Source organism: Ursus americanus, chromosome 6 (genome assembly GCF_024610735.1).
Source record: "Ursus americanus isolate L20-20 chromosome 6, mUrsAme1.1.p, whole genome shotgun sequence".
NCBI classification, from domain to species: Eukaryota; Metazoa; Chordata; class Mammalia; order Carnivora; family Ursidae; genus Ursus; species Ursus americanus.
This window is the reverse complement of record NC_142132.1, coordinates 20351407-20495585: the sequence shown is the minus strand read 5'-3', so window position 1 is coordinate 20495585 and position 144179 is coordinate 20351407.

The following is a 144179-nucleotide window of genomic DNA, read 5'->3' as shown; positions in this document are numbered from 1 at the left end:
GCAAGAATCCAGTCCTAGGGAACATCTAACCAGGTAAATGCCCCTTTAGCTGAAGAGACTGATGAATGATGAGTCCAGATTGTTGGTAGGTGAGAGGAAATAAGGCTCCATAAGACATTTGTGGGTGTGGCATGCTTCTGAGAAAATGGGACTAAAAAGCAACTAAGTCATTGAGAAGACTTTTCAAATGTGTTCGAAGGAAGGAAGGAAGGAAAGAAGGAAGGGAAACAGAAGAAAGAAACAGGCTTACAGGTAAGCACATGGGCTACGTGTGTTCATGACTTGATTAGTTTTATGCTGAATAATATTAATGGCTTGATGTGATATAATTAATGCCAAAATACAGTAATTAAAAAGTGATTATAATTAACCCAACAATTAAATTTATGAGAAAAAATGAGAAAAAGGAAATAACATGCATACTTCATCAATGAAAATATTACTTAATGAATAATTAATCACACACTCCAAAAATGATGGAGTCTGTAGAAAGTCTTCACACTGTTACCTTTCACAGCAGGGATAAGGATGAATCTCTAGCATGCATTTGCCAAGCAACTGATTTCTCCCATCACTGCAGAAAAATCTTTATGTGGAACAAGTAAGCACAGACATGAAACTCCCACCTGTCTGGCTGACCCCATTATTTATGGAATACATCCAAATCATGAACTTCTTATTCATAACTCGGATATTTTACAATAATTGCTACCATTTTGTAATCATTTACTGTGTAGTAGTTACTTTATATACATTTTCTTAAATCATTAGATCCTCTTAGAAATTCTGTAGGAGATATTATTTCCTCCATGTAATTTCTGGGAAGATATCAGAAAACGGAGAGTGAGAGAATTTAGGTCACTTGTCCAGCAACTCAGCAAGCAGGGGCTGAGAGCCAGAATGTGACCCTTGCTCACCCTGATGCCAGAGTCTTTGTCTTTCTAACCACCTTCTGCCACCCTTGGGATAGCCCCAGCTTCAGCACGATTTACGACCCACCTTCTATATTCTTGAAGGCATCCTTAGTACACTGCCTATGACTTTAAATTAAACTGTTGACTCTCAACCACACCCTCAAATCAGGGCCTCCTGATACCTGCCTCTGGATCTGAAAGCTCTGAAGGAGGAGGACAGGGGCTGGAGCAGGAAATGCAGTGACAGAACAATCTGTGGGTAGGGCAGAAACAGCTGACAGACTGTGCCCAGGTCACTGATCCATCGCCTCTGCCTTTTCGGTATAATGTGCACATACCGCTGTGACTAGCGGCCTCTTGTCCTAACCCTTAAGAAGTGATTTAGACCTTTTGCAATAAAAGCTTCCTTCAAAACTTCATCTGCTCATCACTTTTGGCTCTTTTAATGCACACAAAAGATAGTCCTTGGCCTTTCAGATTTTGGGTTGTTTTTGTATTTTTGTTTACTTGACTTGGAAAATTTTTTCATGGTCCTCAAGTTTTCATTAAATTCTAGAATATGTGTTTACAGCTGTATTTTGGACACAAAGAGGTCTGAAAACCCAAAGAGCCAAACCAGTGAAAGAAATAGCTGTTGTCTTCCCAGTGCCCTCTGATATTCACTGATATTCAAATTTAAGAGAGAAAAACAGATATGATCCATTCAATCAAACCCCACCCACAAAGGCAGAGAACAGAGATTCTGGAAGAAGGAGACAGAGTAGGAGGTGGCCATGGAATGTACATGAAGAGGAAGAGGATAGTTCAGCTAATTCAAGTGATGGATTCATTCCTGATACTGCACCAAAGTTAAGGTTCAGGTGGCAACTATAATATTCCACAACTTACCTGTCAAGAGAAAGCCATCCCAGCAAGAGAATTTAATGGACAATGGAGAGTTCTCCTCTAAATAAGCCAGATGTTTGAGTCAGTCTCAAGTGAATAAATGTTTTGTTGCCCAGGGTGGGACACTGGGAACTTAGAAATGCTCAAATGAGAACCACAAAGACAGCAAAAATTCCATCATAGAAACAGCACAAAACAGCAAACAGGTCACTGTGATGATTTTCTTCAAACTGACTGAATTGGCCTTTGGATGAAGAATCATAAAAATGAACCATAGGGGCACCTGGGTGGCTCAGTCCCTTGAGCATCTGAATCTTGATTTCAGCTCAGGTCATAATCTCAGGGTCCTGATATGAAGCCAAAAGCATCAGGCTCCAGGCTCAGCAGGGGTCTGCTTGAGATTCTTCCTCCTTCTCCCTCTGCCCCTCCACTCCCAAATAAATAAATAAATCTTTTTAAAAAATGAACCATATAGAAAGAAAGCAAAAATATAATATTTTTTGAAATTATTTTACATGAGTGATTTCACAAATATGTGTTTGCAGAGGTATTGATAACTGAGTACAATTTCGAGAAAATAGGAGGTTCTTAATGAAAATTCTCTCCAAAATAAAGAAACTGATTAGATTCTGAAAGGGAGAAAAGTCCCCAGTTGCATGAAACTCTTCAAAGGACTTAGTGCTAACTTATGTTAGCAACTTGTCAAAAATGAGCTAAGGAGTATTCACACATCTCCCTCTCTCTGGCAGACACCTTGGGGTGGAGAACCACCATTCATTCCGCAGTCACCTTCTCTGTCTACTACCTCTAAAATAGAAGCTATAAAAAATAAAAATGTATATTTCTAGCTTTCTTAGTAGGCTGGGGGAGGGGGAGACGTGCCACCGTTCTTGCCAAGGGGACCCAAACACAACTTATTCTTTTTGCCTCTTCATCTTACTTCCCCTTCCTGTTGGAACGTATCTATGAGGACTGGAGACATAACAGCCTCTGGGAAGCATGAGGTGTCAGCCATGAGGACAAAATCCCAGTACGCTAAGAGTAACAGAGTCAACAGAGAGAAAGATCCTTGATAGTATCACTAAGAAACTGCACCAGCTTTGTACTGCTGACAACTGGAATCCTTTTTATTTGAGAAAAAGAATATTTTAAATGTTTTCAGCCACTTTAGGAATAGGGAAGATTTCTGTTCCTTGCAATGAAAGGGATTTCTAACCCATACAACCTTTAAAGTATTATAACTTAACTCTCTGGCATAAAGGTGATAATTCTCTTACATGAAAGAGAGCTGTTAATTGGTTTTAATTAAAAAGAAATCTGCTTAGGCCTGTGGCAACAGCACTGCATACAACCCATTCTGAGCCAGGAGACAGGCCCAGGGAGCCAGGACTGTATCTAGAGCACCCAAGGCTGCTCTCCTCACTCACTCCAAACCTCCTGCCTGGGGCCTTCTGGACTTCCATCAGGGCCCGGGTATGATGGGAAGATCCCAGGCCATCCAGCCACCTCCCCAGATCTATGGAGTGCTCATTCCTAAATTAAAAACAAAACAAAACAAAAATCTTTTAAATAAAAATGTGCCTCCCTTTTTTGTTTTCTTTCTTTCTTTCTTTCTTTCTTTCTTTCTTTCTTTCTTTCTTTCTTTCTTTCTTTCTTTTTTTCTTTCTTGTCTGTGTTGGCTTATCTCTAAAAGAAACTCAAAGGTGTAAGAACTCTGTCACATCTTGCAATAAAATCAAACTTTAACCTTACAGGCTAGTCAGGAAGAGAATCCTCACCTGATGGCTGAGATAAGAAAAGGAAGATTCTTCAAGGAAGAGGCTAATCTTGTTTGGGGTGTTCACGAATCAGCTTTCATTGGTCAATCCTTCACCCCTTTCTGAGCAGAGATCCTCCCCCATGACAAGACTCAAGTTTAACTTGATAAACAATGCAAATGGCTTCTTTACAAGCGTCTATAAGGATCTTAGAAGTGAAAACTCTAAACTCCTGATTATGTGGGAAGATCCCAAGGTATCTATACATACTTTCCAGGAGAAGGGTATACTCACAAGAGGAAACATTCAAGAATTAGGAGTACAATGAAGAATTTCAGTGAGATTCTCCAAACTGGGAACCAAGAAGAACCCAGAATGTGGCACAAAGAACAAGAGCTAGTTTTCCAGAGAAAGCAGAGGGCTTGTCTCTTGCCAGACATGAAGACTCAGCCCCACCTTGTAAGGCTCTGCCACCTTGTAAGTCTCTGTCTTAAGGACCGGGTCTTCACCTCTTTCCAATTTCTAGCCCTTCCCTTCCTTAAACATGGTTTATACTCAAGAAACAGTTGCTATTAAAGATGATGCAAAAAGGAATAAAACATTAGCTCATTTAATTTTTTTGATCCACCCATCAAGGAAAACAGATAGCTTGGTAAGTACAAAGAAAAAGGAAAGAATGTTGGTTCTTTAAAACGCTTTTTGCACATATTTCATATAAAAAATCCTGTAAGTCTTAACATGAAATATAAATCTTTTGTTTGCAGGAACAACAGTCTAATGCACATAACAGCATTCTGAAATGAGGTGATTTTATTCTTCAGCCATACTGCTGAATAGAGAAATCACAAATATTAACTTTTTAAACAAATATTAACAATTTCATAAAGACGCACTAGATTAATATTTTGTCAAAAATGAGCTGAGTATTTTCCTGCACTATTTCTTTTAAGTGAGGCAGAAATGTTTTCTGACTTGAGAATTAGTTTAAAACAGATGCTTCATTACATGCTTCCTATTTTTTCCCAACTACAACTAATTTATTATATAGAAGCTACTAAGTAATTGCTGCTGAATACAGTTGATTTTGAATTTCTCTCAAGGAATCTCTTCCTTTATTTTATTAGTGTTAATAAAATCACAGTATCTTGGATAATTCAATTTCAAATTATTTTCTCTGGAGAGCTTTAGAAACTTTAAAAAATCTAATTTTGGAACATAAGCATTGCTCCATTGGACAGGTTTTTTTTTTTCTTACTGTAGTTTTGTAAAATAAATATTTGAAAAAGAGACTTAAGGACCAGGAAGAATTATAGTGTCTTCTCATGCATTCTTTCTCGGAAATAGAGTAATGACTTTTCTTAAAGGATTTCATGGTGAGTTTTGTTTGCGAATCACATCTAAAGTTAAACATGTCTTTGGGGGTGATTTTAATTCTCTGCTGGAATTAGGGAATTCAAGATTGTTTCTTCCTGCCTATGCTCATCAGATTGAGGCCTCTCTACAAACCACATTTTTAATATTATCTCAAAATACTGACACAGCTTTAAACAGTGTTAATAAATGGTTTACACTGTCAAAAATAAAAGCTTAATGCAATGCCATTGCACTCAGTCTTCCGCCAGATGTTTACTAAGCATCTGCTATGTTCTAGGCAATGTTTTATATACACTATTTCCCCAAACATAGATTATTGATCTACCATAGATTAGAGAAACATATTTCTTCATCACAGTTAGAAAATCAATAATTTAAAATAAACCCAACCCTGCAATCTTTCTCATACTGTTTGTGTGTGTGTGTGTGTGTGTGCATTCACGCACATGTAGACATGCATTGTACCTGGAGAATTATATAATTATTCACTTGTCTGTGTGGAATAATGACAAATTCCATTATCAGTAAGTTACTTAACTTCTCTGAACTTCATTTTCACCTCTGTAAACTAGGGGAAAACAGTTTTCTTAAAATGTTGTGACAGAGATGATTCACTTTAAGCTCCTGTCACCTAGTGGGTAGGCTCTCACAAAATGTTAGCTCTTTTTATCCTCTTGTGAGAAATGTTATTTGACTTCAATCCTGCCATTGATATGGGTATGGGGAGGTCCATCCCTATCGAATATTAATGGAATTGAATGTTTTCAACAATTTCCTATGTAAGAAACCCTTCAGTAATTTCAAACTCAGAAATGAGTCCAGTTGTTCAATTACTGATGAAAAAATATAAATATGCCTCCATCCAAGACTGATCCTTTTAACAATACACTCAAGTAAAATGTCTTGTACTAACACTTTGCCTTTCATAATCTTCCTGGAGAGGACATTCAAAGTGACAAGTAATTTGAGCACCTAGTCTTGATTTCCCACAATCTTTTAGTGAGAAAATGAAAATATATTATTTTTTTGGGGAAAAAAACATTTTGTTTTATTTTTGCATCAGAGAAAAGAATAATACCAATGCAAACCAATTGCACATCTTTCTCTAAAATATTTATATGAAGACACACACTTATTCTATGACTTTAAACATCTTTATTCTATAAATGCTTAAGATAGAGATTATCTAGTTTTTACTTGTCATCAGACTTAAAGCAAATCAATTTCTCATTAATTATGAGGGAAGACATTTTGAAACAAGTTGTTTATTTTTCAATTGGACTATGATGGGCTAATGAAAGCGATTACGTAAGACCTATCACCAAAAACAACAGCCCAGCCACTGGGACACAACAGCAAATAATACACTGACTAACTTTCCATCTGTTTCTCAAGTCCATGTTCAAATAAATAAATAAATAAATAAATAAATAAATAAATAACTCACCAATTGGGTTCAAAAAGTTATCATTCTATTGGTATACAACTATGCATATGAAAAGATCAACTGCAACTATAGGAAACTCACAGATGGCCCCAGAGGGTGATGGGTGCATGAAGCAAATTATGAATATGAATGCATAGATATTGTCCCTTCAATACATACAAAAATACCTTACAATAATACTGTGTGACATGTGATGTGCCATGTATAAGTTTCAGATGCCCCAAGCAGCAGCTGATATTATACATAAGCTTATCTGGAAGAAGATATGTTTTATATAACAGCCTTTTATTGACGTATTAAGGCACAGAAGAAAACTCACATGCAAATTCCCATCAAGAATACAAACAACCTCAATCTTTAAGACTATCCCTTAGAAACAAAATAGGTTATCTAAAGGATGATATTTGGACAAAAGCTTAGGCTGCATATTTGGACATGTGGTAGTATTTCTTAAATGATTTTTCTCTAGACACGAAAGAAAATGTAACTCTTCCCAGAGTGAGACATATCTAACTTACACATGGCACTCCTGAATTATTACCTGTGCTACAGGCTTAGTAGCCTGCCTTACGTAAATAGCAGGGGATAAGTCAGGTCTGCAAGTCACGAGCTTTTGTCTGGACACAATCTTCTAAGATCGGGTGTTCTTTGTTCCTAAAACTTGGGTAGGGAATTAGAGGGGTTACTTGTCTAATGATCCAGCACTCGAATATGCCCCTTGTTTTTATTTCTACTTAATTAACAGAATAATTCTTACAGGTCACAAAATAAGCAAAAACTGGTGCGTTTTCACTTTTTTTTTAAAGATTTTATTTATTTATGTGACAGAGAGACAGCCAGTGAGAGAGGGAACACAGCAGGGGAGTGGGAGAGGAAGAAGCAGGCTCCCAGCAGAGGAGCCCGATGTGGGACTGGATCACGGAACTCTGGGATCACGCCCTGAGCCAAAGGCAGACGCTTAACGCTTAACGACTGCGCTACCCAGGCACCCCAGGTTTTCACATTTAAGTCAATTTAGTGTACTTTTGACAGTTCAATTTTAAATTCCCTTCCCCCATCATAAATTATGGAGCATATGTTGCCATCTAGTGTTCTTGTGAAATAACACTTCTGCCAGGATCATGAAATTAAAGCATGTTACAACAGACGAAGGGATTTGCAAGTAGCTATTTAAGATTTGCATAATGTAGCGAAAAGCTTTTAGCTGAAATTCATAGAACAATCAATTAAAGGTGTCTCAAGACCAGTGCTTTCATCATTTCAACCAAAAGATCCAGAGAGTTCCAGATTTGGCTATTTAGGAAGAATAGTAACTTCATTTATGACCCAAGTATCTCCATACTACTACTTAGCATCTTTAGCATGTTGGTCTTAGTTCCCAGGCATATGCCCTCATGATCATAAAATGGCTGCCACTCTTGCATGCATCATATCTTCACCTAAACATGTCTGAAAGAAAATGAGGAAAATCTCCATATGCATCTCTTTTACAGAGACCTTCTCATCGCCCACCCTTGTATACTTGCCCTCAGGACCCGTTACATGGATTAGGTCATATTTTTATGTCCTAAAACCAAAGAACCCTATGAAAGCAAATGTATTCTGTGGCATCTTCAGAAGAGTCTTTATGTCATGGACTTTTAGCAAAGAAGAACGGGGTTCAATCAACTGTGTTGGAAACACATAATTAATAATTAAGAAAAGAGAGAAAAAAGTTCAGAAAACTGTTTCAGTTTAGATGATACAAGGACTAAACATTACCTTTCAGATTCAACAATCTGTAGAAGGAGTCCTAGACATATTACAGAGGTATGTGTATAGGGGTAGTGATGGCACTTAGGAAGAGAAAGAGAGATCCTAAATAAGGTAAACCTAGAAATATCCCAGTGAAAGCTTTTCTATGACACAATGTTACATTTAGCTAGAAACTGGAAATGACCCCAAAAGAGTGCAAGTTAGTGGTTTCCTGCAAAATGCGGAGCAGACAGTAACATGATAGTCCACTTACTCCCCATTTCTCATTTGTATGCCCTTATTAAATAGACTGGAAATTCAGCATTGAAGGATGCCTGGAAATACAGTTCAGGATTTGCATGGCAGCTTGGCAAAAGAGAGTTCCAAACTTCTTGTGGACTTGTACTGCATATGTGACATGTGGGGCATCCAAAACCAGAGGCTTTGAGCACTAGCATTCGCATAGCCAGAGTATGGATGTGAAAAATGGAGCCTGAGGAAATCAACATGATTTCTATTAAAGATGAGCATTAGATTATTTTTCAAAAAGTAGGTATTCTATATCTAAGATTTTAGTGTTCTATTACAATGACAGAAAGTACCATTTATCTAAATTTCTTTTCTTTGTTTATGCTAAATTCTGGAGACTGAAATATATCTTGGGATAATTTAGAATTTGAAAATGTACTCATGCATATTTTGATATAAAAAAGTCACAGGATCATACAATATCATGCTTACTGGAAAGAAGAATAATTAAGACAAATGATCTCATTTCATATAGCAGGAAATTTAGACCCAGAGAAAACAATGACCAATGCCCCCTAATGATACAACAGGAGAACTGGGTCTGAAGTTTAGATATCTTTATTCCAATCCAGTGTTCTTTCCATAATTTTATCTCTGAAATTGTATAGAATATTTGTTAAGATTTTGGGTCTTAGAGACAAGCTTGCATGTGAATGTCAGCCTGGCCACTCAGTGGTGGTATGATCTAGAAAGGAAAACTTTATGTCACTGAGGCAGGGTCCATCATCTGTGAAATGATAATATAAATAAGAACTATCTTAGAAGAAATTTGGGAAAATAAAATGTAGACTCTATAGCATGGTATTGGAAGCTGACATGTACGGTATTTCCAAAAGTTAATCATTAGCTGTGCCAGGACACTATTTTCAGAAGAAGTATGTGACCTTGGAGATGCTGTGGAAATTTAGAACCTGTCTAATTTACTATTAAGCTATCATATTACATCATGTAACAATTTGACTCTGTAGCCAGACCCCCTGGGTTCCAACACCAGTGCTGCCATTTTTATTTTTTTATAGTCTGTGTAAGTAACTTTGAGCAGTGTTTGCCCTTGGGTTGTGCAACTCTCAAATGAGTATTATAAAAGCATATATCTCATAGGGTGTTGTGGGAATTAAATGAGTTAATATATGTAAAGAGCTCAGGACACTGCTTGGGAAATAGTGGGTCCTATAGAGGTGTTGCTTTTGCTTTTATATAATTAATTGTGACACCATTTCATTGACATCTTCAGCCTAGCTCCAGAATGGACATTCTGAACACAGTTTCTATTTCTTTTTCACTGAAGTGCAATTCCCCTTAGTTCTAGGAACCTCTAGTCCCCACAACAACACACACTGTGTGCTGGGGGAATGTTAACTCAGGATGATCTGTCCTGGGAAATCCCCTTCTCAGCCACCTTTGACTTTCTGCCTAAAAGCACTGTTAGTCTAGGCTGTATCATCCTGTCGCTGTGTAGATTCCACTCCCATAACCAGCAGTCTTAGATCAGAAAACTGCCGAGACTCCCAAAAAACCTAGATATCAACTGGGGGAAATGCAAACCATCTTAAGACAGAAAGAGGCAAGTCATTATCAAATGCCTCACATAAATATACAAGAAAGTATCAGAGAAAGACTTGTAGCAAGGCTTAACCTCGAAGAAACTGGAGACTTTAATCTCTGCTATTTCATAAGGCTACTAAATACAGAGCCCCTTCCTTTTTAAAAAATCCACACTAGTACTACATCATGTTCCACTTTAAAACGAAGCATAAAATCCATTATAAGCTGATTACTCTTCTACATCAGAGACTGAAGCACCACTACAATGTTTTTCTAAGCTCTTCTCTGCCTGAGGGTCGGTGTGGTCAAGAGTCAGTGGACAGCGGACCTCAGATGACAGGAGTCACAGCTGCCAGATGAGAGCAAACATACTTCCATCTATGGCCACTGACAGATCTCTATTATGCTGTACAATTTCTATATTCGGGTTATGGTAAAATGAAATTTGGTTTCCTCCTTATTCTCAGTATTCTGAAACTAAAAAACTAGAAGAATCTTTTCTTTCATAATTTTAGCAGCAAATATGGCCCACTGACTGTTTTTGTAAAGATTTAGAGGACTACGTAACACTCACTTGTTTACGACTGCTTTCTTTGCTACAGTTGACAAAGTAGAGTAGTCGTAACAAAGATTACATGGCATGAAAAGCTGCAAATGTCTTCATCCTTACAGAAAAGCTTTGCTCACCCCTATTTTAAATAGACTAGCATGTCTTTTATCCAGAAATTACAGTTTGTTCTATGACTATACCCTAGGGAGTGAAGTGAGCAGGTGAACAAAGGTACAGCCCCAGAGTTGCCCATTGTAATGCTGTACACAATAGCAACAAATTTGAAAACAATCTAAAGCACGAATAATTTATAAACATATATAATAAGAACACATATAGTTACAGAAGACACATTACAATAATGAATATTTAAAAATTGTTAAAAAGCGTAAGACAGATCTATTCAGTGTGATATAAAAACACTTAAACAACAATGAAAACATAATGGTTCAACTAACTTTTATTGAATGATTAACATTAGCCAGATACTATGTTACAGGTTAAAATATTGAGGTTTGGAAATATTATATTCTTATTCAAGTCACACAACTTAAAAGTGTCAAAGCTGAACAGAGATTTGTCTGTTTGCCCAACTCCAAAGAGAGACAGAGAGAGGGACAGAGAGAGAGGCACCTGTTACCAGACTATGGGCTATGAAGGAGCCAGTAGCCAATTCAAAACACTATCTATAGCTACAAAAGCAACTGCAAAACAACTTTTTCTTGCTGAATGACTTGAGAGTGAGTTCTGACCTGATGTCCCTACAATAGTTTTGTGTTATTACTTTAAACAAGGACATTCTTCTACATAACCACAACACAACAATCACCATTAAAGCCAGAAATTAACATTGGTATATTACTGCCATATAATAACAGATACCAATTGTCCCAAAAATGACTTCATGGCACAAAGATTGTGTGCAGAATAATTTACTGTATTTCATTGTTATGTCTCTTTCAGCTTTGGAATATTTCCTCAGTCCTCCCTTGACTTCTTAACTGATACTTTTGAGGATTGCAGGTGAGCTATTTTACAGAAAGTCCTTCATGAGTTTATCTGCTGTTACCACATGATTAGATTAGATGCATGTTTAGTTCCCTTTTCTTCTTTTGTTATCTGAATGCTTTTAATATATCCCATTACTGAAAATGTTTGCTTTATTATTACAAATGATGATGTTGATGAAGTGATACTTCTCCACTATGAAGCTAACTCTCATTTTTTTCAAGTATTTTGTTTGTGAAGAGTGTCTTTGAAACTATGCAAAGATCCCTTTCCTCTTTGAAATTATTTGTTCATTTATTTGTACACAGTTGGATTCATGGCTTCCTATTTATGCAATTGGTTGCAATCTGTTACTAGCATTATTTATTTATCTTGATGCTCAAATTATTGTTCAGTTTGGCACAAGGAGGCCCTCCTAAATGGCTTTTGTGTCTTTTTGACATATCCCCATCATTCTTTGAACATTTGTTACTTTCTTTATGGCACAAAAAGATATCCCTGGTTCCTACTAGTGGGTAATTTATTCAGAGAACAAGATCCGGGCATAAGGTGTACCCATTTTTATTAGCATCTCACTGCTCCCAGACCCTCTCAATGGACAGAGAAAAAGGAATACGTAAAATCAAACAACGCACACATATGCATATTTCTACAAAGTCACACACGATACTTCAAATTCCAATCTGCCAAAACTGAAAAGATTCCATTTGAACCTAATTCCTTTGAATATTGAAAGGAATCTTTTCAGTTTTCTTTTTTTTTTTATCTACCTTCTGACAGTGAGAAGAAAGACTCCCATTATCCTTAATTTATTTTTTTCCATCAATCACCCTGTATATAACCAATCTTTCACATCTGCCAGTCACCAACTCACCCAAGGTGAACTCCAACATGTTATGCAGGGCCATGCCCACCAGGGAAGCCCTTATCTTTTATCCATTTGATATCGCACACTCCCGTGTGGGCTCCTCCCACACCCACCATGGAATGTACACCCTACTCACCCTGCTTCACCCTGAATCCCTGCACTGAGAATGTGGCTTCCCTTTCCTTCCAGCTCAGGTCCTTACCTCATCCTGCCAATATCATACCTGTAGAACTTAATTGTTCCCAAAGGAAAGAGTAGGGGGACGAATGGAAGGAAAAGGAATGGGAAGAGAAAAAAACAGAACAAAAACAAAACTCATACCAAGCAGTATAACACAAAGTGGGGAAGAGAGTGGGGCAATATGTCCATAGAATGAAAGAACTGAGAAAATAAGAACAAATTGGAACAATCAATATAGAAAGATAAAGAAATAGCATCCTTGTTGCCTAATAAAACATTCACTAGAAGAGATGGTTGAGGAGTTAGACAGAAGAAAAATGTCTTATACAAAGCGGGCCTTTGATAGCTTCGAATACAGAAAGAGGCATCTCCCTAGCGGTACTCTGCCCTGTAGATATGGTGGCTATGCATCTTGGATTTACAAGATAGTGATGTTTGGAGATGGTTTTATTCTTCTCAATTAGTCTTGTTTAATGGAAGTACAACTAAATCTACTACTAAGGGTTGCTAAGCCTGTGTGTGTGTGTGTGTGTGTGTATGTGTGTGTGTGTGTGTGTGTGTGTGTGTGTGTGTGTCTGTGTGTCTGTGTATGTGTGTTTATATATCAGGACAAAATCTTTTGTCGGATCATATGATCCTGTTCTTTTTGCTTAGAAAATACAGTCATTATAACCACATAATTTTTACTTGACAATTGACTACGGAAGAATTACAGAAATATGAGGGGAATCTCATGATCAAAGGTCTTCTAAATGATTCAGCATCTATATCTAAATCTCACCCATTGCTCTATATTCACTCCATGACAGAAACACAAAGGACCCATGTTACTTTTATGGTAATTATTATTATTATAAAATAATAATAGCTTACCTTCATATATTAGGCTTTGTGTTGTCAAGCAGTATACAGTTCTAGAATATAGATACCCTCAATACCACTTGTAAAACAGGAAATGGATTTAGTCAGTTACATAACATTTTTTAATGGCAGAACTTTTAAGGGTTCTTGCTCTAACCACCACAGAACACTACCTCACCATGCTGCCAAAAAAAAGATAATTTATAATATTTTATGCCATTAGGAGTAAGCACCAGAGGAAAGGAAACAAGCCCTCCACATGAAGGCTCCTAGGATATTCATCTCTTATTTTGAAAGAGAATACAGGCAGTCTTGAGATAGGATCTGGAGACCTGGGATCACAGCTATGCACAGTGGTTAGCAGGTGGCCCCAGCAGTGGACCACCAGGCTCAAAACCCAGCTTGGCAACTCATTTGGGGCCTTGAGCCAGTTATTTATGTCCCTGTGCCTCATTTTCTCACCTATACATGGGCATGTAATAAGTATCTCCTTCCTTAGGACTGAATGAAACAATATATAAAGCACTAGGTGCAGCACACGGTTAGTGTAACTAATTTTTATTGTTATTGTTACAACTGATAATAATGCTACTGCATAGCCTCTAGCTATGGGTTACAACTGCTGCTTTTTTCCTAAGCTTAATCAACATCAGTATTAAAAGTTGGAACTGAAGGAATGACAATCCTTGACAAGAATAATGTATCCTTAATTATGAGAGCTTCTAAAATCTTACTGTATAGAATCAATCAGATCAGCTAATGTGCAAATGTACCATGAGTACCTCCTACATGCCAGATGCTATCCAAGGCATTAAAGATCCAATAGGAAAAAGACAAATAGTTTCTGTGCCCTCAATGAACTTTCCATTTTGGTTGCTTTTAAGTACGCTTCATACCAGACGTAACTTAAAAAGGACTGATATATGGTACCTGTTCTCTGCCATACATTCTGGCTGGAGACATGAGAATCACATAGGATATAACCAGAGAGTGATTTAACGATAAACCATGTTATATTAACTCTTAAGCACAATGGTCCAGAGATAGATCAGTCTAAGGCTGAGAGAGTATCTGCCTCTGTGCAGATTCTTTGGAACAGAAATAAAAAAAGGAAATATCAAATGCACAAGTGTTCAGTCTGAAAACTGGAAGCATCGAGGGGGCTGTCTTTGATAACATTAAATTTTTGTTTGTTATTATGAGTTAGTTCAGATATGGTGGGAGTATCAACACATACAATGAACATCAGTATATATATATTTTGCAGTTAAAGAAATAAGCATCATGTATCGATTGAACCCTTCTGTGAATTCTTTCTCAGTATCTATGATTATCAGATATATGGGTATGATCACATGCCCAATGGACTATGCTTAACTTTTTCTGTGTCTTCCTGGATAGTTTATCCAAATACTTCAAGGGTAGAAATGGCCAACCACTTACAAAAATGCTTTTTAGTGAAGCAAAATACCTTTAAGTAAGCTAAAATGGTGGTTCATTGCCTGCTTTTGAGATGATTCTAAAGTTCAGAGTGAAGCAAAAGCCACCTACCTGATACCAGGCAATGTGCCAGGCACATTCAGTAAATTTAGTTTATTTAATTGTCATCAAGGTCTTACTACGATCTTCCTTTAATAGATAAGGAAACTAAACCCCCAAAAAGATCACTCTTGGGCACAGGAATTAGTAGGAGACTAGAGGTTTACACTCAATCCTCCTAAGGGGTAGTCCCTGCTATCTCTCCATTTGTCACCAACCTGTCCATGTGGGTGTTGAAAGCTTAGGCTCCGCATTCTTTATTTTTAAAAATATTTCATTTACTTATTTTTAGAGAGAGAGAGTACAAATGAGCATGGGTCGGTGGGGAGAGAGAGAGAGACTCTTAAGCAGGCTATAACCCAGTGCAGGTCCCAATGCAGGACTGGATCCCACAACCCCAAGTTCATGACCTGAGCTTAAATCAAAAGTCAGATGTTTAACTGACTGAGCCACCCAGGTGCCCCAGCTCTACAGGCATTCTTAATGAAGCTTAGCACCAACCTTATCCTACACTGTCTTTTAAGCCTTAATTTCCACACCTACAAAATAGTGGTGATAAGAATTCCCATGTTTTAGAGTTGTTTAAAATATTAAATAAAATAATCAATGGTGATTAGCCACAGTATCAGATGCATAGAAGATGCTCAACAAATAGTAATTGATACTGTTCTTCCTCAAGAGAAAAGAAGCTTATTTGAAAATCTTTTGCAAAGTGCACAGTGCTGATCCTCAGAGTTTGCCTGGGAAGGGCATAAAATGGATGAGAGAGCACTGGTTATCTGCAAGAACTTGATTAACCTATTTGTACATGTGTTGGACCTCCAGATGACCAGTCTCTGATTACCATGAACTGACCTCTGACATCATGGCTTCTCTCCTCATTTTACTGCCATAATCCAACATGTCTTACCCATACCTCCACAGTGAAAATTGTGTTCATCTTCAACATAACCTCAGTGGGAATGCTGGAGAAAGCCTTAAGCTTGTGGGGGAAGTCTGAGTGATATGACTGGAGTGGCTTCATTCACAGGTTCATCCCCAGATCACAGACTAAGTTGACAGATCACTACTTTCTTCACCTGTGGTCAAAGAGGCCATGTTACATTGTTAAGAGTAGACAATCTGGGTTCTTATCTTCTGAAGGAACATGTTAAATGCCTCAGCTCAAGGAATAAAAAAGTAGACTATTATAGGGGTATAGTTTGGTCTGATGCCTCTGTCACCCTAAACCAAAAATGATTAAAGTGTAAAACTTGCAAACTATTTGAAACCAATATTTTTAAAGTCAAGAAAGAAAAAAAAAAAGATATTCAAAATGGACTCTTCCTTGGCAGACCAGGGCAATTTTAGTTGTCTCCAGTTTGCCATAAAATAATGTGTTTGCAAAGAGCTCTGAAAGAAAGGTTCTCCAGATTCAGATTGGAGGATTTTATTTGTTCTTTCCTGGAGGAAGACTAGCGTGTCCTCAAAAATCAACTTGTATAGAGTCTTTGGCAGACTCACCTATTCAGGTGCCAATAAAAATATTTTTGAATTAACCCAGTGACATTTTTATAAGGAGCATGAAAAATTCTATATTAAGGGAGCCAACTTCCACAAACCCCACAGGCCTTTCCTTCAGCCAAGAACAATATTGAAGTGAACAGAGCATTTGACAGGACAAGGTTTGAAGTGTTCTTTCACATGGGGAGTGCAGGAAGATTTATCAGCACATCCCTGACCTTTTCCTCAGACACATTCTGATTGGATATGTTTCATATCCAGACTGTGGAAAAGACTTGTTTGAATTTTCCACCAGGATGGGTGGGATGGTAACCTGTCGGCTGATGGAATGGGCTGGGACCACAGACCACTGCTGAACTCTGAGTTTCAGTCCTGTACCTCACGATGAAGGTCAGTTAATCTTCCATACTCCGAGGCACCATGGGAGCCTCTCAGCATAGGCATCAAGGCCCATTTCTGCACAATAATCCTGTCTGCCAATCCACCCTTAACCCTGCTGCTCTGCGCATGGCCCAGCGACACTGCTCTTCTTTCTGGTTCTTGGGTATATCACGTTGATTGCATGCCCGATCTTCTGCACACGCTTGTCTTCTCTGAACACTCTTTCCCACACTCCCCTCCCTTCAACAAACCCTCCCCCACATTTATAAAACTGGCTTTTTCCTCAGCCTTCAGCCAAAATTTCACTTATATTTTATTTCATCTTATATAAGATGTCCTTATATTTCAACATATGTTTAAGCCCTTTGTGATTCTCTTTTGTGGCAGCTTGTATAATTTCCAACAAATCTTTGATAGACCCTCTACAAATACTCTTATTGACAGGTGTCTCACTATTACCTAAGTTGGCCTATTTCCTTTTGACCAGATTTTTATCATTAGAAAGTGGGATAACCAGGTGAAGGGTATTAAGGAGGGCACGTGTTGTGATGAGCCCTGGGTGTTATATGCAACTAATGAATCATTGAGCATTATATCAAAAACTAATAATGTACTATATGTTGGCTAACAGAACATAATAATTTAAAAAATTTATTTTTATTATTTTATAATTTTTTATTATGTTATGTTAGTCACCATACAGTATATCCTTAGTTTTTGATGTAACGTTCCATGATTCATTATTTGCGTATAACACCCAGTGCACCATGCAATATGTGCCCTCCTTAATACCCATCACCAGCCTATCCCAATCCCCCACCCTCCACCCATCTGAAGCCCTCAGTTTGCTTCCCAGAGCCCACAGTCTCTCATGGTTCATTCCCCCTTCTGTTTACCCCCCCCCTTCATTAATAAAAAAAATTTTAAAAAGAAAGTGATTGTTGACCAAAAAAAGACCTCGCTGAAGAAATGACATTTAAGTTGAAAGAGTAGGATAAATCAGCTAAATGAAAGGGTCTGTGTGTAAATTCCAGGCAATAAAGAGCATAGGCAAAGGTCCCGAGATCAGAAAGAGCTCATCACACTGGAAGAATCTGAAAAAGATTGATACTCCTGGGACAGAGGAAAGTAGGTTGGAAAATTTGTCAAGTGTTTATTTTTCCTATTGATTTTTTTTACTTAATTCTATATAAAAAGATAGAAGGAAAATGATGTAATTTGATGTGATTATTTTTTCTTAAGAATATTCTGTAACTTAATGTTGGTGGTCTTAGAAAAGGGAAAGAATACACCAACCTTAGAAACATCCCTCAAATTCCATCTTTCTCACCAAGCACACAGATTCTGCCTTAGTTCAGGCCCTCATAACATCTTTAGTGGTCTAATATACCAATCTATGATTTCTTTCTTTTATGACAGGTCTCCCAGCTTCCAGTATGTGTGTTGTATATGTGTGTCCCCTTCTCATTACCAGCAAAATCATAGGAAGTTATAGAGTTGATCCAGAGTAAAAATCCTGGATGCACTGCCTATCAGTTCCATGGCCATTGGTGAGTTACTTACCTTCTTTTGCCCTCAGATCCATCATCAGTAAAATGAGAACAATGTTATCTACTTCAGTAGATATTCTAGTCTATTAACTTTATGACATCCATAAAGCACCTACTATAGGACTTAGATATATAAGAGGAACATAATAAGCAGTGGTTCTTATAGTTCATTTTAGAAATTCCATTATTAAAAGTGGATCGTATAAGCTCTTCTGATAAACAGGACTGTAAAGGATTGACCCCAGACTTGACACGGATAGTACTCCACACACAGGCCATACATAGCTCTAGAGCCTACTCTGCGAATGACTGATTTTCTGTCCTGTCTCTACACTCCAGGCCCACGGCCCTTCTCACTGGTGCTAGATCTCTTCACAACTCCACTTCCTTTGTACCTACTGTTCTCCCTTTACACAATGTTCATTCCTGTTTATTCACCTGGACAACTCCAAGTCATCTTTCAGGACCCAGAAACATTGACCCTTTTCTGTGAAGACTTCCCCAGTTCTCTTGGAACAAATTCATCACTACCCTTGTCTGTATCCCCATGGCCCTTTGATAATAACTCATGATGTTTGTTAACAAGTTGTTTTATATTTTATCTGACTTACATGATTTCATTAGACTGTAAACATTTGGAAGGCAGGAAAACCGATTCCCCACGTAGGTATCCACACTGAGTAGAGCACGCCCACCAAGATGAATGTACATTTGTGTTTATTTGTATAATCACAAACATTGCTGGGTACCTGACTGATCCAAAAATGGGAATTAAACATAGAAACAGCACTAGCTGGAATAGAGCTAAGCCATTTAGACTTAGAAGCTTTGAGTTATTATTGACTCTATAATCATGAGGAAATTCTCTCTCTGAGCTTCAGTTGTGTCATCTTTAAAATGAAGGTATTAATAATTCCTTCTCATAGGATTTGTGAGGCACACCAATGAAATAAGACTATGGTTGGGAAACCCTAAAATTTAATGCAGATTATTAGCTGTTTTTGACACACCATCCTATATCATTATGGAAGGTACAATTATGGCACTATAACACATAGAAAAACTGAAATAGGAAAACAGGCATAGAGATATATGCATTAAAATATATTTAAAATGTAGATGAGTTCCGGTTCAGGTTGCCAATGTATAAGGATCCTGAATGCACCTTCCCTTGCTAACACACCGGATCCATACCTACAAATGGAACAACTACCTCTGAAAACAAAACAAAATAGAACAAAACAAAAATCTACACCAGCTAAGCAGAGGTGCCTGACTGGCTCAGTCAGTAGAGCGTGTGACTCTTGACCTCAGGGTTATGAGCGCAAGCCCCACACTGGGGGTACAAATTAATTTTTTTTAAACTGGCTGAGCAATTTTGCATCAGGTGAAAGAAAGAAGGCCCACATCTGAGCGGGTAAGAGAGGCTAAGACACAATCTCACCACAAACCCAATCCCTGGCACAGTGACCTGGGAGGGAACTCAGAACCTGGAGCTTCTCCCTGAGGAGAAGGGTTTGAACCCCACATCAGGCGCACCGAACTTTTAAGACCTGCACCTGAGAGATGAGTCCCCAGAACACTGAGCTTTGCACATCAATGGGGCTCCCATCGCTAAGATCCAGAGGTTACAGTGATCCGAGGAACCACTCTTAAAAATCTTCTGTGCACGACCAGTCCACCTCAGGATGTGGCACAGAGCCAGCCATCAAGAGGTTAGGCTTTGTACGTGAGAAGCTCATATGCTTGTCTTGGAGAATAGACTGAGCGGCAGGCATCTGCTTGACCCATATTGGGGGACTTGCAGAAACACAATACAATACAAATGCAATACATAGAGACCAGTACACAGAAACATACAAACACACACAATATATCAATAGCTGTACAATGATAACATTGCAAGGCAAGATACACGTGATGATATAATTAGTTAATTCTATAACAGATAAGACAGAAACCATCTCTCAAGTTGAGATGGTCAAGGGTGTCACCATGGTGAAGGTGTGACTAAAGAGCGGTAGGGTTCAAACACAGCAGAGAAGACTGCCTGTACTTGCTTTTAGAGGCAGTGCAGTCTGAATTTATGGAGTCGTTGCTATAGATTCTCAAGGGGTCTGCCGCTCCAATTTATCCACAGGGATAAGGACTGCTATAGGGAGAGAAGGACTGCTATAGTTCTGCAACGACAAAAGCTTACATCCTCAGAAAAGTATAATTCGAGCAAGGTCATTCTGAAACCTGAAATGGAGTTAAAAAGCAGTTTGGGTAAGGACACCCAGAACTCACAGGGTGGGAAGCTGGAGAGTTGACTTGCATTCACATTTGCTAATCGCTTCTGAACCCTACCACCCCCATGCCTAAAGTTGCCCATGCACCTACCTGCCCTTTGCCTTCCAGACACTTCCTGACTCTTGATTAAGTTGACTCTACAGGGTGCAATACTGTCTCTGCTCTCCCTGCCTCCCTCAGGAATGCTCCTACCCATTCCGAATAGCGATGGGTTTTCTGAGCAGCTTAGTTACATGCTAACAACTAAGTTACACGCACATGGCAAACCCAGCTGCCCTGACAGAACAGTCAGTGTTGAGGCGTGATCCTCCTAAAGGGTCAAAAATGCAGTAGGGGTCTGAGCAAGGCCCCGCCACCAGGAGCTGAGGGAGGCTTTCGTTAACAGTTTTAGTGAAAATGTTGATTTCCTCTAATTCCCCTTCCTCAGCTCCTCATTCACAACTAAGATCACTTCCAAATCCCTCCAGTTGCCTGCTCTCCAATTACAAACATGAAATCTCCTTTTCTGTTGCTGTTTGACTGGAGTGACATCCCAATCTCTCATAGGCTGTCTGTATCCATAGCAAAAGCACCCAGTACTCCTTGAGTTTTTCTCCTGCTCAAGCAATGTTCTTTCCTGCAGCCATTGTCCTTGTCAGTCACCTGCTCAGAGGCCCGAAGACAATGAATAAATAATGGACTTCAAAGAGAAAGAAAGGACCAGAAGAAACACTGTAAAATAAAACACTGAACATACATCATAGGTTTTGGTATTTCTCTGTTTTGTAGCAATTACATTAAATCAGCATAAAACAAGCTTTTTGTTTTCCAAGAAGCCTGGAAACTGTATAATCCTGCTTTTAGAGGGAAAAAAAACATTTTGTTATTTAAATAGAGGGCCAACTGGTGTATTTCCTTTCTCAGTGTGTTTCTTCATTGCACAGAACTGGTTAGAAAATCACAACTAGGGTTAGTGCTTTGCTACTTTTAAAGAATTAATAAAGGATCAGTCCCAGATTGGGCAAGGGCTACACAGCACAATGTCCCACCATGAAGGCTCCTAACTACCAGTCTCAATGTGTGTATCCAAGGAAGTGTTGTCTATTCTTCAGAGCATTCTTTAAAAGAATAAAGTACAGGACAAGAATATTTTATACACTAAAATATTACATATTAGGCTTTCCAATGTCTCGACATAGAGACTCAAATGCCATATTTATATGAGTTCAAAGCTGGCTTAAAATACAAAATACTAAAACATAAAATACTGAAATATTATATATAAACTATGTATTTATATATATACAAGAAAAGTACATAAATATATAAATCTATATACACAGACACACATACACATACTATTTCACCTTGTCCATGGCACTCAAAAAGCTTATTGTGTAGTATTATATCTCATAACATTACATTCCCCAAACATAGATCTTCTGATATAATGATTCTTCTTTGATTTTCCCCTTATCATTATTACATAATTCTTGTTTTTTTTTTATTCTGGTTTTTATGCTTTGTTTTTTTAAATAATATTATGCTTTGTTTTTTTACACTGCTTTTTGATTCTTCTAGGTGTTCTTTAAGTTATTCTGTAATGTTTTCATATCTACATATTTTAACATATTTTTGAATATGTATATTGGTATAGGTATACATATACACATGTATATAAGTACCTGTACACACATATACATAGAAAAGTGCACCTGGCAAAGTATGCAGCTTCATGAATTCTCAAAAACTGAACACAGTAGGGCACCTGGGTGGCTCAGTTGGTTAAGCATCTGCCTTTGGCTCAAGTCATGATGGGATTGAGCCCCATGTCAGGCTCCCTGCTTGGTGGGGAGCCTGCTTCTCCCTCTCCCTCTGCTGCTCCCCCAGCTTGCTCACTCTCTCTCTCTCTCTCAAATAAATAAAATCTTAAAAAAAATAACAAACAATGCCCTAGTTCAACGCTAGATCAAAAATCAGAACATTAAGAGCCTCCTGGAAGTCTCTCTTCCTGCATCCCTCCAGTTACCATGTGTTCAAGGAAAACCATTTTCTTGACATCTAACACCAGGAATTTTTTTCATCTAGTTTTGTACTTCATAGACATGAAATCCTACAACATTTATACTTTTATTTTTAACTTCTGTTGTTCAACATTATATTTGTAATTTTTACCCATATTGCTACAAGGAAGTACAGATGCTTCGATCTTAGTGTTGGTATTTGAGTATCTGATACTTTAGTCCATTTCACCGTTGATAATAATTTAAGTAGTCTCAAGTTTTAGGTGATTACAGGTAGTGCTGCTATAAATATCCAAGTACATGTCTTTTCTATTGCATGTGTGTGTATATATATATTTACTAAATATTCACTGAATGCACAGATTAAGTGTATGTGTTTTATAAGTATATATATATATATATATATATATATATATATATATATATATATATATATATACTGGGCCAACAGTGGTGAGATTTCTGATTGTTCAAATTCTCTCCAATACTTGCTACTGGCAGTCTTTAGTCTTTTTCATCTTATTCATTGTGGTATATAGTGGAACTTCATCATAATTTAATATATATCTCCCTAATGCCTAGAGAGACAATTGTGATATATTTATTGATTATTGATCTTCATGAAGTTCAAATCTTCAGTTCAAATCTTATGTCCATTTTTCTATCAAACTGTCTGGTCTTAAAAACTGATTCATACCAGAAAAAAATTAATTCATAACTGTTTTTTATGTAATCTGAATGTTCACAGACATGTATTTCACAAATGTATTCTATTCTGTGGGTTTCTTTTTGAAAATATTTTATATTAGTGTTACATTCACAGAAAAGTTGCAAAGATAGTACAGAACATTCCCATATATTCCACTACACTTGGTTTCCCCTGGTATTAAGGTTTTACAATGGTTATATCCTTTTCTTGGATCCTTCCCTTTATCATTAGATAGTGTAGGTCTTTGTCTCTTGCTACAGTCTTTGAAGGTTTAATTTTGTTTGATATTTTGTTCGATATAAGTATTGTTACCCCAGCTTTCTTTTCACTTCCACTTGCATGGTAAATGTTTTCTATTCCTTCACTTTCAATCTGCATATGTCTTTAGGTCTGAAGTGTGTCTCCTGTAAGCAGCATATAGATGAGTCTTCCGTTTCTATCTATTCAGTCATCCTATGTCATTTGATTGGAGCATGTAGTCCATTTACATTCAAAGTAATTACTGATAGGTATGTACTCAATGTCATTTTGTCACTTGTTTTACAGGGTTGTTTTTGTTTTTGTTTCTGTTCCTTTCTTCTCTTGATCTCTTTCCTTGTGGTTTGATGGCTTTCTTTAGAGGTATGCTTGGAGTCCTTTTTTTTTTTTATTTTTTGTGTATCTATTAAAGGTTTTTGATTTGTGGTTATGATGAGGATCATATGTAATATCTTATGCATGTACAAGTCTGTTTTGAGTTGGTCACATAAGTTTGAAACCATTCTAAAAGCATTAAATTTTTACTCCTCTCCCCACATTTTGTGTATATGATGTCATACTTCAGATCCTTTTATTTTGTGAATCCCCTGACTGATTTTTATAGGTATTATTGATTTTACTGCTTTTGTGCTTTAAGCTTTATACTGGTTTTGTATTGTAAATATTTATGCACCCAACATGGGAGCACCTAACTATATATAAAGCAACTAATAACAGACATAAAGGAAGAAATGGACAGTAATAAAATAATAGTAGGGCATCCCTACTATTACCCATTTCAGGATCCAGGATACCACATTATATTCTGTAGTTGGGGTTCCTTTTGCTCCTGTTGGCTATAATGGTTTTTCAGACTTTCCTTGTCCTTTTTGATGACCTTGACACTTTGCATTCTAGTCAGATACCGTGTAGCATGTCCTTCGATTGAGGTTATCTGATGTTTTCCTTGTGATTGCACAATGTTTTGGGGAGGGAGATCACAGATATTAATCATTTTCATCAAATGATTTAATAAGGTATAAACTATGGACATATCACTTTAATGTTAATATTGATCACCTGGCTGAGATAGTGTTTGCAGATTTCTCTACTCTCCCTTTCCATACTGTATACTCACTTTCCATACTGTATATTTTTTCATATTTAAGGAATGGGAAGGAATGCTTCATCTCCTTGAGGAGAGTATCCACATAAATTATTTAGAACTCTTCATGGGAGATTATATATTCTTTCTAATTATATATATGTTGTCCCTCACTTGTCCCAAATGAGGGACAAGTCATTCATTTCACTTATCCACTTAATACAATTATCCAATATATTATTACTATAATTGCTTTAACCAGTTATTTTTAGATACTATATAACTATCTTTTAGATAACTATTGTTCTAATTAACAATAAGAAAAAGAAAACATTTTATTTGACCTAAATTTATCCCTTTCCTGATACTCTTCCTTTCTTTATGTATATCTAAAGTATATATATATATATATATATGTTTGTTTAATAATAAATATATCATGTATTATATATATTTACTTAATAATATATTTACTTATTTATTGCATACTTTAAGTTATACTTCAATATAAATTCATTTATTTTTTGCTCAAATTTATTTCACTTTTGGCCATTGGGAACTCTCAATTGGTTCCTGTGTCCCTTGACATTTTCTCATCAAAATATATTTTTTTGTTAAATGTTTTTGTTGCTCGTTTGTTTTCCAGAATTAAAAAATGCTCCAGACTCATCTTTATATTTCCTGCCCAGTCCTAGAATCAGACTAAACTCCTAGGAGTTCTGGTTCCTGCTACTGGAGAATAGCATTAGAAACAAAGAGTTGGGTGCACTTGTTGCTAAGTATTTCTATATGCATCTGTCTCTATATTAAGCTACACATGAGTTCATTCCAGTACCTCCAATTCTATCCAACTGGTGACCTTCTACTCCAATAATAAGAAACCTGGCTCTCATTAACCAACATCCAGTTATTTAATTGTTCAGGTCCAGTAGACACATTGATACCCTCTTAGCTAACAATTATATTTCTTTTTTTAAATTAATGATTTCCCATTAACTTACCATACACCTTTTTCTTATTCCAAGTCCACCTTCAAATAACATTATACCACCTCACATGTAGTGCAAGTAGCTTATAAGAGTGTTCCCAGTTACTCCATCCCATTCTGTCACTCATCCCAAATGAGGGACAAGTCATTCATTTCACTTATCCACTTAGTACAATTATCCAATATATTATTACTATAATTGCTTTAACCAGTTATTTTTAGATAACTATATAACTATCTTTTAGATAAATATTGTTCTAATTAACAATAAGAAAAAGAAAACGTTTTATTTGACCTAAATTTATCCCTTTCCTGATAGTCTTCCTTTCTCTATGAATATCTAAACTCTTTTTACCTATATCACTTTCTTTCTGACTGAAGAACTTTTAATATTTCTTGCAAGCCATGTCTCTTAGCTATGAATTCCCTCTAATTTTTTTGTTTGTTTGAGAAAGTCTTTGTCTTTCAGTTTAAAATAATTTCACTGGATATAGAATCCTAGATTGGAGGCTTCTATCCACTCCCCTCCACCCTCTAAATATTTTCCTTTGCTCTCATCTTTTTTGCATAGTTTCTAATGACAAGTATACTATAATTCTAATATCCATAAGTAAGGTGATTTCTCTACAACTGTCTTCTTTCTAGATTTTTTTCTTTATTTTTGCTTTTCTGTAGTTTCACTACGATATGTGTATGTGTCAAATTTTTATATTCTCTGAGCTTCCCAGAACTGTAGTTTGAGGAATGTCATTAATTTTGGAAAGTTTTTGTCCATTATTACTTCAAATACTTCTGCTCAGTTCTCCCTTCTCCTTCTGGTATTTTAATTATATATATAAAACAACTTTTGATATTGCCCCAAAGTTTTCAGATAGTGTGTTCTGATTTTTTTCCTTTTTTTTTTTTTTTCTTCTTCTAGTCCGGGGAGTTTCCATTGACCTAACTTCAAGATAACTTCAAGATCACTGATTCTTTCTTCAGCCTTGTCCAATCTGCTGATGACATCATCATTGGCATTCTTCATTCTTGTTATGGTATTTTGACTTCTGGCATTTCCTTTTGATTCTTTTGTACAGATTCTAGATTTCTGCTTATATTACTCATCTGTCCTTTCATGTTGCCTACTTTTCAGTTAAAGATCTAACATATCAATCACAGTTATTTTACGTTCCCTCTCTGATAATTACAACATCCGTGTCAGCTTGGTCTGGTTCTGATTATTGTTTTCATTCTCCAATCAGTGTTTTTTCTTGCTTTTTATCATGCCCTGTATGTCTTCTTAAAAGTCAGACGTTATACTAGTTAACAGGAACTGAAGTAAATATGACTTTAGTGTAAGGATTTATGTGAATCTGTCAGAGCTGGGTGTTTTTAATATTTGCTATAGCTTCAGATTTCTCCAGTGTCCTTACTTCTGTTTCTCTCTTGACCTTGAGCTTCCTTAAGTACTACTTCTCAGAGAAAGTTTATGCCTTGCAACTCTCTCTCCTGCAATCCATTGTTTCTGCATCAGAGCCCTGTTGGTGTAGTGGTTAGATGTGGGATATGGACAGTGCTCTAGAACCTTCCAATTAAATTCCAGTCTCTTCTTTGACCTGTGTCTCTGGGCTATTCCCTTCCCAAGCGTTTCTTCAATAGTAAAACCCTCCTCCCTGCCCTCTATTTCCCTTACAATCCTTTCCATGCTCCCAGTATGTTTCCTTGAAGATCTGACCGCTAGTTGATCATGTCTTCTCCCCTTTTTAGATGAGACAAGAAGCCTGGAGAGGGCTTAAGTGATGGAATTCCCTTCCCCTAGCTGGGATAAAACTCTTTCAAAGTCCTTTCCTGGGGAGAATAGTCTTTTATTATGTTTTTGTTCTTGCACAGTGCTTTACAAAGCCCCTTCCATATAGTGCACCCTCAGTTACTTGATATTGAAAATGAAATATTTCACTATTTGTTCAGTGCTCTTGGATAAAAGGAGAAAGGAAAAGGCCAAATGGTCCTTATTTGATGATTTCATAGTATTGGCATATACAATTCCATATTATACTACTTGAATATTTTTAATTCAAAGCCAGATGGACTTTGGTGCCAGATGGAGCCAGACGGAGTGAGGTGCCCTGTGTTAGAATCCCAACTCTATCACTTTCTACCTGTGAGCGCTTTGTCAAGTTACTTAACCATTGGGCAACATTTTCACACCTATAACATGAAGATAAGAATAGTACTTTATGCAAGTGTTCATTTAATTAATATTTATTAAATTATGGCCACGTGGAAGATAATTTACAAGATGCATTTTATATGGGATAATTTAAAGCTCATATAAACCTTCTGAGTTTGATGTTATTCACTTTAATATTGGGAGAAACTAATAAATATCATAATTACAACTTCTCTGAAATGTCAAGCCATGTATCTGCTCTGATTTAAAGTAATTTTTATACAGTCCTTTATTAATTTTTTACATCCTGAATGTAGTCTGAAATACACATTTGTTGCTAGGAGACACACAGAGATTTCTTTCTTTTTTTTTTAAGATTTATTTATTTATTTACTTATTTGACAGAGAGAGAGAGAGAGAGCGCGCACCAGTGAGAGAGGGAACACAGCAGGGGAAGTGAGAGAGGAAGAAGTAGGTTCCCAGCAGAGCAGGGAGCCTGATGCAGGGCTCGATCCCAGGACCCTGGGATCACACCCTGGGCCGAAGGCAGATGCTTAACAACTGAGCCACCCACGTGCCCCCACACACAGAGATTTCTAAGAATGTTTATCTAGTACATGAATTTACCAACTATTAATAACCCTTATCAAAATGAAACATTGCCCTTTTCTGTGATCATGTCTTCTATCCCTAATCTCTGCTGTGCTTGCTTAGGTAAACATTACCCTCTCTCATGGTTCTATTTAAGTCATACATGTCATGCATGAGCATGAGAGTTTTTTGTTGGTAGCAGAGTTCTCCATCAATACCCTAATGAGGTAATGTATTTATTTTTATACTAATAACTCTAAAAGGGATCATAAACTATATGATGTGTATATTTCCATACTTGATATTTCATCTGTAAATGAAAAATAAATTATCTTTTTGTTTCACATCATCTACTTCCTATTTTATTCAGTGTCCATGGTATTTAAAAACAGTCATCATAATTTATACTAATTTCTTATAAAAACTACACACAGAAATTGATTAATCTTGTAATAAATTTTTCATCTAATATATTGTTGGTCTTTCCAATCCACTCACATGTCATGAATCTGATCAACCTTCTCTCTTTATTAATCATTTTTACTTTATCACATCAATAATATTGAAGTTTCTCTTCATTTGCGTCTTACAGACAATGCAGGAAATTATATATAATAGGTGGACTGATAATCTAATCTATCATCCTGATGATTATCCCTAAGGAGAGGGTGAAAAATTATGTTGCAAATAACAACATAAGATTAAATCCTCCTGATAGCATTATTCAAAGGTGAAGGTAGAAATAGCCATCAGCCATCGGAAGCAATTAAGGATAATTATAATGACTTTGCTTCTGCCTATGATGGAAAAACTAGATATGGGCTAGCTTTCCCAACACAAACAACTATAAAACTGGACAAAATATATGAGGCAACTATTTTTAGACACTGGAATACAGGCAGCACAGAAGTGCGCTCTCTGACAGAGGAGAAACACATGAGATAAAACCCTCAATTCCTCAAGCTTTCTGACTCAGAATACTTTCAAGACTGGCATGAATTAAAGAATTAAAAGACAGGCAGAACACAGCAGCCTTATCAAAATGAGGAGTCAGAAATTGGGCTACTAAAATGACTTGAATTTGTGGGACAGAGTACTAAAGAGAAGAAAGGTATATTTATAAAAGGAGCTTCCAGGGCGCCTGGGTGGCTCAGTCGTTAATCATCTGCCTTTGGCTCAGGTCATTATCCCAGGGTCCTGGGATCCAGCCCCACATCAGGCTTCCTGCTCAGTGGGGAGCCTGCTTCTCCTTCTCCCACTCCCCCTGCTTGTGTTCCCTCTCTGTCTCTCTGTCTCTGTCAAATAAATAAATAAAATATTAAAAAAGAAAAAAAGAAAGGAGCTTCCAAAATTTAAAGGTGTTCCCTTAGGTCTTTGACCATGGCCATGTGTGTATAGAGTCCAACCGCTGTGCCACCCAGGCGCCCCCTTGCTTTCCTTTTTGATAACAGTCATTTATGTCTTTTCTTCTCCTTTCTTCCTTCCTCCCTTCCTTCCTTCCTTTCTATCTCTCTTCCCTCCCTCAGTTAGCCTGGCCAGATTTATTAAAGTTTTTTCTTATCTTTCCAAAGATCTAGTTTTTGTTTTCACTGATTTTCTCTATTCTTTTCCTGTTCTCAATATCATTGATTTTTGCTCATTTTTTTATTACTTCTATTCCTCTGATTGCTTTAGGTTTATATTACTTTTGTTTCTCTAGTTTTCTAACATGAAAGCTTAAGTCATTGGTTTTAGATCTTTCTTCTTGCCCAATATATGAATCTAATGCTGTGAAGTTCTCTCCAAGCACTTCTGCCACACCGTCACAAAGTTTGATAAGTTGTATTTTCATTTCATTCAGCCCAAAATATATTTTAAAACTTCTCTTGACATTTCTTCTTTGATCCATGTGTTATTTGGAAGTGTATTGTTTGATCTCTAAATCTTTTGAGATTTTTCTAGCTATCTCTTGGTTATTGATTTTTTTTGTTTAATCCCATTTTAGTCTGAGGACATACTTGATATGATTTCCATTCTTCAAAATTTGTTAAGATGTGTGTTTTTTTCAATATAGTTGACACATAATGTTACATAGTTTCAGGTGTACAACTTAGTGATTTGACAAATTTATGCTATGTTCACCACAATTGTAGCTACCATCTATCCCATTACATTACTATTATAGTATCATTGACTATAATTCTTTTTTAAAAGATTTTATTTATTTATTTGTGAGAAAGAAAGAAAGAAAGAAAGAAAGAAAGAAAGAAAGAAAGAAAGAAAGAAAAGAAAGAAAGAAAGAAAGAGAATGAGCAGGAGAGAGGGGCAAAGGGAGAAACAGACTCCCCACTGAGCAGGGAGCCTGATGCAGAGCTCAATCCCAGGATCCTGGGATCATGACCTGAGTTGAAAGCAGACACTTAACTGACTGAGCCACCCAGGTGCACCTCATTGACTATATTTCTGATGCTCTGCCTTTTATCTGTGATTTACTCATACCATAACTAGAGGCCTGTATCTCCCTCTCCCTTTCATCCATTTTGCCCAGCTCCTCACCCTCTTTCCCTCTGGCAACCATCAGTTTGTTTTCTGTATTTATACTTCTGATTCTGTTTTTTGTTTGCTTCTTTTTTTAGATTCCATTTATGAGTGGAATCATATGGCATTTGTCTTTCTCAGTCTGACTTATTTCACTTAGCATAATACCCTCTAGGTCCATGTATTATCTCAAATAGCACAATCTCAACTTTTTTATTGGCTTTGTAATACTCCTTATCCATTTTTCTATTGATGGACATTTAGGCTGCTTCAGAGTCTTGGCTAAATAATGTCTTATAAATAATGCTGCAATAAACATAGCCATGCATGTATCTTTTCAAGTTAGTGTTTTTATTTTCTTTGGATAAATATACAATAGTGGAATTATTGGATCATATGGTATTTCTATTTTTAATTTTTTGAGGAAACTCCATATTGTTTTTCAGTGACTGTCCCAATTTACATTCCCAGCATGAGGGTTCCTTTTTCTCCACATCCTCACCAACACTTATTGTTTCTTGTCTTTTATTTTAGCCATTCTTACAGGTGTGAGGTGATATCTTATTTTGGTTTTGATTTGCATTTCCCTGATGATTAGTGAGGTTGAGCACGTTTTCATGTGTTTCTTGGCTGTATGTCTTCTTTGGAAAAATGTCTATTCAGGTCCTCTGACCATTTTTTAATCAGATTTTTTTTTTGGTGTTGAGTTGTTTAAGTTCTTTATATATTTTGGATATTAAACCCTTATAGGACATATCATTTGCAAATATTTTATCCCATTCAGTGGGTTGTCTTTTTGTTTTGCTGATGGTTTCCTTTGCTGCACAAAAGCTTTTTATTTTGGTGTAGTCCCAATAGTTTATTTTTGTTTTTGTTTCCCTTGCCTTGAGAGAAATTTTAAAAAATACATGGGGACAAATGAAAATGAAAACACAGTGGTCCAAAATCTTCAGGACACAGTAAAAGCCGTTCTAAAAGGGAAGTATATAGCAATGCAGGCCTACCTCAAGAAACAAGAAAAAACTCAAATAAACAATGTAACTTACAACTGAAGGAACTAGAAAAGGAAGAACAAAGTAGAGTAGAAGAGAGGAAATAATAAAAATCATAGCAGAAATAGACGACACAGACACTAAAAGAACAATAGAAAAAAATCAGTGAAACCAAAAGGTATTTCTTTGAAAAATAAACAAAATTGACAAAACTTTAGCCAGACTCATCAAGAAAAAAAAGAGAAAGGACCCAAATAAAATCAGAAATGAGAGAGGAAAAATAACAACCGACACCACAGAAATACGAAGGGCTATAAGAGAATGCTATGAAAAATTACATGCTAAGAAACTGGACAACCTGGAAGAAATGGATATGTTTTATGGCCCAGAATGGGGTCTGTCTTGGTGGATGTTCCATGCAAGCTTGAGAACAATAGGTGTTCTGATGTTGAATTTCTATAAATTTTTATAAATATCAACTGGATCCAATTAATTGATGGTTCTAATCAATTCAACTATATCCTTGGTGATATAAGCCTGAGGCTGCTGTTTGCTATGGACCCTGGAACTACAGCTAACATAGAGAGAGGTAAGATTCAGGAAATGAAGAAAACAGTCCAGATGTTGTTGAGCCTGAATATCAAGTCTGCATGGAACTAGCCAGTTCTGAACTTTCCAGTTACTTGGATGAGAGAAGTTCTTTCTCTGTCCAAGATAATTTGGTCAAGTTTTCTGCTGCTTCTAAAACAAACGGTCCAAATTGATTTAGTAAATAAATGCATGGATCTGGAAAATCAGGTATAGGAGAAGTAATACCTCCCTGGGAATAGAAAGGTCTCTGTTATGTAGTTATTATCAATAACTGTCAACATCTTGCTCTCTCAGGGACTGACATTTACTTCCAGTGTCAGACCTCACCATTTACACTTCTATGAAATGAATCTCAAAGAGAACAGAAAGTGAGACAAATACAATGAAAGATCTTTTACTATGACTGTCAAATTTATTTTCCCCACTCCCCAACCCTTCCCATCAAGTTGCTTTCTTAACCTAACACGTCAGTTAACTGACACAAAAGACTTGGTTGTTGCAGAATCTCCTGCCTCATCATCTTCTATTGAGTCTGAGCAGACATTGTAAGCTGGGGGTTGGTGGTGAAATTCAATGATAATGATGATGTATTAGCCCCCCATTATTGAGGGCTTCCTATATTCCAAGAATCATACTAAGAGTGCTAGATGTACAATTCCCTCAAACCTTCATAAAAATCCTGTATATTATGTACCATTTTCCTAACAGATGAGGAAACTAAGGCTTATAACTGTTCTTTAACTTGTTCTAATTCCCAAAGTGTCAGAGGTCAAATCCAATAAAATCTAACTGATTCCATTCCCCACTCCCAAGCCTCATTTTATCAATAATCTATGAGTTTATGGTGTGCTGGGACCTTTAAGTACTTAATAAGAACTTGTTGATTGAGTCAATGGAGAGCTTGCCCACTTGCTTCCACTGGTATGGAGACCAACACACAATATTCTCTGAGTCTAAGGTAGCTTGATAGATGCTTATCCAAGTCCAGGGTCTTAGAAAAAAGTTAATTATGGCAGAGAGATCAGCATTTGTGCTATACAGTAGAAAATAATACATAATTACTCTGAAGTATGCTATTCTTATTAACCACAAATACAAAACAGATGATGATGCAGTCCAGAGAGGTGAGCTCCTCCAAGAAACTTACCAAGTAAGGATGAGATCCTGACCACCCTGGACTAACCCTCTAAACAGATCCCTGTTTCTCAGAAAAAGTTTAAATCTGAACCATAACTAGGAACCTAAAGCTGGGGTTAGGATAAAGAGCTTAGCATTCCAGGGGTCAAACCACCCCCAGTTCTCATCACTGAACTTTCTAGGGCAACTGTATGCTGGAAGTTCAGGACGTGTTGCTTCAATGCAGGAAATAAACTAGCATCTGTTAAAAGCCAGTTACAGACTGGTGTTCTGATGCTTTATCTTTCTCAATCAAATGGTAGTATGTGTACCTTTTTGTTGTAGATAATGCTACCCTTATTTTAGCAAATAAGTGATGTTCAGAGCAGTTATGCAGCACACCCAAAACTATCAAGTTAGTAATTTTTTAAGCAGGAATTAGAACTCTTTTCTATTTGTAATTTTAGAACGTGATGGCAACACAACACATACTCACTCTCACTATATAACTTTAGATTATGTCACACAACACATGCCCACTACCTTCCAATGGTAAGTCAAAACACACGCACAGACACACACACACAAACACCAGAAGTCATACACTCAATGAATACATGAAAATTATTTTTTAAATGCATTATAGGTATTTCTTTATTGCTATGTTTGCTTTTGTTAGTGACTTTGTTTTGGTGTTAAAATTAGTTGAGACAGATTTTTCTAACTTTTTCTTTCAAAGGAAATGAAGAAACCAATCTTTATGCATGATTATCTAGTTTTTGAATACTGTGGGTTAGAAAGAAGGGGCTTTAGAAAATAAAAACTTTTTTTTTTCTTTTTGTTACACAATAGGAACTTTCTTCAACTTCCCAAATTATTGACAAAGGTACAAAGCAGCCACAGGATCTCTCAGTAAATGTAACACTCAAAATGCTGCACAAGAAAACCCAAAAGGCTGTTAGGATTCTGATTTTTAGTCCTCTTTTTCCATCAGTTTGATGTATACTCACATGTCCTGAAACATTCCAATGACTGCTCCGTGAATCTTGTCACCACTTTGGGAAAGTCATTATTCTTGTTGCTTTCATCTTTGAGTCTGCAAAATTGGGAAACTCACTTCCTCCAAGCTAAGGACAAACTGCTTTTTTAGAAATAAATGGAGGAAAAATATCATCCAGTCAGTCACCCGGCAGTGAATAGGGTTACAGTCCAACCATCTACCCTGTTCTTTGCAAATACAGGGGCGGAAAAGCTACAGCAGGTGTTGGAACTTAAATGGTTACAACAATCAGGCAGGTGATTTAAATGAGTGATGTGAGAAAATAGGGAGTAGTAGAGCACATGATATCTGGAGGCACCCAGAGGTAATTTTGCAACTAGGATTAGAAACCAGAATATCTAGGATTCAATCCTGGCTCTCCTTACTAATTGTGTGTGTTTATATAAGTAATCTAAGCATTTCATGACTCAATTATCTCATCTATAAAATGGAAATAATAAGACTAACTTTAGAGGATTGCTATAGCAATATAAGCTTTCAGCATAGTGTCTGACCAAGAGTCAAAACTCAATAGATTTCCTTCCTTTTAAAAAGTACTATAGGAATACACATATTTTCAGTAAAATCTCTATTGGCTTGACTTCAACTAACTAGAGTGGGAGAAAAAGGATGTTTTGTTGGTCCTGGGAAACGTGAAACACATACGAATCAATTCTATAACCTAAACACTTGCCATTTATTCCAGACTATTAAAGTTTTATTTTATTTCTTGACTATAAATCAGCCTTCCATTTTAAAATCCTAGAGTAAACACAGACTTGTCCTTGAAGAGTATAAGAATCAACATGAACTAAGTATGAAAGCAAGAGAGGACCTGCATAGATTTTGCTAAGTAAAATTTAAAATCCCATTTTATCTAATTGAGCATAGACCAACACAAGTAGCTCCAGGAAGTACATCAAAAGGCCAAAATGTTTTTCTATAGAAACTAGCAGAAGCAGATAAACAATACCCAAGGCCAAACTAAATAGACATCAAACTTGAAAAAAAAAATTCGCAAGAGAAAATGCACTAGGAAACTAAATACATAGAAAAGTGTCTAACCTTCAAAAACATTAATCAAAACAATTATGAGGTAGTATTTTGATTTATCACACTGGCCACAGTTTTTTTTAATGCCAATAACCACTGACTAGAAAAATTCAGGTGGGCGTTCCTGTATTTGTGTTGAGGTTATTGTGCCATAGGGAAGCCATTAGGAAATATAAACACAAGCTTTAAAAGTGTCCAAAGACAGACTCTGTAATGTTAATTACGAGACCCTACCCTCTGAAAATAGTCCAAAGTTACAGAATAAGCTGTATGTACAAATATGCAAATATGTTCTTTTTGGCCAAGATATTTAAATGAGGTATTTGCATTTTTAATTGATACATAATAGTTTTACAGTGTTAAAACAAAAACTAAACACAATGAGAAAATATGAGGTGCACGCCAAGAATTTTTCTATGGTCCTGTCCTCAAGGTGTCTGTAATCTAATTGAAAAGGATAAAGCCCATATTGGAAAAAACTTGAGAATAATATAATATAATATTATTATAAAATCCGGAGATAAATATAAAGAGCAAAACTTGGATGCTGCAGAAAGGTAAAGTAAAATAACAGATTAATATATGGATCATCCTTTTTCATATGCATTTTTTAATATTAAAAGTCATACAAGTCTATTGCAGAAAATTTGAACCATACAGAGTAAAGTAAAACTTCAAAATATAAAATTGTCTCAATTTCCTTAGATAAATTTCATTTTATTTCTTGTCTATTTTGTTTAATTATATTTTTCCTTCAAAAAAAAATCCTATCCTTCACTCAGGTGAGAGATTCATATAAGTAACAGGCAGAGTCTTTCTAATACACCTGTGATTACGTGGCAATCACTTAGACACTAGACCAGTACCATTCATGGCCCTAAATGATATTTTAAAGGAAAAATTACAAGATAAATATGCATTTGCAAGAATAGATTCTGTCCAGCTATCACCTACTTTATAGGTGGGCCCACCAACCTGTATCCAGGAACCCCACCCCCAAGACACCAGCCTATGGAAGGTTTTAGTTCTCATCCCAGATTTATGTTATCGATGTTGTAGAATAAGAGCATAACTGTGCTAACTATTCATAGGATACTGGTTGTAATTTATTTTTCAATGGCTTTCAGAAACTATACACACGCGCTGATTTTCAACAACCCCCCTTACTAGCCCTTTTAATAATGTGTTACCAATCTGATCTTCAGGAGACTGGGAAATGACCCTCCCGTGATGAAGAGTTCTCACAGAGCCCACGGATGGATTTGAGGGGCCTAGAAATTATCTGAAGTCAACTAAAAAAATTTATCTAATCGCAGGTAACCCCTCTCACTCTCCCATACACACACACACACACACACACACGCTCATACACTCACACACTCACTCATCCCCACAAACACTCACATTCACACATGTATGCTCTGACCCATGATAAAAGATCCACAGTGATGAGGTTTAGGGTGGGCCACCCCAAAATAGGCCACTTTCACATACTGATTATTTTGAATTAGAGTTACTTAAGAAATAGCTGGCACAAGAAGGACATGCTGACCCTCCACTGTCCTTCTGAAAGCGGGAAATAAATTCCCCATGTGAAGGCTACCATCCTTGCACCTGGATGGTAGAAGACATCCTTAATGCCAAAGACAGGGAATTCAGGGCTGAGAGGGCTGTTTAAACAAACTTTGTTACTTCTTCACTTACTTGCTACCTCAGGCCCAAACCCAACTTTATTAGTTTTCACGAATAATTGTTTCTTTGTTTAAAATGTTAAAAAGCTGCCTGCTTTGGTCACTCTGGGAAGCCTCATATTTCTATGAGCTCCTGTATGTTCACAATTAAAATTTGTTTTTCTCCTGTTAATCTGTCTTATGTCAGTTTATTAGGCCATCCAAGGAACCTAGAAAGGGAGCTGTCCCCCCTTCAACAGTTTCTACCGAATCCTGAAATTTTTCATTAGCCAAAATATCAGAGCCTTAGGAACCACTGCTCCAGCCTGAAAACTAATTTATCATGTGACCTTATGTAAGTCACTCGGCTACACTGTACCTCAGTTTCCCCTCCTGCCAAATAATAATAATTTAATTTTATTGTGATAAATCTTCAAAAGGTAAAGGTTGAATGATATAAAGTACTACATACACATTAGATAGTATTCTTTCTTTTCCCTTTCTCTTTTCCTTCTGAGATCTTGTGAAATTTAGTCACAGTCTCTTTGGGGCAAAATACAAAATTTTACCCATGCCATGCTTTATGTATTTTTATTTTTGAAGATATTTTAGTATTCTGTGCTCACTGTTGGCTGAAAATTGTTATTCCAATTTGTCCCAATATCCAAGAAAAATTTAAAATTAGGGATAAATGAAAACAGTAAATATGCATTGTGCCCATCAACTTAGAGATGGAAGGTAGTGTGAACAGGTAAACATCGAAATGGCACCCCATCATTCCGGACTGATGTAAAAACCTCAGCAAGGTGCTATTTAAAGAGCAGAGCAGCTTTTCTAAGGAAACAAGAAATACTATACTGCTTCAGTACTGAACTCCAACAGCAGAACATTTCCACTAGAAAAAGAAATTCCAGTTAATATGATTTTGTCCTAAAAAAAGAAGACTCTAGCAAATAGCAATGACATTACCATAACTGCACTCACGGCTCTGCTGCTCTGTCCATGAGAAGCAGCATGTGGGCACAAATACAGGCATGCACATACACATGCACAAAAATATATCAAAGCAATAGATGGCTCTTAAGGACAACACTTAAGGAACATATGACAGCATGAGTTCTAGGGATTACAGTCTGGCTTGAATTCCCTGCAGAATCTCCATAATCAGCCAACATTTAGGAAGAAAGTTTTATTTTGTTACCCTCCTAGGATGAATGGAACCCATCTAATGATGGCCTGGGAAACACACAGTTTTTGAAATCCAAGTAACTGGGAGAACTATGGGGGAAAAAGAGAGAGCCACTTGATTTCTTAAAGATATATTTTTTCCCCAGAGTTCCAGGATGGCACCCAGCTATCTTTTCTCACTGAAGACCAAGGAATTATGTATGGTTTCTTCCTTGTAAATTGTTTTATAGTTAGGGGAACATTCCTCTAAAAATTATTTAGAGGGTGTATTAGGTATAAGTAAAACACGTGTTCCAATTTAAAAGAATTTAAGTGAATCCTAGGAAGATTCCTTTAAAGATTCTGTGATAGTTAATTATATGTCAACTTGATTGGGCTAAAGGATGCCCAGATAGCTGGTAAAACATTACTTCTGGTGTGTCCATGAGGGAATTTCCAGAAGAGTTTAGCATTTGGACAGTCGACTGGGTAAAGAAGATCCTCCCCCTACAGGGCTGGGCATTACCCAACCCACTGAGGGCCCAAAGAGAACAAAAGTCCCAAGGGAGGGTGAATTCTCTTCTCTCTTCAGACCACAGACATCTGAAGTTCCTGGTTCTCAGGCCTTTGGACTCAGATTGACCTACACCACTAGATTACCTAGTTCTCCAGTTTACAAATGACAGATTGTGGACCTTTTCATCCTCTATAACCACATGAGCCAACTCCTAGAATAAATGTCATACACACACATATGTACAGGTATATATATAAAATGATACATATAATATCTCCTACTGGTTTTGTGTTTCTGGAGATCACTAACATAGGTTCCATGATTAGTATAATCATTTTGTATTATCTAGTTCACTGTCTTTTCTTAAATCTCTGTTATAAAGGCTCATGATGGGTAGGAAATTAGGCAACGTACAACACCTCTAATAATGGGGAGCTCACTACTTTAGTATGAAAAGCTCTGCTCATTATTTATGCATTTACTAAAAAATGTATTAAATTTCTATTATCTGGCACTGTGCTAGGGGCTAGGAGCACAACAGCAGACAGGAAATCTCTCACAGAAGCTATGAATTTAGTGAAAGACGCAACTAAATCAGAAGTGATCTTATTTTTAACTGAATACTCATATGTAAATCCCACTCACTGTTGTGGATTAAGCCCCTAGCAATACATACAAGTCTAATTTATATCCCACAGACAAATCCATCAGGCATTTGAAGACTATAATCACAACTTTGCAAGTTTAAACTCCCTAATCCATTCATTCAATTTTTTTCAAGCATCTACAATGCACCATGTTATGAAGATATAGCAAATTACATACTAACACAGCTCTTGCCTTCAAGTTTTCATCCCTCCTTGCAGCTACTATTTTTTTTTATAGGCAGAAGTTCTCCTATCCAAATAACTCTCTATTTTCCACTTTAAATCCTAACCATCAACATTGTAGGAGAGATTTATTTACATATAGAACGAAGTGGCACAGACCCTGCCATCAAGGAACATATAGGCTGATTGTAGAGTCATGTGTAGCTATTCCATTTATGCCATTTATCATGAATTCACTAAATTAGGGATAAAGAATATATCTGGTTGGTATATCTCCCTTTTCTATAACTGCCCAGGATATCTAAAGATGTGCAAATATAATAATGAGATTTACACTTATTAAAAACAGTGTAAAATGATATCAAACGTTGAACTTTGAGTGTAGAGGTTACATGCAGTCATTCAGGATTACCTAACCCACAGCAATTTATGCTTTAATCCTTTTCCTGGATTATTTCCTGACACCTAGGGCTGTAGTATATTCTGTGAGGCACCATGCAACATTTTGAGACCCTTCTGAAACACTAAAGCTTGAAGCTTGCCAGGAAAAACCTCTCAGCAGACACTCCAGGTAATTCTATACTCTTTCCTCCACATGTTAGCTGAGCTCAGATTACTGTGGCTGCAATCTGTATGTAGCTCCTTTGTTCAAGAAAGTCAAAGAACACAACTAATTGTTTTTTTATCTTCTTTCCACCAAAGCACTGCAAACTACATAATCTGCTTCCAACATTTTCAGAGGGGCAGGGACCATTTTCATAGTGATGATGATCTTTTCTAATTCTTTTATTTTCTTGGCATGAGTCTCTGGCTTTCACCATCAAGTCCCCCAAAGGCCTCTTTATCTATTGATCCATTTGGTACTCCAAACACTGTCGCGTTTCTTTAATTGGATTACTTTGATATAACCATTTTTTAATGAGAATATATTAATACAGCCCAAGACAGAAGCATTTCAGTTTCAGCTTTCTAAAAATTAACACTCAGTGAATGTTAGGTTCATCCTACTGCATCTCTGAGGCTCCCCCCAGCCTCATCGTGCTAACTCTCAGCCCTGTAGGAGGGTCTGGAGATGAAGGCCAGATTGGGATCAACCAGCAGACAAAGCACAGATATCTTGTAACCTCTTCAGCAAGGTCTTCCTGGTCCACCCAATCCAGAGCAGTAACCACAGCACTAGCTCATATCCCTTTTTTGTGTTTACTTCACAGCATTTTTTTTTCACAATATGAAATTAATGTATTCATTTATTTTTAAACTTGTTTATAGCCTGAATATCATCCACCTTAAACTCACCCCTAACTTGATATAAGCTATAGGTGGAGGGGAGGAGGCACCCTACTCATCTTGTTTATTGCTGTATCCTGAGCTGGTACATGCTGAGCAGTTAGAAACACTGAATAATAAATGACTGAACCAGAAGATCATTAGATGTATCTTTCATAGTGGCTCATCTCAGAAAAAAATGATCAATCATTCAAAGCCAAGTGATTATACTCAGCATTTGCTTCTATTTTACATAGATAGCATATCTCATCTAATTTTTCTCTGGCAATAACTATTGAGGTACATGTTTTATTTTTATCAATTAAATGAAATTGATCAATTGCTAGATCATTAAACTGATTCTATTTTCTCTTTGAAAGTCTAGAGTTTGGATACCTGAATTTCTGTAAGATTTCTAATATTTGTTTAGAGTAGATATTTATTGGGCTGGTCAAAGATAATTGATTACAATGTGGTCCTTTATTAACACATATAGATTTCAGGGGAAAAAATTCTCAATTAACTTTCTATGAGTTAATATAAAATATTCAATAATATACAATAATATCATCTTTAATAGAATTTCCTTGTAATTCTTCAGGATCAGTACAGAGACTAACTTAATTTTAAGTTTCTTCCCACCTCACTGGGTACTTCTCAGTTCTCTTTGCTGGTTCTGCTTCCCCTGTCTGATCTAGCTCCTTTTATTTTCTCTGTCTATTCACTCCCCCTAGGTAATATCAACTAATCTCATAATAACTGTGTATCCCTCATTAGGCTTTTCCTTTTAGTTCCAAATATATTTAGCTACCTAATCCAAATTTCCCCTTTCATATGCTTAGGCCACTCTCACTTACATCGAAAACGGAACTCTTGATTTTTTCCCCAAATGTTTACCTCCATCCATTTGCTTAAACCATCAACATTAAAGTTATCCTAATTTCCTCACTTTCTTCAGGATCATTCCATGTCTCACCAGCTCAAAGGAGCTATGACTCTGGAAAAAATTAAAACTAACCACAGTTATATCCAAGGTGTAGATGAATAATCTACCTTGAGGGAAATATATTTTAAAAGGTGCTGACTCAGATTGGTAGACCAGATGACCTTTTAGGAAAATAACGGGAGTATTACTGACTGAGCAACTACCTTTTCCAGCTGTGTCTGGGCCAGCTGCTGTCATGCCCAGGTGCTTGGGAAAATCCAGCCGTTTCTTCTCATATTCCGACAAATGTCTTGGATCAGACACCAAAAAAGTGCTAGCGGAAGATAATACATTTCAGATGTACTTGGGTCCTATTTGCATGGCTATGCCACCATCCTGTGGAGTTATGAAACTTATTTTGCTGATTGGGCAGTGACACACAGGTGTTGAGTCCAAAAAACAAACAAGCAAGAACAATATCTGAACCTATAGTTGGAACACTCTGATTCTTCTCTAAGACAACCCTTGTTTTCTTTAATGCCCATTGTACCAAAGTGAGAGAATATAAACTCTGAATCTTTCCACAACATTCGAGGAGAAAGTTATTCTATAAACCAGCTGTGTACAGACAATAAAACCAGTACGATTCCTTTTTCAAATTAATAAAACTCATTCAAAAGGGAATTTGCAATTCACTTGTTCTTTAATTTACCCACTTAATAAGCACATATTGAGAACAAAATAGACATTGAGACAATAAACTACTCCCTGAGAAGAGATAGAAGCCAACACATAGTTCCTGTCCTCACTGAGTTAACAGTCCTGCACCAAGAACATATACGGTTACAAAAGAGTAGGATATAAAATATAAAATAAAGGCATAAAAGAAAGATAGTTTGCACATCTGGAGCAAAAGTGAGAACAGAAAGGAAACATTTCCTACAAAAGGTGATAGTTAAGTCTAGACTTAGGATAAGACAAAGTTGAAAAAAAAGGCATTCCAGGCAGAGAGAATATGTGTGCAAAGGCCCAGAGAGAAAATGTGATGCTTTAAGGGAAATACAAGGGGAGCAGCATGTTAAGGAATGTGTGGTCAGGAGGATAGACTATGAGGCCCCAAAGCAAACAAGAGCTGGATTGTAAAGAATCCTATGTAGCATGGCAAGGAGTCAAACTTCATCCTCAGATTCAAGGAGCACTGAAGTGAGCCACTAAGTTTACACAAAGAATATGCATGATCAAATTTGACTTGTGACATAAATTTTACATTTTGACACAGAAAATAGTATGAAGGATGAATTGAAAAAAGGACTAACGGCAGAAAGCCAAACTAAGGGGCCATGTTGGTAATTCAGACAAGGGGTAACAAGGATAGAAACTCACATAGCGAACTACGTATTATCAAAAAATGTAAAATCAAGGGTCACCTAGATGGTTCAGTGGGTTAAACATCGGACTCTTGATTTTGGCACAAGTCATGATCTCGGGGTCATGAGACTGAGCCCTGCATTTGGCTCTGTGCTCAGTGGAGGGTCTGCTTGAGTTCCTTCCCCCTCCCCCCTCTCTAAAATAAATAAAAAATTCTTTAAAAAATGTAAAATCAACATGAATTGGTGACAAACTAGAAATGGGGGTTGAGACAAAGGAAGAGACTAAAATAGGGGCCTCTGGATTAGATTACCATAAACCCCCAGATGTTGTTTATTCTCTGAGCGGGAGAAGTGGAGCTCAGATGGGACAAACTGAGTCAGATTAACCTGCAGGACGTTCAGCTAGAAGTCAGCAGCAGGCCTTAGAAATACCAAATAGAGAGATCTTTCTGAAATGTTATTTAAGCTAAAGAAATAACAGTCTATAATTTAATGCAGGAACGAGGAAGGGAGATGTCTGTCTTGTTAAGTGAGATAAAAGTGGGTCAGAACCAAGCATATGTGGAGAACAATGAAGACACAGTGATAGGAGACGTAGGGAGAAATTACTAACACATGAAGAAATTAAACTTTCCATAACAGGCCCCCCCCCCCCGAAATATCAGATCAAGAAGGCCATTCCAAGCAGTTCTTGGGTAAACTTTAATTAAACACATTAAAGAAAACAGAAACTATTCTCGGAAACTGCTATGTTTTCTTGCAGCAGTGTATGCATTTGGTCTCCTCTAGTTGAAAACTAGTTGTCTCCAGACCCGTGGATTTCATATTTTCCAACAAAATACGATGAGTTTGTGGTGACATTTTCTATAGCCCCATGGTCCAATCTTTGATAATCCTGGGCTCCACCATAGATGAGGCTCCATGCACATACCAAACAGTGACCAGCATTTAGGTACCTCCAGAATGACATGTATAATTGCTCATAAAGTCTCTTTTTAGGAAACAATAGCCACTACCAACTATGGGCAAGAGTGTCAGACACAGGATATGCTCCCAAAATTGATGCATTTCTGTGGCCAGAATTACAGATCAATACGAAAATTTAATTGCTTTAGCACATGGCACCTTTCAGGACTCCCTCTCACCATAAATCTCTTCTTGGCTGAGTTACTGAGCAAACCCACCAGGAATGCCAGAACACAGAGCTTTTACAGGAAAATAAACTTGAGCTACTCCCAAGGTAAAAGACGATGATGGAAGACTATTATGGTTCAAAATGGTGGAGAGGAGACAAAATAGAAAATAGATCACTGGACCTACGACTACAAGTAAGAGTCATCAGCCATCTTGTGATTTTCCTAAATAGCCTCGCACCTAGGTAGGTAAGCAACCACCAGACAGCCCTATGATCAAACTGCAAACTTAAATAGAATGAATTTCCAAACTAGACAAATTACAGCAGCTATAATCACCCACATTTGCCTCATTCATTTATTGGTATAGGAAAGAAAATAGTATTAAAGAGCTCTGTGATGGTCAGAAAATATGAAGGACACAAAGACTTAATGGCCATGAAACATGAAGGATACAAAGCTCATGGTACCACAAATCTTACCAAATTGGTTAGTTACTATCCCCACCTCATTCCAGAAAGGACTGCCATGAAGTGTTAAACACTAGTGGGAAATGGACTTTGAGTTTGTTTGCAGTCAGTGTAAAGGGGGAACTTGTGAGTTACAACATGTACAGCAACACATGTACTATAACTGCAGCTCTCACTGCATCTAGACCAAAGTACCATGGTGTGGGCATCAGACCGTAAGGAGAAATTCTGAGGCCTATATGTCAGTATCATCCCATAGCTGGAAAATGGTGTAAAGTACAATAATAACCAAACTTTTGTAATATAAAAATAAGAGGTTTAGGAAATTGAATTGAACCAACTAGGAACAACAACAAACTCCAAAGCAGAAATTTTTACCCAAGACTGAAAGGTGGTTATTCAATAATATGGAAAGAAGAGTTGAAGACCTACCTGACTTTGTAGCTACAGTTGCACTCACAGATGATAATCTTCCTCAATAGCATCATCCTCAAAAGACAGAGACCAATGACAAAAGCATGAAGTATGTGTGTCACAGCCAGACCAATGATGACTTAATGTCTAGAGCAGAAAAGAAAAATGATCAAATACATTAGTCACAATTTTGTTGGTTGAGGTTAATCATATATTATCAGTAGAAAGGCTAGTCTTATTCAAAGCCATTAGTGTCCATTAGTAAATTAAAATGCGGGTCTTTAAAAAAATTTTTTTTATTTCACATATTTTGTCTGTTTGACATCAGGAACTCACTTAGATTACATTTCTACATTTAAACCTATACATAAAAAAGTGAATTTTCTTTCACAACATTACCTAAACAGACTTCTAATTTATTAATCTACAGAACAGTCCTCTCTCCCTTTAATCATAAAAATACCAAGTGTTCTCCCTGCATGTAGATCTTAGCCACATCTTTATCAATGATGTTTTGTGAGCCTTAGCTTAATAATGAACTGAATAATCTGTCCTTGAGTAAAATTTTTGCAAGTAAATGAAATTTTCCAAGTCTAGCTTATAAAACAAAGTACATCTTGTAGAGAAAACCTTGCTCTTCTTCCATATCTTTAAGTATTCAAGTAACATTTTTAGCATTCCAGGCAACCTATATAACCAAACACAAGTAATCCCTTTGTTCCCATTTCTTAAGAAGAAAACTTCCAAAAATACTGTTGGTTGGCTTATTTTGGGTGCATTCATTATCTGCTGTAAAGTCTCCATCACCTGAACGCATTTTCTCTCTCTCCATCTTTCTACACACACACACCCACACACACATAATTAGGAAAAAATAATATCTTCAGTTTAGTCATAGCAGTAGGCCAGGTTCAAAGGGTCACTAAGATCTTGGTAAACATAGATTCTTAATTCCCAACACCACTCATACTTGATCTTCACTGAGTTTTCCTCAATGTCATTGTTTGCACATCTTCCGAGAGTGAAATTTAGTATCTCCTTTCTTTATCACTGAGTCAATTCCATTCAAGTGTACTGCAGACTAATTGGACTCTGGCTTACATGCAGGCACACAGAGCCATCAGGCAATGAGGATGTGTCAGCGGTTAAATCAACTGTCAGCCTGAAGACCACTCTACTCCATCCTTCATTGAGTCCACCAGCAACAGGACCCCCATTATTTTGCACATACATATTGCATCTAAATATTCCTATAAAAAATAAATTTCAGAAATAAATTCCAGAAATATATAGAGAATATTAACTTCTGGAAATATGTATATTTATTTATTTTTTTATTTTTTTGCTATTCCTATTGCATAAGCAAAAAGCATATAAACATGGTCAGAAAAGAAAAATAAATGAACCTAGAGATTGGCTCTTGGTCTCACTCTCTTTTCCCCCCTTTATCCTGTCAGAATAGTACACATCAAACTAGATCCTGTGTTATAACTCTGCTTTCCTGCTTTCATTCCCCTTCATGAATCTTTCAGTATTTAACTTCTGCTCAATACACTGAGGTGGATGGTACTGTCCCCTGATAAACACAACCTGTTTCTCAGCCACTGACGTGTGTGTGGGTGTGCTCCCCTCTTATTTTCTGGTATATCTACATTTCATTTTGCTGCTCATATATTTAGCATAGTCATTTTTCAAATATCTGTCTCTCAATATCTTATATTCAAAGTAACAATTTTTACCCAGTTTTTTTGTTTTGTTTTGTTGTTAGTGCATAGTGTGGTGTCACAAATGCAGCAGCCCACCCAGCTGAGTTTTCTGAGGTTTTGCTTCCTGCCATAAAATACCCTCTGAGAGTTTCACAAGAACTGAGAAAGGCAACAGGCAAGAGGGATAAAGACTAAGGGTATTTCCCTAAAAGAAAAAGATTAAAAAGGAGAGAGAGGATCATCTGGAAAGATGAAAGTCTTCCTGGCCACCTTTATGCCACTCATTTCTCTAAGCTGTTGCTTCATTTTTACTGCACCTTGCCATTTCAGGGAGGAATAGGCTCACACAGAATATAAAACCCTGGACAGATCACTAAATATTCACCTAAAATTAGATTCTCTACCCAGGAAAGCAGCATCAGTGAAGTGCTGTAGCTGCAGCAAGGCTCAAGCTAAATGAAAGAGAATCATTCTTCAGATAACCAGGGTTACATTCTGGGCTTTGCCAGGAACGGGAAACCACTGGAACACACTGTTTAAGGAGACATAAGAAAGGAAGCAGCTTCTGGAGAAGAGACCTCAGTGGGTATCAGAGTGTCCGCCGATGGATACACACAGCAAGATAACACTAGCAGTGAATTTCCATTGAGCAATTACCAAGTGGCAGGCACTGTGCTAAGCAATTTACATTTGTTATTCCTCTTAAACAACAACTCAGTGATATTAGGAATAGTATTATCCCCGTTTTACAGATGAGGAAATGGAGGCTTACAGAGTTTAAGTTGTGTACCGAACATGAAAATTAAATCCTGGAGCCTGAATAAAAAAAGTAGGCAGTAAGACTCTTAACCATTATGCATACAGTAGTAGCTTGACATCTTATGGCACTTTGCAACTACACCTACCTAAGGGAGGAGGAAAGTTCACTGATGTATACATATGTGTGTGAGACAGAGAAAGAGAGAATACTCTAGCCAATAAGTAAGAGGCATAGCCTCCTGCCATTCTGTGCATTAAGTATGCTCCCTGGAAGAACTAGACTTGTGAGACCCGGCTCTCATTCCTTTCATCAGACCCAGTGTCTCTCACAGTGCAATCTTGTGAGCTTCTTGTTCCAGTGCCTGAAACACAAAACTTTTTCATAAGGTATGGCCTATAGATGAGCCAACTACTTCATCAGATGGTCAATCACAGAAGGATCCATGGGGTCCACTGGGACATGGCATTTGTGTCTCCAATGTGGCACCTTCTTTAGGGATTTGGGAAGCAATGTAACTTTTAACTCATGCACTCCTTTAAAACTTAGTGCCAGAATAAAAGCCACTCTTCTCTGCTTCCAGATGGTACAACTCCTGCTTTCTCAGAAAATATAGGCTCTTCCTGGATGCCCTTATTTTGCTCCAATTATTCTTAATACAGGCCTCTAGATTTCTGGGCAGCATAAGATAACATAAAACTATTGCTCAATTGGTCTAGAAGGAAATTAAAATTGCCTCACCAGGACAGATATTTTTTTTCAAGATAAGGCTGATTGTAAGTAATCATTTTGAATAATCCAAGATAGGCTCTTTATTTGACCTAGCAGTCTCCCTATTACTAGAAAAGTGGGGACTGGACAGATTTCCGAATTGTGATAAGATGATAAAGACAGAGAAACAGAGCGAGGGGTGAGACATGAGCGGCTGAAACATGACAAAGATTCATGCAAATATAGATAGATACCCACCTTGTTTCCCTCCATTCCTAGCTTTGTGCAAGGAATAATATAAAAGCTATAGTAAAGGAAAGTATGCTTGAATTATTGCTTTGTCACATATTAGCTCTGCATCGTTATTTAATTTGCTTGAGGCTCCCACTCCACATTTATAGAAAGGTTATCAGCATAGCCACTTAAGAAGTTTACTGGGAAAATAAATATAAAGTTATTAGAGTAGAGATAGTCCATAAAATGTTGCTGCCTCCACAATTCCCTCCCCTACCTTATTTCGGGAAATAAATGATAGGTGACTCTGTGGGAATCCATTGTGGTAACAGTGATGAACGAGTTATTGCTGTGCTCCCCAGTTCCTACTCCTGGATGTGTAGAGTTATTTTCTCACCAGGTCTGTCTCCATTCCCAGAATGCACACTTCATTTTTTTTCTCTTTGGCTTCTCAGCAATATTTTTGGCACTTACTGTCTGCATGGCAATATTCATGCTCTGAATCAGAGGATTTATTGAAACAATGTGTGTACCTGTATCACGGCAGTTACTTGTCATGAGTCAGAATTATGTACAGATGCTCTATCCGAAAGGGGTGCTGCTTCTACCATATGAACATCACAGAAGAATCACCCACTTCTTGCTAACACCACACCTGCTGCCTGCTTCCCTGAAATAAGATTCCACAATTTCATAGTGACTTTTATTTTATTTAGCCCCCAATTGGCCATCTGCCTGGTACCATTCTTTGTTTGGTGGTAGGGTTTGATTCGATTTTGGTTTTTTTTTTATAGATGGAAGCATATAGTTTGGATGAAAAAGACAAAGGAAGATCAGTTAAACTACTTTAATTTGGTGTTTAAATATCAACATCTAAATTTTTAAAAACCATCACTGCTTTCTTCTCTACTCTAATAACACTGGACTCTGACTGAGTGACTCTAAATCTTATAAGACAAATGCCTCAGTCCTGTGTTTATATGATAGATACTGGCAAGAAAACAAACATACTGATGAACCATAATATCATCTCTATTTGTTTTCAGACATTTTTCTTGTAGCATATTTCTTATTTTAACTAAGCTTTATTTAGTCCCTTTAATGTGAAATAGCATCTGATGCTGAGAGTACTCCTTTTTACTCAAGTGGGGCAATCACGCCCTGAAAAAGTTTGGTGCCTGAGGGAACTGGTCTGGATCTTACATTTTGCTACACAGAGTTAATTAAGGTCAGTTCAGTAGTCATGTATCAAGCATCTACCATGTGCCAAGAACTAACTTTTTCCTGGTGGTGAACCTCAGTGTGACCAGCACTTGCTGGGACATCACTGAAGTTATGTCATAATACATCACCTTTAGGTTACTCTCCTAGCTTTATCTCAGAAAGGCAAAAACAGATACCCTTTCTTTTCCTTTTGAGTATGCTCCTTATCTATGTTTAACTGCTTGTAGACTTTTTTTAAATTTCATAACAGATGTCATAGTGAAAATCACAGTTAAAAACAACAAATTATACTAGTTTTTTATCAATAAAATGAAGATAATTCATTGTGTCTTGCACCAATGCCTCCACTTCCCCAAATTCGGCTCCCAGAAACAAACATTTTTATCTTTTTTAAATAGTTTGTGCATATCCTTATTTCAAATAGAACTTCCCTTTGATATCCTTCCCTTCTTTCTTCAGCTCAAGGACTTGGCTATACTGGGTGATACCAACTCCAATGAATATCAATCCTAACTTAAGCTATTTAATGGGGAGAAGAAGAATCAACAGAAAAGTGTCTAAAACAAGCAGTATTGCATCATGTTGTTAGTTTTCTTCTCTGGAGTCATACCCAAATCCAACACTAGGAAAAAAACAACAACAACAACAACAACAACAGGAAAACATATTCTTTTCAGTCCTTCTCCTCATACCCACCCCCTTCCTCACTTTGTTTATCCCCATACCCAACCCCAAACTTCCTCTAGATACTTTTGCCCATTCCTTTTCTTTCTCAGTGCCAGCCCCTCTCCCCCTCTTAATCTTCACATCAAAGTTTTGATGAACAACATCAGCTGCATCAAGAAAGGCTACATGGTTTAGAGATTAAGTACATAGTCTTTGGCACCCAAAGATATGGTAGGAATCCTAACTCTATCATAAGGGTGACTGTGGAAAGTGATGAGTTTGTTATACCTCTAGAATGATGAGTGCATTGGCTCCCTTTCAGGATTGCTGTGACGAAAATATACAGTACAAAAAGCATCCAGACATAACAGGTATAAAATAATATTTTAAATGTCCTATCATGGAACTTTGTTGCTAAAGAGAAATCAGTTTTAAAGTATTTAGTCACTGAAAGGTTAAAATAAATTCTGATTATCATGGCAGAGATATTGGCCATGAGTGCACTGGATTTCCTTTCAACTTGGACATTGATGTGTTACTCCTGATCAAGAAAATCTCTTCTGTCCATCGATAGATTAGCCCTATGTTGGGTGACGCTGATGTGGGAAATAAAGGCAAAAGAAAAAAAATTAAATTTCCTTATAACTTATAGCCCATTGACAAGTCCTTGAGAAGGCAAAGTGATCTTCTTCTAGGAACTCAACCACCTCGCTGTTAGTATTTCACTAAGGGCAAAAGGCAGACTTAAGCCTAACATTAGCCCAACCTCCAGAATCCTGTAAGTCTCCTTTAACGTATAAAAATTCCTTAGGAAACTTCCTTTATTTCTACCCCCTAAGACATACATTAGCAATCATCCTCCAAACATATGGCCCACTAATATACATCTGAAGGGTCTCATGACTAAGATTTTACTAGATAGTAATGAATGACCTTTTCCTAAAAACAGCTAGCCCCTCAAGGTCCTGGAAACTTGCTTCCAAATTCTTTAGAGACTTGTGCTATCCCAACTCCCACACAACTTGAAAGTACATAATGAGCCACCCCTCACAACCCCAGTGCTGTTTTTTCTGCCCAGGGGTCCTGTCCCCATGTTTTAATAGCCCTGAAAACACCTCAAGAATTCTTTCTTGACCATTTGCTCCAAACCCCAATATTTTTACATCAACGTTACTGTTTCTCAAGGATGGAGAAAAATAATTAATTTATTACTGTGGCATGTATTGACAAATTTGCATTAAGGTGTTTTAGATGAGAGATAAGAGTACAAAATGGTTACAGCATCAGATTTCTCCAGAAAGACAGGCAATAGGACTCTACATTACTAGTTACAAGCCCAAGGGCAAATTACTTAACTTCTATAAAGCCCATCTGCAAAATGGGAATAATAGAATTGCCTCTTACTTTATAGGATTTTTTGTGTGAATTACGCAAAAAAAAAAAAAAAACCAGATAAATGCTTTATCACATATAAGAAACCCTAATTTTTTCCATCACTACTATGGCAGTGGTGAAGATGTTATGATGACGTTATCATGAAATGTCAAGAAATATTAAGATATTAAGAAAAAATATACATTAAGATATTACGAGGGAGACAGCCTTCTTGGTGGAGAAATTCTTCTTTGGTGGTATCTTGCAAACTTGATTTTTAGGGAGCTTACTTCTCCAGTTGCTATGGATAAGTAATCAGACTATCCAAAATGATATAAAATGACTTTATTTCTCTACTAAAGGATAATTGGATCTGTCACCTGTTAATTATGACATTAGTGAAATATTTTGGAAGGTCAGTGGGGGTAAATCACTAAGAGAAATATCTACCACATTTCTTTGGCATGTTTCTGTGTATTGCAGATGGTGACAGCCTCAGCATAAAATTACTCATTTGTAACTTCAAATGGTGCCTTGCATCCCCTGAGATTCCACCTAAAATGAAATCCAAGGAAAATGACAGTACAAAGGACAAAGGAGATGAATATTTATAGTAGTTCATCTTTAGTTTGTGCACAGAAGAGATTATCAAACCAGGCTTGTTATTAGAGTAGACAAATATAAACTTCAAATACACACTACAGCTCTTTTCTGTTCATCTTCCAACTCCTATCTCTTCCCTTCATGATGCTATAAGCTCATAAGGCATGAGCAGAGTCACCTGCTCTCACATCCTCTGGGGACATGGTGAGTGCAAACAGTGTCCAGTTCACAAGTAAATTGCAGCACAGGGACAATTCAGAACAGCATATAGAGTACCCAAATAACATCCAACTAATCCATCAAAGCCCTACTAAGAGCCATTCACAAAACCTTCCGAGGCCCCGGTGTGTGCCCTAGACCCTATTTATCAGGGAATAGAATGCAGCACTAGAGACTAAAGCACATTTATGGGGGGGGAAACTTATAGGTAATATCATATTCAATAATAAAAGTCTGAAATTATTTTCCCTAAAAGAGAAAAAAAAAAAGAAGATAGGCTTTACCAGTGCTATTCAACATTGTGCTGGAAGTTAAACAGAGCAAATGGGGTGGGGGGAGTAATGAAAGGCATCCGAATTGGAAAGGAAGTAATACAATTATATTTATTTGCAGATTACATGACCCTACATATAGAAAATCCTAAACAAAAATTACAAAAACCCTACTAGAATTAATAAATATGTTTAGCAAAGTTTAAGACTACAGGATCAATACATAAAAATTAGCTGTGTTTCTATATATACCAGCATGAACAATCTGCAAAGGAAATTAAGAAAATTCCATTTATAATAACATACAAATAATAACTAGGAATAAATTTATTTAAGTAATTAAAAATTTATACACTGAAAACTATAAAATAATGCTGGAAGAAATTTTAAAAGGCCTAAATAAATGAATGGAAAGACAACCCACATTTGTGGATTGGAAAAATTAATATTGTTAAGATGACAATATTACCCAAAGCAATCTAGAGTACAGATTCAATGCAACCCTTATCAAAGTTCCAAAAGCCTTTTTTTGCAGAATGTAAAAGAATTGGAAACCTCAAATTTATATGGAATGCCAATGATTTTTTTTTCAGAAATGGAAAAGCTATGATATCTTCAAATTCATATGAAATTGCAAAGGGCTCTAAATAGCCAAAACATATTGAAAAAAGAATAAAGTTGGAGGACTCACTTCCTGATTTAAAAAACCACTACAAAGCAAGAGTCATCAAAAAACTTTGTTACTAGAATAAGGGCAGACATATAGAGTTATGGAATGGAGTTAACAGTCCAGAAATCCATGTGCAAAAGGATACAGCCTCACACTTTATACAAAAATTAACCCAAAATGGGTCAATAACTTAAATATAAGAGTTAAAACCATAACATTCTAGAAGAAAACATAGGAGTGAGTCTTTATGACTTTGTGTTGGCAATGGATTCTTAGATATGACACCAAAAGTACAAGCAACAAAAGAAAAGAATAAATCGGACTTCATCAAAATTAAAAACTTTTGTGTATCCAAAGACATTATAAAGTGAAAAGATACCCTGCCAAATGGGAGAAAATATTTACAAATCATACATGATAAGTGATAAGTATCTAGAATATACAAAGAACTGTTACAGCTTAACAACAAAAAGATAAGCAACCAATTTAAAAAGAGGGAAAAAATTTGAACAGACATTTCTCCAAAGAAGATAAACAAATGACAAACATGCACATAGAATAATGTTAAATATCATTGGTCATTTGGGGAATTGCAAATAAAAAACCACAACGAACTACCATTCTACCCAATATGATGCCTACAATTAAAGAAAGAAGGAAAGAAGAAGAAAGGAAGGGATGAAGGGAGGAAAGGAAGAAGGAAGGGAAAAATAAGGAAGGAAAGAAATGGGGAAGGAAGAGAGAGAGAAAGGGAGCAAATATTGGCAAGGATGTAAACAAAATTAGAATACTTGTCCATTGCTGGTGGGAATGTAAAATGGTTCAGCAGCTGTGGAAAACATGTTAGTGGCTCCTCAAAAACTAAAATATACAGTTGTGATATAACCCAGCAATTCCCCACTAGGTATATGCCCAAAAGAATTGAAAATAACAAATATATACATATCCATCTATGGTTGTGTTAGCACAATGAACAATAGCCACAAGATGGAAACAACTCAAATGCTCTTCAACAGGTGAATGCATTTGAAAAAATTGTGGTATATATATTCAGTAGAATATTACTCATCTATAAAAAGAAATGAAGTACTGATACACACTACAACATGTATGGACCTCAAAAACATTACATTATGTGAAAAAAAACAGACATAACTGTCAGGTTTTCTGTTTCCATTTTTATTAAATATCCAGAATAAATAAATACATAGAGACAAAAAGCAGATTTGTGATTGTCATGAACTAGGGAGATGGGGAAATAGAAGATAACTGCTTAATGAGTACTGGGTTTCTTTTTGGGAAGATGAAAATATTTTGAAACTTAATTATATGGGGATGTACTGTATGGTGACTAATATAACAAAATAAAAATTACAAAAAAAAGAAACTTAATTATATGTGATTGTTACAGAATATTGCTGTATTACCTGTTTCTTCTTTCAATTCTGACAGTTTTTCATGTATTTTGGAGCTCTATTGTTAGATGCCTACTTATTTGTAACTGTTTCATCTTCTGATGGGTCAATCCATTTATCACTATAAAATTTTATTTCTGTTACTAGTAACATTCGTCTTGAAGTCTATTTTGACTTATATGAATATAGCCACTCTACATCTCTCTCTCTTTCTCTCTTTAAATTGTTTCCATGGTATAATTTTTTCCATCCACTTAATCTCAATCTATTTTGTGTCTTTGTCTCAAATGTATGTCTTATACATATTTGGTTGAATCATATTTTTTAAAAATTTTCCATTTCTGTCTTCTTGTTTATTTTAAATATAGAATTTCCATCTATCATTTTATTTGTTTTCTTTATGTCTTATGCCTTTTTAGTTCTTCCTCCATTACTGTCTTCTTTCTTACTAAATAGAGATATTTGTGTCTATCACCTTAATCCCTAGTCATTTTTTCACTACAATTTTTATTTATTCTTATCATGGTTGCCTTGGGTTTAGGGGGGATTTTACTCAGTTGATTTGTGTAAAATTTTGTTTCCAGATTTTCTGCAATAGTTCCTTATACATTTTATTTTTTTAATTAAGATATTGGAGTATTTTTACAAGATGCCAAATCTAATGGTATGCTTTTCTGTCAGGTTAGCTAATGTCCAGATACGTTAGTGGTTTTGTTCTGTGTGTTTGGGTGGTGAGGAAAGAGTTATAAGTTCTTTCACTTTATGGCTTAATCCTCTTCATGGTTCCAAGTCTCAAAAACATTGAGAAGGGAGTCATTAGCACAGCTGCTGTCAGTCACTTCATTCTTAAACAAAGGAAATTTTGTCAGTAGGGTTATCTATTTAGAAGTTATCTATTTAGAAGTCCTTTTTTTGTAAACCAAATAGTATTTGGAGGGTAACATTTTGAATTGCTTTTCCCAGAAAATGGAGGACTATTGATCAGAAAAAATAATTAAGAATCCATTATAATTACATATACAAGGGAAGGCCCTGCATCAGCTTTATGAGTACACTTTCCTATAAAACCAGAATACAAAAAAAAGGAATAACATGGTACATATAATCAGGCAAAATCATCAATAACTTTGATCATGTGGTCCCACTCTCAATTCCATTTGAATAACCCTTCTCTAACACTTTATTCTATTTAAATTCTGCACACCCACAATACTCAATGCATTTCTTTTTTCCTCCATGAAGCTTTTACCAAGTACCATATCCATAACTGTCAATCTTTTTCCCCAACTTCCACGATAATGATAATAATAACTTACACATTCCATTCATTGATGATACACTGTGTTTATTTTCCATTGTCTTTTATGGAAGACATTACTGTCACCTCATCCATTATTGTCAGCTCCTTAAAAATCTTGTAAAAATTATTAGTAATAGCAGAGTTAAGAAACTAATATCTTAGCTGTATCATCAGTAATTTGTAGCTCAAACCTGGTTAAACTCCTAGTGAATTTCTGTTTGAGAACAGACTTAGGAAAGAAAGGTTTAGCATTGCTTATATGAAGTCCACTGAAAAGCCCCATGACAAGCAGGATAGGCTGACTTCCAGGGTAACGGACTTTTTGCTGAGACATAAACTGGCTCCCAGTATGAATAATATTTTTAAGAATCATCTCAGGCTAAATGATCAAACTCCTGGTGTTTGTCATATGAGATACAGTGCTTTGCCCACCTTGAAGCATTATACTAATAATGATCATGGAGTCAGAAGAACATTACCCTATTTCCTCTATTATCTATTTAAGGTTCATCTCAGAAGAGGAGATTCAAAGGAAGATTCTTTATTTTCCAGAAGACAAAGGAAGTTTTTCAACACAGATTTTTAATCCTGAGGCTTGGCAAATGAGGCATTAAAAACAGCTAACATGCCAGCTTACTAATATCACTGCAGTAACAATCAATTTGAATTTAAAAAAACCCTCAGAATTATAAGGAATACTTAAAATGTAAAATAACTTAAATCTAATTAACAATATGTAACCAGAGTATGCTCCCCCAACAAACTAATCGTACAGATTTGGCATGGGGCTTTTCATTGTTAGGATATAAACAACGATCCCTGCATGACTGAAAAGAGCTTGTTCTTTGAAATAAATTAAATCCTCTTTTTTATACCTGTCTACATTGTTTGTTGAGTTTTATAATTTTTTTCTTGAATATCTGCAACAGATTAAAGTTTAAATTGACATTCTCATTTAATCATTGCTTATCTTCAAGAGGTAAGTAAAGACACTTTAATGGTCAAACATAGAGAGGTTTAAAGGTATTTTGTGACTTCCTTACAGACAGCTGGGTGTAGGGGGTGGGGCTACAATCACTAGAATCAAGTTTTTACTAATGACTTAGGTAAGCATTGACCCAAATCTCCCAGTCTAAGTTAGTGAAATCTGAGTAAATAATGTTATGTATTAAAAGAGATATATATTGATTACCAAATATATATATAATTTCTCTATGTTAATTATTTAAATTCCTAGGGACTTGATATGTGAAGTGTTTGGAATGGGATGTAAGAGCCCATCTCCCCTAATTTTGGCTGGGCTGAACTGCACTGTAAAATTGATCATATCTTTATTTGTTGAACTCACCCAACTTAACAAGAATAATATATGTTAAAATAAATGAATGGTATTTCCTTTTATGTCCACCTAGCACAACTAGAAGATTGGAACCAAATTGATCTTTTGAAGTTACACTGAGAAACCTCTCTCCTTGCCTCTTTTCTGCACCGCCCCTGTGCAGGACTGTTTATGGAAAAAATTAGATTCACTGTTTGCTTAAACCAATATATTTTGCTGCTAGCTCTGCAAGTCCAATTAACTCTTCTGACAATATGGTAAAATGAGGATATTGGATTATGTTTGTAGCCAATTAGAAACGTCATGGTTGAATACTCATTCTTGTAACACTATTTAAAGTTATGAAACCGTGGTACTAAAAAAATATTTCATGGAGTTGGAAAGAAAATTTATGAGTAAAATGAAGAACAATCAGTTCCTTTAGGTCATGATATGAAAATCAAATTCTCATATATGTTTAGAAGTAGTTTTTCTGTAAGAATCAGAATTATGTGGAGCACAAATTAGTAGAAATATTTCTCCTTATTATCATTAACATTATTATTACATTATAAAAATTAACATTACTGATAGAAGAGAATATGGTAAAATGGATGGAATATTGGGTTAGGAAATCAATAGACTCAAGTCCCAATTCTATTTTTTCTGCTCCCTGAGTCACAACCTCCCTTGTTTGAAAAGTGGAAATAATAATTGTGATATAATGAGAATCAAATGAGGTAATACACATGATGTGCTTTGAGAAGTATAAATCAAAAGGCATAGTTTTTTAATTTATAAAGTATAAATTAAAATTTATAAAATAAAGTTGGAATAAAACATAAGTCTTCTAAAATTATTTTAAATTCGAGTGCAAGCAAATCTTACCTTATATATTACAAGTATCTCCAAGGAAATATTTATAAAAAGAATATTTGAGAACCAAACTTCACTTTAATTGTACTAAAGGAGTAGATCTCTCATATATAAATATGTTATAAATACTTTGTGAGAATGGAGTTTCTAATATACCATGGAAAAGTTGAAGAACTTATGTCAGAAAAGCAAAAAGTCACTATAATTGAGCACATCAACAAGAACAGATGGGGCTCTTGGAGGAACTCAAAGCCAAGGGCTAAAAACCAAGCAAGTGAGCAAAGCTTAACACCAGGACTAAATGACCCCAGTCCTTAGCCCCCAGCACCAGTTCATACCCTCTCTAGTAATAGTTCAGTCCCGATTCAACCCTGGTGATAGCAAATCTCCTCAACAATATTTCTCAGATGGTATTATTACCCACAGCTAAAAATAAGAAAACTGAGGCTCAAGGAGGTCAAGTAATCTCCTCAAAGTCACAAGGCAAGTAAGTAAAGAGTTGTATTTGATCTAAGTTCTACTCGAGATCTCCAAAGCTCATGTATATTCACTCCTTTAACCAAAGAAATCGGGTATTTCTTTTGAAGTGGCAAGTCTGCTTCCGTCTTTGTGATCATGTATACCTAACACGATTTCCTTCCTTGATCTCTCATCATGGTCAAAACACCACGTGTTCCCAATTACATAATTAAAAGAGAAGTACAGACAGTACCTGGAGGAACCAGTGAGGGGAACAGCAAGGACAGATGGGTCTCCTCCATTCTGCAACAGAGTGAGAAGTCGGAACTAGATAATGGGTCATCAAGCTGCTCTTAACACTCACATGGCTGCCATGAGATGGGAGAACTAGGGGCAGGCACACTGGGAAGTAGTATGGCTACCCCATCATTATCTGTAGACCCACTGGCCATCCCTCCAGCACAAAGGAGGGTTTATTTTCCCTTTTGCACCGCTGAAACCACCAAGGAAAAATTCATCATTAATCACAATGAACACTTTTTTCTAAGCTGCTTGGAAACTACCTTTAATTAGGAACAGTTTTGGGCATAAGCATGCACAGACTCAAAGTAACCTAGCTGGTGAAGCCATTGGAGTTTCTAAAACCAACCTTGAAACAAGTTGCTTGAATTTCTCTACTAGCAGCAATTATTAATCCTTAAATCTCATTAGTTCTTATGCTGGTAACTCGTAAAATACAAGTAAAGCCAGGGTTATGAATGAAATTATTTTGTGGATCACTTAGCTTTGTTTTCTTCTTCAGACAGTACAACAGGTTCCCACACAATTACAGAGAGATCTGGGCCAGAAAGTGGGGGTGACTCAGAGAATACCCATCTCTGCTACTAGAAGGGAAGAAAAGTATAAAGAAAAGTTCTGCTGTAGATGGGAAAATAGCCTAATAGCATTCTTTTTATATACAAAGCATTATTTCCCTAATATTTAATATTGCTATAAGTGTCAGTTGGTATAAGTGTTTGACCTAAAAGTTCACATAATGTTAGGGCTAGAGTCTATGCCCCATAAAAACTAGATTTGGGCAAAGTAAAAAGTGGAAGGAGTAAGATGGATTAAAGCAAATGGTGCTTATCTGCAGAGAGAGTGATGGATACGTGAACAGACAGAAGCAGAAATATTGTCTCACAGGGACAGACACACAGAAATACAAATTGAGATATAATTTGACAGTCAAAGACACACTTAGACACAGGAAAATCTGTAATGGTTTGCAGCTATCAAATTTAACTCCCATAAAATCTGTGAGATCTCTGAATTCTTAAAACAACTCTACTCTTCTATTTGCATAAATGCGCTTAAATACATTTCTTTTTCTTATAAACCAAAAATAAACTGCTTTTTTAGTCACAAGTTTTTGTAAAGAATCTATGTAGTTCACTTGTGCATCGGATTGGAATATTGGAACTCCCAGTATTCTTTTAGTCTGACTCCTATGAAGTGTTAACTACTGGTACAAAAAGAGTTTGAGCATCCTTCTTGGGCATAGCACTATGCTCTCATTGAACTCTATGCCTGGAAGTGTTAAAATATTCAACGGTGATAGATTGCAAACCTAAGTCAAGCTCTTTAAGGAAACTAAATGAAAGAGTTCGACTCAAATTTAGAGCAAATTTGGTGCAGACCAGGGCATCAGTCTTATATGCAACAGGGAGTGTTTTGAATAGAAGGACGTTCAAGTCTCATCTTGCCTCATCAAACTCATGGGAAAAGAGACAGAATCACAAAGAGACAATATAGAGATAGGACTTTTGGAAGGACTGTGTAAGGAGAGTCACAAATCCCTCCCCCCAAATTGCAGCAATAAAACTTGACAACAGTTTCAAAAACACACATTTAAAATCTCTGATAATTATATAACATACCAAGAAATAATCACTCAAGAAAATCTAAAGAATCTGGGAATATGTGATATTTAAATCAGAAACTGTGTCATACCCCCAAGCTCCCTGGTATAGAAGTTTTATTCTGGACATGCAAGGCAGGTCATGAGAACTGGCAGCTTCAGTCCCCTCTCTGTCCCAGCTCTAGCTCTGTGGCAGAGATTTCACTCCAGATAATTGCATAGGAAGTGAGGGTCAGCAGCTATGTGATCCTTCCTGAGGATGTTGGCTTATTTGGAGTAGAATACGGAAAAAATCATACTCAAAAGCGTTGTTAAAGATAATAGAGATTTTAAGGGCAAACAATTAGGAAAGGCTAACATTTCTGTGATAGAGCAAGATAAATTATCCATCCAAAGAATATAGAGAATATGTAAAATGAACACAGTCTCAGAAACCTGTAGAACACCATTAAATACATAACTTCTTGTTATTCTAATGGTTACTTCAGGAGTTGTAGTGTTTACCAAAGCTTACTGTGATAGGTTGAATAATTCCCCCTAATTTTCCCATGTCCTAATCTCCAGAACTTGTGAATATGTTACCTTGGATGGTAAAAGGCACTTTACAGATGTAATAAGTTAAGGATCTTGAGATGAGGATATGAACCTGTATTACTCTATGTGAGCCCAAAATCATCACAGGGTCTTTATAAAAGAAAGGTAAAAGGTCCAAGTCAGAAGGAAGAAGTGATGACAAAGGAGAAGACAGAGAGAAAGAAACTTGTAGATGTTACATCAGGCTTTGAAGACAAGAGGCAGGACCCATGGCCAAGGAACACCTCTAAAAGCTGGGAAAGGCAAGGCAATGGCATCTTCCAAAGAGGCTCCAGAAGAAACACGACCCTGCTGACACTTAGAGTATAGCCCAGGAAGAACATTTTGAACATTTGAGCTCCCGAACTATAAAGAAAATAAGACCATGTTGATTTATACCACTAAGTTTGTGGTAATTTGTTATAGTAGAGATAGGAAACTAAGACATCATACTGAAATCAGGTTGTGCTGCTTCTTGTATGGTGGGTATTCTTAACAGGATCCTTTGTTCCCTAAGGGACAATTGACAGGATCTGGAGACATTTTTTCATTGGCACAAATGGAGGGAGGTAGGGAGGGTAGAGGAGGAGGATGCTGGCATTGACTGGACAGAATGTAGAAGGCTAAGATGCTAGTAAACAGTGCACAGGATAGATGACAGTAAAAAATACATATAAATAAATAAATAACCCAATCCAAAATGAAAATCCTAAAATTAAATATTTTGATATCTGGTTTAGAAATATAAAATAGCACACTTCGCTTTCTCTATTCCCACATTCTATACTATTGTTGTCATACATTTTATTTATACAAAAGTTATTAAGTATTTTTTATACATTTTAAGTATTTTTCATTCATTCAATACATTATTTTTCATACATTTTATTTATACAAAAGTTATTAAGTATATTAAGTAGTATACATTATTATTATTTGTATATAAACAGTCAATGAGCATTTTAACAGCTTTATTGATCTATAATTCATAAACCATACAATTCACTCATTTAAAGTATAAAATTCAATGAATTTTAATATACTCACAGAGTTCTGCAGCCTTCACTACAATCAATTTCAAAACATTTTTATCACCCCCTCAAAAGCCCCACATCAGCAGTCACTCACCAATTCCTGTATCCCTCCATCTCACGCTCTTTGCAGCCATGAATCTACCTTTTGTCACATAGAATTATTTATTCTGGCCACTTTATATAAATGGAATTGTATAATACACGTTTTGTGGGATGAGCTTCCTCCAATTGACATAATAGTTTCAAGGTTCATCCATACTGTTATAGTACTTTTTTGCTTACTAGTGCCATTGAATGGATAAATGAGATTTTTATCATCAATTATTCAGTTGCAGGTGTTTGGGTTTTTTCTACTTTTTGGCTATCAGTGATATTATTACAAAAATTGAGGTACAAGTTCTGTGTGGACATATCATATACAAAGGAACAGATTAACTGGGTCATATGGTAACTCGGTGTCTAACATTTTGAGAAGCTGCCAAACTGTTTTCCAAATTGGCTGCACTATTTTACACTCTTATCAACAAATTTTGAGGGTTTCAATGTCTCCACTAACTAACAATTGCTTATATCTGTCGTTGTGATTATAACTATCCTGGTAGGTACGAAGTGGTGGCTAAGTATAGTTTCAATTGCATTTCCCAAATGACTATTGATTTGAGAATCAGTAGATCTTCTTTGGAGAAACGTTTATTCATTGACTTTTCCCCTTTTTAAATTGAGTTATATGTCTTTTATTATTAAATTTAAGAGTTCTTTCTTTATTCTGGAAACAAGTCCTTTATCAGATATGTGATTTACAAATACTTTCTCCCATTCTGTGACTTGTGTTTTCATATTCTTGATGTTTTCCTTTGAAATACAAAGTAGTTAATTTTGGTAAAGTCCAAATTATGTTTTCTTTTGTCAATTTTGCTTTTGTTTCATATCTAAGAAACTACTGCCTGACTCAAGGTCATAAAGATTTACTCTTGGGTTTTCTTTTTAGTATTTCATAGTTTTAGTTACTACATTTAGGCTTATGATCATTTTGAGTAAATTTTTATGTACAATGTAAGGCAGAAGTCCAACTTCATTGTTTTGTTTTCTTTTTAAATATGTATCCATTTATTTGAGAGAGAGAGACAGAGACAGAGAACACACAGGCATGCATGTGTTAAAATGGGGAAGGGGTAGAGGGAGAGAATCTTCAAGCAGATTCCCTGCCAAGTGCCACCCAGGACATCATGACCTGAGCTGAAACCAAGAGTCAGATGTTTAACCAACTGAGGCACCGAAGGGCCCCCAACTTCATTGTTTTGACATAGATATTTAGTTTCCTTGGCACCATTTGCTGAAAAGACTGTATTTCCTCCAATGAAATTCACATTTGTCTTTGCAGTTGTCTTTCATAGAGGGAGAGTTCTAAGCCAGTGCTTCTACCCTTCCCACCTTTGAGCTTGGTGCTTTGAAGGAAGACAGGTGAGCACTAGATGGAAAGTTCATTTTTTAAATTATTTTCTTTCTTCAGCTACAGTGCAATAGCACTGTCCCTTCAAACTGCCAATCTTGAGCAAATTAAGAAAGGAAAAAAAAGCAAATTCCCCTGTATCACTGACAAAAAGAGCAAACCAGTGATTTATTCAGGCAATGTCACCTTTCTGTCTAAGGGCCACAAGTGCTAACAAATTCTCCTTTCTAGCTTCTAAAGTGCTGACGATGCTAAATTCAAACAGCTGCTCAGCTGCCTTCACCTTACATTCTGACTCAGCACCATTTTTCTAGAATTGATACATAAAGCATATACATCAACTCTGAATCCATATTGCAGTGAGCATGCCATATCTACTGACAAAAATATGCATCTTTTTTAATATTTACAAGGTGGACAGTTAAGATACACAGGGGTAACCTGAATGATGAAATCTGAAGGGAATTCAAGAGGTTTATAACCAAAGATTAACCTCCTTAGACCAAAGTGATTTCATTTTTATAAGTACTGGAACACTTCACTTATCTGTAACTCTGTGCATTAGTTTGAAAACCCCTGGAAAGTAGACCTTGAGACAAAGGTGCAAGTGCAGGTCATTTTCCTTTTTGGAGGAAATTTCAGGAAACACAAGCAGGGGAATAGAAGAGCCAGACAGTGAAAGGTAGGAAGCCAACAGAGGTAAGGTTTTGTTTTGTTTTGTTTTTTTGGTTTGTTTTTAAGAATTTATTTATTTAGGGGTGCCTGGGTGGCACAGTGGTTAAGCGTCTGCCTTCGGCTCAGGGCGTGATCCCAGCGTTATGGGATCAAGCCCCACACCAGGCTCCTCCGCTATAAGCCTGCTTCTTCCTCTCCCACTCCCCCTGCTTGTGTTCCCTCTCTCGCTGGCTGTCTCTGTCTCTGTTGAATAAATAAATAAAATCTTAAAAAAAAAAAGAATTTATTTATTTATTTATTGAGCATAAGCTTGGGAGAGGTAGAGGGAGATAGAAAAAGAGAATCTCAAGCAGACTCCCTGCGAGCTCAGAGTCCGACATGAGGCTCCAGCTCATGACCCTGAGATCGTGACCTGAGCAGAAACCAAGAGTCGGACATTTAACCGATGGAGTCACCCAGGTGTCCCCAACAGAATTAAGTTGTTAAACAAGCTAGCATTATGGATGACTGGAGAACAGTCACAGTAGGAAAATCTGGGAATCAGCAGGGAATGGACACCTCAGAGTTATCACACGGGGGGGGGGGGGGGAACTGGGTTACTTCTGCACCAGTCCTGTTGGTCATTGGGTGTGGGTCCTCCCCTCTTTAGGAGGCCAGCACATCTGGCCAGTAGAGTCTCTGGGCAGAGTAGGTTCTGGTGGTCAGAGAAAGCCCCAGACAGACAGAGTCAGGGATGGCAGCTGGAAGTTGGGTCAACAAGTAATGAACAGATAAGAGCCAAGAAGATGCAGTGAGGGTGCAAACAGTGCCTTCTTGATCACTTATTTGTCAACTTCCTAAAGCAGATCGAGATCAAGAAGCTAGCTCAGAAAAGTGTCCTTGAGTAGTCAAATCTCCTTTCCTTGTGGAAGACGTCATAAATTCCAACTTAAACACATTCACTCACTCTTAGGAGAGGCTTTGAACCTTTACAAAGTTTGAATAATGAAGGGCATCTAGTTCCCTAATTCATTTTAGCTTTCATATTAAAAACAGCAGATGCCTCCTATTGGCAGACATATGCTGAAAACTAAATGGCTTTGGAGTGGTAAGAGCTGAGAATGAAGAAGAAACTGAAAAATCACACAAAACAGACAAAAGAGAACAATGGACACAGATCTTTAGGATAAGGAACAAATAGCCTTATACTTTTCAATACTCTTAAAGGCACATTATATTAAGTTCTAGGATCATAAATAATGACCATAATTGGCATTTATTAATCCAATAGTTATTGAGTCATATTGGTATGCCATTTGCATCTTTGCCCGTGCAAGGGACACATAATATCACCATCAATGTCACAGCCATTATGGAGTCACCATTCTGTGGTAAGGGCAGATACTTAAACAAATAGATATGTAAAGTGGTTATGTTAAAAAAGATAGGAAGTAAAATTCATCTTGGAAAAAGTCAAATAGAACTTTGTTTTTAATTTTGAGGTAATAAATAGGGGCATGCTGTTCCATAAATAAAGAAAACCTAGTTACTCAAAAATATTCACTACCCCAGAGTGAGCAATCATAGGACTTTTACTGGGACTGCCCTGCACTTTCTTCCAATTCTGCTTGCTTTCTCTGTGAAACACTTCAGCAAACTATTATGTGGTAAACACAGGACTACACAGAGGAAAGGGAACTGACAGAATGAATCTTCAGAAAGGACAACTAACCTTGGAAAACTGCATGTAGTAAAGCTGAAAGGACACTGAGCTGTGAGGCAGAGAGCTTTGGGGTCAGCTATCTAGTAACCGTGTAATCTTGAACAAGGAACAAACAGTTCCTCCCTGAGCCTCAGTTTCTTTGGCTGTAAAATGAAGTTTTTAGTAATATCTAGCCTTAAGAGTTAGGAAATTGGATTGAGATATGAAATAAAAACTCAGCAGTTCTTGTCACGTTGATAGCACAAATAGTAAATACTAGTTCCCTTCTAATTCATGAGAATATTCAGTCACCCTGCCAGCAGTGGAGACAGATTTCTGTTGCTCTATCCACATATTTAACCCCAAGAGTGTCCCAGTGATGTCTTTCCTGGACTAGGTTTGCATGTGTATTTTGTTAAACAGGTTTTATCTGGGAGAAGCTATATCAACATGGGGATTTGACCCCACAACTTTACACTTGTTACGTATATTAACTGTACTCAGCTCACCAAACCAGACCACCCAAAGCTTAGTAATGTGCTTGCTTCAAAAAGAGGAGTAGCATTTTGCTTAGAGTTTATCTACAATTTGCTTTTCTGTGTTCCAAGTGTTCTCTGTAAAGGTGCCAAGAACTCTAATGTTTCAGAAGTTGGAAAAATGTATTGAGCTTCCAGAATCACTAGCAATCAGAGACAAATATGAGGAAGGAGAGAGGGGTGAAGAGCAGAACCCATTCCAGACCCATTGCAGATGTTTAAGGAAAGACATTTGCTTACCACACAGGTCACATTTGCTGAACTAGCTGTACTCAGAGCCTTACAGAGGTTCGTGGAGAAATCAGTAGTAACAAATAAATAACCTGAGACAATTCCATACTAAACACAGAGCAGAATGGCATATAATAAACAAGATAGCAAGTGAAATTGCAGGTTAATGACCTTGTACTTTATGCTATAATGAGGCACATACAGTATCAGGCTGGAATAAAATGTATTATAGGATATAAATGCATATAATAGTAGTTTATAAATATATTATTTTACAATAATTGCAATTAAATTGCCTTGTTTTAATATGATCTTGTAATTAAGGAATGAGCATCTTGCTGCCTAGTGCTTGCCTCATCGGCACCAAATGCAGATATTTTTCTCAGCTACAGTTATTGTGGATAAACACGCAAACTTCTTTATATGAACTCTTTTTTTGGATGAACATTCACATTCAAAAGCAGATTCTCACAAATTGGGTAAATCTGTAAACGCTATCAATTCTGACTCAGTAGTCTCCCCAAAGATTGTATCCAATTGTTTCCAAAATAAGGAAACTCTTAAGCCCTCCAATTTTACCTTTCATGTAGCCAGTACTACTGGACAGATGCCCTTCCAGTCAGAAATGCCACAGCAACTTTGAGCTTGGCTCTACCCATGTGCAGTTCCCCCCTCCCCTCCCCTTCAGTCAGAGTCAGGGCCACTCCCCCTGGGCTGTTGTGTGTGGCTCTTCAACCACTGTGTACAGGTCCATTCTCAACATCCATCCACAGGCCTGATTATGTTGATCCTGAGCACAGAAGCATGAGGACTTTGATGACCCAGACCACATGCTCTTTCCAGAATTGGATTAGAACCCAGATGTATACAAGGGAAATGAAAACTTCAATAATTCCTGCCTTTAGGGGCTTCAATTTAGCAAAAGAAATAATAACCCATAAACTACTTATATAAGGCATAACAACATTAGCTTTCAATAACATTAAAAGAAACAATTTCTGGGAGATGAATGGAAAGTGCAACTAATTAACTGGAAAAAAAAAATAGGAAAGCCCATGGAGGTAGCATTTCTTTGCCCAGGAACTTAAAGGGAAAGACTTCCCATACCAAAGAATTCCTTTGTGTCTCTCTTTTGACATAAATTAAAGGACATCATTCAATTAAGAAAGAAAACCCATCATGCTTGAAAGAACAAACAACTTTACACTAAGGAGAAACAAATTAAAAATAAATCCTGGATTGAGGAGAGGCAGTATTTGTGAAGAGAAAATCAGAGAGAGAGAGGGGGGATTGCAAAAGAAAAGAGAATCTAACACTGCTGGGGGATCATGAGTAGAAGAAAGTCACTATCAAATAAAATAGTTGATTCTCCAAACAGAGTATGCTGGGTGTAATGAGATCCAAAGAAGTATGCGGAGGTCTGTGCATTGCTCTGTACTAATGAGTGAGTAATGGGCAAATTTAAGCAAGAAAAGTCTCCCTAAAGGATAAGATTTGGGATGCCTGAGTGTCTCAGTCAGCTGAGCACTGGATTCTGGATATCAGCTCAGGTCATGATCTCAGTAGTGAAATTGAACCTCGCATTGGGCTCCACACTCATTGTGGAGTCTGCCTGAGATTCTCTCTCTCCCTCTGCTCCTCCCCCTGCTCTCTCGTGTGTGCTCTCTCTCTCTTTCTCTCTCTCAATAATTAAATAAAGTCTTTAAAAAAAAAAGGATTAGGTTCTCAGGAGACTCAGTAAAGGCCCTCTGTCCCATCCTGGGTTCTGAGTAAAAGAGCAAGGTCCAAGAGAGTTCAAAATATAAGTTTTACTATGATAAAATCAAAGCAGGGATCCATAGTTTAGTATAAAAACAAACATAAAACAAGTACGTCTGCCATTTGGACTCTAGAATTAGAAAGACCTTGCGTGCACTCAGAGGCACTGGTCCAGGCAGGTCTCCCCGCACTGGAGGAGGACGAGGCAGGGGAAAAAGAGAACCCCACCGACCTGCAGGCAGTTACCACCTCAAAAGAAAAGCCAAGCAGATACAGTACATTGTTTGCAAATTTACCAATCCAATATATCATTCCAATAGGAGGCTCTTACAACTTCATTTTTTACAGGCAGCTGCCAACTCCCATTGATTCTCTCACCCCACACCAAACCCCACCCCCAACTAGGAGTGATTTTCTTGCAGTTCGTTTGTAGGCACTCTTTGAGGAGCAAGGCACTACCTACCTCATGCTGCCTAACTCCATGGCTTAATTGTGATTGCCTAGCAAGCTAATGGAAGTGAGCTGTGTCGAGTTACTTGTTTATCATTATTAGTCCTATGTAATTATTTGTTGGGGTTAATGTAGAGCTTGAAATCAGCCATAATACCTGGCTTGCTAAAATGTAACCCGGAGGCTGCTGAGGACAGGGAAGGTTTTGGAGAAGGGAGTAGGTCTTTGGAATGCCAAGGCCTGCGTGACCACTCTGCCATTGGAATGCCGTGGGGAGTTGCCTTCCCAAAACTTTTCTAGCCCAAACAGCCACCCTGTGATCTAAGAGATGTAGGCATTGTTCCTTAAGCTATGTTTAGCAGAACTTGTAGAACACGCAAATTAGCATATCGTATCTTCCCCGTTAACACACCCTCCCAGTTTCAGTAAGACCCCTTGTCACACATCATGTGCTTCAGGAACAGTAATAAGGATTTGTGATTATCCTGAAGGACCAATAAAAGTGGGAGCAAAGAAGAGCAAAGGGTCTTCATCTCTGAGCGTTGACCCCCTTTCCTTCTCATCTCTTTCACAGCAAAGTTTGGAGTAATCTGACCATTCCCGGCAATTATTCACTGCATTGTTATTGTATTAATTTTACTTTCCCAAACAAATGTATATTCTTTTTAAATTTTTAAAGAAATTCTCTTCACTCTACTGGTCAAAAGAAGTCTAAAGGTCATTTTCAATAAATCAATTGCCTAATGACTTCTCAAGTGCGCTGAAGAGCCCCTCATTAAATAGTTCCCCAAATTACAGTTGTGAGAAATAGCAAGAGAAACAGCTCTTTTTTCCAAGAGCTCTCCACCCCAGCAGAAATGACATACAAAGGCATTGGGACCCCGGCATTCACACAAATCTCATATGTTTTCTTGGCTAAGTGCCCATTGAAACAGTCATATCTTTCTACTTTCCAAGTGTTTCAAGTACTCTTTCAAGTAAAGGACCAACAACAAGTAATTAAGCACTAGCCTTCATTTTCCATGCTGAGCCATGACATTAAATCTACACAAGATTGGAGGATGTGGAATGAGCAAGGAGACACAGACCTTGGTAACTGTCCATTTTGCCATTCAAGCGTTTCACTGAGAATATTTTCTTAGTTTACTTGTGCTTAAGATGTCAGCGTCTGGCTTATTTAACTGAGTGTGGCACTACACTTGGTTCATGATGACGGCCTTTAGAATCAATAGACATTTCAGGCATCACTGTGTTAGTTAACAAGATATTTCATTAAATCAGGTGGCAGATGATGAGGAATATCCTTAAATCTTATCAATTGTAAATGAGATGTTACTTGAAGAAAACTAAAAGGGTTATCCCCTGTCAGAGATCCAGGTTCTGAGCTAATGCAATCATAATCCCCTGGCCTCAACCTCTTCTGTTGAGTAGGACAGCTCCCCACAGAGTGGGCTCTGACCTTCAAGAAGCCCCTGAGGAAATTACCTCTAGGTTGGTCATTTAACTGAAGCACAGAGTCCTGGGAAAAACTAGAGCCCGGCAAAGGCCGTGAAGAGAGTTAAATGGGAAATGGGAGCTACCTGGGTGTCCTAAACATACAAAGACTTGTATCATTTCAGATCAACTTCATGCTTACTAATTCACCAAATAAAAACAGCAATGAAATTATAATAACCACAACCTGTGGGGACATACTATGAGTCAGATATGGTGCTAAGTACCATACTTTGTTTAACCTTCACAACAATCTTGTCAGATAGATTGTATTACTAACATCCTTTTTTTTAGAGGGATGAGAAAAATGTGGCTCAATATGTTAAAGTTCCTTGCCTAAAGCTACGTGGCTAATGATTGCTGGTTTTAGAATTAAAATCCATGTTGGTAAGATACTGAAGCCTATGATCTGACCCACCATACTACACCCACCAAGACTTTTACCTAACAACACAGTTTAATGGGGGACGGGGATGATGACTTATTTGTCTGTCACAAGCACAATGAGCCCTTATTTGTTGGTAAGATTTGGGGGGTATCAAAATTTACTGGTTCAAAAATCCATGTCTACAATGGGCCCAAGACTTTTTTAGTCATCAGTGAAGGCTTCTTTTAAATACAAGCTATTTGGGGGCATCTGGGTGGCTCAGTCAGTTAGCATCTGCCTTTGGCTCAGGTCATGATCTTGTAGTCCTGGAACTGAGCCCCACATGGGGCTCCCTGCTCAGTGGGGAGTCGGCTTCTCCCTCTTCTCTGCTCCCTCCGCTCATGATCTCTCTCTCTCCCCCCCCCAAATAAATAAATAAAATCTTTTAAGAAACAAATAAATTCAAATTATTTTGTGTATGGAGGAACGGAATCGGAAGAGGAATTTATCAATATTCTTTGGACTGTTTTCAGGTATTCTGTATGGCTTCAGAAAATGGAAATAGGATGAAGAGCAGTGTAGAAGGAGAGAGAATCCAGATGTCATATTATTTCAGGGCATATCAAAATAATAACAGAAGGATTTATCTTTTTTTTCTTTTGTTTTCTAGGCAGAAAAAAAGTTCCTTAGAGAAAAGACAAGATTTGTCCTATTTGACCACAGGAAAAAAAAGTATTTCTGCATTCTTTTTTTTTTTTTTAAGATTTTATTTATTTATTTGACAGAGCTAGAGAGACAGCAAGAGAGGGAACACAAACAGGCGGAGTGGGAGAGGGAGAAGCAGGCTTCCCACTGAGCAGGGAGCCTGATGTGAAGCTTGATCCCAGGGTCCTGGGATCCAAAGGCAGACACTTAATGACTGAGCCACCCAGGCGCCCCATATTTCTGCATTCTTAAGCTATTTGGTAGCCAGTATAGTAGACTGAAATAATAAAATCATAATAATAATTCTTACTTGGGTTTGTAATTTTATATAGGGTTTAAGTGTCTATTAACCTATTAGATCCTCACAACAGCCATGTGGAAAAATAGGATGGAAATTATTTATCCTATTTTACAGGTGAGTTAATTAAATTTTTAAAAAATTTTGAGACCAAAAAACTAAATAATTAGCCTCAAGTTACGTGTTGGTAGTTAGCAGAATCAGCACCATCCCCTGATCTTCAGCTCCAAATTTCCCTTCTATTGCAGCTCAGAGATTGACTGAAATAAAAGTAAAGACCTGAGGCTAAGTCAATGGAGACATCTGTGAACAATGATCCTATTCTCTCTTTACCTTTTCCCATTCTTCCCTAAACCTTGTGAATAAGAGACCTTTCAAAATAAGAGCAATCTCACATGCTTATGTATCTGTTAGTCCTAAAAGCCATTTCCCAGATATAGTTCATGGTTAATTGAGGCTAGGGACACATAAGCTAATGGTCAAAGCCATTCTTGTGTTTTTCATGTTATTATCTTGGCAGTCACAGAACAGAGATCCAAGCATGTTCCAACCCACCTGCTGGGAAGGTAGCAAAGTTGAGAAAACAGAAAGAAGGATATTTCATTGTTTCAACCAGTTAACAATGATAAAAAGATGTTTGAGAGTCTTTCTTTAGTTTAGAAATGTTAATATGTAGGTGCTACTTTTTCTCACTACTCAGTGCAACAAGGCTAAATGTGTGTTTTCTTTATTTTGGTTTAGCTGGTTTTAGGTTTTTAATTCTTGTGCAATTTCCTTAAGTTAGTTATTACAGCACAGCCTGGACTAGACAATCACATTTACTGTTTCTATCATTACCAGTTCAGAATAAATGCATTAGGCAGATGATGGCACCCTATTGTTGAGAATTTTTCATAGTCAGGGTCTAGAGCTCAGAAAATTTTCTTATCTTTGGAAAGTCAATATTGGAGTTGAACAGAAGAAAAATTTAGCTATAGCTTATTTTTGATGGAACTTAAAGCTGAAGAAAAATGTAGGTGCAGACAGACAGTAAGTATATGCGAGTTTTATCTGTGCTTCCAAGTAGGATGTGTTACAGAAGACACTAGAGACATGTATTCTATTGTTCCCACGCACAATAGGTTCAAAGTCTAGTTGTAAAGATAAGACTTCATATTACACATGAAGAAACAGAAAGATGGTTCCGCATAAATAGGACACTCAATCAGCATTATGTATTAACTGTCCAGTTTTTAGTCATTTACAAGGGCAATGTTGTGCTTAAGAACACAAGCTCCGGAGTCAGATACATCTGGAACACACTCCGAAAACTGTGCAGCCTTGGATATCATAGTTACTTTCACCAAAGCTTCATACAATTATCAACAAAATGGGAACAATAATATTATCTACCACATAAGATTTTCAAGAAGTTAATTGAGCTAACACATAAAAATAACACAAGAGTGTCTAATAGCTTGTACATTTACATACATGTTAGTAGTAGTGGCAACAGTAGCAATAGTAGTAGTAGTATTGTAACAGTCACAGTAGTTGTCATTGTCATCGTAGTAGTAATAAGAATAGTAGTAGAAATAGTAGTGATAAGCAAAAACTTATCAGAAAAGGATCAAAACTGGGTGTGATTAGATGGGGTTCAAGAATTTGTATGAGAAACAGCATCTCAAGGAGTGCCACAAAAGAACTTAGAGGATCACTTAAAATGTTATTGCCAATCCGTAAGCTTGTCAGAAAAAGGAGTGATGCCCATGGGACCTACCACCAAGGAGAACAGATAGAGGAAGATGTTTGAAGTAGAGGGTGAGAACAAGAGAATGGAGTAAGCACAGAGCTGACGCGCAGGGGCTGAAGCACTGCTGTTATGTAGGTCTTCAGCCACTATACTCTGTAGAGTGTGTGCTATACCACAGCACCATATTGCTATTTACCTTCTCCCATCCCAACCCAAAGGTTACACTTGATATTATAAGTGGTCCATCCATGGACTGGCCAACTTCTGTTTCAAAATCCAGAATGCTTCCATTGGGAATTTGAACAGAGGGAAATTCTGATCCCAAATGTTAGAAATGAGAGGTCCATGGAAGTGGAGATCACCAACCCATGTACACCACACAGTCATAAAGAAGTCCCAGAAGATGCTGATCAAAGGCAAGTTAATGAGTTTGGAGAGATCACACGGAAGAGATAAGTTGAGAGAGAGAGCAGCCACATTCTGGGGCTGTCCTTCTGGAGGTTCTATTGCTGACATTTCCAGGGCTCAGCTCTTTCTAGATTCCCATGAAATCTCTCTGTAGTTTTTCCATGGCTCCTCCTCCAATGCTTTCACATGTACTTCTTTTTCTTTCTTTCCCAAAAGATCAGAACCCCTCAATTAATTGTAAAAGAAAAGATTTGAAGGAACAAACTACACAAAGCTTTCTTTCTTTCTTTCTTTTTCTTTCTTTCTTTCTTTCTTTCTTTCTTTCTTTCTTTCTTTCTTTCTTTTCTTTTCTTTTCTTTTCTTTCTTTTCTTTCAAGTTTCACTTATGACTGGCTAATGCTTTGGGATTATCCAAGAAAACTATAGGCAAAAGGATCTACAACAGCTTGGGAGAGTTGCAGACAAGCCAATTGGTATCTAATGAAAAGGCACAGCTCCTTTCTATAGAAAGCCTTCACTGAAGTGCAGTGCAGACCTTGCAGCTGAGGGGAAATAAGGCAGGACTCTGCAGTTTCCCAAGACTTGAAATGAGTCTTCTATTTACTGGTTCTCTGACTTTGGTTGATTTGCATCATTTCTATAAGGATTATCTTCTGCAGCTGTATATTGTGAGTAATAATATTTACCTTATATGAGTTCACACAAATTAAACATGATAGTGCATTAAATTTTCAGTATGTGATCACACAGTAGCAAGCCTTCTGCAAGTCCATACTACTTTTATAAGAATAAGAAAAATGTCCTTTTTCTTCTGGTCAAACAACTGGCAAAATAGATTAGGGGGTGTCTGATGAGCATACACAGCAACCCCACTTAACAGTGACTAAGTGGTAATTATTATGATGTTGTAGCACATAACGTATGCCCAAGTTTGCTTCTTTTGGAAAAGCAGCATGGCTACATATAACAACTTATAATTTACATAAGTTTTCCTTTGTGATGGTTCATAACCAAGCAGTCAGGGTGAAAAAAAATTGTTATCAGACTTCAGGCTGATAGGAAAATCAATGTAGACCAGAGTGCTGTCAATAGCACCAATTACATCTCATTGGTCATGATGGAAGGAGTTTTACACTTAACAGAGAACTTTTTTTAACTTGATATCTGATTATATGTCATCCCAAGCACTGAATCAAAGCAGGTTGACATAAAAATAAAACATATCCCTGTCTTCCAACAGCTCAGTTATAGCTGCCTAGGAAGAGTTGATCTATCTATAATACAGAGTGCATAATTCAAATGACAATAAAGAAAAAAAGGAGCTTGCATAATTTCACGCACATGAAGGATAAAGTTTGCTGATAGATTTATGGGTTATAACCTGCTGCAGACTCTGTGTGGAAATGTTTCACTCTTCTTTGCAGACAGGCAAATTCTTTCATCTCCAGACCCTTTGGATAAATTTTCCCCAGGAGTTGTTGGACATTAAATCTGTCAAATAGAGACCCATGAAATTTGACTCAATGCTATAAATGGTAGCAGCTCTAAAGATGATGCACACCTCTCCATGTAGCATTTTGTGGTAGAGGACAGCAAGGTTGTTAGGATTGTCATTCTCCAAGATAGAAATGGTATGGAACATATGTGATTCCTACCTCTCTTATAGGAGTCCTTTTTGTAAAGCAACTAAGTGACACCAATCCCACACAGCTGTGGCAAGCCCAGCTGAACTGTACTTTGTTGTTGCACGTTTAAATGGTCAGAATGGATGGATGAAAAAACTCAGAGCCATGTGATTCTCTAGAATTGGTTAATGAATACTACCCGAAAGACTGGGAAGTGGTGATGTTTTTGTTCCAAATCTGGCAGCTGGTGATCAAGCATTCTGAAGGTGTCAGCTTTGGGAACATTTTGATCTAACACACTTCACTGTGTGAGTAAGCCAACAAAAATCCAAGAATGCTTAGCCAACTGAATACTCTATAGTTTGTATCCCATCTGTCTGCTTCCAGAAAGCAGTGCTTAGGCACCAGAACCTAATTAAGGAAAAGAGAAATGAGGTCTCTGCATGGTAAGTCAGACCATACTTAGCAATAGGCCTGGTATACAACAGGTGCTTCTTAAGAGGGTCCTCCTTTCTTGTCCTAGAGTATCTAGGACACTCTACCCTTCTGACTACAGAATTTCTCCTTAGTGTGGGGGAAGGAAGAATATTAATTCTGTCCAAAGTAGAGTTGGGCCTGAGGATTCTCAGGGTCTACTGAATGTTGGTATTTCAGAAACAGATAATAAGGTGGAATTTGGCATGCTGGATACCTATCAGGGATAAACACCTGTGGAAGTGTTGGAGGAAGTGAGATTGGTAGGAGGGTGAAATCTAACTGCAAAGCAGGTTGTATAAGACCTTGGCCAACCCCACTGGAGATGCTGGAGTACATTAGGCTTGTTTGAGTAGACCCTTGTTGGGCTAAAATGGCCAGGGTTTTGGTCATGCCCTTACGGGAGGTGGCTGTCTGCAGTGAGGCAAATCCTTAATGAGCTGACAACAAAATCTGTCTGCTGGGATTTGGAGCAGCCAGATCTTCCCTGAAAGAGTCCCATCCTTTCCCTGTCAGTCCTCAGCAAAACAGACCTCTCTTAGTTGGGCTTTTAATCTTCTCTGTTGCTTAGCCACTCTGACTCAGTACCTGGTCCTCAGCTTTCTGCGTCCTGCTACCACAGATGAGAGCCTTTAAATAAGCTACCAAGGATGCCTTCCTTTCCGGTTTCCACACTTTTACTTTAATTGCTTATTAGTCTCCTGGGACTCTTCTGTAACATCATCACCTTCCTTAAATCCTGATCTGCAGGCTATTTATTTGAAGTTAAATGCTATCAATTGGCCTCTATTTTTAGTGTTCTCTGATCCCATTGCTTGAGCTTAGATCTCTCCAAACCCAACCATAGCTTCCAGAGAACTAGTCCTGACTATTGTTAGTATAGAGATGACTTCTCTGAACCTTATAGCTTGTAAAGTTGTCCATTTTTATTTTTTTAAGGATGTATTTATTTATTTTGAAAGAGAGAGAGAGTGGGGGAGAGCAGACTCCCTTTTAAGAGAGGATCCCAACATGGGGCTTGATCCCACAATCCTGAGATCATGACCTGACCTGAAATCAAGAGTTGGATGCTTAATCAAGTGAGCCACCCAGATGCCCCAAAAGTTGTCCATTTTTAAGTTAGCCTATTTTGGAGATGAGCAATAGACTAGAATGATTAACAGTGTGGACTCCAGAGTTACATGGCTCAGATTTGATTGCAGCTTAGCCTACATCTGAGTAACTTTTGGGTAAATTATTTAACATACTTGAGTCTAGGATTTCTTACCTACAAAGAAGGTATAATAGTAGTATCTAAATTAGACTACTAATAGAAAGGCTATTTAGCAGGAGAAAGGAAGGAAATAAGGTAGAAAGGAAGAAAGAAAGAGAGAAAAAAAATCAAAACTGTCTGAAGTCAACTATTTATACAAATGATCTACAATGGGACAGGCTGAAGATACCCTTCCTGGAGCATTCCTACCAGTGCCTGTTCTTATTCTTAAATCTTAAGATTATGAATTATGAATAATTAATGAATTCAATATGAATTAAAAGGTAGAAGATTATATTAACATAGACAGAGCATCAGCCTTCTAGGATTATGTGCCCAGAGGTCATCCAAGTGCCAAGCAAATTTATTGATAGTGGTGGTGAAAGAGAAGATGCCAAGTTTTTCTGTGTCCATGTGGGCAAGCAGAGAACATCACCAGATGAATGCCCTTGCCCTTATTCTGCAATTACAGACACTATTACAGGGGCAAGTGAAAACAAAAGAGCCTACAGCAACTTAAATGCCTATCATCAGCCACTCTGCCTGCACACATCCTTAGACCCACTGAGGAGTATGCTGACATTCCTTCTCATTATCATTTGGCAGCTTCTTTTAGAAGGGGGATATGGTGGAGTGTGGTGTCCACTTTGTCCCCAGCAAGGTTCTTTGGCACCAAGATCATGATTCCCATAAACCTAAAAGAGCCTGGCTTTGTGGACATATGCTATAGCATATGGAAGGTAGCTATATAATTTATTACATAAACCAAAACACTGTTGAGGGTAAAGAGGGTGTATTAATAATTCTATAGGCAATGGATTTAAACTAGAACTATCCCGCCAGGTAAATTGGCCAGTCATCTAATTATAGACACACAGCTGACGCAGGGTATGAAATTAGGGCTTCACACTGCATGAATCCATTTACAAAGCAGGTCTGAAATCTTCATTGGTTATCATTCTCCCTTTGGAAACTATTTATGGTACACTGAATAATGGTGCCCCAAAATATCAGGTCCTAATCTCAGAATCTGTAAATATTACCTTACATGGCAGACTTTTCAGATATTTTAAATTAAGGAATTTGAGATCAGAAGGTCATTCTAGATATCTGGCAGGACCCTAAATGTAACAAGTATAATTAAAAGAGGAAGACAGAGGGAAATTTGGTTAGACATAGAAGAGAAGGAAACGTGAAGATGCAGCAGAGAGAATTTAAAGATACTGGCCTTGAAGACTGAGGTGATGCCAGCAGTCATCATAGCTGAAAGAGGCAAGGAACAGATTCTCCACTAAAGCCTCCAGATGAAGTATGGCCTTGTGGAACCTTCATTTTGGTCCAGTAATACTGATTTCAGACTTTTGGACTCCAGAACCATGAGAAAACAAATCTCAGTTGTTTTAATGGTGGCAGTTATAGCAGCCACGGGAAACACACACACTAATTTATTTTTTCTTAAGTGATGATTTCTGAAAATAAAATAGTTTTAAACTTTTAACAAATATGTAATATAAAAGTATACCCCAAAAAATAAAGTTAAAATAAAATCACTGAAAGTTTCAGATCCCAAGGAGAGGAAAAGTAACACTACCATTTGTTGAACATCATTTCTACTGTCTGTCTACTCATTAAGAATAAATACATGAGTGGAAAAATGGCCATATTGAATAAATCTATTTCAACATAATTGAAATATATTCAATTTTTAATCAAATTACTTCAATTTAATTTAGCATGCCAAAAGGTAATGGAAGTGAAATAAAAGGAAATGTTGCACTTCAAATAAATGCTTCTTCACAGCAAGGAAGTTGAGTTTTGATTCCCAAACTCTCCAGGACTCACAAGACTACATGTCTTAATACCTTTCCAACACAACCCAAGTCTAGTGTCAGTTTAACGTGGGTTAAAGAGAAGGTTGACCTTAATTAAGCAAGTCAACAGCCTGGTGGTGACACTTAAGAAACACCAAAGATATTCCTTGTACCAAATATCTTCCCTATGGTCCTTGGGTCTGTAATATCCACTTTCAGACACTTGTTTGTGGAAAGGCCTCTGAGATAATGCAGAAGTGCAGCCTGGAAGGGTTGTGTAGTGCAGCAGGTTGGAGGGGGGCAGGCAGTGCTTGGTAAAGAGAGGACACCAAGGTCTTTCATCCCTGTGACTTTTACTTGCTGCTAATTATCACTCAAGTTGTTTGATCACGATTATATTTTCTTCCTTTGGAGCTGGTGTTAAGATCAAATGTGAGGTGTCATTTGAAATCTTCAAAACATATAACTCTAAGGTATGGTTAGTACAGTAGACCATTCAGTCATTATGCATTTAGGATTTTGACCCAAGAACAAAGAACAAATAGAAGGGGACAATGGAACGCATTATATTTCTATGGCCTTGATCCCATTTCTTAAAATTCCTGAGCCTCAGTTTCCACATCTTTAAAATGGAAATAGTAATAAAACTTGTCTCATAGGGTTACAGTGAAAATTAAATAATTTACCCTATAAAATGATCATAATATGGATTCAGCATAAGCATTTTATAAATGACAGCTAACAAAATACAACAAAGCAAATTTTCACGAAAAGAACTGGTCAGGGAAACTGCAAGAAGGCACTTCCTGGGATAGACAGACCTGGATAGGGTTTGGCAATGGGGAGCCAGCACCATGGACAGCTCTAGAAGAGCCTAAGGGCTGCACAGAATGGAAACAGACAGAAAACGGCATTTTCTTCATGCCAGATTTTTACTTCATCCAGCTCCACTGATCATGGTCCATATTCAATACTTGCAATGTGCAAACTGTCTGAAAAACACTGTGTGGGTTAGAGAAGTGTGGTGGTGAAGAATATGGGGCTTGGATTCAACTACTGGCTCTGCTATGAACAGGCTGTGTGATCATGGGCAAGTTACTTAATCTCCCTGTTTCTTCATCTGTCATGTGGGAATAATGATCAACAATAAAAAGTGTGGGGAGGATTCTGTTTGAGGCACATCTAGAAGTAGATACTTTATCTACTAGAAGTAGATGCTTTACAACTTGGAGCTATCTGTGTGACTAATTTTACTAGAACCTGCCTTCGGAGAGGTTACAGCATAGCTGGAGAGACAAAACTAATCAAAAAGAAATAAATGAGCCATGAATAGGATGTGGGAAACTATTAAAAGTTAAAATTAGAAATCGTTTTCCTCAATGCATATTAACTATGTATTCTACTAGTAATTGTATATTATTATGTGTCAGCTGCTGTACCAAGAGTAGTGCATAAAGTAGCAACACTCCCAGCCTGATGGCATTTACAATCCTGGGGTGCTGGTGATTCTATAGGAGTCCATCTCACAGAGACTCCCACTTCCTTCTGCTCTTCCCAAAACCAAAAATAATCAGGAAGAAAGGTTTATTTGGTGTTCCCTGGCCATTTTCCCTCCTGCGCCTGGCTAATATAATCCAGAGCCACTTCTGTTAATAGCCAGATCTAAATTTGTAGAGTCAAAGGCTGCAGCCCTGGAGTCCAATTTGCATTCATGAATATGTAGTAGGATATTCCTTTACAAATGTGGCAGTATCTAAGAAACGATATATATAGAAAGAGCCATGGAACAAATTATTTGGTGTTAGGCTTGGCCTGAAAAATGAGCTTTGAATCAAAAGGGAAACCAGGTAAGAAAGAAAACCATCATTCACTGAGAACTACCCTGAATCAGGCCAACTGTTTTGAAATATCAGTAATTTGAAAAACTAGTCCATGGGGTTTTGCATTATTATCCCCACTTCACAGATGAAGAGCTTGAGGTTCGGAGATGTTAAGTGACGTGCCCAAGGTCACAAACCCAGTGAAGGACAAAGGCAAATTTCAAAGCCTAGTCTATTTGACTCTCATCCCAGGGTTCACTCCACCCTATTGTGGAGCCTCAGGAGACAGACATCCTGGCACTGGATCTGTCATTAACTCACTGTAGCCACTGTGGACAGAACACACATTGCCTCTTGGGCTCTGTGTTTGTGAATAATGAATGGTTTGGACTAGAGGATCTCTGAACTCTTTCCATGCTCTCTTCCTTATCTTCTGGCTAGAGCTTGACCACTAAAGACGGAGCTGGGAACATCAAAAGCAGGCTGTACTATTTGTAGAAGAGTTTCTCTGAATATGGTCTCTTTAGGAACCTCACACTCAAGGTGCCTTTAGATGACCCTCCTTTACCCAAGACATTGTTGATGCCCTCTGTCCTAGGAGTTAGAGGATGGCCTTTAAAGATATCTCTATCTACTGGAGATAATTCTGATTGCAATTTAAGGCAGCATCCTGTGGCATAAACACAGTCAAGATCAATAGTGACAAGCCTAATTAACCCAGAAAAGTCCTCTAACCTTGCTCAGCCTCAGTTTCTTCAGCTGTAAAATGGGGGATGACACATATTCTCCTCATTTGGATTTCTTAAATTCCACATGATAAAATTAAAATGTGAAAATGCTTTGAAAAAGATAAAATGGTCTCAATAGGCAAGTCTATAACTAGAAAAGGTCACATAGCTAATATTGGAAAAAAATATACTTAAATTTGTATATCAAAGTTTATATAAATTTGATCATTTATATCTGCTCATATTACTATTCTGTGTATTTTTTAATATTTATGTATTTATTTGAGAGAAAGAGAGAGAGCAGGGGGAGGGGCAGAGGGAAAGAATCTTAAGCAGACTCCCCACCAAGTGCAGAGCCTAATGCAGGGCTCAATCTCACAATCCTGAGATCACAACCCCAGCAGAAATCAAAAGTCAGATACCTAAACCGACTGAGCCACCCAGGTGCCCCATGTCTGTGTATTTAACACAACTCTAATATTAAGGACAAAAACCACATTTTCACAAGTAATGAATCATGGAACTTTACATCAAAAACTAGGGATGTACTGTATGGTGACTAACATAACATAATAAAAAATTATTATAAAAAAACCACATTTTCTGACAAATTAATCTATATACAACAATATTCCTCATAATGATCCAAAAACATAAATCAGAAACACTGGGGGAACTTACAAAAGCAGATGCTTGGGGCACCAACAAGATCAACTGCTTCTGAATTTCCAGGAGTGGGACCTACAGATGTACATTTTTACTAATTATCTAACTCCCCAATTGATTCACATCTAGATGACTACAAGATTCCAGAGACAAAGAGGAAAGCTTTTGGAAGGGGTTATGTGAGGAGAGAAACATTGTGGACTTTTGTGAAAGCTTTGTGAACATTGTGAAAGCTTTTGATGGTGAAGGTTAACAATGAAATATCTAACCCAGTCTGGGATTAACTAAGCAGATGATAATGGGTAGATAGCAGGGGTATGTGGCAGATGTGGGTGGACCTTCCTTGTATTTCAGGGGATGGGAGTCAGGTTTAATCAGGGTGCCACAAAATCTTCCATTTCTGTTATTCTGTATCTCTAGAATCAGGAATGGCCCAAGAGGTTAAGAGATCATAAAAATACAGTGGGTAGGAATGTGGCCTCTGGAACAGGGATGGCTAGGACTAAATTCCAGCTCTAATAATTATTAACTATGTGATGAGCAAGGTTAGCCTCATTCACTTCATCTGTAAAATAGGGATAAAAATACTATGTATGTTGTATAATTTAGGTAATAAAGTATTCTAACTGCAGCACCTGGCACAGAATGAGGGCTCAATGTCAGTCACGTAAGACAATAGATCATCGAAGTCACATATTTGGATCCCAGTCACATTTGGAAAACTTGCCAAGTAAGCAATTATAATTTCTTGGGGAGATATTAAAAAACACACACACACACACACACACACACACACACACACACACACACATTTGAATTGAGAAAACATCTGGAAATGAATGAAGGAGCCCTCATTCCTAAGTCTCAGTTAGGAATCCAAGAGAAATAAAGACAGTCCCCAAGAGTTCATGGTGCCCCTTTCTCCCTTTCTTGCAACTGAACCACACATCTTGATAATGGTTGTCTAATTCTTCTCCTATCAGAGCATGCAGATTCTTCCATATCTCTTGATTCACAATGAAGAAATGAGAATAATCATCAATGACACACTTACTGACATTTTTGCCATGTTCCATGACTAAGAGTTTTATATTATAAAAGAGTGCAGTATTTACTTTTCAAAAGGACCCTGTCAGACAGATATTGTTATCTCCCCTGGATAGGTTAGGCACTCAAGACTGCTCGGTCTCCTTCCAGATTTCAAGATCTCTTAGGGAGCCATGTCTTGGCTTCTTTGACTATGCTCTTGAAGTTAGGAAATCCTTGAGTACAGATAGTGTTTAATAAATCTGTGATAACTCCCAGCAAATGCTCCCATGAGATTTTAGCTGTGGCTTTCTAGTCCTTATATCAAGCAGCTGCAGTAGCACCTTTCTGCAGTGGATACTTTTCTGTTCTATGAAGTCCACAATATTTCTCTCCTCACATAACCCCTTCCAAAAGCTGTTAGGCCCCTCTGAACCTGGACCGCTGTAGTGTAGTTGCTTCCACAAAGCAGCTAAATCATAGCCCTAGTGCAAACCACTAGTAATGGATATTATGATACAACTGGTCTTTGAATTCACAGGTGCTCTGCCCCTGTGCATCAGATGACTTCTGTCCCCCAGTGCAGATAGATGCCCATGAATCTACTTTAGTTTAAGCTCTATTCTACAAAAGTCCTTTTCTCCCCCCTCACTCATAAGGTAGGAGAGAATTCCACACATAGTCTCACAGTTTCCAAACTCTGATGACAGAATTTGCCACAGACCCAAATCTTCTACAAAATTCTCAATATTATTCATAGAGGACCCTATGCAAACAAAATCTTAGAAGTCACTTTGTTGCACCTATAATTTAATTTGATATGCAAACTAAATTCTAACAGTGACTCTGAGGTTATGTGGAATGAGGGTTGTAGGAGGGGTATGGGAAAAGATAAAAACCGTATATTCCTATTTCAGTATTCTCGGAGTGTGGTACAAGGACCATCACAATATAAATAAATGGGTGGTTTTGATAAAGTCTAAGTTGCAAACCATTCAACTAATTATTGGATGTGATTGTGATTGGCCCCCTTCCCTCACAAGAAAAACAGAAGATACAGGACTCTCAATTTATAAATCCCATCCTTCCCAAAGAAGCACACAGGACGATTCACAAAGAAAATGTATGATTTAAGTTGATTAATTATGCACTATTCAAGCCCATAAAGCAAACCTCCCAACTTAACCAATGATATATTCTAGGGATCCTCAAGATGAAGCCTGTGGATGTGCTGAAAGATATCTGTAAAACCCCCTTATGTTTTGTCTGGATAACAACCAGGGTTCTTTCTGTTGTAAATGTCAGAAAATCCATCCCAAATTTGCTTAGCCCAAAAATGAATGTATTGAATTTCTTAACTGACAAATTAGTTTAAAACTGGACCTGGAGGTTGAAGTGATATTTAAGGGTTTCTGTTCTTTTTCATCTTTCAGATCACCTGTCTCCAGGTGATAGCCCTCAAAATCTTCTGTAAAACAGAAGATTTCCTACTTTGAGTTCAGCAAAGGAGAAGCTTCTCCTTCCTAAAGTCTCCAAGGTAGGCCAAATAAAGTAAAGCATTCATTCCTGCACCAATCATGTGACTGGAAAAGGAAATAGCCCTTACCCCACACTCCCAAATAGCAAAGGGGAAGGATGTTTTCCCCCATCAAAAAAAAGTCCACTTGCTTTTGGCAGAAGTATGCATAGATATTATATGCACAAAGCAACAGATTTCATCATCATTCATAAATTTATTCCCCCCAACCTGAGAAGAGTGTCTATGGCTTTCATCAGTCTCGATGTGATACAAATCTTTGAAGTTAACAACCAATCAAAGCCTAGAGTTCTTTACATACAATGAAGGTAGTTATAAGCTGGAAGACAGGAGTTCTAAACCAGGAATGAGAAGGTACAGGTTTTTCTCCTAATCTTCCTAACAAATTCTTAGGAATTTCTTTTTTTTATCAGTGTTTACAAAAAGCAAAAATAATAGTATCAAAGAACCTATAAAACTTCTCCTTCCATAATATTCTTTACACTTGTAATTACTTTTTTAATGCCTGACTTATTAGATCAAAATTGTGAAACAAAAATTAAGTGTTAGCCACACGTGTAATTTTAAATTTTCTATTAATCAGATTAATAAAAATAAAGGGAAATTGAAATTAATTTTAATTATAAATGCTTTTAACCAAATACACTGAAAAGTATTATTATTTTGAATAAATAAAAAAGTCATTAGTTATTTTAAAATCTTTTTTTGATATATAATTCAAATAACATAAAGTTCACCCATATAAAGCATATAATTCAGTGATTTTTAGTATATTTGCAAAGTTGTGCAGCCATCATGAGAATCTAATTTTAGAACCTGAAAAGAAATCTTATACCCATTAAATTAGTAACCACTCTCCATCCCATCCCACCCCTAGTTCTAAATAATGTCTAATATACTTTCTATCTCTATGCATTTACCTATTCTGGATGTTTTATATAATGAAGGGAGAGACTACACACACACACACACACACACACACATAATCACACACACACACACCCAGATAGGCTATATATAAATATAGAGTATAAATATAGAACTTCCAGTCCATAAAGTCAACCTACTATCTAGAGTAACCAGTTGACGAAATCAGACAATAAATCCCATAACAATAGGTCCAAAATGTCTAGGACTTGATTAATAACTGACACCTTTCTAATTCTTGCTCCCATTTCCAATTAGGCCAATCAGAGAAATCCAAATATTTACCCCTAATCAATTACTTGGATAACCTACCTCTAAGTAACCCACCTACAACTTCCCTATGTCAATAGCATCCATTCAGAGCATACCTGAAACCATCCTTTTTTTTCCCACTATGAAGTTTTCCCATTCTTCTTCTTGCCTTTGATTCTGCCAAATCCAAGCAATGGTGGCTGCCTCCTTTACCATAGCAAACTGAATAAATAGCCTTTGCTTGTTCTCATTTGGGTGGTCTTTCTTTATTTTCCACAGAACCATATAATGTGTGATTTTTGTGTCTGGCTTCCTTTCTTAGTGTAATGTTTCAAGGTTCATCCATGTTGTAGTATATATCAATACTTCATTCCTTATTATGGCTGAGCAATATCCATTGTATGGTTATACAATATACCATTTACCCATTCATCAGTTCATTTAGGTTATTTCTATTTTTTTACTGTTATGATTAACGCTTATGAAAATTTCTGTACAAGTTTTTGTATGGACAAGTTTTCATTTCTCCTAAATATATTCCTAGGAGTAGAATTGCTTGGTCAAAAGATAATTTCATACTCAACGTTTTAAGGAATAAACTATTTTCCAAAGTGCTGTACCATTTTAGAATTCACCAGCAGTATACAAGAGTTCCAATATCTCTGCATCCTTGTAAACACTTGTTATTGTCTGTCTTTTTTATTTTAGCCATCCTAGAGGTATGAAGTGATAATTCATGATTTCTATTTGCATTTCCTTTATGACTACTGATATTGAGCATCTTCTCATGTGCTTTTTTGCCATTTGTATATCCTATATGGAGGTGTATCTATTCAAATCCATTCTCTATTTTCACATTGAGTTATATGTCTTTCCATTATTGAGTTGTAAGGATTGTGTATTCTGGATACAAGACCCTTATCATGTGTATGATTTGCAAATATTTTCTCCCACACCATGGGTTATCTTTTCTCATGTTACCAATAAAGTTGGGAAACAAGTACATTCTATTTCATTCTATTCTATTAATTTGTACTGATGGGATCAAATTATCTGGTGGGAAAAATCTGTGTATTGAGGGAAATGTTAGAAAATCTATATTCTAATTCCAGCTCTTCTATTACCCAAAAGGGTAAAATTTCATAATTATTAACTTCTCTGAGCCTTTATTTTCTCATATATAAAATATGGGGATTAAAGTGAATGATCCTCAAAATTCCATCCAGATATAAATTATATGGGTTTGATATATAGTACCAGAAATTGTGATACCTGAAATATAGCCACTTCATATATCAAAATTCTGATGTAAAATAATTGCTCTACAGTCATATATCATGCATATGAGTTGTGACTCCTAGTGCCATCCATCATATACTTTCCTCTTCACTTCCTTTCCACTCTTTCGTGCATTGATTAGTTACCACTGTTGTTCTGCATGTGCCAGCTCCAAAGTATATAAAAAAAAATTAATTGGATTTCTGTATATCCCTACCTTCAACAAAGGATTTCACCATGGTACCATAATACAGGTCTTCCTCTTCCTTGACTTATGATGGGGTTACATCTGGATAAACTCATTATAAATTGAAAATGTCCTAAGTCAAAATGCATTTAATACACCTAGCTTAGGAAACATCATTGCTTACCCTAGCCTATCTTAAACACTCTGAGAAAACTTACATTAGCCTGCAGTTGAGGAAAATCATCTAACACAAGCCTATAGTATAACAAAGTGTTGAATACCTCATATAATTTGTTGAATACTGTATTCAAAGTGAGAGACAGAATGCTTGTCTGGGTACAGAATGGTTTTAAGTGCATCAGTTGTTTATACTTGAGATTGCAAAGCTGACTGGGAGCTGCTGGTCACTGCCACTGCCCAGCATCTCAAGCGAGTGTTGTACCACATATCACTAGCCCAGGAAAAGACCCAAATTCAAAATTCAAAATATGATTTCTACTGAATGTATACCACTGGAGCACCACTGTAAAGCTGAAAAATTGTTAAATCAAACCATCGTAAGCTGGGGACCATCTGTACCTGTCTTTTTAGAAGTCTCAAAGCCTATTCCTTGTACATTTAACAAGATAAACTATTTCCTGATCTTGAATGCACAGCCTGTTGTATATTATGTAAATTACAGATGATGTCTCCCTTTGTATAGCATAACCCTTTGAGAACAGAACTTTGGACATAATAATATAACCAAATATAGATTGGAGAAGGACTCTTCTCTCCGGTGAATTTCTCCTTCCTGTATAGATTAATTTCGCTGTTGCTTACTTCCCTGAAAAATTTCCTAGCCCTCAACCATATATTAAAGCTACCCATGCTAAATTGACTTCCATGATGTATTACACCTGGATGTGGAAAAAAAAAAGTCATTCTTCTGACAATATACTTGATGCCACAGGTACTGCAGCTTTCCCCAGCTTGTTCATTGGTTCAAGTCCATTAATAAAACAATGATCAAATAGAAAGGCCTCAGGCGTAAACACAACAAGAGCAAAAATCTAGATGATGGTTTGCACTCATTTGTAATATATTTTTCCAGCATGTTACAAGATTTTTACCTTAAGCAAAAAGAAGTTGATGATTTTATAATAGAGTTTTCTTTCTAAATCTTTTTCTTTCTGCTTAAAAACTGCTGACTTTTACCACAGGCTCTCATGCAATTGCTTGCCAACACACATCTCTAAATTTAAAAGCTACTTCAATAATGCCTGGTTAATTGTATGGGCATTTGGTGGCAAGCAGAAGGCACAAATTATTAATTGCACAAAATGTAGTATTGGAATGCTATTCTTCTTTAAAAATCTCATTTTAAATTGTAAATAGTACTTATTTAATTCCAATTTTCTAAAAAAAAAAATACTTATTACTTTATACTGATAGCGTCCTAGCAATTCAGAACTATAATTATGAGCTTTCTGGTCTTATAGATACAAATTTAAGCCCCATCACTATCATTTTTAATGGTGAAAGTTTGTATGCTACTTAAATTCTTTAAGCTTGAATGCCCTTATCTTTAAAATGTAGTGATAATAGTACCCACCTCACAGGGTCCTGATGAAATTTTTGAGATATAGCTTGAGGTGCTATACAGATGACTCTAATAAAAACTTCACAAATGCTTGTAAAGCACTGAAGAACAGGATCAGTATAAGCCTTGTTCTTGTGAATGCCTGTGTTCCTGCTTTCCCCTTTATACTACACTTTTGTCATTTTAGACCTTTGGTTCTGGAAGTGATCCAAATCAAAGACAGAGGAATACTGTATAAGATATGATATGATTGGTTAATTCCCTAGCCCCTTCCCCCTGATCACCCTCACATGTAAGCAGCCTGCCTATATTCCTGGAATCCCTTCTCACACCTGCATCCAAAAGAACACTGTGTTTGCTTTCTACTCTGCTTTCCTCCACCTCTATTACTTGATCTTTCCTGGTCTCCTCTCATTTCTGTGCATGGTCCAATCAAGTACAGCCCATGTCCATCCACTTTAGAAATTTTCCTGAATCCAAAACAAGATAGTTTTAAAATCCCTTATCTCCCCAATAAAAATGCCAAATGAAACTCGGAGCCACTGCATCACAAGTATTAGTCTTATTTTCCACCTGAGGTTAGAGACTGCTTCTGGAGCAATCTTTGCACCATTTTCAGAATTAAAGTGCAGACCTGGTTTTCAAAGTCCAGTGACAAAAATGTGGTTTTGGTATACCAGACATAGAACCTATTTAAATCAACTGCTTCTTTTGTCAGATTACTGTGGGTGGGTGGGGTAGATGCAGCCTTCTATTTTTGTTTGTACATCTTTATTTATGAAATGTTTCTCCCTTTCTCACTGGCTGGGTAGAAGTGGGAGGCCCAGCTTCATTATTCTAAAGGAAGTGCTAACACCAGTTGTTACTTAAAGAGCTTTTCTAATACATGTCTCCATTCTCTCAGGAATGCTATTCTAAAGAAATAACGTAAAAAGAAATTAATAGAGACGCCCAGGTGCTATATTAAAATGTCAACTCTGACCTTTCCAGATCAGAACAGCCATGTAACCATGATTAATGATTAATAGGTGAAAAGACACATTTAAAAATTACAACCTGCAGGATGAAGACAAGAAGGTATGTGTTACTGGACAGGGTGTGGAAAGCAGTCAGCCCGTTTCCACCCTCTTGACTATTGCTTAATAATTCTGGTTTAAAAGCTATGGTTTGGTCATTTATTCTTAAGTTTCTACCATATTCATTTAATTTATCAATTTAATATGTTTTTCTTAAATGCCTTAATATGTCGTCCAGGTTTCAGAAAGAGAAGAGCTAGGCAAGGATCCAGACAACTCAGCATGTACTTTCTGTCTTTACTTGTAAATCTGTCAATACCTCTTCCCAGGCAATTCCTAGAATAGGCTCAAGGAGACAATGCGGATGGTTGTGGACGTGCCAAGTACCTCTCTTCCAACACTGTGCTATGGACAGGTGACACTGTAGTTTTTGCCTTGTGTTTACGAGATACAAAAATGAGGCTGAAATAACCTAGGTAACCAATTGCTGGTTTTTAAATATTGCAGCCCTAGCAGATTCCAATATCTGGGGAGAAGGCTTCTGATTCAATTTCATTAACCACTTACCTTCACATCTTCCACACACATAATGATACACACACACACACACACACACACACACACACACACACACTGGTTTAAATGATCACATACATACATGCTGATAAGATCCTAGGGAAACATTACACGTTGATGGATGAAATACAAATTTGTACTATTTTTAGGTGGAGCAACTTGGCAATATCTGTTCCATGGTAAATCCATATAGCCTTTGATCTAGCAATTTCTTTTCAGGTATTTTTCCTACAGTTATACTACCACGTGGCAAATGTTAGAAACAATGTAGAGGCCCATATGAGTGCCCGTGGTAAATAAACATGGCACACTCATAACTTGGAATGCCACACAGCTGTAAAAAATGAATAGAAAAGCTCTGTCTATATTGATGTGGAATGATTCCCCAAGATATATTGTTAAACAATAACAACCATAAATCTCGATGCAAATCAGTATGTATTTTAGGAAAGAAATAAAAAAGAATATGCATATACTTACAAATACATACATAAAATATATTTTAAAAAGATATACAAAAAATTGATAATAGTGCTTATCTATTGTTGGATTGCTAGGGCTCAGAAGTGGAAAAAAGTTTTTACTTTATATCATTTGATGTCTTTTGAATTTTTTTTTTTTTTTTTTTTAAAGATTTTATTTCTTTATTTGACAGAGATAGAGACAGCCAGCGAGAGAGGGAACACAAGCAGGGGGAGCAGGAGAGGAAGAAGCAGGCTCATAGCGGAGGAGCCTGACGTGGGGCTCGATCCCATAACGCTGGGATCACGCCCTGAGCCGAAGGCAGACGCTTAACCGCTGTGCCACCCAGGCGCCCCAATGTCTTTTGAATTTTAAACCATGAAAATGTATTACCTGATATAGGAAAGAATGTTAGGGTTCGAAGCCAGTAGCCAAGAAAGAATTCTTGAGATGTCTTTGGTGCAAAAAACTGGTTTTATTAAAGCCTGGGGACAGGATTCGTGGGGTGGGCAGAAAGAGCTGCACTGGGATTGTGAGGAGTGGCCCATATATACATTCAAGTTCGGGGGTGGGGGGCGGTGGTTAGGGATAGCGTAAGTCTCTAAGGAATTTTGGAAGAAAGGTTTCCAGGACCTTGAGGGGGCTAGCTATTGTTGAGAAAGGTCATTTATTACTGTCTAATAAAACCTTAGTCATGAGACCCTTCAGATGTATCTCAGTGGGCCATATGCTTGTGGGATGATTGCCAACACATACCTTGGGGGGTTTAGAGATAAAGGAAATTTCTAAAGGAATTTTTATACATTAAAGTAGACTAACAGGATCCTGGGGGCAGACGGGGTGGGGGGGGGGGGGTCAGGCTAGGATTGCCTTTTGCCCTTAGCAAAGTATTAACATTGAGGCAGTTGAGTCCCTAGAGAATGTCACTCTGCCTGTTTCAAGGACTTGTCAACAGGCTGGAGATAAGGGAATTTAATAATTTTTCTTCTGCCTTTGTTTCTCACATCATTACCTATCTAAAAAAATTTTAATTACCCTTAAATATTTTAAATAAGTTTAATATAAACATTTGTTCTTTAAGTCCCTTTTTAGAATAATGCTTATCTTAATGGGGCCCTGAAGATGCCTCAGGTGTAACAGAATCCCAACCAGGCCAGGAAGAAAAGAAAAGACTAAGGGAAGGAGCACTCAGCGCTATTCATCTGGTATGTTCTTAGTGGGAATCATCATCGCTACATCTTGAAATCATCAAAAGTTACTCTTGAGCCATTTTAGTGAGAACTCTCAGCAGAAAGCATTATGAAGGGAAGCTCAGACATGACAGCTGTCCTGGGTTCCTCACATCCTACATTCTTGTCCCAGTCAGAGATGGGCTTAGCTCAATTTATTCATAGAATAAGTAGTTTGTGGAGTTTGAGGTCTTGGACCTCTGTGGGAATGGGAAAGTTGAGGACTCAACATGCTTGTCTTTGACTAAATGTGAATTTGGAGACACGTCATTCCATACTTTCCCTTCTCTTAGGGAAGTTTTATTCATACCCAGAGCAACTGGGTTCAGGTAATCTCAGACGACCTGATGTGAACAAATGCAAATTGCCAGGGCTTTGGTACCAAAGGAAAGTTAGTAATAAGCCTGAGAGTCAAAAGCAAAACAAAAGAAAACAAAAGAGCACAACCAACCTGCATCAGAAACCAAGCTGATATTTCTTTCCCTCTTTAATCATAAAAACTTATTTCTAAGAAGAGGTAATTAGAACAATGTTAATTTCCAAACCACTTTAAATGTTACTTTAAAAAATAAAGAAGACAGTTCTTCATTTGAATTGGTCTCAATAAGCTTTAATTAGGCAATGTGAGCAACTGAGCTAATTAGAAAGTGTATCCTTGTTTAGGTACATTCCCATCAATGTGCTTTCCTAAATGGTTTTCATTTGAAAAGAGATCATTTCTTAAAATTCTACCTAAGAACCTTCTCTTCGTGGATAAGGAGTGAACAAAAAGGTGTTAAGCAGGAAAAAAAATGAAAGTGAATGTTGTATTGAGGCTTTAAAAAATACAAATTAAATGCTTGTCTGTCTCAATGAGTCTGACCCTACTCTGAGCTCCAAAATATCTGAAAGATGATCTCCTGCCTGACTCCAATTGGGAGATGTTTACGAGCCCTTCAATTTCCATTTAGCAGGAAGGAATGGATTTATTACCGAAAGCTTAAAAGTTGCAAAGGGCTTGTACCAGATCATATTAAATTTTGGATGAATACGTATAGGAATTCAAGTTCTCTTTTACTAACTGTCTAAGTTTAAGGTCAGAACATGTTTTGAAAGAAAAACTTTATAACCTACACTGGTGTTCTTATTTCCAATGTTCTTCGTAATTTTATTGCTACATTATCGCAAACTCCTCACCTTGGAGATGCATCTGGTCTTATTTTCACTCCAAAATACCCAACATTTTGGAGGGGAAAGAGTGACCCAAGATGATATTCAAATCAGCTAACAAATTACAAAAAATAAAAATAATACTTATTTCCATTTACTGAATTATGTGTTTGGCTCTATACTTTGTGCTTTACATAGATTTATTGAGTCATTTCAACTGACCTATGAATATGCACTAATTTTATCCCTAATAACATTCTTACTTTTGTTGCTCCCCAAACTCCCAAGCCCCTAGGTCCTCTTTTCAAGCTAACTCTATCCAAAACACTGAAAAATTCCATATGAGGAAGACCCCAGGAAAATCCTAAAAATATCAGAACTTCCACTTTTCTTCCTCAATTATACACACACGAAAATGAATTTACACACTATTCCTCTGAATCAGCAATACAGCATATATCTGATCAAAGAGTTCTTTCAGTCCTAGGAAAGTGGGGTGAGGGTTATATTAACAATTTTTTTTCTGGATACTCAATGGTATTCTGTTGGACAAGGTCATACAAACTGCTTTGGAAGCTGGCCCCATACAATCGGCTAGCCCCTCTTTGCACAGTACCACACACATCCCAGATTATAAAAAGTTTTTCTTGAAATCGCCCCTATTCTACTTGCTAACCATATTGGCTGCCATGGCCATCACCTCTTACTTTTGATTTTTAATTAATTTTTTATTGAGATAATAGTAGAGTCACATGCATTTTTGTAAGAAAAAAATGCACATATTGCATGGAGCACTGGGTTTTATATACAAACAATGAATCATAGAACACTACATCAAAAACTAATGATGTATTGTATGGTGACTAACATAACATAATAAAAAAAATTTAAATGCAAATAAATCCTGGGTGCCCTTTACTCAATGATATAGGCTGAATTTTGTCCCCCAAAAGATATGTTGAAATCCTAATAACCAGTACTTGCGAATATGATCTTATTTGAAAATAAAGTCGTTACAGATGTAATCAAGTTAAGATGAGGTCATTGGAATGGATCTGAATCCAACATGACTAGTGTCCTCATAAGAAAAGAGACAGAAATGGAGACACACAGAAGGAAGTCAAACATGCAAAAATGAGTCAGAGATTGAAATGATACTACCATAAACCAAGGAATGTCTAGAGCTACTAGAAGCTAGAAGAAACACAGAAGTGTCCTTCCCAAAAAGCTTTGGGGGAAGTATGGCCCCACCACCATGATTTCAGGCTTCTAGCCACCAGAACTGTAAGAGAACAATTTTCTCTTCTTTTAAGCCACTGACTTGATGGTACTTTGTTACCACAATGCTAGGAATCTATTACACCCATTTTTCCTCAATTAGTAACATTTTGCAAAACTATATCATAATATCACAATCACTATATTGATCTTGATACAATCCACCTTTCTTATTTATATTTGCCAGTTTAATTTGTACTCATTTGTGTGTGTGTTCAGTTTACACGATTTTATTATATGCATAGGTTTTTGTGTCCACCATCAAGATAATGAACAGTTACATAACCTCAAGGATCTCTCATATGGCCTTTTTAGAATCACACCAGTCTCCTAGGATTGTATAGGATTGTACAGGATTCCATCCTTAGCCATTTGGAAGCCAATAATCTGTTCTCTAGCTCTAAAATGTTATTTCAAAAAATGTCATATAAATGAAATTATATGGAATTGTTTGTTTGTTGTTTTCCACTCAGGTTAAATCCCTAGTGATACAACCAAGTTGTTTTATGTTTCTATCTGCAAAATCTTGTTGAAATTTTGATAGGAATCACATTAAACTCATATAATAGTTTGAGGACAATTGGTACCATTATTATGCTGAGGTTTCCAATCCATGAACATTTTATATATCTCTGTTTATTTAGGTGTCCTTGATTTTTCTCATCAACATTTTGTAACTTTTATTATACAGATTATGTATGTTTTAAGTATGATCTAAGTATTTTCTTTTCTTTGGAGCCATTGTCAAACTATAAACCCAGTTTGCATTGAAAAGGAGATTCTGGGGCGCCTGGGTGGCGCAGTCATTAAGCATCTGCCTTCGGCTCAGGGCGTGATCCCAGCATTACGGGATCGAGCCCCACATCAGGCTCCTCCGCTATGAGCCTGCTTCTTCCTCTTCCACTCCCCCTGCTTGTGTTCCCTCTCTCGCTGGCTATCTCTATCTCTGTCAAATAAATAAATAAAATCTTTAAAAAAAAGAGAGAGAGACTCTGACTTCTTAGATAATAAGAAGGATTGCTTTGAAGTTTTGTCAGTGTGTTTTAATGTATCTAAGCTTATTCTGATGACCAATTTGCCATCAAATGTTACACATACCTTTTGTATATGATAAGATAAATTGAACATGCATATCAAATTAAGTTTATTGTTATCATTGTTGAAAGTCTGGAACTTTAAAAAAACAATACAATCAAACTCTAACACTCCAGACCTTCATTGCTAGCAAGATTCTTAGATTCTTGGACACAGAGCAAAGGGATGAAAAAAAAGAAGGAAGTGACACCCCCACTCCCCAACAAAAGCTTGGGTCTAAGGATGCCTCTATCTACTCTTTTATCACCCAAAAACATTTGATAGATAAAAGAGAATTCAAAATCCTTATTAACTCATTTGGTCTTAGTTGCAGTGCGTGCTGCAATGTAAACCAAAGTAAAAACATGGTACAAAGAGGAAGAAAGTTTTGACTAAGCTGGAAAAACTGACCAGGCTGAAAGACTAACTCTTGCATGTAGCTAGCATTCCCCAATATGGTGTGAAGATTTAGCAACCTCAGAAGAGTTTCAGACAGATCTTGATATTTATAAATATCTAATTCAGTAGTGAAATCATAGTGTTCAATCCAGGTGGGCACAAGTCCTATGGCTCTGAATAATTGTTCTGTTTGCATCCATATGCCAACCTATAACTAGTGATGAAGGTACATAACCCTCAAAATAGGATTATGATAAGGTCAAGGTAGAGTGTCGGAGATCCAGGGACATACTTTGTCTTCAATAGAATATCAGGTATAGGGCAAAGAAAATCTAGATATAGGAAAAGAAGCAAAGACTGAATCAATGGTGGTAAGCTAGGTTTGAGAAGGTTGTGTCTTGATAGGTACTCAGGGATACTGACCACAAAATAGCACAATTAATGAGAGATCTATGGCAGGCAGGTAACCCTATGTCCTGGAGGGCTGAGACTACTGATGAACTCAGAGTTTAAAGGCAGAAAGCCTTTGTAATTTTAGCTATTTGTCTTGACCAAATTTTTTGAGGCAGTAGGATTGTAACCACAGCATCTCTCACACCCAGCTCCCCATTGCTAAAAGTTCACTGAATGTCAGACATGAATATTCTGTGACTCAATCCTCCCAGGAATCCTAAGCAGTAAGCACTATTATTAATTCTATTTTAAAATGAAACACTGGAAGCAAAGAGAAGTTATGGAATGTGTCCATGGTCACAGAGACAGAAAGTCAAGACTGACTCTAGAACCTACACGCTTAACCACTAGATTATACTGCATTCTTTTTTTTTTTTAATTTTCTGGACCACATGAGCAAAAACCAACCTACTGGCCCTAATGCAGAGACATCACTGAAACTATCCACTGTATCAAATCAACATTTTCTTTTTTTTTCTTTTTCTTTCTTTCTTTCTTTTTTTTTTTTTTTTTTTTTTTGCTCCTGGGTTTTATAGTAGCAGGTACTATGTTTTCCTTTGAATACTAGAGCATTTCAGAGACATCCTATGAAGATGTAGTTGCTTCTATTATGTTGAATTCAGTCAGGATGTCAGAAAAAAACAGAGATTCTTTCATATCAACACACATATGAGAGTTTATTTTTTTTTATTCATCTCACAGAAGCAAAAAGACTGGGGTAAAGGCAATGGGTAGAGCAATGGAAGTTATCAACCATTCTTTTAAAATATTCTGAGATAACTATAAATTCAGAAGCAACTGTAATAACACAGAAATTCCATGTGACCTTTAGCCAGGTTTCCCCAGTGGTTCAACCATTTTCAAAACTTATATTTGTAAATAATAACATTATTAAATGGCATGATACATGCCATTTTGAAATATACCAACAACCATTGGACAATTGGGATCACCATAATAATTTTATGATATGGCAATGAGCTATAATTATATTTCCTCCAATGCATTAGTCCTAGATTCAGATACTTTTATTTAATATAACTATGGGTTGTTTGTGAATTATATTTCAAACAAATGAGGGTGTGATAAATTATTAGCAACCTCTAGCTAATAAATCCAGCACATTCTTCACAAAAAGCTAATTTATTTAAGTATATGTATGTTTGACAAATGACTCCTGCTTGGATGATTTATCAACTTAGGGTGAGATGGTGTTACAAAAGCCAGCTAGTAATCCTATTTTGCATTTGGATCTTTCATTGAAGGCTGAGAGAAGGATGGCAGAAAGTATAATTCTTTTCTAAGACATTGAGATTTAAAAAGAAAATTTTGTGTTAAGTTCATGTTAAGTACATGTTACAAATGAGTACATGTTAAGAGAATATAGTTCAAAAAATAGAAAAGTTATTTTAAAAACCAATAAAGAAACACAAATTTTTAAAATCAGAAATCATAGAAATTATAGATGGTCACTGATGAGAGAAAAAGTATCATTAATAGTATATAAGCTTATTATTAAATTGTAAACCCCACAATTACTAGTTACTAATAATAAATCAGTTACTAGTTACCAGGATTGTTACAAAAAAAAAGAAAAAGACCAACTGTTGCAGCCACCCACAAACAATCAGATTATAATGTATATGTCTAGGTCCTGAACAGTGATTTACTTTTTTAATAACCACCAGTGATTTTAATGTAGAGCCAAATTTGAGAAACACTGGTAGTGATTATATTCTTTGATCGAGAATCTCAATGTATTAATTCATTCTGTAGCATTAATGTGTAATTGTGGTAATATCAATTTATGGCAATCAATATGTAGGTCAATATTGCCATATCTTTATCTACATATCATATATCTATCTCTATCACACATACATACACATGATATAGCATAATCCACTGTCCTATGGGTTCTATTCCCAGCACTATACTTAAGCAAGTGATTTAACTTTCATGCTTTCCATTTCTTTATTTGTAAAATAAATGATTAATCTAAATGACTTTTAAAATCCTTCTGGCTCTAAAACCCTAATCTAAGATTAGTGCTTAGTCTTTAGGGAAGAGGGCAGAAACCTCATATTTAACTGAGGGATTATACTCAGTGCCAGTTATCCATGCCACAAGAGATTTTGACATACTATACATCCCTCCTTACCACTACCAATAATACACACTAACAACAGGCAGAGAAAATAAGATTACAGAAGTCAGAGATGATCTTCTTTTTTTTTTTTTTCATTCTTCCATAACCTCTCAGGTAAGATTGCTATGAGCAGGTGCTCAAGGAAAGCATTTTCAGGTCCCTAATCAGTTTTCAGATATAACAGGCTCTTTCAGCTATCGATTGCTGCATAAGAAACTATCCTCAAACTCAATGGCTTAAAGCAATAACTGTATCATAGTATCTCATGAATTTACGGACTATTAAACTAGATGGTTCTTCTACTCTATGAAACACTGACTGAGGTCATTCAATGGTACTCAGTGAGCTACTCAGCTAGTCTGGGGGTCAAAATAGTTTTACTCAAATTCTTGGTGCCTTAAACTTCTTCCAAGGCTGGGTTCAGTTAGGAACCTCTTCCTCTTGGGGTTTAGTCTCAGGACTAAGCATTTCTTATAGTCTTAGGGCTTCTTCAGGTCATCTCTCCAAAAACACATCAGACTTCTTAGTGGTGGCTGAGGACTCCAAGACAGTATATTTTTAAGGGACAAGAAGAATAAAGTTCTGGTTTCTTAAGACTTTGGGCCCATAAACTGGCATAGGGTCAATTCCACTACATTCTATCTGTCAAAGCAGTCACAGAGTCCACCCAAATTGTAGGGAAGGAGAAATAAAACCCAACGTCAAAATGGAAGAAATTCAAAGAAATTGCACCAACCCTAAAACAGTGACACAGTCTACCAAGGCATCCATCCAACATAGGGAGGTATTTAATTGCACTGCATTCAGAGAGTTTTAATCCTAGCTCTACGACTCTCTGGTTCAGTGATTTGAGGCAAACAATTCTCTGAACCGAGCTTGAAATTCTGGATCTGTAAAATGAGGTTAGTGATAATACTGCATACATCATAGGATAATTGTGAGAATTAAATAGGAGAATTTGTGAAGTGAAAAGTACATAGTATCTGGCACACAGATGATAGCTATAATGTGATTATTACTTATAAGAAATTCTGCTCAGTAATTCAGGATGCTAAAAAGATGTTTCAGATCAGGGGTATATGTGTGAAATGTTTATATTCAGTAAAGGTGAGTGCTCTAGAGTTGAGAGAAAGAAAAAATTATTTCTGATTTAATTTCTCAGAGAAAGCTTCATGAAGCAAAATCCTGAAGGCTGGTTATGGTTTGGCAAAGAAAGATGGGAGGGATGGACACAGCTGTGCTCTCCTTTTGAAAGAGAAATGTACTGACTTCCCCAATAATATGAGGAAATGCTTAAGTCTGGTTCACAAATTTATTTCTTTTTCTATTCATGAAAAAACAAATGAAACATTACTATGTGCCATTTGTAACCATATGGGTGACTCTCAATTTCACCCACATTCTCCCTCCTCCACCTTCCTGAAACACTCATTCCCCTTCTTAAAAGAACCTATTCAACATCACATCCTTTGTAAGGATTTCTCTGATTCTCTTCGGCTTAACGAGTCCCCTGACCTTAGAGTCCCATAGCACTTCCTGCGAATTTTCATTGTACATATCACATAATATTGTCATTATTTGTCTAGGTACAGTACCTGTGTGTATGTCTCTTCTCTTCACCACCCTATGAATGCTTTGAGGGTGGGACCTGTATAATGAGTGCACACAGGAGGCACTAAGCACATGCATCTAGTTTGGTAATAACAATACACCAAAAGGGAGCCATACAGATCAACATGCCCTATGTCCTTGCTGCTCAAGTATTGTCCTTAGACCAGAAGCTTCACCTGGGTACTTGTTAAAAATGCAGAGTCTCAGTACCTGCCCAGCATCTATTGAGTCAGAATCTGCATTCCAGTAAGAACCACAGGATATCCCTTTGTACGTTTATATTTGAAAAGCATTGCCCAGGCATAAGCTGCAGAGCAGATGCTCTTTGTTAAAATGTACTTTGTGTTTCCTGATAAGAAATAACTGAAGACATTTTTCAAACCCCTTTCCCCATTTTTGAAGCCAAATAATAATCTAGTATAGTTTGGTTAAAACTCAGAAATTTTCTTTTTGACATCTATATATACATTTTTAACTCATGGACAAATCTGTGGTTTGCCCTGGCGTTGATGCTAACAGTATCCTCAATACTTGTGAAGTTTCACTCATTATTCAGAGATGGAAAAAGAAGAAAAAATCTGCTTTAAGAAAGCATACCTTCTTTTTTGGCATTTCATCTTTTTTATTTGAAACTTCTCTCCTGGTTTGTTGTTCACACCCATTGCATTACCTGGGGAAGGTGATGGTGGATGGAGTGGGGAATGGATTGTTCAGGAGAAATGGATCTCTAGGAAAACATCAACATTCTCTTAGAAAGCAAAGCAAAAAGAGTATGTCCTTTAATCTGACTCTGATCCACAGCAAAAGGTGTGGCAGGAGCAATAAATAAGAGTCAGTGACCCCTCCATCTGAGAGCCAGATGGTATTACTTATCGATTGGGATTCAGGAGAGATGTCCTGGCTTGGAGCAGCAATCTGCCACCCTGGAAATGCTGTCCAGTGTCCTCTCTGGTGTCAGGGAATGTATTTCATTCCAGAAAGTACCTTTCTGGTATCAACATGCCTTTAGGAAGACAAGTCTTATTCAAACCCCAACATCAACAACAGTGATGTGATTTCCTTTCATTTATTAAGTAACTTCCCCATGTAGCAGGCATTATCCTAAGTGTTCTACCTGCATTAGCTCATTTCATCTTCATAACAACTTTGAAAGGCTGGAATTATTATCCCTGTTTTATAGAGGAGATTGAGATTCACAGTGGCAAAGTGGTTTTTCTCAAGGTCTTATGTAAGAATCATAGTTTTTGATCATCAAAGTTTATTACATTTGATTCTTAGGTCTAAAATAAATTGTTGGAACTAATGTTCCAGAAGATGTGGTAATGGGCACTAGAAAAACCTTAATAGAAATGTAGTCAAGAGACACATCAGGGACTACAATGTCCAGTGGATGAGGACTGATCTATAACAAAGTCGGTTAGATGCTAACACCATGAGATATAAATGGACCATGAGATATAAATCCTTCACAAGTGTTTCGATTTGTAACCATTGGCCTCCATAGTACTTAGTGGAGAGAAGACCAAGTAGAAGGCTTCACAGAGAAGCACTCCAGGACCTCACAAGGCTGGGCCCAGCAGATTCTCCTACAGATGGTCCAAGTGAAAGTGAGGTCCTTTTTCTGGGAGAGAGAGCAACCTCTCAAGCATCAGATCATGTGTCTTGAGTGAATAGGTCCACAAACCCCCTCTAGCTCATCACTATGGAGGCTGAGCTCTTGCTTTTTTTGTTTGTTTGTTTCCAGGTGAAGGTGATCAGATTATATGTAAAAATGTGACAAGCTCTTGTCAGTTACACCAGGGTTGGAAGGTAGAGAGAGAAGGCGCTTTGAGTCCCACTCAGAGAACCCTGTATACCTCTGAACAGTTACCATTTAAGTGGCCAATACATCAGAATGACAGTTCAAAGTGAATGTCATTTTATCCCCATTATGTGTCCCAATTATAGTGTCATTTTTATCACCATGAGATGACTGGGTCATCTTTCATGACATTCTACCTTACAGTCATATTGTTGAGTTGTTTCCTCACCTTTGCAAAATTCTTCCCCTCCTTCCTCTGGTTAACAGTTTTTGCTTTGTTTGCTTGTTTTTTAAGTGCTACTATTTGTATTCTCACCTATGGCATTAAGGCATTTTTGTTGGGGTGACCTAAAGCATTATGCACAACATAGCCACATAACACATTCCAAGCTGAATGCCTGTCCCCAACTCCATTCCATGTTGGAATTTTGCTGTGAAGGAGAGGAAAAAAAAAAAAAACAGAAAGTAACTTATGAAATCAAGAAGCTAATTTTTGTTCTGAGAATGAAAAAGTAGTGAAATCCACCTTACTCCATAAGGAAAATCAGAAGGGGATGGAAAGGGCACAATGGGCAGAGTAGTGTGGCAGGGTGCCAGAGGGTGCAGGCTCTCCCATCAGACAGGAGTAAGCCTGAATCCTGACTCCATCATTTGCTGGCTGTGTGACCTGGAGCAAATCAGACTTCAAGTCTCAATTTCTTATTTGTCAGTGGGGCATACCTTAGCTAACTTAAAGGGATTTTGCAAAAAGTAAAGAATAAAGGAAGGGAATGGACTAACAACTACAGAGTCTGTGTATCCTAGGCTCTCAAAATTATAAGCTGAATTTGTAAGAAAGAGAAGTCCCCTTCTTAGGTGGGGTTCTTTGGAAGCAGACTCTGGAATGCAGGTTTTCCTGAAGGAGGTTTATTGAAGAGTACATTTACAATCAACACATGTAAGGAAGTGAGGGAAGTGAACTTGGGAGAGGGAGAGGTGGAACTGTGATATAAGCTCAACCACAGGCTTCTGCTGGCCCCAAGGGAATCTTTGGAGTTTAGTTAGTCCATCAGAGTAGTTTAAACGGAGACAAGGGAAGTCAATCTGTTTCCCATCATCCCCATTACTGGAGTCCTTGGGGAAAATTATAACTTTGGGCAGGACACCTCCCTTCAGCAGAGGATAGCTCTGGAGAGGGACACAGAGGTGAAACTCAGCAGTTAACACTCCTGGCAAGTGGAGGAATGAGTGTCTCTGTCCTGAAGCAGGAGTCTGGACAGGGAACTATATTATCCACTAGAGATCCCAAAGTCCCATTGACAGAATTTTAGTTCTAGGCCCTTGGAAGACTCCACTCCTGTCTAAATCTAATAAGACAATGGCAGCAATGTTTGCCTTTGCGCTTCTGAACAAAACCTCAGGGCTAGCCTCTGTCCTACATTTTATCATGATGCAGAATATCAGCTTTGTACACCCTAAAGTGAAAGCATCGGGTGTGTAGGAATTGGAACAGTTTTGTCATTAATAGATGCACAGTGTCTACCACAGCCCCTGCATATAATAGGGGTTCAATAATTATTGAGTAGTGAATGAATGAATATACATAATGAACTGAAATTACCCTAAAGACATACGCAGAAGAAGCCTGTACAAAGGAATCATGGAGATTTTCTTCACCAAAACACCAGATAGGTGCTTAGAAGTTGCTCAAGTTGCTTCAGAGTGTATTTCGTGTGTTTCAAACAAACAAACAAACAAACAAAAAAGCATCAAAAGGCTTATAATAAAGAAGAATGAAGAATCCAGAGAAAAATATAATTCTGGAATTTAGTCTGTTTATATCCCATAATGAGTATAGCAGCAAAGATGCTTTTTACAATAGTTTTTAAAGCTCTGCAGGGTTAGAGAAAAAAAAAAGTCAGAAATCCATTTCCCTGGATAGCAGCTACCAATTTTCTAGCCATCAGAAAGGAGATACAGAATTAGCTTCATAATATCTGTTATTAAACAATGTCAGCCTAATATTACTAAGAAGATACATACAAGGCACAGGGGACAGCTACTTATCCAGTGTATTCCATGGATACATTGGCCTGGCTAATGCTTTTCACATTAGACCACAGGTTGAGGTGACACCTGCCTAGAGCTTGAGAGGAAATAAATTTATGTAGCTGAAAATTACATGTAGCCTTCCCGGTGAAATACCATTTCTCACATTTCAAATTTAACATGATTTACATGATGAAAAACACATTTATGAGCACCAGCTAGCACTTTCATGCCTTTGATTTTAAGTAATTATTTTTACGCTGAAAGATTTTTACTGTTTTCCTATTACTTTTGCCCATAAGCATACCAAGTTATTCTTCTCCATTCTCTCTGTTTAAAAGACATAAATAGAAATTTCTGCAAAAATTATTTTCAGAGGCAACTGATCGCCCAAAAGTTGATCAAGAAAGAGTGTGCTCTGTTTCTGCAGCCTGAGGAGCATACTCCAATCTGACAGAGCCTGGCTCGGTGACAGGCAGGCAGAGTCACACGGATGTCTGAGTTCTATTTAAATCACCTTCCAGTGTGTTCCCTGAGAGCTTTCACCAAGACCAGTGCTACAGTTCCCACTGAGCTCTCTGCTTCCTCTCTTGGCCTCTTTAATCCACTCGCTACACAATAGCCAGACAAAGGTTATTAAGCATAAATCAGATTTTGTCACTTCTTTGCTTAAACTGTTTCAATGACTTCCCCTAACTCTTAAATGAACCCAAAAGCTTAAGCTGTGTCCTTAGTGGTACTCACGATCTGACTCTAACTCTTCTACCAGGATAACTTTATGAGAGTTTTGAGACACCAACTGAAAGCACATAAATTGGTATTTGCCTACATGGTCATGTCTAAGAGATTTGTCCTGGAAAGTGACTGGCAGGTCTCCAAGCACCCCATCTCTGATTGACCATGAACCACTCCTCTCTCTGTCCTTATGCTCCTAATCTATATCTTAAATAAGCTTCTTCTTCTTTGTTTGTTTGTTTCTAAACTTGCCTGTGGCACTGAAATAGGACAGAGACTATAGAAGTGGCTTAAATCTGAGACTTTGGGGAAAAGTATAATTTCTACCCTAAAGATTCTTGCATGTGATCCTTTTATAGCTTCTAATTTAGCATCAAAGATTGACAGCTTATGACAACATTCTAAACCAGCCTAGCCCATTAGAGGAACATAATAGGAAGCAGAAAAAAGTTCTTTATGTGCTTAAGCAATGAATTTGGTGTATAGGGAATAGCTCATTTGCTACAAGCCCCATAAGCTTTCTTGCTCTTCATTTGTTCATCTGTTAGTGTCTTTTTCACTGCTGAGGCCCAGACATGTTTTGTTGTGTTTGGGACTATATGGGACCGGTCAACATTTTACTTCCATGAAATTCCTGTGGTAATCAACAGAGCAAAAACTTTAGAAACCCTCCATGGTTACTGTGCTTTTATTAGGAACCGGGAGATAAAAGAATTTATGGTAGGGGTGCCTGGGTGGCTCAGTCGTTAAGCATCTGCCTTCGGCTCAGGGCGTGATCCCAGAGTGCTGGGATCGAGCCCCACATCAGGTTCCTCTCCTGGGAGCCTGCTTCTTCCTCTCCCACTCCCCCTGCCTATGTTCCCTCTCTCGCTGGCTGTGTCTCTCTCTCTGTCAAATAAATAAATAAAAATCTTAAAAAAAAAAAGAATTTATGGTAACTGTTTGAGTCCCACAGGAGGTTCAGGAAGGAGAACCCTGGCCAAAAACAGCAGATGGTGGTGATGGAACAGCAAGGTCTGGAGTTGCCACTTAGAAGCTGCACAAAAAAAGGAAAATGTAACGAGCAAAGATGAAGCCCAATAACCAAGAACATCTCAGACCCACGTGGAAGCCTCCTCCCTTCCTTATTTGTTTACTCAACAAATATTCAAGAATATGGTCAAGTCTAGTGATCTATTTAGCTACAGCACACAGAGTACTTGAGCTCTATTATATAGAAATATTTATAATTATTTAATGATATATAATGCCTGTTATTAATTTTTAATTAATATATGAGATCTTAAACTCTTCTTCTGAAACCTGTGAGAACAAGTCATTTGTCAATCAACCAAAATTTTCAATGCTAGCATAATGAGAGAAACTTCTCCATCTTCATCAGATTTATTGGATGACACCATTATAGCCATACCTCACACTGACATGCAATCTATAATAATGTGAAGGTATTAAATTTATAGTTGGGTAATTAAGCTTAGCTATGAAATAAGAAGTGATAGAGATCATGTTTTCAATAGTTTTGGAAATACATGTTGGAGGAACCTATCACCTGAAGGGAGCTATTTCTCAAATGTGCCTCTTCTGTGGTTTCAGAAGAATAAAAACTTTGCAGTTAAAAAAGAACTATAACTTCTCATAAATACATATGCAGTGTCATCAAATGAACAGTCTGAAGGCTGAGCAAGGAAGGAGGGGAAAAGTTCTTATATACTTTTCCGGGGGAAGTTCTTATATACTTTCCCTACGAAAGTGAGAAATATACCACTTTCATTAGAGAAGAGAAACCCCAAAATCATCATCCGTATGGTGAAGTTAGTGGTTATAATAGTCTGACTTTGAAATGTTTCATTTTGAGTGAATGGTGAAAGCCACTCAGCAAAATCTGAAGGAGGAGAGCTTTAGAATCATAGTCTCCTGCTCTGGGATTCGTGCCAATTCCCTCTCTCTGCAGGATGTAATCCCTTCTTGGATTCAGAATGGTGTGCCTACTAAAAAGGGTCTCTGAGGAAGTCTTGAAATGTTTTTGGGAAAAACACCAAAAAATTACCAAGGCCCATTGATCTTATTCACCACAGCCAGAGCACTTTTAGAACTAGACTTTTGATTACAGTACTATTTTGCTTTCCACAATATTACTAAATTTGAAGATTTAGGCAACCTATTTAAACTCTGCTCATTTTCCATATCTATCAAATTGGTTAATAATCCTACATTCTTGGTAGAGTAGTTTTGAATTAAATGAGTAAATAAAACACTCTAGGAAGAGCCTGGCTTAAAGAGAAATTTTGGTGGTAACTATCACACTAACATCATCATCATCGCCATCATTACCATTGCAATGATCAGTCATCAACAATAAATTCTGAGCTACTCAGGGTTGCTTTCATGGTGGAGGAAACTTTGATGCCTCAGAAAGTAACACTAACTCTATTTCCTGGATATTTTGCTATATGTTTCACATTCTGAGTAAATAAAATGATCTCTACAACTTTGATAACATATGTTTGGACTTATAGGCTTGGTCATGAGCTGAGAGCATCCACACATTGGCTAGATATCGAAATGGAAAACCACCTCTGAGATGACATGTATGAAATTCTTCCCAACAGGAATGCTCCAAACTGGATAGTAGCAAGTACACCAATCAAAACCTCCCTTTTTAGAACGTGAACACAGAGAAGTTAGCAATGAGCAGTATGGTCAGTAAGCTTGAATATAACCAAAATGAACCTGTGAGGTTTCTATGGCTCTAACTGAGGACCTAGAAATCCCAGTCTTAGCACTGATAGCCAGTGTTTTAGAAGAAAACATCTTCTGAAAGACATCTCTTGCTGCCCTATGGTGTGTGTGTGTGTGTGTAGATCTGTATCTATACCTATATCTAATCTATCTGTATGCCTACCTAGAATACATCCCATTGGTGAGGTGCAATTATATATGTCTCTTCTTTTAAAAGCCTCAGTGGTATTATTATATGTCACTCACAGTCTAGGTCTCTTATTTCCTGTTTTGGCACACAATTTCAATCTCCTAGCATGTGTATATTGATCAGAAGCCTTGAATTTTGTCCTTCCCCTTGTCTATTTTTCTGTTACACTACCCTATTCCTCCATTACTGTGGCTACCTAGGATCAATCCCAATGAAGAATATCCCTACAGTGAGAGGAATTAGTTCAGAAATAATCACTTTGTAGAATTTTTGGAAATTTTCCACTTCTAATCTTTGTAATTCTTTTGGAACTGTCAATCATATGATCCCTATTTTTCTAGCCTCAGGGATGAGCCCCTGACTCAGCCTGTCCAAAAGAGTATCCTATCCCCCTAGACCTTATAGTGATTGGTCTGTTGTTGGGCACTGTACTAATTTTCTAGGGCTGCCATACCAAATACAACAGACTAGGTGGTTTAAACAACAGAAATTTATTTTCTCATAGTTTTAGAGGCTAGAAGTCCAAGACCAAGATGGCAGCCGGTTCCATTTCTCCTAAGGTCTCCCAGCTTACAAATGGCCATCTTCTGACTGTGTCTTTACACAGTCTTTCCTCTGCGTGTGTGCATCCCTGGTATCTCCTTGTGTATCCACATTTACTTCTCTTATAAGACCACTCAGATTGAATTAGACCCCTGTGATTGTTAATTATATGTGTCAGTTTGGCTGCTTCACAGTCCCCAGATATTTGGTCAAACATTATCCTGTGTTCTTCTATGTGGATATTTTTGGATAAGATTTATATTTAAATCTATGACTTTGAGTAAAGCAGACTGACCATCCATCATGCAGGTGCACCTCACCTGATCAGCTGAAAGCCTTCATAGAACAAAAGGCTGACCTTCCCCTTGCAAGAGGGAATTCAGCCAGCAGACTGCCTTCAGACTTCAACTGTAACACTGGCTCTTCCTGGTTTGCCAGCAGTCTGCCTTTGAACCCAAAGTGCCACTCTTTCCTGAGCCTTCAGCCTGACAGACTTCCCCACTAGATTTTGTGCTCCCAAGCATCCATAATCACATGAGCTAATTCCTTAAGTCTTTCTGTATATATACATATCCTATTGGTTCTGTTTCTCTGGAGAACCCTAAGACAGGCCCGCACACATGACCTCATTTAATCTTAATTACATCTTTAACAAACTTACATTCTAAGGTACTGAGGGTTAGGGCTTCAACACATGAATTTTGGAGGGAAACAATTCAGCCCATAAAATGAAGGCCAATCATAATCCTTTGTTGGCATTGACACAGATACCAAGACAGAAATATTTAACTCTTATGCTGGAATGATAAATTTAAAAATCTTATAAACCCAGGTCTCCTAGATGCCATCTTGCTGCCTGATAGGGAGCATATTAAGAAGGAAATCAGCTCAAAGGAAATTAATCCAAGATGTAGGTGGAGAAAACCTTGTACAATATCATACGAAAAATGAAATCTAGCTCCATCTAAGGTCAAATACTGGACTTTCAGATATGAAAGCAAAACCTAGAAATGATCTTTCTTTGATGCTCCTAAATATAATTAAATATAATTTTTTTTCAGTTACATGTCTAAAATACCTCTTGACTATTATTATACCCATTTTATCTCAAGTTAGCTCCCTTTGGTCTAATCTCTCATTGCTCCTTGACTAGACAATTATAATAGCCTCTTGTCTCTAGTCCCACTCTCTATCTTCCATACCAGACTTTTGATAACATGTCCCGTTCTCTTTGGGAATCCAACCCTTCCCCTACTCTTTCAATCCATGTGGCTCCGTGGTGTTAACTCCATTTCAGCAACCTGGGTGCCACATAATCTATATCTAGCCAGTTAATAGTACCATGGCAACAGCAACTGACACAGGAATGAGCACGTGACCCAGTCAAACCAACCAGAGATGATAATGTTTAATTCTAGGGCTTTTTCATTACCATTAAAGAGTAGAAGCACATTTCAGTCTGCAAATAAACCAGAGGAAATGTAGCCCAGGAATGACTAACACCCAAATGTGACCAAGAGGAAAATCCTGACTGACAATGGAGTTAACACAAAAATGATCTTAATAGTGTTAATACTGAGCAACAATGTAGGAGAAAAACCAGACCCTGAAGACATCTTTTAAGCTCTTGTAAACAGCTATGCTTGACCCTACTGCCAAAGAGTGTGATTCAATAGGTTTATGAAGGAGCCCTAAAACTTAAGTTTTGAAAGTACTCAGATAATTTCTATGAAGTCCTTATACAGAGTTTCTTCTGTGAAACCATGACACAAACACTTTTCCTCTGACTTAACCCCTGACTCAAATTTCCCACTAACTCCGCTTTTTGGCCAGGTGTAAAGGCTAAACAAACCTATCAGGTTCTCTGTGTAGCCCAGTGAGTCTGAGTCTATGCCTTTTGAGCTGGAGGTGTTTTCACACCAACTTTTATACTACTGCCTTTTATTTTCCAAATCCATGCCAGATGGTTTTTATATTATTTCTAAATGTATCCATTTAAGATGGGTCCTAGAAAAGATAGTGTTCATTGCCTCACACAGACATACACACAAATTTGAGTCTTTCTCCAGTAGTTTTCTTTTAATGCTAAATTTACTATAATACATTTAAATAAAGTTGGTGCTGATTATTTTGAGTTCTTTCCTTGATGATTCTAATAGCAAAGCATATGTTCATACTCACAAAAAATGTTCTCTTTGAATCAGTCTGTGGATTACCCTGTACTTGTCTGTCTTGTATATTTTATAATAGCCTTTGGCCAAGGGTATGCAACCTGATACAACACTGTTCATTTCAGAAAGATGGGTAAAGCATAAATGTCACTGCAGAAAAAAAAAAGAACAAATGTCACTAAGAAACAAAGGGAAAAGCTGCTAAAAGGTGTATATAGGAATGGCAGGTAGAGCCTTGAGGTCTGAAGGTGACAAGAGAGAGATTGTGCTGCAGATGGAATATTCTCTAAACCTAGTAAGAGTTTTCACATAATGGGAAAAAATGAGGAAAGTAGAAAAAGACAGTGAAGAGAGTGAGAGGCAGAGATACGTGGGAACATCTATAACCCACAGATCTTTGGGGCTTCTAACATCAAATTTCAGAGCTTAATCAGCTCCCTTTCAAATTTTTATCCCTTTACCTCTCATACCAAATCAGAAAATAAATTTGGAGTGAAAGGGTAACTTGCAGCTACGGCAATATCTCCATTTCATAATTAATCATATTAATAACAACTCTTTCACGAAAACTTTTATTTCTATGACTCATCTTTTCCCTGAGACCAATCTCCAAAAACTGCAAGAAAGTGGTTTTATCATTATTCTATGGAAGACATTTACTCAACCTGTTGTGAGTGAAGATTTCTAGTCTGAAACAACCCCATACTCAGGCTTTCCTGACCCATACACCACCCAGCCATGAAAAATATTCCAAACCAATAAAAATATTCTAAACCATAATTTAAAAAATGAGAAGAAATCATATTATGGAAATTGTAATGATGCACAAGATTGTAAAGGACTGAATTTTATTGGGACTTCTATCCCTTCTGAATGACCTAAGTGTATACAACTCCTATTTGCATGAAGGGGTGTGTACACATCAACATTTGTCCAAGGTACGTGGTAGAAAATAAATTTTTATTGAATGAATGCCTGAATGAATGAAATGAGAATAACTAGGAGTCCAAATCAACATGTAGAACAATCTTTACAGTTTCTTCCTTAGCTGTGTTCACATTATATTATATTGCCTTTCATTAAAGTTGGCTCATTTGTGCAGTCAAGTTTAGAATGGGACAAAAGCATAATTGTCTTAGTTCAGACCTGAGCCCCCCACCCCCAGGAAGCAGGCAGGAGGACAGGATCTGCACGTGATTTATTAAGGGGGCATTCCCAGGAGAAACCAAGAGGGGAGTGAAAGAAGCAGGGAGAGAAGGGAAAGAATCCAAGCAGCATTCAATTTTAGGCATCATACTAGCCTTCAGCCTGACGGCAGTCTGATGCAGCACAACTACATCACAGAGTTCGTCCCATCTCAAGGCAGGAGAACTGCGCTTTCATACTCCTTCAGGAGTGCCCCACAAGTCTCCAACCAGAATAAAACTCCCAGGCATTTCTGGCTTCTGGTTTGCCTGATCAAAATAGTTCCAAAAGCCCTTGATAGGCCTCTAAACAGTTTGCAAGTGCAAACCCTTAGGAGAAGCTCACAGAAACACAGGAATACAGGACTTACCCATGGAATTGGTATAGGAGATCTGGGGGACATCAACAATATTTTCTACAATATTTAAAACAAATGAGAAAAGATGAAAGCATGTACTCTATTATCAAGCAGAACTGAGTGTAAGTCTTCCCTGAGCACTTAATTGCCTATATCACATTAGGCAAGTTACTGCCTCTCCTTGATCCTTGGTTTCCTCATTGATAGTAATACTTGCCCTACGTTTATAGGACTAAATTGGAAAATATATATGAAGCAATGTAAAACTTTGCCTTCTATATGATAACCACTCAATAAATACTAATTATCATCACCATCCTCCTCACCATCCTCACCATTGCTAGTGACAGAACATTTTTTTTGGTAAATTTCAATATTTTGACATTTCTCTAATACCTAAATTCCAAGCTGTCTTATTTTGCTTCGTTTTGTTTTTTTTCTGGTCCTAAAATATGTAATTCTCAAACTCAATTTTTCAACCTCCACAAATATTTTAGCTCTCCTCCTTCATCCTTCTCTTCCACATCTGTCTAATACTCATAACTGTGTTACTCTTGACTTTGACTTTGGAGCCAACCAACTCACTCTTTAGCCAACACTGGGCTGGTCCAGAGAGGGGTGTGGATCCAAAAGTAATGAATATTGTCAGTTATCCACATTCTGAAATTAATGGAATTATTGCCATCAACTTGGAAGACCTGCCAGAAAGCAAAAGTGACAGACTTCTGGCAAGGATAATGCTGGTATGAGCAGGCATTCTTAAAACACAGCAGGGGAAAGCCTGCAACATGAAACCCTTGAGGCTCAGCACTGCTGAGGGTCTTGGAGAGCCTCATAACATTTGAGGTATTGTTCCAAATGGCTTAGCTGGTAAATTAATTTCTGATGCAAATAAGGAAGGATGAGAAGAACAGTGTGTTTTCAGGGGAACATTTTCTTGGGCACTTCCAATACTTAGCAAATCGGAAGCTGAGAGAACTTCAACTTTTAAGGCTCCCACAAGACTTGTCAGGTTCATCATTGGTTCCACTTGCTTGGGTCAGGACAACCCCCCTTTTCTTGTTTGGAGAGTCAAGTATGATCCCATGTAACATCTTAAACTCTTCCCTGGATTTTCGGGTCCTTGGCCCTAATCATGGAAGGGCCTGGCCTTTAATTATGAATATTATGCCCTTAACTATGGAAATATCTGATAAATACAATAGATTCTCAGAACGTGGCCCCAGCACTGAAGACAAGGGCTCCAACATGGTACTCCAGGCTTAGCAGGGGAAACATTGCCTCTCAACATTTGTTATTGTTGTTGCCAAGATGCCTAATGACATAATAATTTGAAGATAACGGAAATGAAAACCAAATTACTCACATTCTTTGAGAGATTATGTTTCATATTAGAAAATAAAAAAGAGTTTGGTCTATTTTTCTCCCATTCAAGTGATCTATAACAGAATCATCAGTTAACTTAAGATGCAAATTTTACATAGACTAAAGATTCTTTGTTGAGAGATGCTTCTTGGAGGCACACCAATTGGATATGTATTGGATTTTATGTGACATTTTACAGCTATTTCTTTGTTCATCTAGGATTCCAAGTTGGCAAAGGAGGTGTCAGGAAATAATCACAGTTGCACCAAATTATCTTAAGTCTTGAAAGTGATAGCACTAGAGCTTAAAGCCAATCTTGAAGGCACATACAAGCACATATGGCCCCAATCTGTAAATATGGCAGAGCATTAAATGAATAATGTACTGGAACATAAAATATTCAACATTCTGTGGATTACTTGTGGCCGTATGAAAAGGCAGGGTGGGAGGCATCCATCATTTCACAAAATTCAGCTCTGCATCTCACCTCACAATGAAGAAACAACAGAGCTTTATGATGGTAACTGCTGCAACCTAGCCTCTTGCTCCCTTACTGATTAGCTCCAAAGAGGAAAAAAGATATGAAGATTAAAATTAACGATACTGCTGTTTTGCTGTTCTTGTATAAAAATCTGGAGAGAGAAATTAAGGGAAAAAAACTATAATGCCAAATATTTTCCAAGGCCCAATGAATCAAAGATGTCTTAGGTTTTTACAACTATTTTACTCTCCACAGTGTGCTTAGTGTTGGACAAAACTGTTTTCAGAGAGAAGAGTCTAGTGGAGAAAGCAAGACTATAATATATGCAAAGTATACTGAAAGAACACAGGACATGCTGCAGTTGTCAGAAAAAATCTTCAGTGGAGGGATATATGTGACAAAATGCTCATAAAGGAGACCAGTAAACCCTCTTGTCTGAAGCAATGTCAAAAGATAATTACATTCCTTATGGGAAAAAATTATTAAGCTGGTCCCTAGGTACAGTAGAGCAACCCCAATTTTCAACTGCCAATTTCTAAATTTAATTTTCATTCTAAAGGGTCCTTTAGAAAATGGGGAATACTTATAACAATTTCTATATAGTAATTATGCTCCTGTTCTGCTCTTTGTGTTGTTATATCAGTAATGAGAAAGGTCCCCAGGACCGATGCTTCCCCTGGCCCTCCACCTGTTCAATATTGCCTTCATCCATCAGAGCACAACTGAAGTATTGATTTCTCCATGAAGTCTTCTCAAATGATTCAATCATTTGTTGTTCATTTATGTTTCAAATGGCAATCTTGTTTCTTCCAAATGGATTGTATTATATTTAAAAAAAAAACAGAGTCTATGCAAAACAAAACAATATTAAATGTTTATCAAACTGTATTATTTCCCTAATGGAAAAATGAAAGACTAAATATTCTTGCCTCTAGGTGAAGTCATTTGATCACTTTTATCCAATAAAATGTTAGAGGAAGTAATACTCACTATTCCCAAGGCTGATACCTAAAAATCCACCCATTTATGATTTTTCTGTATTTCCCTTTCCCACATAGAACCATATGTTGAGGATAGCCATGTCCAAAGATAGAATAAGCTTGGATCCTTGAGTCAGTGCTTAGAGAAGAGCTACTCAAGAGTACCCCCTGACAGCAGGAGTCTCAGAAATATGAGTAAGAAATAAAATGTTATTATATTAAGTCACTGAGATTCCATGATCATTTACATAGTAACTAATATTTATAACCCTATTTAATATAGTATGTCGTTTTTATTTATTTTTTTACTTTCTATTGAAGTAGAGTATACTTCAGTATGTTTTGTTTTAATAAGTATAACATATACATATGTTGTATATACATACCAAAAAATGCCAAAATCAATGTACAATTTGGTGAATTGTCACAAACTAAATACATCCATGCAGCTAGCCCCAATATCAAGAAAAATAATATTATCTGCTTCCCAAAAAGCCACCCACATGCCCTCCCAAAACAATAGCCTGTTAGAGTTAACAGTGCAATGGCTTCCAACAGCACAGATCAGTTGCTGCTTTATAGAAATGGAATCATGAGACTATAGTTGAATGGGTGGGTTACCAGTAGAGACCTCTCCGGAGACACACAGCTCTTCACATTGGACTTGGCCTCCCAACTGCAGTGCCCTGAGCACTTCATCCTCTATACTAAAATTAGTGGTTTCTCAGGTCATAGGCTACAAGGAGAGAGAGAGAGATGGCTAAGCGCCAGAAATTCTATGTGGCTGAGTTGAGAGTTCGAAGGCACCTAGGGAGATAGCAGGGACAAAGGTGGGTGCAGAAGCATCACCTAAGGCTTTGTTCTCAAATCTCACTGCAATGTGCCAGTGAGCTTGTGTTGCCCAAATGAACAAAGAGAACTACTTCCTAGAAAAAGGCCCTGCTATCTCAGTAGTAATTTATTCTAATCCCAAACCCTAAATTCAGTTAACTCTTACCACCCTAAAAGAGACAAGGTGAAGGCCGGGAAGAACAAAAGTGAAAAAAAAAAGAGGGAAAATAAAACACAAACTAGCACATAGAAATTAAATATGCAGATGCTGGAGTCATTCAGAGCTAGGTATGAAACACTCATACATTCGATTTGTAAACTAATACTCTGATTCATTATTTTTTAGTATCTGGATAATATGCCAAAGTGCAGCTGTTCTGTAATTAAGTAAGCCATTGTGCCACTGGGATAAGTAGGTGGCTATAAAGCAGGTATCACCAGGGAGCGTTTCTGGAGTTCTCCATTTACAGACCCTCTCTTTGTACTCAACTGCTTGCCACTAAGTACAATGCTGTCATAAACATCCTTGTACATACACCTTTAAAAACCTGGAGATCTTATTTTTATGGGAAAGATTCAAATAGTGGGCCTTCTGGGACAAAAGGTTTATGTAGTTTCAAGTTTTAACAGCTGTTACAAGATTGCTTTCAAAAAAATTTTTGTGGCAATCTACAGGCTCATCAGTAATGTACGAGTATCCTTTTCCCCAAATTCCTGCCAGCAATGTGTTAGCCTTCTTAATTTTTGTTTGCTTTTTACTTTTCCCAACATACAAAATAGAGAAAATAGCATAACAAACTCCCAAACACTCGTCACCCAGTTTCATCGATATACTACCTCTGCAGCCTTATATTTTTTAAAAGATTTATTTATTTTAGAGAGAGGGAGAGAGCATGCATGAACAGGGGAGGGGCAGAGGAAGAGGGAGAGAGAGAATCTCAAGCAGATTCCTGAGCGTGGAGCCCAATGAGGAACTCGATCGCAGGACCCTGAGACCAACGACCTGAGCTGACACCAAGAGTCCCACACTTAACCAACTGTGCCACCCAGGTGTCCCTGCAGCTTTATATTTTAATTCCATTTTTGAGGCACCATTTATATCTAGAAAAAAATATCCTTTTTAGTGTATAGTTCTATGAGCCTTAAGGAATGCATACCACAGTATAACCACCCAGACAGTCATGATACAGAGCCTTCCATCATAATATAAAGTTCCCTTGTGCCCTTTTATAATCAAACATTCCCTTCACATCCTAGTCCCTGGCAAGCATTGGTAGGTTTTTCCCCTATATTTTTGCTTTTTCCAGAATGCTATAGAAATGCAATCATACAGAATGTAACCCTTTAAATCTGGTTTCTGCAATTTAGCATAATGCATTTGAGATTCATCCATATCATTACTCTATCAGTAGCACGTTCCTTTTTATAGTGAATGGTATCCAATTGTAAGGGTGTGCCAGAGTTCATTTATCCATTCACCAGTTGAAATTTGGGGTGACTATGAATATAGCTGCAATAAACATTGATGTCCACCAAGTGTTTGTGTGAACGTAAGTTTTTATTTTTCAGATAAAACCCTAAGAATGAAAGCACTGGGTCATACTGGTTAGTATATATTTGATGTTATAAAAAACTGCACACCACCAGCAATGTATGAGAGGTCTAGATTTTCTGTAGCCTCACAAATATGTGGTACTGTCAGCTTTTTTTTTTTCCAAGTCACTCAAAAATGTGAGTAATGTTTTCTACTGTGGTTAAATTTGCATTTTCCTAATGATGAATGATGCTGAGTACTTTTCCTTTACATATTTGTATTCTTTGCTGAAACATTTTTTAATTTTATTTTTAAATTAGATTGAATGTTTTCATATTATAAAATTTTGAGAGGTCTTTATGTATTGTAGACACATGTCCTTTATAAAACATGTGTTTTGAAAATGTTTTCTGTTTCCTCTTGTCTTTAATCTACTTAACAATGGCTTCACTTCATTTTTAAAATTTATACAAGTAAGTTGAATTGTTGGTAGTACTGTTCTATGAATTTCAACAATACAGAGGTTCATGTTAACACCGCAATAATAATCAGTGTAGAGAAAACTCAATTACCAAAAAAACAAAAATAAAAATAAAACAAACTTTATAAACCACTGATACATTTTCCAAATCTACAGTGTTATACTTTGGGGAATATTACGTACATATAATCATATAGTAGTAACATTTGGAGACTACATTCTTTCACTTGCTACTGTGCCTTTAAGACTCACGCAAATTATGTATACAGCAATTCTGTTCCATTCTAATGTGGAGTCTGAGTTGCATTCCTTGTATGGATGTACCTTAGTTAGCTTATCCCTTCACCTATCAGACATTTGGTTTTTTCCAGTTTGTGACAGTTATTAATAGAGCTGCTATAAATATCCATGTAGAGATTTTTGTACGAACACGTTTTTATCTTTTAAGATATATTCCCAAGAGTAGGATTGCTGGGCCCACAGTACACTATGGTTAACTTTATAAGAAAATGCCAAACCACTTTCCATTGTGACTGTACCAATGTTTATTCCCACCAGCAATTCATGAAGAGTTCTAGTGGCTATGCCTTCCTTGTCAGATCTTGGGAATGAATGTTTTATTTAACCTTTCTATTAGACGTGTGGTCGTATCTCATGATGATTTTAATTTGCAATATATAATGACTTTAAATATCTTTTCATGTGCATATTTGTCATCTTCATATTCTTTTTGGGGAAGTGTATATTCATGCCATTAGCTCTTTTTTTAAATTGATTTTTTGTTTTCTTTCTTTTTTCCCAGTATAGTTGACGCACAATGTTACATTAGTTTGAGGTACAGAATTTAGGGATTTGACTTAGTGACATACATATACACACTAAGTTTTCCCTATCCGTTCACCTATTGATGTACACTCAAGCTGCTTTCATAATTTGGCTATTATAAATAATGCTGCACTAAACATAGTGGCGCATGTATCTTTTCAAGTTAGTGTTTTCATTTACCCTGGCTCAGTATCCAATAGTGGAATTATTAGATCATACGGTATTCCTATTTTTAATTTCTTGAGGAACCTCCGTACTGGTTTCCACAGTGGCTGTACCAGTCTACTTTCCCACTGACAGTGCACAAGCTTTCCTTTCTCCTCACATCTTGGCCAACACTTGTTTCTTGTCTTCTTGGTTTTAGCCATTTTAGCAAGTGTGAGATGATATCTCATTGTGGTTTTGATTTGCATTTCCCTGATGATGAGTATGTTGAGCATCTTTTCATGCTGTACGTCTTCCTTGGAAAAATGTCTATTCAGGTCCTCTGCCCATTTTTTAAATTGGATTGTTTGGGGTTATTTGATGTTGAGTTGTATAGTTCTTTATATATTTTGGACATTAACCCCTTGTTGGATATATTGTTTGCAAATACGTTGTCTTTTAGTTTTGTTGAATGTTTCCTTCACTGTGCAGAAGCTTTTTATTTTGATGTAGTCCTAATAGTTTATTTTTGCTTTTGTTTATTTTTGCTTTTGTTTCCCTTGCCTTAGAATACATATCTAGAAAAATGTTGCTACAGCCTATGTCAGACAAATTACTGCCTGTCTTCTAGGATTTTTATGGTTTCAGATCTTGCATTTAGGTTTTTAATCCATTTTGAATTTATTTTTGTGTATGGTGTTAGAAGTAGGCCAGTTTCATTCTTTTACATGTAATCATCTAATTTCCCAGCACCATTTATTGAAAAGACTGTCTTTTTCTCATTATATATTCTTTCCTCCTTTCTCAGATAAACATAGCTTCATTTTGGGGGGTCTCTATTCTGTCCCATTGATCTGTGTGTCTATTTTCTGTGCTAATACCATACTTTTTTTTTCAGTTTTTAAAGTTATTTATAAATTCCAGTTAAAATCTATTGTAAAATATATGGTTTGCAAATATTTCTCTTTGTCTGTACTTTAGAGTCTATTTTTTCATTCCCTTATATCTTTTACAAAATTAACATTTCAAATTTTAATGGAGTCCAATTTCTCAAATTTTCTTTTATGCATTGGGTCACATATACAAATTCATCACCAAAGTCACATACATTGTTCTCCTGTGTTTTCTTCTAAGAGTTTTACAGTTTTACATTTTAACTTTAAACCAATGATCCATTTGAGATTACTTTGAACATGTAAGATTTAGATCAAGATTTTTTTTTTCTTGGTTTTGTTTATTGTCTATGTATATTTAATTGATCCAGCACCATTTGTCGAAAAGGCTATCTATTGAATTGTTTTTGTAACATGGCCAAAAACAAATTATCTGTATTCATGTGGATCTATTTCTGGATTCTATTCTGGTTCTTTTTTTTTTTTTTTTTTTAGCTATATATCTCTCTTTGTTAGTACCACAATCTTGATTGCTATAGCTTTATGGAAAATCTTAAAAACGAGTAACATTACTCTTTCTCAAAGCTGTTTTAACTATTCTAGTTCTTTTGCCTTTACATATAAATTTAGAATCAGCTCATCTATATCTACCAAAATAAAATCCTACTGAAATTTTATTAGCATAAAGTTAGCTCTATAAATAATTTGGGGAATATTTGTCATCTTTCCTATGATGATTTGTTAATCCATGAATATGGTCTGTCTTTCCATTTATTTAGCTCTTTTGAATACTGTTATCAGTGTTTCATAGTTTTCCACATACAGATCCAGTTTATTTTTTGTTAGATTTATACATAAATATTTCATTATTTTTTAGTTTATTGTAAATAGTATAAGTTTAATTTTGGTCTCCAAATGTAAATTGCTAATGTAAAAACATCCAATTAACTTTTATACTTGGACTTTATCCTGTGACTTTATTAAACTCACTTACTAATTGTAGGTTTTTAAAAAATAGGTTTCTTGTAAATTTATGTCACCAACAATTAGGGATCATTTTGTTTCTTCCTTTCCAATTTGTCTATTTTTTATTTTTCTTGCTTTATTACACAGGCTAAGACTTTCAATTCTATTTTGAGTTCAATAGGAGTAGGTTTCTATCCTTCACTACATCTGAAAGAGTAAAGGACGGAAAGGAGAGTTCAATTGGATTGACCTGTTGGTATTGAGAAGCAATAGTCTTAAAAGCACTCAGACACATATTTGTGGCTACTCTCAAAAGACTGTATGATTTGTGCTACAGAACCCGAGGAAAATACTGTGGGACACCCAGGGTGGCAATTATGGAAGACACACAGGGTAAAGGACTCTTGTTTCCACCACTGCCACACTCTAATCATGTGGACCAGAGGCAGCACCATATTCTGAGCAGAGATGAGCAACAGCTGTAGGGGCTCATGCCCAGTGATTAGTTGTAGACTATCTATAAACCAGAGCCCGGTTCATCTCATGTTCCACATGAGTAAGTGTCACCCCAAATTAGGGTGTTAGCACTATTCTGGAAGCAAATCTCAGGCAATCTTGTGAAAGAAATATTGTGATGGTCAACAGGAACATTCCACTTGCCAAGTTGCTTTTCTGAGTCAGACCCTGACTATGAACCCCTGGGACAGTCTCATAGTTGAAGTCCCAGAGGTCTTTGGGGCATGTAGTCAACTCCTTGTATGGGGTGATGGTTGGAGTATGCTTCCAAATAAGAAAGACCAGAAACCATGTGGATCTTGGTCAAGCCTGGGGCACCACGCCTGAATGACACTGCCATATTGGTTGGTCCTAAGCACCTTCAGGACTCCAATGTTTAGGGGATCCTGAGGCATGGGTCTAAACTCCCAGGATCACTCTTGCCTGAGCTTATGGGTAGTCCTGCCACCATGCTTGAGAGTCCAAACAAGACTATACACAATGTGAAAGGAATGGTTCCCACAGAAAATTTAAGAGCTCATTCCTAAGCAAAGAGAAAGGGATGCCTGGTTGTCATAAATAACAGGCATCAATTGCAGATGAATATGGTAGTATAATAATTATAGTTAATATTCCTTATAATTAGAGATATGACTTACAGAGTATTCACTCTGTTCCAAGCACTGTTCTAGACAATTTTCATATTTTAACTCATTTTACCTTCAAAACACATTATGAGGAAAATAATATTATTATCCATTTTTTACAACTAAAACAACAAAAGCACAGAGAAGTAAATGATGTGTTCAAGGTCATAGAGCAACCAAAGGGTGGAGTTAGAATTTGAACCCAGGCCATCTGGAACCAGGGTCTCCACCCTCAACCTCCCTTTTTACTATTTTTCGAATGTGAAGTCCATACTCAATGGAGAAGTACACCAGAGAGTTTAAAGCAGAGGGAAGAAAAGGCCTCAAGACATTAAGTTCTTACATTTTCTATTTTATTTTACTGTATTGTTTTATTCTATGTACTGTTTTATCCCATTTACTGAAAGTTTTTTCTAATAATCATTTGATAGGTAGATATATATTCATGGTCTCACTTTCACTGAAGGCTAGGAGATTAACATACATACATGCACACACAGAACACAATAATTTGTAATGATTTAAACATCTCCAAAATTATAAGGCTTTAGTGCTGGTCTTACCAAAAGATCTCTTCCTTTCTTACTAAAAAATGAGACTCTCTTCTTGAAAGCAGGTATGATCACTAATGCCACGTCAGTTGAAGTCCCTCATGAAAATACTGAATAGAGTCACATAATTGGAGATTTAGCAGAACAGAGTAGGTGTTAGACAGTGATAGTAAAATCAGATATGGCTATTATCTCAGCGCCTGCAAACCTAGGCATTTCACACTAGAAACGATTTACCAGTCTCAGGAGGGACAAAGAAAAAGAAGCCTCAGATAGCATATTTACAATAGCCAGCATATCAGTATTCCTGAGATGCTACTGCAATCATCAGGGTTCAGTCCACCTAAAGCATATGCCAAGGACATACAAAAAAGAATGTCAAATAAGAAAATTTTGTTGGATTGGGTTCTAAAACAGATGTCCAATAGCAGAGCTGATATAAGAACATCATTTATTATCTCTATTCTTCCTAACAGTGAGCATTCATTATGATTGTGACCTTAATTTTGTACATGCTACTCCAACTGAAAATTATATTTACACGTCAATGGCACTGATATTCTTATTCCAATCCCAAAGCTTAATATTAATTTAAAACTTTTTAAAAAAACTCTTCCTCATGAAATTTTAAGTCATTATATAATGTATCATTATATTCAGGTTATTCTATTCTAATTGCCATCATAATATAAACCAAAAATCTTTAGTAAATATGCTTCTCAACGTCCTTTCCATATCCATGAAAATCTCATTCATACCCACCCATCTGTGTCTTGGAGGACAGAGCCAGCAACTGTTCAGAAAATAAACGTTGTTAGAGAATTGTAATACAGATGGGGATGAAATGATGGAGGGAAGAGAGTATTAGATTGAAAACAACATTTTAATATAAGATTATAGATAGAAATCTAGGTGAAGATGGCAGAGGAATAGGGGACCCCTTTTTCAGCCAGTCCCCTGAGTCGAGTTGGATAGGTACCAGACCAGCCTGAACATCCACGGAATCAGCCTGAGACGCAGGGGGATACATCTGGATCTCTACAAATGAACATCTCCAGCGCTGAGTATTGAGGTACAAAGCGAGGAGCCGTGAAACTGTGCACAGATGTTGGAAGATAAACGGAAGGGGGAGGGAGCCGCCGCATTCAGGTGCTGGGAAGCGGTAGCCACCTGCATGGGGGAGCAGGTGAACTCTTGGACCGGCACCACTGAGAGAGCAGACTGGGACAGTGAGCCAGGGAACTCGTGCCTCCAGACTGAAACGGAGCTCTGGTGTGCTCCCTGGAACCAGACTGAGACCGGGAGCTCCGGGAGCACGCAGGGGTGGCTGGTGGCTGGGGGTGTTAGAAACACAAAGGACAGAGATGCGACGGCCCTGGAAGTGAGGGCTGGGACGCGGGTGTGGGGCGCACATCCCGGGACGCTGCAGGGTTGAGCAGCACCAACAGAAACAGAGTTAAAGTGGCCAGAATATCAGTGGAGAATGGTCCGCGATCCCTCTGTTCTGAGACAGAGACTGAGATTCGCCCCTGCTGCTCTGACTCTCAGAAGAGGCACAGCAGACTGCCAGGGAAAGCTGCCAGAGAACAAAAGCCTGGAAATACCGGCTCACAGCGTGCCCATCCCCATCCCCCCTCACATGGGACACGGAGACTCTACCCAAACAGGGTTGCCTGAGTATCGGCGCGGCAGGCCCCTCCTCCAGAACACAGAAGGCAGGCTGAGAAATCAAGAAGCCCACATCCCTAAGATCCCTATAAAACAAGGGCGCACAGCTTGGGTCCCGGTCAACAATTTGGGCTCTGGACAATCCCGCAACCTCTCCTCATCAGAATGATGAGAAGGAGAAATCCCCCCCCCCCCAGCAAAGAAAAGACAATGAGTCTGTGGCCTCTGCCACAGAACTAATGGATATGGATATAACCAAATTATCAGAAGTGGAATTCAGAGTAACAATGGTCAAGATGATGTGTAGACTTGAAAAAAGTATTAACGAAAATGTTAATGAGAATATAGAATCTCTAAGGGCGGAAATGAGAGCGAATCTGGCAGAAATTAAAAATTCTATGAGCCAAACGCAGTCAAAACTAGAGGCTCTGACAGCCAGGGTTAATGAGGCAGAAAAACGTTATCAGCGAATTGGAGGATGGGTTAGTAGAAGAAAAAGCTAAAATAGAATCTGGACTCAAAAAAATCCACGCTCAGGAATGTAGGTTACGGGAGATTACTGACTCAATGAAATGTTCCAATGTCAGAATCATCGGCATCCCCGAGGGGGTGGAGAAAAACAGAGGTCTAGAAGAGATAGTTGAACAAATTGTAGCTGAAAACTTCCTAATCTAGCGAGGGAAACAAACATTCGTGTCCAAGAGGCAGAGAGGACCTCTCCCAAGCTCAACCACGACAAACCTACGCCACGTCACATCATAGTGCAATTTCCAAATATTAGATCCAAGGAGACAGTATTGAAAGCAGCCAGGGCAAAGAAATTTGTCACGTACCAAGGCAAAGGTACCAGAATTACATCAGACTTGTCTACACAGACCTGGAATGAGAGAAAAGGTTGGGGAGGGGCATTTTTAAAGCTCTTTCAGAGAAAAACAGCAGCCAAGGATCCTTTATCCAGCAAGGCTGCCATTCAGAATTGATGGAGAAATAAGGACCTTCCAGAATCGCCAGTCATTGACCAATTTTGTAACCACGAAACCAGCCCTACAGGAGATATTTATGGGGGGTTCTATAAAAGTAAAAAGGCCCCGAGAGTGATAAAGAACAGAAAGACACAATCTATAGAAACAAAGACTTTACTGGCAACATGGCGTCATTAAAATCATCTCTCTCAATAATCAGTCTCAATGTAAATGGCCTAAATGCTCCCAGAAAGCCACAGGGTTGCAGATTGGATAAAAAGACAATGACCCATCCATTTGCTGTCTACAAGACACTCATTTTGAACCTAAAGATACATTCAGACTGAAAGTAAAGGGATGGAATACCATCTATCACGCCAATGGACCTCAAAAGAAAGCTGGGGTAGCAATTCTCATATCAGACTAAATACTATAGTTAGAGACACAGAAGGGCACTGTATTATTCTTACAGGATGTATCCAACAAGTGGATATGACAATTATAAATATATATGCCCCCAACAGGGGAGCAGCAAGATACACAAGCCAACTCTTAACCACAGTAAAGAGACATATAGATAAAAATACACTGATAGTAGGAGACCTCAACACTCCACTATCAGCAATACACAGATCACCTAAGCAAGAAATCAGCAAAGAAACAAGAGCTTTGAATGCCATACTCAATGAGTTGGACCTCATAGATATATATAGAACACTACACCCCAGAAACAAAGAATACTCATTCTATTCTAATGCCCATGGAACATTCTCAAGAATAGACCATGTTCTGGGACACAAAACAGGTCTCAACCGATACTAAAAGACTGAAATTATTCCCTGCATATTCTCAGACCACAACGCTCTGAAATTGGAACTCAACCAGAATGAAAAATTTGGAAGAAACTCAAACACTTGGAGACTAAGAACCATCCTGCTCAGGAATGACTTGATAAACCAGGAAATCAAAAATCAATTTAAACAATTTATGGAGACCAACGAGAATGAAAACACAATGGTCCAAAACCTATGGGATGCTGCAAAGGCAGTCCTAAGAGGGAAATACATAGCCATCCAAGCCTCACTCAAAAGAATAGAAAAATCTAAAACGCAGTTTTTATATTCTCACCTCAAGAAGCTGGAACAGCAACAGAGGGACAGGCCTAATCCACGCACGAGGAAGCAGTTGACCAAGATTAGAGCAGAAATCAATGAATTAGAAACCAGGAGTACAGTAGAGCAGATCAACAGAACTAGAAGCTGGTTCTTTGAGAGAATCAATAAAATTGACAGACCGCTGGCAAGACTTATCCAAAAGAATAGAGAAAGGACCCAAATTAATAAAATTATGAATGAAAAAGGAGAGGTCACAACCAACACCAATGAAATTGGAAGGATTATTAGAAACTTTTATCAACAGCTATATGCCAATAAATTAAGCAATCTGGAAGAGATGGAGGTCTTCCTGGAAACCTATAAACTACCAAGACTGAAACAGGAAGAAATTGATTTTTTAAACAGGCCAATTAATTATGAAGAGATTAAGTCAGTGATAAACAACCTTCCAATTAACAAAACTCCAGGCCTGGATGGTTTTCCTGGGGAATTCTACCAAACATTCAAAGAAGAAATAATACCTATTCTCCTAAAGCTATTTCAAAAAATAGAAACAGAAGGAAAGCTACCAAACTCATTCTATGAGGCCAATATTACCTTGATCCCCAAGCCAGGCAAAGACCCCATCAAAAAGGAGAATTACAGACCGATTTCCCTAATGAATATGGACGCCAAAATCCTCAACAAGATCCTGGCTAATAGAATCCAACAGTACATTAAAAGGATTATCCATCATGATCAAGTGGGATTCATCCCTGGGATGCAAGGGTGATTCAACATTTGCAAATCGATCAGCATGATACATCATATCAACAAGAAAAGACTCAGGAACCATATGATCCTCTCAATTGATGCAGAAAAAGCATTTGACAAAATACAGATCCTTTCCTGATTAAAACCCTTCAGAGTGTAGGGATAGAGGGTACATTCCTCAATCTCATAAAAACCATGTATGAAAAGCCTACAGCAAATATCATTGTCAATGGAGAAAAGCTGGAAGCCTTTCCCTTAAGATCAGGAACACGACAAGGATGCCCACTCTCGCCACTATTATTCAACATAGTACTAGAAGTCCTTACAACAGCAATCAGACAACAAAAAGAGATAAAAAGTATCCAAATCAGCAAAGAAGAAGTCAAAATGTCTCTCTTCGCAGATGACATGATACTCTATATGGAAAACCCAAAAGAATCCATGCCCAAACTATTAGAAGTTATAAAGCAATTCAGTAATGTGGCGGGATACAAAATCAATGCTCAGAAATCAGTTGCATTTCTATACATGAATAATGAGACTGAAGAAAGAGAAATTAGGGAATTCATCCCATTTACAATAGCACCAAAAACCATACGTTACCTTGGAATTAACTTAACCAGAGATGTGAAGGATCTATATTCTAGAAACTATAAATCACTCTTGAAAGGCATTGAAGAAGACACAAAAAGATGGAAACATATTCCATGCTCATGGATCAGAAGAATTAACATAGTTAAAATGTCCATGCTACCCAGAGCAATCTACACTTTCAATGCTATCCCGATCAAAATACCGAGCACATTTTTCAAAGAACTGGAACAAATAGTCCTTAAATTTGTATGAAACCAGAAAAGGCCCCGAATCGCCAAGGAACTGTTGAAAGGGAAAAACAAAGCTGGGGGATCACAATGCTGGATTTCGAGCTGTACTACAAAGCTGTGATCACAAAGACAGCATGCTACTGGCACAAAAACAGACACATAGACCAATGCAACAGAAGAGAGAACCCAGAAATGGACCCTTGGCTCTTTGGGCAACTAATCTTTGATAAAGCAGGAAAAAACATCCGGTGGGAAAAAGACAGTCTCTTCAATAAATGGTGCTGGGAAAATTGGACAGCTACATGCAAAAGAATGAAACTTGACCACTCTCTCACACCATACACAAAGATAAACTCCAAATGTCCGAAAGACATCGATTTGAGACAGGAATCCATCAAAATCCTAGAGGAGAGCATAGGCAGCAACCTCTACAACATTGGCCAAAGCAACCTTTTTCATGACACATCTCCAAAGGCAAGAGAAACAAAAGATAAAGTGAACTTATGGGACTTCATCAAGATAAAAAGCTTCTGCACAGCCAAGGAAACAGTCAAAAAAACTAAGAGGCAGCCCACGGAATGGGAGAATATATTTGCAAATGACGCTACAGATAAAAGACTGGTATCCAAGATCTACAAAGAACTTCTCAAACTCAATACACGAGAAACAAATAAACAAATCATAAAATGGGCAGAAGATATGAACAGACACTTTTCCAATGATGACATACAAATGGCTAACAGACACACGAAAAAATGTTCAAAATCATTAGCCATCAGGGAAATTCAAATCAAAACCACATTAAGATACCACCTTACTCCAGTTAGAATGGCAAAAATAGACAAGGCAAGAAACAACAATTGTTGGAGAGGATGTGGAGAAAGGGGATCCCTCCTACATTGTTGGTGGGAATGCAAGTTGGTACAGCCACTCTGGAAAACAGTGTGGAGGTCCCTTAAAAAGTTAAAACTTGAGCTACCCTATGACCCAGCCATTGCACTACTGGGTATTTACCCCAAGGATACAGACGTAGTGAAGAGAAGGGCCATATGCACCCCAATGTTCATAGCAGCATTGTCCACAATAGCTAAATCATGGAAGGAACTGAGATGCCCTTCAACAGATGACTGGATTAAGAAGTTGTGGCCCATATATACAATGGAATATTACTCAGCTATCAGAAAGAACGAGTTCTCAACATTTGCTGCAACATGGACGGCAATGGAGGAGATAATGCTAAGTGAAATAAGTCAGGCAGAGAAAGACAATTATCATATGATTTCTCTTATCATGGAACATAAGAACTAGGAAGATCGGTAGGGGAAGAAAGGGATAAAGAAAGGTGGGGTAATCAGAAGGGGGAAAGAAGCATGAGAGACTATGGACTCTGAGAAACAAACTGAGGGCTTCAGAGGGGAGGGGGGTGGGGGAATGGGATAGACCTGTGATGGGTAGTAAGGAGGGCACGTATTGCATGGTGCACTGGGTGTTATACGCAACTAATGAATCATCGAACTTTACATCAGAAACCAGGGATGTACTGTATGGTGACTACCATAATATAATAAAAAACATTAAAAAAATAATATAAGATTATAGAAAATTAATCTGGTACAAAAAAAGGGAAGAAAGATTGCAAAGTAATCTTGACTTATTTCTCTAATATTATTTCACATACAAGAAAGACTTCTCCAGGATGCGGAACCAGAAAAGAACTCATTTATGAAGGAGAGAGCAGATAGCTTGTTCAGGAAGTATATTCTACTGGCCTGATGGAATCCAAGAAAATCATACTTTCGGTTGCATTTTTATTTTCAGAGGTTCTCATCTCATCAAAGCAACTCCAATGGCATTCAGCTCTATTCTCTTGGATGGATGGATGGATGGATGGATGGATGGATGGATGGATGGATGGAAGGAAGGAAAGAAGGGAGGGAGAAAGGAAGACAGGGAGGGAGGGAGGTAAGAAGGAAAGGAGGGAACGAAGGGGAATGGAAAGGATGGAGAGGAGGAAAGGAAGTAAGCGGGGAGGGACGAGAGAGGGAGAAAGGAGGGAGAGGACTCAGTGAGTCTCCAGTCTTTAGTCGGCAAAACAGAAGAGCAAAAGTTTTACAATAAATTATATTTATTTAAAATACACATTGAAACAAAGTATGCTAGAATGAAAGGAAGAGAGAGATCAGGAAGAAAGTTTGGACATGTGAGAGAAACAGAAATCTATGATAAAATTAGTCAATAAATATTAGAAATGTCAGGCTGGAGATATTTAATTAATTCTCTGAATTAATGAGTAAACATTAGAGAAAAGAGAGTAAGAAAGCTTTCATACCATCCAGTGTCTGAGGGACATCTTGAAAATTAAGGAGAAAAGCAAGAATAAGCCATCGTCTTGAACATCAAGACTCTTGGAAGAGCAGAAATGTCCAGTCACTCATTCAGCTCATATTAAGAAGACACATAGTGTCTTCCAGATGATAAGCATTGTGCTAAACACTGAAAATTAAAAAATATAGAAGACAATCCCTACTCCTGAGAACCTTTAGTCCAGACTTTGTGCCCTTGTAAGATCCAAAAGAACTGCCTGATTCTAGATAGTTTGGCTAAATATAAAAAAAATATAGGGGAAAGCAATGGGTGAGAAAAGGCTACAAAAATGGAGTTCATCCTGAGTGCAATTGCCCAGCAAATCCTATGAGGGGTAGATCAAATCATGTGGCATCTCCGCTCCAAAACCTTCAGTAGACTCCACATTTCTCTTAGAGTAAAATGCCCTTACAGTCATTAAAATGGATAACAGTGCCCTATACAATCAAACCCTCGGTTCTCTGTCTGCAGTTCTTTCTAGTCTCTCCTTCACTCATTCAGTAACCATGCTGGACAGAATACACACTGCTGCCCCCTCATCCCTCTGTCTAGAATGTTCCTCCCATAGACATAGCTCACTTCTTTCCACCTTCCCCAAGTCTTGTCCTAAATGCCACATTTCAACATGGCATTGCCTGAACAACACATTGTAAGTGTGACACCCCCACACACCAGCATTTCTGATTCCTCTCTATTTTTCCCATTTCAGGTATCTTCTAACACATTATATAATACACATATTGATTGTGTTCTCACCATTCATTATCTGCCTCCTGTCACTGGAATATAAGCGGCAGGAGGGCAGAGGGATTTTGTATTTGTTTTCTTTTCTTTTCTTTCTTTTTCATTTTTTTTAAAAAATCACTGTTCTATCTACAGCACTTAAAACAGGTATTTAAACAGATTATGCATTTAATAAATATTTGTTGAAACAAGGAATAAATATTACAAGAATACACATATATAAAAATTCCTTTTGGGGTGTTTCATGTTAAGAAATGAATTTTAGATTCGCATACTAAGTAAATATCATTTATAAGAATTAAGTGAAACTTCATCCCTAGGGACCCACAGTTATAAGAAAACTGGCTGTTCTGAGTAGCACTGATAAGCACCTATCAGAAAACATGAACAACCAGAGAATTTTCAAGACCCTTTCACTGTTCTGTCCTAAGAGAAAGAGAGATTGGAAAAGAAGTGGATACTGGATACTTCGATGACCACACCTTTTGAAGAGTGTACCTCTGTGCATTAGCATAGCTACTTGTAAAGAGCTGTCAGTAACAGTTGTTCCATTTAAATATGCCCAACCCTTACAATGCTGTATTGTTTTCTCACATTACTTAAATTCTCACTTATATTGATGTCATATTCTATTTCGAAAAAATGGAGTTATTATTAGTAAAATATAAACTTATTTACTTGTATTGGATGCAGTATGACATGATAGAAAAAAAACAGGATTTGAGGCATGCAGACTAGAGATGGAGTTTCAGTTTTGCTGTTTACTAGGCACCTGGTCTTGAACAAATTACTGAACTTCTTCACGTCTTGCATTTTCCATTCTATAAAATGGAGGGAGTTGGTAATAACACCTACTTTTGGGGAATTAAATAAGATAATGTATGTAAAGCACTGCCATAGCATTTGGAACAGAAGGTCATTAACACATTAATGATGATAGCTACAGTTAATTAAGGATTCTCTATAACTCTAGTGCCACGTGATTTCCATGCATTATTTCCTTTCATCACAATCATAATCCCCATTTCACAGATGAAAGAAACAAGATTCACTGGGATTAACTTGCCCACTGATTACACAGGCAGAAAGCAGCAAAACAAGGCTATCAGCTCTAGTCTTCCTAAGTCCAGAAGTAGAAAATGCAAACACATATCTACACTGTGCCCCATACACTAATATGTTAACTCCCTCACCCTTAAATTTAAGAAAAACTTACACAGTCTTGCATTTTACTCCAAAATAGATTGCATTATTGCAAGACTCCAATATATCACCTATCCCCTAACCTGCCACAGTATTTTCAATTTCCTCCTGGTTATTCTCACTAAATAATCCCTCTTGCCCTTTAGCACTTTCTCTTTATTTTACTTATTTATTTTTTTTGACGGGGGAGTGGGGGTTGGGGAAGAGATTCAGAGAGCTCTTTCTCATTTCAATTTTCCTTCATCATCTTTTTTCACAAACTATCAATATTTTATGCCTTTACCCAGACAGGTCACCTCCCTGGCCTGGTCCATCATTTTGCTTCCTCCTTTCTCCATTTATTGACAACTTCCAGGTACAGAGATGCTCTGAGATAAAGCTAGGTTCCAAAAAGAGGCTCACAGAGCCCTCGTTTCTGCCCAAGAAGATTCACTTCTGATTTCTAAATTCAGCCTCCCAGTGTTTCCCAAAACAGGAACAAAATATTCTAAAACCCAGTTTGGTAGTTATAGTGATGATCACAGATGTAAGCTTGCTTGAATTCCAAACAAAGAGGGGTAAGAAGAAGGCCTTAGGCGTTTTTCAGATGAGAAGCAAAGAACAGACAAACCAAAGAGCTGGAGATATCTAATACTGCCATTCCACTTATCTGCATAAAACAAATATTTGAATAATGATTGCTGGGTGAAAGTACACACACACACACCCTGACATAAAACAAGAAAGTTGAAAACACCCAATAAGTTCTGCTAAGCAGTTAAAATGAGACACCATATAAAAAGGAAAGCAGGGAGGCTGCCCTAACACACAGTGTAAACAAGCTTTTTCAAAGAGCTCCATATATTCTTTGAAGCTACACACAGCAAAGAAATGCTATGGATAGCTCAGACATGAATAAAACTAAAAGGAAAAGGGAAAAGTAAAGAAGAAGGACAGAGGTGACAGAGGGTTGCAGTCCCAAACTGAAGAATGGTCCTAAATACACAACTCATTAAGTTCCTACTAGATGTCAGATACATTGACATTCTAAATTCATTATCTCAAAACAACTCTATGAGCAATGAATCTACTTCATACAGATTAGGAAACAGGTGCAAACCATTACCCAGAAATTATCTCTGGTCACAGGACTCAAATCCAGATCTGCACAATTTCAAAGCCCTTTCTCTTAAGAACTCAGCTGTCCTCCTAAGAAACATCTGTAGACCCTGCTTCTTTATTGGAATTATCTTGTGGGGAGAAAGGATTTCCAGTCCAGGGAGAGGTGGCTACACTTAGCAATCTGGAAAGTGTGAATGGTCCAGTGTGTTGTATTCAGCCATTTTGATCTTTATAGCTGCATAATGTTTAGCTACCATGATCTGTTAAAGTCTTCTGTGCCATAAGTGGGAATCCATTTAAATATGCAATTGAGCTTTATTTTTATTTTATTTTTGCCTGCCCCATCAACATGCCCTGCACTGAAAAGCAATAAGGCAAATATCATATTTAGTAGGCTTCTGAGTATATGAAAATGTCTATTTTGGCAGGAGAGTCTAACTACATACAGCATTCAGGAAAAGAGATACTTTCTATTATGACTCCAAATCTCTTCCTAGAATATGGTGGAGAACAACGATCATTTGGGCTTTTTGGAATTATTGCGGAATATGGAAAAAAAATCTGTTGATTGATTATATAATTCATCCAAACTGAAACTCTTCTGAAAGAGAAGGGGCATGCTAATTGGACAAGATATTGGGTTCAAACAGGCATAAAGTGCGAATTTCCTGGATAAGATGGGAATTTTTGTCCCACTGGTTATTTGTAATTTTGCCTCCAAGGAAAGGTGAAGAGTTTTCAGTCAAATGAAAAATGTTAGATCCCACCTTGACAAGATTATTTGCAATCCAGGGAGATTCTTGGTTTGTTCAAAAGAAGATGACAGTTTGCTCAAAATTGGAGTAAAATCAACTCTGGGTGTCTGTGTATTATTTGAATAAAAAGAAACAAATATCCATTGCAGTTGACTCAAATTCTATCAACCCTGTGTATGTGACTAAATATGTAAAATTATTTTCTCTACTTGTTTCCTGTTCTGAAATGCTAGGGATTAATAAGGTTTTCTAAAATTAAAATAGTATTATCCCCTCTACCCACCACCATCCCAAATATGAGCTTTGGCTTCTTTTCTTCTAATCCAACTACTTTAATACGATTCAAGTTTTATTAGTCAACAAATATATGTAATTCGCCCATTAATTCCATTTTGTGCCCACATGTGCATTTCTGGTAATAATTTATTCCCCGGTATGAAAAACATAGGCCGAAAATGATGTAAAATGATTAATAGCCCTGAAGTTCTATAATCCTGTATTTTTAATATGGTATGCATTCCTTAAAGACAAGGAAACTTGTTTTAATTATATTATCTACCTTCTCAGCACCCAGCATGGTGATTAACACATGATAAGCGATGCACATACATTACATAGAATAATGAGTTAACAACTGAGAATGGCACTCGTAAACTGAGATAGATATATTTTCTGCAACAATATCACATAGCAAAAGTTCACAGATAGATTCCTTTTATCACACTTTAGCTTTACTCCCTTTTTTTTTAGGTGGCTAAAATATTTTAGATATGAAATGCCTAAAGTATAGTATGTTGCTTAAAGACTCAACCAAATAGATCCACAGTCTTCTGAGACCCCGCTAGGTACACTAATTTATTTGATGGCAACAACTGCAGTAATTTCCAACGACCACATTTAATTGTCATACATGATTTCCCTACTCTAGTACAGTAGGCCCATCTATGACAACAGCAGGGAGCCCACAAGCAAGGTGGCAGGCTGTCAACAGTGTGGCATGGGTAGGAAGAGAAGGGACAGGCAAGAAAAGCTGGCACAATGACTCCTACAGGCTGCAAACCAGGCCATATCACTCCATAGCATTAGCCTGAGCCCTCACAAGTTCTGAACCTCTTTGCTTCCATGTGTGGCCTCTAACACTCAGGAACTAATAAAAACTGGGAAAGGAAAACCAATAAAGTCCAGGAAATAAGAGAAAATAAGGACAATCATAGACTTATTCAGTTGGAAGAAGAAAGTGAAAAAAGACATAAAATATGCAGGAGTTTTCTGGGTACAGAATGATAGAGCTGAAAGGTAAAAGAGTGCAAACTCCTGGTTCTGTAGTTCAGGAAACAGGTCCAGATAGGGGCAGAGATCTGTTTATTTCCCATAGAACTGTTCTGTTCTGCCACCCTAATGACCTTGCATGTCCTCACATAGACCATGTAGCCAAAGCTTAACCACAGGGGCGCCTGGGTGGCTCAGTCGTTAAGCGTCTGCCTTCGGCTCAGGGCGTGATCCCATCGTTCTGGGATCAAGCCCCGCATCAGGCTCCTCCGCTGGGAGCCTGTTTCTTCCTCTCCTACTCCCCCTGCCTGTGTTCCCTCTCTCGCTGGCTGTCTCTCTGTCAAATAAATAAATAAAATCTTAAAAAAAAAAAAAGATTAACCACAAACTGACCCAAAACTTGCTGGAGAATCCTGTGGCCCTCCCAGTCTAGAGGAAGATAAGTAGTCTTGTGATGTACCTCCATCAGGCCGTTTCTCCCTTGCCTCTTACCACAAGGGAGGCTCTCATGAGGCAGTTTCTCACCTGCCTCCTTCACTCTGGTGAGGGATGGGACTCTCCACCTTTCCCCACCTTCATGGGGGCTAACTGCTTACCTGCAGCATGGAACTCATTCCTCAGTGACAGAGTGACTCAGCACTAATGTTGCCCTGTCACTTGGCCCTCTTGCTTCCATGCCATCTGTTGGACAAGGGACATGGGGAGCTAACATTATTGCTGATCTTACTTTTGCTGTCTATAAGTAATAAGTAAGTATTAAAATTTTGCTGTCTATAGGTAAGTAATAAACTGCCTGCATTTATCTGGGCTCATTGTTTTCTTCCCAACTGAATCTGTGAGCCTGTTTGACATTTCTGACTTTGGATTATACACCTAAGAGATTAAGCAACCTCCCCTCCAAATTCATAAGAACATTTAATTCTTTATCTTCCCTGGAGGACAAGTTCCATGAAGGCAGAGTGAACTCTCTCCAATACTTGGAACACCTGGCAGACAAAAGGCACTGAACCAGCATCCTGCTATTGGAAGTCAGTATAACATAGTAGTTAAGAGTTTTGAGCCAGACAGAAATGGTTATTAATAACAGCTACCATCTACATGCTGCCTTATTGAGCATCCCTAAGACTTACATGAGATATCAAGAGAAGTAATGTAGGTAAAGCATATTACACTGCTTGCATATAGTTAACATAAATGTTAACTGAAAATATTCCTCCTCATCTTCAAATACTAGTTCTCTGTTGCAGACCGTGTTACAATTTCTAAGTGTTTTAGACTCACAAATTAAAACATGTCTTAGTAGCCCCATTTGATGATTGGCAAAAGCAAAGCTCAGGAAGGATAAATGATTTCTCTATCACTCAAAAAGTTAGGGAGGAAGAAAGGTTCAAGTTAGTCAAGAAACAAATATTAACTTCTAAGATATTTTTGTCTAAGATCATTTATATGGTGGAGAATTTTATGTAAAAAAAAAACAGGGTTTTTTTGTGTGTTATAACTGGGAATTTTAAGTAGATATGAGAGATGAAGTAAGAATGTAAAAGTTAAATAGCACTTACACGTTGATTCTAAATTTCTCTAGAATCAAATTGAGGGCCAAGCAAGCCAAATATTTCTAAGTATTCATTGGAAAGCCTCAAAGGAAAAGAAACAGTCTCTGCAAGAGGGGCAAAATGGTTAAAATTAGGAGCCTAGTTTAGGGGGAAAAAATGAGGCAAAAACCCAAGCTTTTCCCAGGCACAGATCCATTTCTAGACCACAAACCACATAATGGAGGCAGCGATGGTTTGTGCACTTTTTAAAAAAATGAAAGACAAAGGAAGCCCAATGGCTATACTAGGGGACAAACTAAAAAGACAAGGAAGCCAGAAGAGACCCTCCAAACAACCCATCAAAGGTGGCTCAATTTGGCAACAGAGATGATGAACCAGCAACTCTCTGATCATGTGCTTTGCATCACCATTACTTGAATTAATGGTCTCCTTTTCAGACTAACCATTTTCTATGTTTTTTAATTTTAAGATCCTATGAAAATCTCATGTGCTTTGGGAGGGAGAGAAGGCGGGGAGGGAGGGAAGGGAGGAAGGGAGAAAAGAAGAAAGGGAAGAAGGGGGGAAGGGAGGAAGCTCGGCCAGTCAAATTATAAACCATGGCCCTGACTTTCTCAAGAACACCAATTAAAATGGTGCAAGGATAATCTCTCAGAAGCTCCACATTATTTTTTTTTTAAGATTTATTTATTCATTTGAGAGAGAGAGAGCAAGTGTGGAGGAAGGGCAGGGGGAGAGGGAGAGAGATAATCTGGAGCAGACACCTGCTGACTGCAGAGCCTGATGCAGGGCTCGATCTCATGACCCTGAGCCAAAATCAAGAGTCAGATACTTAACTGACTGAGCCATCCAGGCATTCCAAAACTCCACATTATTAAATGAATAGATCTGCCTGGTTTCCCTAATTTCAATAAGATAGATGGGAAAAACAAAGCTGACATAGGGATTTCTAACTTACAAGCTTCCTTCCACACCTTCTACCTGACACACCTCAGGTTCCAGAAAATTTGTGATATTTCTGTTCCCAGTGACCGGTAAGCTAAGGACAGGAAAACTAAATAATAGTCTTGTCCAATTTAATTGTTTTGAAGAACGCTCTGTTATGCAAAAGAATCCAGATGTTCAGAATGTGACTGCCCAGTTGAGGGATTCTAGGAAAATAATGTATTCCTTCTCATAAATGGCAGATATTTCTTCATGGAAAAAGATAACCTCACTGCCTGCCTCCCTGTCTCTTTGATTATTATAACAAATAGGCCAAAATATATCTGTCTTTGTATAAAAAGAAGTTACCTACATGAAGATAATTCAGACACCTGGAAAAACCTACTGATCCAAAGTACCTCACTTGTCCTTCTATCTAAAATTCACTTCATTCAACTATAACATAAAAGGCTTAAAATTAATATATTTAAAAAGAGAAAAATTCATCATTAGGTATAAACATTTGAGACAATGTTTTTTTCTGAAAATAAATTTTAATTTTAGGTCAGTTGTGACCTTGAGCAAGTCACTAAACTTCTATAACCATCAGTGAAATATCTTTCAAAAGTGAAATAATAAGAGTAGACTGAGGATCAAGTGAGAAAATGAATGCGCATAACTTGGCACACTACCAGGAACATAGTAAGAATACAATTAAAATTAATTGTTATCATTTTTCTTAACATGTTGGTGTGCAGGGGTTAGGGGTTGAGGGGAATGAATGTGAATAAAAGATATTTATCCAGTAGCCCAGACTAGAACAACAGCAGTAACAACAACGTTTTCAAATTTCTGGGTTTTACTCATCTTGTCTCTGTTAAAGAAAAGTCAAGCCATTTCTGTACCTAGTCACTCATCAGGACATTTTAAAGCAAATATTTAAATATCTTGGTTCTTCCCAATAACTTTGAAAAATAAAGTGGCTTCTGGTTCCAGTTCTGACATGTAAAGAGCTCAGAAATTGTCACCATCACTCCTTACAAGTATGTGTACAGAGATGCCAGGGTGGCTCAGTAGGTTAAACATCTGCCTTTGGCTCAGGTCATGATCCCAGGATCCTGGGATTGAGTCCTGCACGAACTTGCCTGCTCAACGGGGAGCCTGCTTCTCCCTCTACCTACCGCTCCCCCTGCTTGTGCACTCTTTCTCTGACAAATAAATAAATAAACCTTAAAAAAAAAAAAAGGTGAACAAACTGAAAATCAACTACTTTTTGTGGATCCATCAGAAAATTGAGATCACAAGGCAAATGGTCACCCTAAAACCTGAAGAGTTAGACAGATACAGTATGTGGGATCTACTTACATGGAGCAGAAGTTTCTGAGCTATAAACTGGCAGGAACACTTACATGGTAATTTTGACAAATTGCTTTAACCTCCTCATGGATTTGTTCAAAAGTGAGACACTCCTGATAGACATAGTCTTAGGACAGTCCAAACAATTTTATAGGCTTTTCCACCAGGAGCATCACAGAGTTATCACAGTGAGGATCCAAGAAAGGTTCCTTTGTAGCTAGGGGCAGGAAACAGAGGAGAACAGAGGAGTGTGCCATTATGCAATACATGTGGAGTTTTCTCCTTAACCAAAACCTACTCTCTGGGAAAAAAAGATTTTTCCACGGTGCAATTCTGAAAGCTAATCTCAGTTGGGGGAAGGGGATCCCTCCTCGTGTCGGTAACCTCCAGCCTTCTTATCTCATTCAAGAGGGGAAAAAAGACAGTCAACAGGGAAAATATATTCAAATAAATATGGGGAACACTGCGGGCAGAGAAAAAGTGGGGAGTAGGGGGGGAAAGTTACACCACTAAATACTACTAAATAAGTGTGGAAACATTTGTGAAGACCATATGAGACATCAGCCACTAAAAGGATGAAAATTAATCCAAGGCTATAGAATATACCCCTCCTGGATACCTTATCAACACACCAATAATAACAGTGAACTACAGCTGAAAGAACTGCAAGATAAACTCTCGCCCTCTCTGACTAGAAGACATAGAGAACCCAAACTCAACAGGGGATACAAAACCAAATACACTAGAAAAACATAAAGCCTTTGGAACCTACAGCTATAACAAGCATTAAACACACCTAAACTCCCAGCCAGATTAATATAAATTCTAACATCAAAAGCTTATTTACATCAGATGGTACTATCCAACACAAAATATTCAGATATCAACAAAAATTACAAGCCATGCCAAAAAGTAAGAAAAAAACACATTCTTAAGAGCTAACCATCAATATATTCAATATAGCCAAGGCAAGGATCAGTGAACTCAAAGAAAGGTCAGTAGAAATATACTAATCCGAAATGCAAAGAGGAAAGAAAGAAGAAAACAAAACAAAACATCCCAGAACTTTGGACAATACTGAAAGATGTAATATACATATAATTGATTTCCACAGACACTATTGAAACAGGGTTCCTTGGAAAAATGGCTGAGTCTACAGCTTGGGCAGGAAATGTACAAAATGAGCCTGGATCGTTGTGTAATGCCAAAAAGTAAAGAACACACATGATGGGGGCATTTCAAAGAGACACAGAGCCAACTAAAAGAACTCCTAATGGTCAAAGCTGAAATAATTTGAGAACAAAATTAAGTAGCTTTGACTTATAACCCAAAGTATAAAATAATATTCATAAATCCATACTTATATAAATGAATGATTGAATAAATAATTAATGGATAGAACAGATAAACCTCCCACCTGAAAGATTCCAAGGAATTTTTGCAGATACTTTGCCCTCAAGGAGGTAGACCATTACTCTCCTCTCCTTAAATGTCGTTAGCTCATACTGACTTCCTTCTAAAGAGTACAGCATGGAAAGAGAGGAGGAAAAAAGTACTTTGACAGTGGAGAAATTTGACAAACACTGCTTCATGAGGTGGTTGTGATAAATATCAAGAGTGATAAGGTATACTATAGAATATATCCTTGATAGGATATAATGAGAATGGCATTTTCCCTGTGTAGACTCCTCCCAAAATCCATATCCATAAGCTAATCATAAAAAAAAATCAGACAACCCTCAAATTGGGACATTCTACAAAATAACACATCCTCAAAGCTTTCTGTCATAAGAAAAAAAAAAAAGGAAGTCTGAACAACTGTCATAGCCATGAGGAACCTCAGGACATATAATGACTAAATGTAATGTGGTATCTCAGATGGGATCCTGAAACAGAATAAGAATATTAATTAAAAACTAAGGAACTCAGTGGGTTAAGCGGGTGGCTCAGTGGGTTAAGTGGCACACTCCTGGCTTCAGCTCAGTTTGTGATATCAAGGTCCTGAGACTGAGCCCCACCCGTGAGCTCCCTCCCATGCTCCATGCTCAACATGGAGTTTTTTTGTCCCTCTCCTTCCATTCCTCCCCTGGTTCAAGTGCTCTCTCGCTCTCCCTCTCTCAAATAAATAAATAGAATCTTAAAAAAAAAAAAAAGAACTCTAAAGTATGGAACTTAGTTAATAATAATGTAAAAGCACTGGTGAGTTAATTATGACAAATTCACCATACTAATATGTAAGCAATAGGGGAAACTAGGTATAGAGTATATGAGAAGTCTATACTATCTTTGCAAATTTTTGGTAAATCTAAAACTATTCTAAAATTTAAAATTTAAAAAAATCTTTATGATTCCTAATGTTGACATTTTATTCCTAAACATATACACAATGGAAATTAACATTCACATTAAGACCTCATTTCCCTTGCTGAGTAGCCTGTCAATTGTGGTTGTTTCTTTAGAAGCATGATGACTCCCCAGTCATTCATACATTTAAACAGGCAATCAGTGTCATTAAATCAGAGCAGCTCAGTCAAGAACATACAATTTAAATTTATCTGAAGAGAGAGGAAACTGCCAAATTTGATTCCCTGTTGTATAGCTGGTGTGCTATGAAATTAAGACAATGTCCTCTAACCTTATGTTCATTAACTGCAGTAACAGATAAGAAAACTCCAGGGGTCCACTTACTTAGAAACCAAGACAAGATGCAGAACTAACAAATGAGGGCAAAGAATCCCAGGCCAGAATTGCCAGAAACTACATATGGAGGGAAAGAGAAAAAGGCCAGATGGAGTATTCTATAAAAAATAGTTTATACAGTCAAAGAAGACACATAGAATCAGAATGTATATCTCTTAAGGCATATTATCTGTTCTTTTTTTTTTTTACAAAAATATATATACTCATTTTAAGGAATTCAAACCATCTCTCCAGAATTCAAAGAAACATATTTAACACCATGCTTAATCCCACCACTCAGCCATGATTACTATTAATTTGAATTTCCTTAGACATTTCTCTGTACTTCGGAGTGCATATGTTGTATTATGTATATGTTACTTTCTCTATCTGCATTTGTCAAGCAACAATGGCCCATGAGCATCTTTCCAGATCAATAAATAAAACTGTATTAATATTTTTACTGGGTTGATAATATTTCATTACTTTACACATGCTATTCATGAAAGCTTATGCTAAGAAATTTATTTTGTTTTGACATTAAAATCTATACTAAGCTTATAAATATTTTGTACTTTTATAATCTCTTTGGCCTTTGTTGAAAATAGCAAAGTGGTATACCAGAAAAGCACTAGGTTGAGAATCAAGAGGCCTAAATTCTAATATTCTACAGATATATATGGGGAAGAATGTCCTTGACAATCTTCTAATGTATGAATATGAAATGTCTCTCACTTACTTATGTGTTCTTGAATTTATGCAAAATTTTGTAATATTTAGTGTACTAGTCTTACCCTTCTTTTGTTATTTTAATTTCGTTTTAAATTGTTCATTGTTAATATATAGAAATATGATTAACAGTGCATGTTGATCTTGTATCCTGAAAATTTATTGAACTCCTTTGTTATAATAGAATTTCAGGGGTTTTATTTTGATAGACTCAGTAGAATTTTCTACATAAAGGATCATGTCATCTGCAAATAAAGACAGTTTTACTTTTTTCTTTGCTAATTGGACATATCTATCTAATTTTCATTTATTTGCCTTATTGTTCTGGCTAGCTGTCCCAATAAAATGTTGAGCAGATATGGCAAGAGTAGGTATTCTTGCCTTATTCTCAATTTTAGGGAGAAAGTATTCAATCTAATATAATTAAGTATGATATAGCTGTGAATTTGTAATACATACCCTTTATCAGGTTGAGGAAATTTCTTTTATACCTAGTTTCTTGAGACTTTTCACCATTGATTTGTTTTTATTTTTTTAAAGATTTTATTAATTTCTCTGAGAAAGAGAGAACGAGTAAGAGAGCATACAAGTGGGTGGAGGGGCAGAGGGAGAGGGAGAGGGAGAAACAGATTCCCTCTGAGCAGGGAGCCTGACATGGGGCTCAATCCCAGGACCCAGGGACCATGACTTGAGCCAAAAGCAGGGGCTTAACCAACTAAGCCACCCAGGTGCCTCTGTTTTTATTTTTGTTTTATCCCAACCTCACATCTATTGAGCTAATCATTTTTGTTGTGCATTCTATTAATATGGTGTATTGTATAAATTGACATTCAAATGTTAAACCAACCTTGCATTCTTGATATAACTTCCACTTAATCAGGGTGTATTAGTCTTTTTTTATTTTACTGGACTTGATCTGCTAATACTTACTTGGCTTAGGATTTTTACATCCATGTTCAAAAGAATTATCATTCCATAATTTTTTATTCCTATAATATTTTTATCAGGCTTTAGTATCAGGGTAATACTGACTA